Source organism: Homarus americanus, unplaced genomic scaffold (assembly GCF_018991925.1).
Source record: "Homarus americanus isolate GMGI-L3 unplaced genomic scaffold, GMGI_Hamer_2.0 scaffold57980, whole genome shotgun sequence".
NCBI lineage: Eukaryota > Metazoa > Arthropoda > Malacostraca > Decapoda > Nephropidae > Homarus > Homarus americanus.
In genome coordinates, this window is record NW_024716703.1 from 12,204,182 (window position 1) to 12,348,360 (window position 144,179).

A 144,179-nucleotide genomic window follows, 5' to 3' on the forward strand; every position below is an offset into this window, starting at 1 on the left:
TTTACCGCATTCAAAGACCACATAAAATTAACATGCACAAGTGAACAAGCATACAATCTGCCTCATGGTAACACACTTACAAAACAGACGAGAGACAGAGGTCACTGAGGTCTCAAAGAGACAATAATATCTAATATCAAAGGATGTAAAATAAAACTTAACAATGATATGGGGTTTTTGTCCGGTGTGGGAATTTTGTTCTAGGTGACACCTGGGGGTTTTTGTCCGGTTGGGATTTTGTCCAGGACTTTTTGTCCTAGGAATTTGTTCGTAGTTTTGTCCCGTATCCTGTCCCGTTGCACCCAACTCATCGCCCACATCCACATTCAAAACCACTGTATGAATACACTAATAGTAAAATTACAACCCTTGTTACAAAATCACCAGAACCAACAAAAAATTTGATATAATACGTTCACAAAATCACGTCTGTATTGTGTTTGCTTGATGAATGGATGGCAAAGGTGAAGGGAGGGGAATAACTCAACAACCTGCCTGACACTGAGAATTCCCAGGTGATTGACTTTCGTGACAGAGGTCACAAGTGCATGTAGCTTAATGTGTATTTGATGAGACACTTAAAGCAAAGGTACAACTACATTCTGTCTGAATGCTAATGAATAAGAAGGAGATCTACCAAATAAAGCCTTTTACTCCCTTTCTCTACTCCAGTGGAAGCCCATGCCTCACACACCACCACACATAACACCCCACCAGAGATGGAGAGGCAAAGGAAGAGATAGAGGCAGGTAAGGAAACAAGGATGAAGGAAAGTGGATGTAGGGGAGGAGGGGGTAAGGGGATGGAGGTAAGGAAGGAGGGATGGGAGGTAAGGAGGAAGGAGGGTAAGGAAAGAGGAGGGAGAGGGAATTTCTGTACGTGAAGATTGAAACAGCTTGGGGGTGGGGTGAGGGAGAGGAGAGAGAGAAGAGAGAGGGAAATAGAGAGAGATATGGAAAGAAACCAAAGGAAAGGAAAGAGAGATAAGGAGAGAAAGCTAACAGGAGACGAGATGAAGAGAAGCAGACAAAGAAGTAAAAGATAAGTGATAACTAAAATGTTAAAAAGGAAATGTAAAGAGAGAGAGAGAGTAATGGAAACGTAAGAGCCATGGCAGAAAGAGAAAGAGCAAAGAGGCTAGGGGAGAACGAAGGAGGATGGAGAGGAGAAGGAAAGCGTATAGAGAAAAAGAAGGAAGGTGGAGGAGAGAAGGAAGAGGATGAGATCGGAAAGAAGGATGAAGGGAAGGAAGGGGATGAGAGAGGGAGAAATACAAAAGGGAGGAGAAAGAAAAAGGAAGGAGGTGGAATCACAGGGAAAGATGGGGAGGGGAGAGGAGAGTGAGGGAAGGGACAGAAGGAAGGGGGGGGGGAACGGAGGAGAGAAGGGGGAAGACGCGTGTTTTTAAGGAGACATCTCTGTGAGAATTCGACAGGGTGCAGTATGACTGAGAGCCTCCAACAGACAGGATGGCAAGACAAAGCCACGGGCCAGATTCATCCTGGGCCCTGACTGACCCAGCAATGACTGACTAGATGGGTGACTGTTTGATTGACAGATGAAGACTGACGATTAAAATGGATGACTGACGACTGATTAAAGGATGACTGACTGATCATTAGATGGATGATTGACTGACTGATTAGAGGATGATTGATTGACTGATTAGATGGAAATAAAACCGATCAACTCGACTGATTAGATGGATGACCGAACCGACTGAATGAATGAACTGACGACTGATCAGATAGATTAACCAATCACTAATCGATTGATGAATCATTAGATGAAGACATCGACTGGTTGATTAGATGGACGACCAACGACCGATTAATGGATGAATCGACCGACCAATTCGGCGGATGACCGATCGACGATCAGACAGACGACTGACCGACCGACAGATGCAACGATCGAAACCAGACAGATGACCGATTGACCGACGAGATGCAAGATTGACCGACTGACGATGACGACTGACCGACTGATTAGATGGATGACCGAATGCATGATTAGATGGAGACCGATTGACCGATTAGATGATGACTGATCACTGGGATTAGATGGAAGACCGACCGACAGATCTTGGTGGATGAATGATAGACAGACGAACGGCGACTACCGACAGATGAGTGACCATCGATTGATTAGAGCAGATGGTGACCACTGACTGATTAGATGGTTGACTGACCGACCGGTTACAGATGGATGACTGACCGAGACTGATTAGATGGATGACTGATTGACTGACTGATTAGATAAACGACTGACTGTCAATCATAATATTTTATACGATGCAGTTGTGATTTTTTTTACGACACACAATTTATTCACGTGAATAGATTTTAAGCGTTGGATATTACACTTAAACAGCAACAAATTTATTTTGAGGAATTTAATGTGCTTTTTTGTTCTTCTATCTACTGTTAAGAAATTGAAAAATAGAAATATAGAGAAGGAAAGTGAAGGGAGAAGGGGAACACACAGACAAAAAGAGGAAGGACAATAAGACAGACGAAGAAAAAACAAAAAGAAGTAAAAGATATATAGGAGGAAGGAAGGAAGGAAAAGAAGAAAAGATGGAAACTAAAGGTGTATTACCCTGTATTGGTGTGACGACTGTACTGGTACTGTACTCGGGTGTGGATGAAGAGCAAGCATCTTACTCCTTAGTCTGGGAGATGTAAACAGATACCAGATACCAGATGAACAACGATGTTATAGAGAAATCCGACTGTGAGAAAAAGATTTAGGTTAATGATAAACAGAATCTAAACCAAGACAACAATGTGTATTTGCTCGGAAACAAGCACGCAACAAAGTACTTGGGTTCAGCAAAGGAGTGTTAGTTACAAGACCAAGGAGTAAGTTATCCTAAACCATATATTGCGCTTGTGAGACCTCACTTGGATTACACGGTTCAGTTTTCGTTACTGCACTACAGAATGGATATATATCCCAAGAAAAAATTAAGAGGAGAATGACAAGATTAATCCCAGGAATTAAACCTTGAGTAAGACAAGAGAAGAAGCATCTTAATTTGCACTTTCGAGAGACGTAGAGCGAGGCGACTGATAGAGGTGTATAAGGGAAGGCAGGCTAAACAAAGGACATACAAAGGTACTCAAACTATCCAACCAGAGCGAACTTGCAACAATGGTTTTAAATTAGACAAATTTAGATTTAGGCGTGAAATAGGTAAACACTAGTTTGGAAACAGAGTAGTGATGAATGGAAACAAGTTACCAAATATCATCAATAACTGAATACTAGATAGAGTCAAAATAGGTTGTATGGACATATGAGCGAGGGGTTGGTGTAACGGACTGCCCATATGGGCCAATAGACCCAGCAGTTTCCATTCTATGTTTTATCTGTTTATAAAAAATCATAATAACAATTGTTTGAAAATAGTGAGTCAGAGAGAGAATTTTGGCTTAGTTGTTCGTACATTTAACATTTTTGACAAGCATGGAGTTGTTCTCTGTATATTCAAACCATATATAAAATGAATATTATGATTGAATTGTTGATAATCATTGAATCATTTAGCGCCTGGGAGCTTACACCTGGCACACCTGATGAACTAAATTATAGGGCTGTTTCATTGCTATAGCACTTGGGGATCTATTCAATCAGCTTCTAAAGCCAGGCATTACGGCACTGAGTTGGCCAAAAATGATGACAGAGAGGTGCTATTACCACCGCAAAGCAGCTCATAACACACAGTGATGACGTATGTGTACGTCCGTCTGAGCGCACACCATCATCATCATCATCATCATCATCATCATCATCACCACATCATCATCATCATCATCATCATCACATCACCATCATCATCATCATCATCATCACATCACCATCATCACCATCACCATATCATCATCATCACCACATCATCATCATCACCACATCATCATCATCATCACCACATCATCATCATCACCATCAACATCATCATCATCATCATCCTCATCATCATCATCATCATCTCATCATCATTATCATCACATCATCATCAACATCATCAACATCATCACCACCCATCATCATCATCATCATCATCATCACCACATCATCATCATCATCACCACATCATCATCACCACAGCATCATCATCATCAACACATCATCATCATCATCACCACCATCACATTAACAATCATCATCATCATCATCAACATCACACCATCATCACCACATCATCATCATCATCATCACCACACATCATCATCATCACCACATCATCATCAATAACACCACCATAATCACACACACCATCACCACACCACCATCATCATTAATAACATCATCACCATCACCACCATATCATACATCAACACCACATCATAATATCATCATCATCATCATCATCACCACACCACCATCATCATATCATCAACATCATCACCATCATCACCACATCATCATCACCAACATCATCACCATCATCATCACCACATCATCATCATCACCACATCATCATCATCAATCACCACACCACCATCACTCCATCACTATTAGACACTGGGCAAGAGGCTCACCTCACCTGGCAACAGAAGAGGTCAGGTGCTGGAGTCACCTGCCTCCCGCAGCGGGATATCATTATCACAAACTTGATGCAAACAAGACGAAGAAGAGGTTTGCAAAAATTTTCAATTCATGTTTGATATGTTTTATTTTCATCCTATTTCTGTCGAGAGTTGTTATTCTGTATGTGTGTTGTGAGTCTGCCTAGTGAAGGAGGACGGACGGGCTGGGGCCAAGGGTGGGAGGAGGACGGGGTGGGGGGGACAATGTAGAGGAGGGGGCAGGGGTAGAGGGCGGGGGGGGTAGAGAGGGCATGAACACTGAGTATGGGAAGGACGGGAGGCAAGAGGACGGGTATGGGGAGGACGGGGTATGGGGGAGGACGGGGGTATGAGGGAGGACGGGGATGGGGAGGGGCGAGGTATGGGGGAGGACGGGGTATGGGGAGGACGGGGCATGGGGCAGACGGGGTATGAGGGAGGACGGGGTATGAGGGAGACGGTATGGGGGACTGGGCATGAGGGAGGACGGGGCAGAGGAGGACGGAAGGAGGACGGGGTATGAGGGGAGGACGGATATGGGCAGGACGGGGTATGGGGAGACGGGGTATGGGGCAAGGACGGGGTATGGGGGAGGACGGGGTATGGGGGAGGACGGGTATGAGGGAGACGATGGGGAAGGACGGTATGAGGGAGGACGGGGGATGAGGGAGGACGGGTAAGAGGACGGGGCATGAGGAGGACGGGGCAATGAGGGAGAACGGGGTATGGGGCAGGCGGCATGAGGGAGGACGGGGTATGGGGGAGGACGAGGTATGGGGAGGACGAGGTATGGGGAGGACGGGGTATGGGGAGGACGGGGCATGGGGAGGACGAGGTATGGGGAGGACGAGGTATGGGGAGGACGGGGTATGGGGAGCAGGACGGGGTATGGGGATGACGAGGTATGAGGAGGACGCATGGGGAGGACGGGGTATGGGGCAGGACGGGGTATGGGGAGGACGGCATGGGGCAGGACGGGGTATGGGGAGGACGGGGTATGGGGCAGGACGGGTATGGGGAGGACGGATATGGGGAAGGACGGGCATGGGGAGGACGAGGGGAGGACGGGGCATGGGGAGGACGGGGCAATGGGGGATGTCGAGGTATGAGGAGACGGGGTATGGGGGAGGACGGGGTATGGGGGGATGACGAGGCATGAGGGAGGACGGGGTATGGGGAGGACGGGGACGAGGGAGGACGGATATGGGGAGGACGGGTAAGGGGAGGACGGGCATGGGGAGGACGGGGCATGGGGAGGACGGGCAGGGGATGTCGAGGTATGAGGAGGACGGTATGGGGAGGACGGGATGTGGGGAGCGAGGAATGAGGGAGGACGGGGTATGGGGGAGGACGGGGTATGGGGGAGGTCGAGGCATGAGGGAGGACGGGGCATGGGGGAGGACGGGTATGGGGAAGGACGAGGTATGAGGAGGACGGGGTATGGGGAGGACGGCATGGGGGATGCAGAGGCATGAGGGAGGACGGGGTATGGGGAGACGGGGCATGGGGGGATGTCGAGGCATGAGGGAGGCAGTATGGGGAGGACGGGGCATGAGGGAGGACGGGATATGGGGCAGGACGGGAAAGGGGGAGGACGGGTATGGGCAGGACGGGGGTATGGGGGAGGACGGGGGCATGAGGGAGGACCGGGCATGGGGCAGGACTTGGGTATGGGGGAGGACGGGGTAAGGAGGACGGGGTATGGGGTAGGACGGGGTATGAGGGGAGGACGGGGTATGAGGGAGGACGGCATGTGGGCAGGACGGGGCATGAGGGAGGAAATGGGTATGGGGAGGCATAAGGGAGGACAGTATGGGGATGACGGCAAGGGGGCAGGACGGGGTATGAGGGAGGACGGGGTATGAGGGAGGACGAGGTATGGGCAGGACGGGGTATGAGGGAGGACGGGGTAATAAGGAGGACGGGGTAAGGGGGAGGACGGGGCATGAGGGAGGACGGACATGAGGCAGGACGGGGTAAGGAGGACGGCATGGGGGAGGACGGGGCATGGGGGAGGACGGGGCATGGGGGAGAACGGGCAATGAGGGAGGACGGGTATGGGGGAGGACGGGGCATGAGGAGGACGGGGTACGAGGGAGGACGGGGTATGGGGCAGGACGGGGCATGAAGGAGAGGAGAGAACGGGTATGGGAGGGGATAGGGAGGAAGGGAGGTCGAGGCATAGGGGGAGGACGAGGTATGGGAGGACGGGAATGGGGAGGACGGGGTATGGGGAGGACGAGGTATGGGGAGGACGAGGCATGGGGAGGACGGGTATGGGGAGGACGGGCATGGGGGAGGACGAGGTATGGGGAGGACGGGGTAAAGGTGACGGGGTATGAGGGAAGACGGTGGTATGTGGGAAGACGAGGTATGGGGAGGACGAGGCATGGGGAGGACGGGGTATGGGGAGGACGGGGTAGGGGGAGGACGAGGTATGGGGGAGGACGAGGAGGGGAGGACGGGGTGGGGGAGGACGGGGTATGAGGGAGGACGGGGCGGGGAGGAGGAGGTATGGGGAGGACGGGGTGTGGGGCAGGACGGGCATGAGGGAGGACGGGCATGGGGGGAGGCCGAGGCATGGGGGAGGACGAGGTATGGGGAGGACGGGGTGGGCAGGACGGGGCATGAGGGAGGACGGGGTATGGGAGAGGACGGGTATGAGGGAGGACGGGGAGGCAGACGAGGTATGGGGGAGGACGGGGCAATGAGGGGAGGACGGGGTATGGGGTAGGACGGGTATGGGGAGGACGAGGATGGGAGGACGGGGGTGGGGAGGACGGGGATGAGGGAGGACGGGGTATGGGGAGGACGAGGCATGGGGAGGACGGGGGTAAGGAGGAGGACGGTGGGGAGGACGGGGTATGAGGGAGGATGGGTAAGGGGAGGACGAGGTATGGGGAGGGACGGGGCAAGGAGGGAGGACGGGGTATGGGGCAGACGGGAGGAGGACGGGTATGGGGAGGACAGGAGGTATGGGGAGGACGGGGTATGAGGGAGGACGGGGTATGGGGCAGGACGGGCAAGGAGGGAGGACGGGTATGGGGGAGGACGAAGAGGGGAGGACGGGTATGGGGAGGACGGGGGAGGGAGGACGGGCATGGGGCAGGACGGGCATGAGGGAGGACGGGTAAGGGGGGAGGACGGAGGCATGGGGGAGGACGGGGTGAGGGAGGACGGGCAAGGAGAGACGGAATGAGGGAGACGGGGCAATGAGGGAGGACGGGGTATGGGGAGATCGGGGCATGAGGAAGGACGGGGTAAGGGGGCAGGATCGGGGTATGGGGGAGGACGAGGTATGGGAGGACGGGTGTGGGCAGGACGGGGTATGAGGGAGGACGGGTATGGGGAGGCGAGGCATGGGGGAGGACGGGGTATGAGGGAGGACGGGCATGAGGGAGGACGGGGCGGGGGAGGACGGGCAATGAGGGAGGACGGGTGGGGGCAGGACGGGGTATGGGGGAGGACGGGGCAGAGGGAGGACGGCATGGGGGAGGACGGGGTATGGGGAGGACGGGGCATGGGGGGACCAAAAGGGAGACGGGCATGGGGGAGGACGGGGTATGAGGGAGGACGGGGAATGAGGGAGGACGGCATGGGGAGGACGGGGTATGAGGGAGGACGGCATGGGGGACGGGGTATGGGGAGGACGGGGAAGTGACGGGGAATGAGGGAGGACGGGGTATGGGGGAGGACGGAATGAGGAGGACGGGGTATGAGGAGGACGGCTATGGGGGAGGATGGGGCATGGGGGAGGACGGGGTAAGGGGACGGGGTAAGGAGGGAGGACGGGGCATGGGGAGGACGGGGCATGGGGCAGGACGGCATGAGGGAGGACGGGTTATGGGGAGGCCGCGGTATGGGGGAGGACGGGGTATGGGGAGGTGAGGTATGAGGGAGGTCGAGGTATGAGGGAGACGGGGTATGGGGCAGGACGGAGTATGGGGAGGACGAGGTATGGGGAGGACGGGGTACAGGAGGACGGGGCATGGGGAGGACAGGGGCAATGAGGAGGACGGGGGTATGGGGAGGACGGGGTAATGAGGGAGGACGGGCATGGGGGAGGACGCATGGGGAGGACGGGGCATGGGGAGGACGGGGTATGGGGAAGGACGGGGCATGAGGGAGGACGGGGATGGGAGGATGCAAGGCATGAGCGAGTGACGGGTATGGGGAGGACGGGGCATGAGGGAGGACGGGTATGGGGAGGACGGGGTACGAGGGAGGACGGGGTAAGGGGAGGACGGGTATGGGGAGGACGGGCATGGGGAGGACGGGGTATGGGGAGGACGGGGCATGAGGGAGGTATGGGGGAGGACGGGGCATGAGGGAGGACGGGCATGAGGGAGGACGGGTATGGGGGAGGACGGGGTATGGGGGAGGCTGAGTGGGGAGGACGGGGTATGGGGGAGGACGGGGTAAGGAGGGAGGACGCAGGGGAGGACGGGTATGGGAGGACGGTACGAGGGAGGACGGGGTATGGGGAGGACGGGGTATGGGAAGGACGGGCATGGGGGAGGACGGGGTATGGGGGAGACGGGGTATGGGGGAGGACGGGGTATGAGAGGACAGTGTGAGGAGGACGGAAGGGTGGGGGCAGGACGGGCATGGGGGAGGACGGGGTATGGGAGGTCGAGGTATGAGGAGGACGGGTATGGGGAGGACGGGGTATGGGCAGGACGGGGAAGAAGACGGGGTATGGGGGAGGACGGAGCATGAGGGAGGACGGGTATGGGGCAGGGACGAGGTATGGGGAGGACGCAGAGGGAGGACGGGCATGGGGGAGGACGAGGCATGAGGGAGGACGGGGTATGGGGCAGGACGGGGTATGGGGAGGATGGGCATGAGGGAGGACGGGGGCAGGGGAGGACGGGGCATGAGGAGGACGAGGTATGGGGGAGGACGAGGCATGGGGAGGACGGGAATGAGGGAGGACGGGGCATGGGGGAGGACGGGGTATGGGGCAGGACGGGGTATGGGGGGAGGACGGGTATGGGGGCAGGACGAGGTATGGGGAGGACGGTAGTATGAGGGAGGACGGGGTATGGGGGACGGGGTTTGGGGAGGTCGAGGTATGGGGGAGGACGGGGGCATGGGGGAGGCAGAGGCATGAGGGAGGACGGGCATGGGGCAGGACGAGGGAGGACGGGGCAAGGGGAGGACGGCAAGGGGGTAGGACGAGTATGGGGGAGGACGGGGCAATGAGGGAGGACGGGCAAGGGGTAGGACGGGGTTTGGGGGAGGTCGAGGCAGGGGGAGGACGGGGTATGGGGAGGTCGAGGCATGAGGGAGGACGGGGTATGGGGGGACGGGGTATGGGGGAGGACGGGGGCATGAGGGAGGACGGGCATGGGGGAGGACGGGGTATGGGGGATGTCGAGGTACAGGAGGACGGGGGTATGGGGGAGGACAGGTATGGGGAGGACGGGTATGGGGCAGGACGAGGTGATGGGGAGGACGAGGCATGAGGGAGGACGGGGCATGGGGGGAGGACGGGGTATGGGGGAGGACGAGGTAAGGGGGAGGACGGGGTATGGGGGGAGGCCGAGGCATGAGGGAGGACGGGGTATGGGGGCAGGACGGGCATGGGGAGGATGGGGTATGAGGAGGACGGGGATGGGGAGGACGGGGATGGGAGGGCAGAGGAGGACGGGGTATGGGGCAGGACGGGGTATGGGGAGGACGGGGTATGAGGGAGGACGGGGTATGGGGAGGACGGGGTATGGGGGAGTCGAGGTATGAGGGAGGACGGGTGGGGAGAGGACGGTATGAGGAGGACGCATGGGGGAGGACGGGGTGCAGGACGGGTATGAGGGAGGACGAGGTATGAGGGAGGACGGGCATGGGGGAGGACGGGGTATGGGGAGGACGGGGGCATGGGGAGGACGGGGTATGAGGGAGGACGGGGTATGGGGAGGACGGGGTATGGGGGAGGTCGAGGTATGAGGGAGGACGGGGTATGGGGGAGGACGGGGTATGAGGGAGGACGGGTATGGGGAGGACGGGGGTATGAGGGAGGACGGGTATGGGGGAGGACGGGTATGGGGAGGATGCATGGGGAGGACGGGGTATGGGGGAGGATGGGGCATGGCAGATGAGGGGAGGACGAGGTATGAGGGAGGACGGGGCATGGGGAGGACGGGGCATGGGGAGACGGGCATGGGGAGGCCGAGGTATGAGGGAGGACAGCAATGGGGGGAGGACGAGGTATGAGGGAGGACGGGGCATGGGGGAGGACGGGGCATGAGGGAGGACGGGGTATGGGGGAGGACGGGGTAAGGAGGGAGGACGGGGTATGAGGGAGGAGGGTATGGGGGAGGACGGGGTATGAGGGAGGACGGGGTATGGGGGGAGGACGGGTATGGGGAGGACGGGGTATGGGGGGAGGACGAGGTATGGAGGACTGCATGGGGAGACGAGGTATGAGGGGAGGACGGGGCATGGGGGAGGGACAGTATGGGGGGAGGACGGGGCATGGGGAGGACGGGGTATGGGGAGGACGGATGAGGGAGGACGGGGTATGGGGGAGGACGGGGTATGGGGAGGACGGGGCATGAGGAGGACGGGGGGAGGACGGGGCATGAGGGAGGACGGGGTATGGGGGAGGACGGGGTATGGGGAGGACGGGGTATGGGGGAGGACGGGGATAGGGAGGACGGGGCATGAGGGAGGACGGGGTATGGGGAGGACGGGGTATGAGGGAGGACGGGGCATGGGGAGGACGGGCATGGGGAGGACGGGGTGATGGGGGAGACCGGAGGTATGAGGGAGGACGGGTATGGGGAGGACGGGGTATGGGGAGGGACGGGGTATGGGGAGGACGGGGCATGGGGAGAACGAGGATGAAGGAGGACGGGGTATTGGGCAGGACGGGATGGGGAGGACGGGTATGGGGGAGGACGGGCATGAGGGGAGGACGGGGTGGGGAGGTCGAGGTATGAGGGAGGACGGGGGGGGGAGGACGGGGTATGGGGGAGAACGAGGTATGAGGGAGGACGGGGTATTGGGCAGGACGGGCATGGGGGAGGACTATGCATGGGGAGATGCATGAGGGAGGACGGGGCATGGGGCAGGACGGGGCATGGGGAGGACTCAGGCATGGGGAGGACGGGCATGAGGGAGGACGGGCATGGGGGAGGACGGGGCATGAGGAGGACGGGGTATGAGGGAGACGAAGTATGAGGGAGGACGGGGCATGAGGGAGACGAGGTATGAGGGAGGACGGTATGGGGGAGGACGGGGTATGGGGAGAACGAGGTATGAGGGGAGGACGGGGTATTGGGCAGGACGGCATGGGAGGACGGCGTATGGGGAGGACGGGTATGAGGGGAGGACGGGGTATGGGGGGAGGACGAGGTATGAGGGGAGGACGGGGTATGGGGGAGGACGGGGTATGGGGGGAGAACGAGGTATGAGGGAGGACGGTATTGGGCAGGACGGGGTATGGGGAGGACTATGTATGGGGGAGGACGGGGTATGAGGGAGGACGGGGTATGGGGGAGGTCGAGGTATGAGGGGAGGACGGGCATGGGGGGAGGACGGGTATGGGGAGAACGAGGCAGAGGAGAGGAATGGGTATTGGGCAGGACGGGGTATGGGGAGGACCTATGATGGGGAGGACGGGGTATGAGGGAGGACGGGTATTGGGCAGGACGGGTATGGGGAGGACATGATGGGGAGGACGGCATGAGGGAGGACGGGCATGGGGGAGGACGGGGTATGGGGAGGACGGGGTATGGGGAGATCGAGGCATGAGGGAGGACGGCGTATGGGGAGGACGGGGCATGAGGGAGGACGGGGTAAGGAGGGAGACTGAGGTATGAGGGAGGACGGGGTGGGGAGGACGGGGTGGGGGAGAACGAGGTATGAGGGAGGACGGGGTATTGGGCAGGACGGGGAAAGTGAGGGAGGACGGGGTATGGGGGTGGTCGAGGCATGAGGGAGGACGGGGCATGGGGAGGTCGAGGTATGAGGGGAGGATGGGTATTGGGCAGGACGGGGTATGGGGGAGGACGGGGTGGGGGGAGGCCGAGGTCTGAGGGAGGATGGGGCATGAGGGAGGTCGAGGTATGAGGGAGGATGGGGTATGGGGCAGGACGGGGTATGGGGGAGGACGGGGTATGGGGGAGGCCGAGGTATGAGGGAGGTCGATGTGGGAGGATGGGGCATTGGGCAGGACGGGGCATGGGGAGGACGGGTATGGGGGGAGGACGGGGTATGAGGGAGGACGGGGTATGGGGGAGGTCGAGGTATGAGGGAGGACGGGCATGGGGCAGGACGGGGTATGGGGCAGGACGGGGTATGGGGAGGTCGAGGGCATGAGGAGGATGGGTATTGGGCAGGACGGGGTATGGGGGGAGGACGGGGTATGGGGGAGGTCGAGGTATGAGGGAGGACGGGGTATGGGGAGGTCGAGGTATGAGGAGGATGGGGTATTGGGCAGACGGGGTATGGGGGAGGACGGGGTATGGGGGAGGTCGAGGCATGAGGGAGGATGGGTATGAGGGAGGTCGAGGCATGAGAGAGGATGGGGTATGGGGCAGGACGGGGTATGGGGAGGACGGGCAAGGGGGGAGGACGGGGGTATGGGGGAGGTCGAGGCATGGGGGAGGTCGAGGTATGAGGGAGGTCGATGTATGAGGGAGGATGGGGCATTGGGCAGGACGGGGTATGGAGGAAGGGGTATGGGGGAGGACGGGTATGAGGAGGACGGGGTATGGGGAGGACGGGGTATGGGGAGGACGGGGTATGGGGGAGAACGAGGTATGAGGGGAGGACGGGTATTGGGCAGGACGGGGTATGGGGAGGACGGTATGAGGGAGGATGGGGTATGGGGAGGTCGAGGTATGAGGGAGGACGGGGTATGGGGGAGGTCGAGGTATGAGGGAGGACGGGGTATGGGGCAGGACGGGGATGGGGCAGGACGGGGTATGGGGAGGTCGAGATATGAGGGAGGATGGGGTATGGGGAGGTCGAGGATGAGGGAGGATGGGTATGGGGGAGGACGGGGTATGAGGGAGGATGGGGCATGGGGAGGTCGAGGTATGAGGGAGGATGGGGTATGGGGGAGGTCGAGGTATGAGGGAGGACGGGGTATGGGGAGGTCGAGGTATGAGGGAGGACGGTATGGGGCAGGACGGGGTATGGGGCAGGACGGTATGGGGAGGACGGGGTATGGGGCAGGACGGGGTATGGGGCAGGACTACGTATGGGGAGGACGGGGTATGAGGGAGGACGGGGGGGGAGGCCGAGGTATGAGGGAGGACGGGGTATGGGGCAGGACGGGGAGGGGCAGGACGGGGTATGGGGAGGACGGGGTATGGGGGGAGGTCGAGGAGGGAGGATGGGGTATGGGGAGGTCGAGGTATGAGGGAGGATGGGTATTGGGCAGGAGACGGGGTATGGGGGAGGACGGGGTATGGGAGGTCATATGGGGGAGGACGGGGTATGAGGGAGGATGGGGTATGGGGAGGTCGAGGTATGAGGGAGCATGGGGTATTGGGCAGGACGGGGTATGGGGGAGGACTGTCATTAAAATTTTTAGTTTTAATAATAATAAAAATAATGTGGGGCTCAAAGATTATATAATACAAACGTCTTTTTGTACAATCGTTATTCGTAGTTATATTTACAAATAATTTATATAGATTCCTGCATTTTTCACCTAGATGTTTGTTAATTATATTCCCTTGACAACAGACAACATTGATTTTCAGTCATTATATAAATGATAGATCATAGAAATGGTCTGAACACAAAGTGGTTCCTCATATACGTTGGTGAAATAATTAAATATTTCTTTTTTAATGTACCTGAGAATTGATTATTTTTCCTTTTTATATCATTACTTAGATAACGTATTATTCAACTATAAATTATTTATAGTTGTCTGACTTTTATCTTAATTTTTCTCCTGTTTATTTTTTTTTAATTAAGTATAAGTTACCGATATTCAGTCTACGCCAGATACACCTCAAGTATGAAGAACCGTATCAGTCCTTGCGAACCATATTGTGTATACTCATTGACTCGAGTATATGTATAAACCTAAACTTGGTTTCCCCAAACCCTGTCATTACTCAAACATCCACGACCCACGAATGGCAAGGAATGGTATGATGTTTTGTCTATTTTTGAAGCCTCTCTCTCTCTCTCTCTCTCTCTCTCTCTTACTAGATGAAATTTAATGTTTGCAAGGAATAATTTCAAGGTCAGAGACATAATTGTACCGCGGCGGGAAGTTGAAACTGCATTATATAAGCCGAGTGTAACCAGGACTTAAATGACTTCCACGTGTTTGACTCACAACACTGAACGTGATGTATAAGTAACTTGAAGCAATTTACAGTGCCCCCCAGTGACATATCTCCCGAGGGCTGTGTGTGGATGCTGTGGCCGACATCTCCCGGGGGGTCGATAGGAAGGTGTTTTCCCTCATTATCTCCCACAGGTATAAAATTCCCAGCCAGCATCACGCACAGGATATTGCACGTAAGAGATCGTGATTACCAAAATACTCTCACCTGGCTCCGTTACCAGCTTTCATTGATTACCAACAGCCAAGGTGCGTGTGCATGAGTGCGTGCGGAGCCGGCAGGTGCCCTCAGGTAGGTAGGCAGGCAGGTGGTGGTCGAGCCCAACACCGCACCTTTATCACCTCGTCCCCGACACTGACACCCACAACCTCCCAGGCACTTACCTCTGGTCTTTGTCAGTGTGGGCCTCCTCCTCCTCCTCCTCCTCCTCCTCCTCCTCCTCCTCCTCCCCCCCTTTTCATCATCATTTTCATTACCATCTTCCTCCTTCTCCTCCTCAGAGTTACAGTAATGACTACCTGGCGTCACCCCCTTATATTGCAATTGCAACTCTTACTGCTGTTACTTATAGATGTTCCTTCTGTTCCGTTGATGTTTGTGCTGTTCTGGTTACTACTTTTGCTAAGTTGCTATTGCTGTTTTTATTGTTGTTACTTCTACCACTGCTCTTGGGTCTGTTAATGCTGCTAATGTAGTTATTGATATTAATGATGTAATAACTTTAATGCTACTGCTATTAATGCTGTTAATACTAGTGATGTTGTTATTACTGTTAATGCTGTTAAAGTGAGTTTTGTCATTAAAGCTGTTAATTTTGTTATTGTTGTTAATGTTCTATGCACGGCGATACTTTTGAAGATAGAGTTGAACTACAAGCCCGGCCTGAGAACCACAGCTTGTTGCTAATAAAACATATTATAGTACTCATAAACCGGACGTATTCCATATAACATACCAGTAGTGCACAGAGGTAACACATAAATATAGTATACTGGTCTAACGCAAATAACGTAATATATGGGCCATAACGCATATAACGTAACATATGGCCGTAACAAATTTAACGCAATATGTGGGTTTATATGATGATATTTCCTTCGGAACACATGACGCATTATATTAGCGTAAATAACGAAATAATCTGCATAACGTTCTTTATATAATGTAATATGTAGTCACAGCACCTATAACATAATATACATGTGTAAATTACATGATGGACGCACATAACGTAATATACAGTATATCTCTAATGCATAAAATATAATATAAAAAGTAACACGTAACCTATTATATGGGTTTAAAGCATATAACATAAAATATGGATGTAACATATAGAACCTGCTATATGACCGTAGCGAGTATTGTATGAGTGTGAATAACAAAATAGAAGCGTAATGTATATATTAATTTGGTTAATTATGTTTACTTTTGTTTATACTACTCCAAGAGAAATACTTGAAATGTACAGGAAAAGAAAAATTAGATACTTTAGTCATATAATTAGGGATGAGGAGATAATAACAGAACTATTAATGGGCAAAGTTGAGGGTAGGAGGGCCAGAGACTGGGATAGATGAATGAAATTAAAAACTGGGTCCCCAGAGGTACTAAAAGTATCCAAAGGAGCGAACTCGTAGCAATTATTTTAAATTAGCCAAATTTAGATTTAGGCGCCAGATAGATAACACTGGTTTGGAAATAGAGTAGTGGAAGAGTGGAACAAGTTACCAAACATCATCATTAACTCGTATACGCTGGATAGCTTCAAACATAGGTTGGATGGATTATGAGCAATAGGGGTTGGGTGTAAACGGGAGTGCCCAGTAAGGGCCAATAGACCCGCTGCAGTTTTCCCCATTCTTATGTTCTTATTTTAGAGGATTGGTTAAAACAGCCCGAGAACGTTTAGAGTGGAGGATTGTGGTCGCCAACCCTCAGAGTTTTATATGGTTAATGATAGTGATGTTATTAATGCTATAATTACTGTTATTACTTATACGGCTGTTTGTTCTCTTACTTCTGTTAATGCTGTTATTTTCGTTAATGCTCTTATTAATATTAATAAAGCTACTGTTGTTTATACAGCTGTTAATGCTATTACCTTTAATACTGATAATGCTGTTCTGGTATATCTGTTATGGCTGTTGTTGCTGTTAATGTTGTCATTTTACTTGCCCTCCCCATCCTTTCTTTTAAGTTGCTTCTATTGTCACTACTGTCGACTTCGCTCTTCTCATTACACTTGCTACTGTTGCTGTTGCTCCTTCTGTTATTGCTGCTGTATGCTGTTTTCCCTCTTTTGTGACTTTTATTGACTACCGTTGCCTGTAAACTTTTTTTGCCGTTACTCCTCTTGCTGTTGTCAACGGTACTGTCGCTGGTATCTCCTCTGTTATTTTTGCTGTCACTTCTATTATTGCCGTGTATATAGAAGCTGCTGCTGCTGCTGCTCCTCTATGCGGCATTCAGTGACTATTGCCTCATAGTCAATATCTGCGACTGTTGTTGGCTTTGGGGCCGAAGATCTCGTTCCCTGAGGCAAAGTAATGCCGACCTAAGCAACGTAGCTTCTGGGCTGTTGCTTCTGTTCAGATAACACTCGGTCAGTATTGCGTAGAAGCATTTTGCACTTTGTCTCATACCGCCAGAGGCTGTGAACACCAGAGGAATGAAGTTGCCTTGATCCACATTTTGAATTCTCTCCGTTTCTCTTGTGTGCAGCCTCGAGAGATAGGTTACGGTGACATGCGGCCATTGGATCGAAAATCCTGATGTCAACGAAGGCTCACTGTCCCCGCGTCCAGAACCATCGGGCCCTGACGTCCTCACGGGCTTCGTTGGATGTGTTGGAAGTCCTGTGATGGAGATTTTCACCGTCCAATGAAAGGATGGTCGGTTCCACCGTGACATCGTGGCAGATTTCCTTCAACACATTTGCTGTGAGATCCCTTACTTCGTCATGCCTCATACATACGAAGCCCCCTTTCTTGCACACCATGGCGTGGTCGATGTCGTAGGATGAGCCACACACGCATTGGATGGGCATTTGTAAATTCTTGTTTTTTAAGGCTGAAGCATTTTGCCCCTATCGGTAACGATGTTCGCCAGTTCGAGGCGCCCCACCTCCTGCGCCTGGCAAGTGCTGCATCAGTTGTTGAAGTTTATCACTGTGGGTGTGCTGCCGTTCTGTAATAATGGGATGTCGAATCTTGTTTGATTCGTTGGTATCCACCTCGCTTGGTGCATTCTGAGCTACTATGTGTTCAGTGGTAGTGCAAAGAGTGACTCTTCTGCTGGGGTTAAGAGAAGACGTTTCCCTAGTGTTGGGATAAAAGCGACCCTGGTGGCTTATTCCAGAGGGTGGAAGAGGGTCCGATATCGAGGATAGTGCGCATCAGGTAATTCCAGCGATGTTTGACTCCATGTGTGAATGCCGCAAATGCCGGATGTGGCTCTGTTTTAAGAATATCAGACAGAGCTTGAATTTCCTTCATCTATTCATTTACCTTTCCCGTTACGTACTCGGTTTTGAAATCATTCGTCCCGATTACCGTACCTAGGTGTCTTTGGTCCTCCTTTGTTATTTTGATCTCACTTCCGTTGAACACCTCTATAGTGGTGTTCTGGTTTCACAATGATGAAGGACTTGCTGGCATTTGGGTGGTACCCTGTTTGTGGACCACGTGATGTTACCAGGTCCCACCACTTTTTGATATCCTCAACTTTTCCTGCTCCTGTTAGGTCATCAGCATATGCCACTTCCTTAACCTTGGTTGTTTCATAGTTTATTGTGTGTTGGAACACGGATAGGCCGAGTGCATATATTGCCATGGCAACGGGGTCACCCTGCGTTGTCCCCGCAGTTGACTGTATGGTGGTATCTCCTTTTAGAACCTATTTAGCTTGTTATATAGAGGTCTATCGGATTCCTGTAGGTGTTTTCAACATACTTTGCAAAGCTTGGACACTTGAACTTGGTGTTGTGCAGTGTAGCCTTGCGGTTGATTATGTTGAATGTATTGGAAGCGTCAACAATCATGCTGCTCAAATATCTTTCTCATGGCGTGAATGACAGCTTCACCCCCAGCTTGGTGGCCAGCACATACTTGCAGGTTCCCTGCAGCTGCCCTTACATCAACATTAACGACCTCCATTACGCATCTTCCAATGATCCGTCTCAGCACTTCTCCCACCCCTATAGGCCCACATCCTGGATTTTTATCCAGGCCGTCAGAGCTTGTAGGTGACAGCATCAAGAGGTTGTTAGCTTTCTTGCAAGGGCGGCGGTGGCATTGCACAGATCCTTTGCTGCGTCGCCAGCATATTAGTGCTGAGGATGACTCTCCACCCGTCTTCATCCAGGCCTGAAGGGCCTGCCTCTCTCTGTGTTATTTTCTCGAACATGACAGCCTTTGGAGAGATATAATCACCCTGGAACCTGATGTCTTCCTCTGCATTTGCAGGGGGATGTTTTTCCTTCAGTTACTGTAAGTTCTATTGGCAACACACCACCAGAAGATTTCTCTGTGAGAGATCTTACCACCGAGGACACTGTCTTTTCTCACTCGCATCTTATTACCAAATTTTCTGGCAACATACTCATTGACTTGCTTTCCATCTTCTGTGAATTTTAGTCTCCCCTGCAGTGTTCTTGCTTCGCGTAGGAGATCATGAAGAGCCTCGTCCTGCCACATTGTCAGTCTTCTCTTCATTGCTGCCACATTTTCCTTGCACTTTCTCCTTGCGTGTGTTTTCTGGCTGAATAGATGGGGTAATATTGCCAGTATTGAAGAGCTAATGGGGCCAAAGAGCTGTCCCGAGTGTAATTGTATATGAGGCGAGTCATCTCCCTGATCATTTCTTTGGTGGCCCCACACTTAGGTGGTTCGAAGAGGTTAGTTGGGGACCACCTGACAACATCTGAATAGGCTTCTTTGACCCACTTCTCGTCATCTCTCCCCGACAAGCCTTTCCAATGTATTGACTCGGTGTCATACACCTCATGTACAGTATTTTCCGACTAAGTGGGTTCACTGCTATCGTCCGGGATGTCGTCCTCATGTGACGGATCCCTGCCCAGGGGATTCTGACAGCTGGTCTCTTTCCTACAACCCACACATCCTATGTTATTTCTCACACAAATACAGGGTGTGCATTTCTGGTTCCGGTCAGAGCAAGGACACTCACACTACTACTACTACTACAACTACACCGCTTAATTACCTCCCGCTACCCCCCCTCAGGTGCGACACGTCTCACCTGTCCTCGTAAAGGTGTCTCCGTAGCCCAGGTAGAATTGATAGGCCTCCGGTGTGAGATTACTGTCAATATTTACCTGACAGCTAGTGGGGGCTTAGTGGGACCCAGCCACCTGCTGATCCACCAGTTGGGTGAGATGGCACGTCCTTCCTCCTCACCCTCACCCGTCACCCATCAGAGTCCCCCATGTCACTCGTCAGTCACCCACTGATCATCCAACAATCATCCACTAATCACCAGTATTCCAGAAAAAGTTAATCAGTCATCCTTCAGTCACCCGTCAATCACTACATCAATCCTTAATAGTCATACACCAGTCATCAGTCAGTCCTTCTTCAGTCACCCACCAGTCACCTCATAGCCACCCACCAGTCACCTGTAAAAGTCCCTATTTGACCTTGACAACAGTTTTAGCAGCAGTCCCCACCCGTCCCCCCTGCAGCTCACTACCCAGGACTCACCCCTCACCCATCCCCCCTCCCCGCCGCTGTGATGAGGGACTATTGACACCGTAATAGGCTAGAATTAGACGTACATGGAGTTGGTCGAGGCAAAACAGCTCCATACCTTCGACCTCCATAACGACGAGACTCACGTGTGTTTTGGTAGTATTTTGAACAGTAATGATCCTCTCCCCTTAACACGATAAACCCCAGAGAAAGTTGCCAGTTTCCTAAGGAGCGCTTTGAAGGTCTACATCCGAGGGTATTGTACATCCATCATTATTACTAAGGAGATAAAACTTCACCGTTGTGTGTTTTGCGCACTTGAAGTCACCTGATATTGATTTAACAAGTATGCTGATGGTAATTAGTTCTTCATGATACTAAGGGGTATTTTCAAGATGAGGACGAGGATGGGCTCGGTGGCGCTCTGAGCCATTGACGGAAATTTGATCATGAAGATGTTGAAAGGCACTGACAAAAGAGGAGAGATACCTGCTATCCTTGAGACGTTTTCATAGGTTCGGATATGTCCAACAAAAAACTGAAGCAATAATTGTTACAATTCTGCTAAAATACACCGAAACCTTTTTTGAATACTTATGTGAAAACTTTCCGTCAAACATTAGGTGATTTTTGAGTCAACCGATTGTCTCATAGCAATTTATCACTTCACAGAATATACCATCAGCATCATGGAACAGCCTTGAGAATCTTTAAAATTTACCTGGTGAATTCTTACAACCAAAAGAAATTAATAAATATTGTACGTCTCTCGTTATATTCGTGGCGTGATTACCATCTGTCTTGTAAACATGGAGTTGACCATGAGTGTCTCGCAGCCGTTCGTGGAGAGGAAGAAACTATTGCAATACTGAAAAGATTGGAAACACCTATGATTTCCTGATGTTAGAGCGAAGATCCATTTGCCCCAGACGCGTTAAAAAGGGGGCAGTGAAACTATCCATACAAGTTTTACAATCATCTTTTAGATCTTCGAATCACCTGTTGCCTTGCGAGGTCTTAGTATCACCTGTTGAACTAGGAGGTCTTAGAATCACCCGCTGTCTTGGGAAGGCTTCAGAATCACCTGTTGTCTTGGGAAATCTTAGAATTACCTATTGCCTTCCGAGGTCTTAGAATCACCTGTTGTCTTGGAAGGTCTTAGAATTACCCGTTGTCTTGGGAAATCTCAGAATCACCTATTGTCTTGGGAGGTCTTAGAATCACCTGTTGTCTTGGGAGGTCTAAGAATCACCCGTTGTCTTGCGAGGTCTAAGAATCACCTGTTGTCTTGGGAAATCTTAGAATCACCTGTTGTCTTCGGAAATCTCAGAATCACCTGTTGTCTTGGGAGGTTTTAGAATCATCTGTTGGACTGGGAGGTCTTAGAATCACCCGTTGTCTTGGGAAGGCCTTAGAATCACCTGTTGTGTTGCAAGGTCTAAGAATCACCTGTTGTCTTGGGAAATCTTAGAATCACCTGTTTTCTTGGAAGGTCTTAGAATCATTCGTTGTCTTGGGAAATCTCAGAATCACCTTCTGTCTTGCGAGGACTAGAATCACTTGTTGTCTTGGGAGTCTTAGAATTTCCTGCTGTCTTAAGTCTTAGAATCATCTGTTGTCATGGGAGGTCTTAGAATCACTTGTTGTCTTGGGAGTCTTAGAATTACCTGTTGTCTTGCGAAGTGTTAGAATCAGCTGTAAAAGTCTTGGTAAAGATTTTAAGAACTTTGTAAAGATCCTGAAACTATCTATGGAAATCTTTCAACTCTGACGGAGTCTGAACTCCTTAGGAAGTCTTGCAACTCTCTTTGAAGGCTCTGTAAATGTGAATATTCCTCTCTCTCTCTAAGTCTATACTAAGGTCTCAGGGCCAGCTCTCAGAAGGCCTCAAAAGCAAGCCCCCCCTGATGATCGATGGCTGCCGCTCCACTGGTCGACATCAAGAGTATATCACAAATTGCCTCAACGTTGACTCACGACGACAGGAGAGACTCACCGCTCTTCTCTCACAGGAGCCCCTCACCTTCTCTCACAGTAGTCCCTCACCGCGCTTCTCTCACAGGAGCCCCTCACTTTCTCTCAGAGGAAACCCTCACCTTCTCTCACAAGAGACTCCCCACGCTTCTTTCACAGGAGAATCTCACCATGCTTCTCTCACTGGAAACTCTCCCTGCGCTTCTCTCACAGGAGACTCTCACCACGCTTCTCTCACTGGAAACTCTCCATGCGCTTCTCTCACAGGAGACTCTCACCACTCTTCTCTCACTGGAAACTCTCCCTGCGCTTCTCTCACGGGAGACTCTCACCACGCTTCTCTCACTGGAAACTCTCCCTGCGCTTCTCTCACAGGAGACTCTCACCACGCTTCTCTCACTGGAAACTCTCCCTGCGCTTCTCTCACAGGAGACTCTCACCACGCTTCTCTCACTGGAAACTCTCCCTGCGCTTCTCTCACAGGAGCCCCTCACCGCACTTATCTCACACCAGCCCCTTACCTTCTCTCACAGGAGCCCCTCACACCCCTCTGGCCACATGTAGGATCGGGTGAACATATCCGGAAATTGTAGCCACTCGGTTACTGTAACTACCTGGTGTGTGTCGTACTGTACCACCCTGGTGATCAGCGGTTAAATGACCTAGTGATTAACTGCGTCTTGATTCTTAATGTAAGTACTTGATGACTGTTAAGACTGTTAAGCCGTCACTACCTGATGATTAACGGCAGGTAATTAACGACCTAATGATTCAGAACCCGGTGGTTAACAACCGATAGTTAGACCGACTTGTTGAACACGGCCCCAGGGTTAACTAGCTGGTGTTTATCGACCAGAGGCTGCTTGCGGTAACGAACCACCTGGTTATCAACGACCCAATAATTAACGACCCGGTGTTTAACGTTATGGCTCTAATCACCTCTTTAACGACTAGACTGCTGATGGAAGGGTTAGAGTTGTGTTGTTATTAATTATTCGCTGGGAAAAGAATTGAACATTATATTACAGTCACATGTATACGACCCCCATAATCCTACCTGCCAATTTGTACACACACTCGTTAGTAAAAATTGTGTTGTTTGTAGTAACGCTTTTATAAAACATTTAAAAGAAAAGAAGAAAGAGAGGAAATAAAGGAAGGTTAAACTTGGTGTTTTGAATTGTGTAAATGTGAATTTTTTTGTGCGTAAAATTTGGATATGGACGCTAGGAAAAAATTGTATACCGTATATAACAGAAAAAATAAATAACAATGAAAATTAAATTGTCCATACCAGACCAAAAAAAAAAACGGAAAAACTATATTATACAAAGTAGAAAATAGTCCAAGTTTTTACCCATGATGTTTTGGGTGAGAGGTGCTGACATTGGTGTCAGAATCCTGCCATATATTCACTTGTAAAACTTGTGGACACAGCGACGAGGACTTCCGATCAGTAAGACAACGTGCAGAGGTATAATTGTAAGGGTTAGAAATAAGTTCTTAAAGAGCGCGGTTAATGTTAAAAGTTCCCTGAAGTGACAAGACTTTAGAAACTGAAAAACAGCTGTAACAAGGAGGAACATCAACTGTCAATACGGGACAAACTGCCACACTGACTAAGATATCGTTGATGAGTTACCTGTGAAGAAACTGCTGTAGATTTAGGGGAGGATTTCTATTTCGTCAACAAAGACAACACACTCAAAATATGACAGAGTATCCCAGGAGTAACAATACAAGATAGGAATTATTTCACGTTTAGTTGGCTTAGTTACCCCTCACTCATCACTAAGACAAAATACCATAAACTGTGCCCAAAAACTTCGCCTGCAAAACCCACTCATCGTGGATAAGACGAAAAAAATTTCAGACGAGGACCATTATTGTGATGCCTTCCAGAAACTCAGCAGTGAAAGACTGCCCACTGATGCATGAAGAGCCAGGCTTTTTACCCTTTAGTCTGCTTCAACGTTTTCGCCAGGAGTTAAAGAACAAATCCCAAAACAGTCAGAACTGCAACAGCGAAAGAGAACTAAAAAAAAGGAGGTTCTGGACGTATTTGTTGACAAAAATAATCTGACGAGCTGACCCATGTACAGTCGGCCACAAGAATAAGTATACACCTACTGTTCGTGTTTGAGACAAAATATCTGGTAACACTGTCCTGAACAGAACAGACAAAATTACAAAAGACCTGTAATTTATCTTTTATTCCTAGATCAATGTTATAAATACTTTGTTGTGAATGCTTTACTAGTGTGTTGTGTTTATATTACAAGTAATATATTGTATCCAATGGTAGTAAACTTGTTGCCGAATGGGATTGTAGTTATTGTACAGCTTCCCCACCCCCCCACTTTTTCTCTTATCCTATGTTTTTTTTACTGATGTATGGATTAGTAAAGGAAGGAAGAGGAGTAAGTAAAAGAATAAAGAAAGGGAAACGGAAAATAGTTAGAGATAACAGGTGGGGGAGCTGAGTTTCATTATGCGTCTGGATGCTCAGACCATTTTCGGACCTTACAGCTACAGTGTGTATACTTATTCCTGTGACCGACTGTACATTTGATATCGTCTTCAATACTTTTATAACACTACCATTCACTCTCCACTGAGTCTCGGGAGCCACTGGACATTGAGTATATTGAAAACGAAGAGCAAAGGTGTGATCTTCATCACAGACCGAGAATAGATCTCGATGTATCACACTACCCATGATACTGACAACAGCCTGCACCAAGGAGGAGAGCATTGTATGCCTGGGATTGCGTGTTGCATCAGGCTATGACTCAAGCAGGGGTCTCCACACAGAGGGACAGGTGGGCCCTTTCAAGCATATTGCCGGTATATTCAGGATTCTCTACCACTGTTTTGCTTGTTTTCAATATTTATGCCTCGTGTTGTTGCTACTGCTCTTGTAATGATTCTGTTGACTAAACTTTTCAAACCATTGTTGTTATTGTTGCAGTGTTACTGTGGTTATCGTCACTCTCCAGGTTCTGTAATGTTTTCTCCCGTACTGGTGCATACTATACGGTTACTGCTGCTACTGCTGTTGCTGCTGTTACTGTTTTTACTAGTGCTACGGCTACGACTGCTACTATTACTACTGTTACTGTTGCTACTATTACTGCTGCTATCACTCCTACTGTTACTGTTGTAACTGCTTTTACTGGTGCTACTGTTACTGCTGTTACTGTTATTGCTACTGGTGCTACTGTTACTGCTGCTACCGCTCCTACTGTTACTGCTGTTACTGGTGCTACTGTTACTGGTTCTACTATTACTGCTGTTCCTGCTGTTACTGTAACTGCGGCTACCGCTCCTACTGTTACTGCTGTTCATATTACTGTTACTGCTGCTACTGCTACTGCTGCTACTGTTGCTGGTGCTACTGATACTGCTGTTTCTGTTACTGGTCCTACTGGTGCTACTGTTACTGCTGCTACCGCTCCTACTGTTACTGCTGTTACTGGTGCTACTGTTACTGGTTCTACTATTACTGCTGTTCCTGCTGTTACTGTAACTGCGGCTACCGCTCCTACTGTTACTGCTGTTCATATTACTGTTACTGCTGCTACTGCTACTGCTGCTACTGTTGCTGGTGCTGGTGCTACTGATACTGCTGTTTCTGTTACTGGTCCTACTGGTGCTACTGTTACTGCTGCTACCGCTCCTACTGTTACTGCTATTCCTATTACTGTTAATGGTTCTACTGTTGCTGTTGCTACCGCTCCTACTGTTACTGCTGCTACCGCTCCTACTGTTACTGCTGTTCCTGTTACTGGTGCTACTGTTACAGCTGTTCCTGTTACTGTTACTGATGTTACTGGTGCTACTGTTACTGTTGTTTCTGTTACTGTTACTACTGTTGCTTCAGTTACTGTTACTGGTGCTACTATTACTGATTTTACTGTTACTGATGCTACTGTTACTACTGCTCCTGCTGTTACTGGTGCTACTGTTATTGCTGTTCTTGCTCTTATTGTTGCTGCTGTTACTGATGTTGCTGCTGTTACTGATACTGGTGCTACTGTTGCTGCTGTTGCTGTTTTTGTTACTGTATCATTATTATTATTATTATTATTATTATTATTATTATTATTATTATTGTTATTATTATTATTATTATTATTATTATTATTATTATTATTATTATTATTGTTATTATTATTATTATTATTATTATTATTATTATTATACATTCGTTGGTGTTATTACCCTGCCCGCAACTGCAAGTTACGTTAAAACTGACTAAGTGTTGCCATGGTAATAAAGTCCAGCAGTGACTACATCAGTGTACAAGAACAGCATTAGGAGCTATTTGTTTATCTTGCCATGGCAACGGATCACGGGCAGGGTTTTATCATCTCAGGTTATGTTTAGTTATCTGGTGTTGAGAGCTGGCGGTCTGAAGATGATGTTTGTGGTACAGGGGTCCTCTTCCTCCCTTGGGCAGCTGATTATAGTCGTGTGCAGATTATTATTTTTTTTTTTCTTACCACTTACAGCCCCCAATATTCATCTTGTGAGTGGTAGCCTAAAAAGGATTACAGAGTAGAGGTAACCAGGGGCGCGTGCGAGTATAACAGTCCCCAGTGGTCAGGATATTATGGCATTCAATGTTACAGAGTATTTCAAATATAATTCTGTTAACTAATTTAATATATTTAGTGTATAGTTATACATGTATACTGTACATGCACACGACCACCACCGTCGGCCCACCACCTCCACTACCATCTGCACACGACCACCACCACTACCCAACACTCGTGCATGTACGTATATTCAGCCCAGTCTTGGTCTCAAGTGTGTCGTTTATGAATACTTATTCAAATGGATAGTAACTTGATCTGTCCATCGAACCTGGTCACATTATGAAAATCAACCAATGTATCAGTAAAACAAGAGTGGTGCCGTCTACTGTGGTGCAGGGGCGGGGACGAGGCGAGGCGAGGCGGGGCGGGGCGGGACGGGGCAGGGCTAGGCGGTTGGTGGTGGCAATAATTGGTCTAGGCCTAGGAAGTGTCTCATAAATATGGGAAACCCTTAATAGCGGTATTTTGAATGGGGAGCGTCAACTTCATCGATTAATCCCGTCCAGCAGCCTGCTATTAAAGCTATGAAAAGGAGGTAAAACTTACATTAATTAAGAACTTAGAGTAAGAGGCAGAGAAGAGGGGTGGGGGGTGAGATCGGGAGACAGGGAGGGAAAGAGAGAGGGAGGGAGTGAGGAAGGGATAGAGGGAGATGATGGGAAATGAAGGATCTCTCAATTGTAAGGAGGTCCAAGAATCTTAATGGTGGGGAGAGAACTTTTAATAGTAAGGGAAAGAAGTGTCTTAAGTGGTGAAGGGAAGGTGTGTCTTAAGTGGTAGAGGGAAAGGAGTGTCTTAAGTGGTAGAGGGAAGGTATGTCTTAAGTGGTAGAGGGAAGGAGTGTCCTAAGTTGTAGAGGGAAGGAGTGTCTTAAGTAGTAGAGGGGAAGGTGTGTTTTAAGTTGAAGAGGGGAAGGTGTGTTTTAAGTTGAAGAGGGAATGGAGTGTTTAAGTTGTAGAAGGAGAAGCTCAAGTAGAGGGGAGGAGGTCTTAGTTGTAGAGGAAGGAGTGTCTTGTTGTAGAGGAAGGAGTGTCTTGTTGTAGAGGGAAGGAGGTCTTGTTGTAGAGGGAGAGTTCAAGGAGAGGGAAGGAGTGTCAAGTTCTTGGAGGGGAAGGAGGTTCATGGTAGAGGGAAGGAGTGTCTTAAGTTGTAGAGGGAAGGTGTGTCTTAAGTTGTAGAGGGAAGGAGGCTAAGTTGTAGAGGGAAGGAAATGCTGGAAGAGGTGTAGAGGCTAAGCAGAGGGAAGAGTCCTAAGTAGAGAGGAAGGAGTGTCTTAAGTAGAGAGGGAAGGTGTGTCTTGTTGCAGAGGGAAGGAGCTGTTGTAGAGGGGAAGGTGTCTTGAAGGTAGAGGGAAGGAGTGTTCAAGAGAGGGAAGGAGTGTCTTAAGTGGTAGAGGGGAAGGAGGCATAAGTTGTAGAGGAAGGAGTGTCTTATGGTAGAGAAGGAGTTCTTGCGGTAGAGGGAAGGAGAAGTGTGTCTTAATTTTAGAGGGAAGGAGGTTTTGTTGTAGAGGAAGGAGTGTCTTAATGTAGAGGGGAAGGAGTGTCCTTGGGTAGGGAGGGGAATGATTGTCTAAGTAGAGGGAAGGAGTGTCTTAAGTGTAGAGGGGAAGGAGGTCTAAGTTGTAGAGGGGAAGGAGTCTTAAGTTGTAGAGGGGAAGGAGGTCAAGTGGTGAGGGAAGGAGTGTCTTAAGTTGTAGAAAGGAGAGGTGTGTCTTATGGCAGAGGGGAAGGTGTGTCTTGAGGTGTAGGGAAGGAGTGTCTTATGGTAGAGAGGAAGGAGGCCGGTTGTAGAGGGGAAGGAGGCTGTTGTAGAGGGAAGGAGTGTCTTAAGTTGTAGAGGGAAGGAATGGGAGCAAGAGGGAAGAAGGGTCTGTTGTAGAGGAAAGGAGTCTTAAGGTGTAGAGGGAAGGAGTGTCTAAGTTGTAGAGGGAAGGAGTGTTTGTTGTAGAGGGAAGGCTTAAGTTGTAGAGGGAAGGTGTCTAAGTTGTAGAGGAAGGAGGTTCTGAGGGAGGGAAGGAGTGTCTTATGGTAGAGGGAAGGAGTGTCTTAAGTTGTAGAGGAAGGAGTGTCTAGTTGAAGAGGGGAAGAGTCTTAAGGTAGAGGAGGAGTGTCTTGTTGTAGAGGGGAAGGAGTGTCTTAAGTGGTAGAAGGAAGGAGTGTCTTGTTGTAGAGGGAAGGAGTGTCTAGGTTGTAGAGGGGAAGGAGGCTCAAGTTGTAGAGGGAAGGAGTGTCTTTGTTGTAGAGGGGAAAGGTGGTTAAGTGGTAAAGGAAGGAGGTCTCAAGGTAGAGGGGAAGGAGGCCTAAGAGAGGGAAGGAGTGTCTTTGTTGTGAGGGAAGGAGTGTCTTAGTGGTAGAGGGAAGGAGTGTCCTAAGTTGTAGAGGGAAGGAGTGTCTGTTGTAGAAGGAAGGAGGTCTGTTGGTAGAGGGGAAGTGTGTTTAAGGTGGTAGAGGGAAGGAGTGTCTTTTGGGTGTGTCTTGTTGTAGAGGGAAGGAGGTCTTAAGGTAGAGGGGAAAGTGTGTCTGTTGTAGAGAAATGTGTCTGAAGTTGTAGAGGAAGGTGGTTCAAGGAGAGTGGGAAGGAGCCTAAGTTGAAGAGGAAGGTGTCTTAAGTGGTTGGAGGGAAGGAGTGTCTTAAGTTGTAGAGGGAAGAGGTCTTAAGTGAGAGGAAGAGTGTCTAAAGTGTTTGTGTGGGAAGAAGGTCTTAAGTGAGGAAGGAAGTCTTAAGTTGTAGAGGGAAGATGTCTAGTTGTAGAGGGGAAGGAGGTTCAAGTTGTAGAGGGAAGGAGTGTCTTAAGTTGTAGGAGGGAAGGAGTGTCTGTTGTAGAGGAAAGGAGGTTTTGTTGTAGAGGGAAGGAGTGTTTTAAGTGGTAGAGGGGAAAGTGTCTGTTGTAGGGAAGGAGTGTTTTAAGTTGTGAGGAAGGAGTGCTCAAGTGGTAGAGGGGAAGGAGGTTTTGTAGAGGGGAAGGAGTGTCTTAAGGTAGAGGAAGGATGTCTTGTTGTAGAGGGAAGGAGTGCTTATGGTAGAGGGAAGAGTGTCTCAAAGAGGCAGAGGAAAAGTGCTCAAGAGAGTGGAAGGTGTGTGTCCAAGTGGTAGAGGAAGGAGTGTCTAAGTTGTAGAGGGAAGAGCCTAAGTGTAGAGGGAGGTGTCTTAAGTTGAGGGTGAGTGCCTGGGCTAGAGGAAGGAAAGTGTTGTAGGGAGGAGAGCATTGTAGAGGGAAGGAGGCCCTGTTGTAGAGGGGAAGGTGTGTTTTGTTGCAGAGGGAAGGGTGTCTAAGTTGTAGAGAGGAAGGAGCATGGTAGAGGGAAAATCTTATGTGGTAGAGGAAGGAAAGCCTGTTGTAGAGGAAGGAGGTTTCAAGTTGTAGAGGGAAGGAGTGCCTGTTGTAGAGGGAAGGAGTGTTTGAAGTTGTAGAGGGGAAGGTGTCTGTTGTAGAGGGAAGGAGTGCTTAAGTTGTAGAGAGGAAAGTCGAACAGATGGAAGGTGCCATGTAGAGGGAAGGTGTCTTAAGTGTAGAGGGAAGGGAGGCTCAAGTGGTAGAGGAAGGGTGTCTTAATTGTAGAGGGAAGGAGTGTTCAAGTGGTAGAGGGAAGGAGGCCTTGTTGTAGAGGGAAGGAGTGTCTAAGTGAAGAGGGGAAGAGTGTCTTAAGTGGTGGGAGAAGGTGTGTCTTAGGTGGTAGAGGGAAGGAGTGTCTTAAGTGGTGTTGCAGAGGGGAAGGAGTGTTCATGGTAGAGGAAGGTGTCTGTGGTAGAGTGAAGGAGCCCAAGTAGAGGGAAGGTGTGTCTGGTAGAGGAAGGAGGTCTTAAGTTGTAGAGAAGGGGTGGCTCAAGGTAGAGGAAGGAGGCAAGGTAGAGGAAGGAGGTCTTAAGTTGTAGAGGAAGGAGAAAGGGTTGTAGAGAGAGGAAGGAGTGTCTTGTTGTAGAGGGAAGGAGAATTTGTAGAGGGGAAGGAGGTCTTGGTAGAGGGAAGGAGCTAAGTTGCAGAGAGAGGAAGGGGTCTTAAGTTGTAGAGGGAAGGAGAAGGAGGTGTCTGCAGTTGTAGAGGGAAGGTGTGTCTAAGTGGTAGAGGAAGGAGCTCTTAAGTTGTAGAGGAAGTGTCTAAGTTGAGGGTTGTTGAGAGGAAGGAGTGTTCAAGTTGCAAGGGGAAGGAGGTTCATGGTAGAGGGGAAGGAGTGTCTTGTTGGAAGAGGGAAGGAGGTCTTAATTGTAGAGGGAAGGGGTTTTAAGTGGTAGAGGGAAGGAGTGTCTTAAGTTGTAGAGGGAAGGAGGTCTAAGTTGTAGAGGGAAGGAGAGTCTTAAGTTAGAGGAAGGATGTCTTGTTGCAGAGAGAGGAAAGAGTGTCTTAAGTTGTAGAGGAAGGTGTTACAGTGGTAGAGGGAAGGAGTGTCTTGTTGAGGGAAGGAGTGTCTAAGGTTGTAGAGGGGAAGGAGGCTCAAGTGGCAGAGGGAAGGAGGTCTTTAAGTTGAGAGGAAGGAGTGTTAGTAGAGGGGAAGGAGTGTCTTGTTGTAGAGGGAAGGAGTCTTCAGTGGTAGAGAGGAAGGTGTTCTTAAGTTGTGAGGGGAAGGGAGTGTCTGTGGTAGAGGGAAGGTGTATTAAGTTGTAGAGAGAAGGTGCTCAAGTGGTAGAGGGGAAGGAGTGTCTTAGTGGTAGAGGGGAAGGTGTGTTTGTTGTAGAGAGGAAGGAGGTTCTGGTTGTAGAGGGAAGGAGCAATGGTTGTAGAGAGGAAGGAGTGCTCCAAGTTGGTAGAGGGAAGGAGAGGTCTTGTTGTAGAGGAGGAAGGAGTGTCTAAGTTGTAGAGGGAAGGTGTGTCTTATGGTAGAGGAAGGAGTGTCTTGTTGTAGAGGAAGGTGTCTGGTGGTAGTGGGGGAAGGAGTGTCACAAGTTGTAGAGAGGAAGGGTTTTTAAGTGGTAGAGGAAGGAGGTTATAGTTGTAGAGGGAAGGAGCGTGTTTGTTGTAGAGAGGAAGGAGGTCTTAAGTTGTAGAGAGGAAGGAGGTTTTGGTAGAGGGGAAGTGTGTCTTGGTGTTTAAAGGGGAAGGAGTGTCTTGTTGTAGAGGGAAGGAGGTCTTAAGTGGTAGAGGGAAGGTGTGTCTAAGTTGTAGAGGGAAGGAGGTTTTGTGGTAGAGGAGAAGAAGTGACTGTTGTTAGAGAGGAAGGAGTGTCTTGTTGTAGAGAGAGAAGTGTCTTGGGTTGTAAGGAAGGAGTGTCTTGTTGTAGAGGGGAAGGAGTGTCTTGTTGTAGAGGGAAGGAGGTCTTATGGGTAGAGGAAGGAGTGTCTGTTGTAGAGGAAGGAGGTCTTATGGTAGAGGAAGGAGGTATTGTTGTAGAGGGAAGGAGTGTCTTAAGTGGTAGAGAGGAAGGAGTGTCTTAAGTTGTAGAGGGAAGGAATGTCTTAAGTGGTAGAGGGGAAGGAGGAAGGTTGTAGAGGGAAGGAGGCCTAAGTGGTAGAGGGGAAGGGAGGTTTCAAGTTGAAGAGGGGAAGGAGTGTCTTAAGTTGTAGAGGGAAGGAGGTCTAAGTTGTAGAGGAAGGAGCAGTCGAAGGAAGAGGGAAGGAGTGTCTTTTGGTGGTAGAGGAAGGAGTGTTTGTTGTAGAGGGAAGGAGCCTAGGTAGAGGGAAGGAGGTCTTAAGTTGTAGAGGGAAGGAGCATTTGTTGTAGAAAGGAAGGAGTGCTCATGGTAGAGGGAAGGAGTGTCTTGTTGTAGAGGGGAAGGAGTGTCTTAAGGAGAGGGAAGGAGTGTCTTAAGTGGTAGAGGGAAGGAGTGTCTTAAGTGGTGTGTTAGAGAGGGAAGGAGTGTCTTAAGTTGTAGAGGGAAGGAGGCTTTAAGTTGTAGAGGGGAAGAGGTCTTGTTGTAGAGGAAGGAGTGTTCCTGTTGTAGAGGGGAAGGGGAGGTTTGCGGGTAGAGGGAAGGAGGTTTAAGTTGTAGAGGGAAGGAGTGTCTTAAGTTGTAGAGGGGAAGGAGGTTCTTGGTTGTAGAGGGAAGGAGTGTCTGTTGTAGAGAGAAGGAGGTCTTGGTTGTAGAGGGAAGGAGTGTCTTAAGGCAGAGGGGAAGGAGTGTCTTAGTTGTAGAGGAAGGAGGCCTTGAAGTTGCAGGGGGAAGGAGGTTCAAAGGAAGAGGGAAGATGTCTTAAGTTGCAGAGGGAAGGAGTGTCTTGTTGTAGAGGGGAAGGAGTGTCTTAAGTGGTAGAAGGGAAGGAGTGGAAGCTAGAGAGGGGAAGGAGTGTCTAGGTTGTAGAGGGAAGGAGTGTTTAAGTTTAGAGGAAGGAGTGTCTTGTTGTAGAGGGGAAAGTGTGTGTTCATGGGGAAGGAAGGAGGTCTAAAGTTGTAGAGGGGAAGGAGTGTCTTGTTGTAGAGGGAAGGAGAACCTGTTGTAGAGGGGAAGGAGTGTCTGTTGTAGAGGGAAGGAGTGTCTTGTGGTAGAGGGAAGGAGTGTCTTAAGTTGCAGAGGGAAAGTGTGTCTTAAGTGGTAGAAAGGAGGCCTAATGTTGTAGAGGGGAAGGAGTGTCTTGTTGTAGAGGGAAGGAGGTCTAAGTTGTAGAGGAAGGTGTGTCTTAAGTTGTAGAGAGGAAGGAGGTCTCATGTAGTGTCTTTGTTGTAGAGGGAGGGAGTGTCTTGGTTGCAGAGGGGAGGAGTGTTCATGGCAAGAGGAAAGAGTGTCTTAAGTTGTAGAGGGAAGGAGTGTCTGAAGTGGGAGAGGGAGGAGTGTCTTAAGTGGTAGAGGGAAGGTGTGTCTTAGTTGGTAGAGGGAAGGAGTGTCTTTAAGTGGCAGAGAGAAGGTGTGTCTTTAAGTGGTAGAGGGAGATGTGTCTAAAGGTATGGAGGGGAAGGAGGTTCATGGTAGAGGGAAGGAGTGTCTTAAGTTGTAGAGGGAAGGTGTGTCTTTGGTAGAGGGAAGGAGTGTCTTAAGTTGTAGAGGAAGGAAGGGTTTTAAGTTGTAGAGGGAAGGTGTGTCTTAAGTTGTAGAGGGAAGGAGGTCTTGGTTGTAGAGGGAAGGTGTGTCTGGTGGTAGAGGGGAAGGTGTTTTGTTGCAGAGGGAAGGAGGTTTTAAATCAGAGGGAAGGAGTGTCTTTAAGTGTAGAGGGAAGGAGTGTCTTGTTGTAGAGGAAGGAGGTCTTGTTGTAGAGGAAGGAGTGTCTTAAGTTGTAGAGAGAAGGAGTGTCTTGGGTAGAGGGAAGGAGTGTCTAATTGTAGAGGGAAGGAGTGTCTTGGTTGTAGAGGGGAAGGAGTGTCTGTTGTAGAGGGAAGGGCTTGTTGTAGAAGGGAAGGAGTGTCTTAAGTGGTAGAGGGAAGGTGTGTCTTGTTGTAGAGGGGAAGGAGGTTCGGTAGAGGGAAGGAGTGTCTTTAAGTGTAGAGGGAAGGAGGTCTATGGTAGAGGAAGGAGTGTCTTGTTGTAGAGGAAGGAATTTGGTTGCAGAGGGGAAGGAGTGTTCTGTTGTAGAGGGGGAGAAGCTCAAGCAGAGGGAAGGAGTGTCTTGGCGGTAGAGGGAAGGAGTGTCTTGTTGCAGAGGGAAGGAGGTCTTATGGTAGAGGGAAGGAGTGTCATGTTGTAGAGGGGAAGGAGGCCTAAGTTGTAGAGGGAGGAGTGTCTTGTTGGTAGAAGGGAAGGAGGTCTTGGTGGTAGAGGAAGGAGGTTTTGTTGTAGAGGGAAGGAGTGTCTTGCGGTAGAGGGAAGGAGAGGAGTGTCTTAAGTTGTAGGGAAGGAGGTCTTAGTGGTAGAGGGAAGGAGTGTCTTAAGATTTGAAGGGAAGGAGGTCTTGTTGTAGAGGGGAAGGAGTGTCTTGTTGAAGAGGGAAGGAGGTTCAAGTGGTAGAGGGAAGTGCTTAAGATTTAAAGGGGAAGGAGGTTTGTTGTAGAGGGGAGGAGTGTCTTGTTGTAGAGGGAAGGAGGTGTCTGTTGTAGGAGAAAACCTAAGATTTGAAGGGGAAGGAGTGTCTTGTTGTAGAGGGAAGGAGGTCTGTTGCAGAGGGGAAGGAGTGTCTATGGTAGAGGGAAGGTGTGTCTTAAGTGTAGAGGGAAGGTGTGCTCGTTGTAGAGGAAGTTGTAGAGGGGAAGGAGGTCAAGTTGTAGAGAGGAAGGGTGTCTTAAGTGGTAGAGGGAAGGAGTGTCTCAAGTAGAGAGAAGCACTTTGTTGTAGAGAGGAAGGAGTGTCTTAAGGTAGAGGGAGGATACCAATGCAGAGGGAAGGAGGTCTAAGCAGTAAGGGGAAGGAGTGTCTTAAGTTGTAGAGGGGAAGGAGCTCTAAGTTGTAGAGGGAAGGATGTCTTATGTTGTAGAGGGAAGGAATGTCTTAAGGGTATAGGGGGAAGGAGTGTTCCAAGTTGTAGAGGGGAAGGAGAGGCTGCAAATTGTAGAGAGGAAGGAGGTCTTGTTGTAGAGGGAAGGAGGTTCAAGTGGTAGAGGGAAGGAGGGTTAAGAAGGAGTGTCTTGGTTGTGAGAGGAAGGAGGTCTGTTGTAGAGGGAAGGAGTGTCATGTTGTAGAGGGAAGGAGTGTCTTAAGGTAGAGGAGAAGGAGTGTCTGTTGTAGAGGGAAGGAGGTCATTAAATTGTAGAGGGAAGGAGTGTCTGTTGGGGAGGTGAGTGTAGAGAGAAGGAGTGACTTAAGTAGAGGGGAAGGAGCGTCTTGTTGTAGAGAGGAAGGAGGTCTTAAGTTGTAGAGGGAAGGATGCCATGTGTTGTAGAGGGAAGGAATGCTCAAGGGGTAGAGGGAGAAGGAGTGTCTTAGTTGTAGAGAGGGGAAGGAGGCTTAAGTTGTAGAGGAGGGAGGAGGCCTAAGGGTAGAGGGAAGGTGTGTTTAAATTGTAGAGGGAAGGAGGCTCAAGTTGTAGAGGAAGGAGGTCTTAAGTTGTAGGGGGAAGGAGGTCTTAAGTTGTAGAGGGGGAGTAAGGTTGTAGAGAGGAAGGAGTGCTCAAGTTATAGAGGGGAAGGTGTGTCTGAAGTTGTAGAGGGAAGGAGGTTTAAGTAGAGGGGAAGGAAGGCCCAAGTTGTAGAGGGAATGTGTTCGAAGGAGGGGAAGGAGTGTCTTGTTGTAGAGGGAAGGAGTGTCTGTTGTAGAGGGAAGGGTGTCTGAAGTTGTAGAGGAAGGAGGTCTTGGTTGTAGAGGGGAAGGAGTGTCTTAAGTCAGAGGGAAGGAGGTTTAAGTTGTAGAGGGGAAGGTGTCTGAAGTTGCAGAGGGAAGGAGTGCTAGTTGTAGAGAGGAGGAGGTCTTGGTTGTAGAGGGAAGGTGGCTCAAGTTGTAGAGGGGAAGGAGGTCTTAAGGGGTAGAGGGAAGGAGGTCCAAGTTAGAGAGGAAGGAGTGTCTAAGTGGTAGGAGGAAGGAGGTATTGGTTGTAGAGGGAAGGAGTGTTCATGGTAGAGGGAAGGAGGTTTTAAGGTGAAGAGGAAGGAGTGTCTTAATTTTAGAGGGGAAGGGGAGCAAGTTGTAGAGAGGAAGGAGGTTTTGTTGGAGGGGAAGGTTTGTCTTGTTGCAGAGGGAAGGTGTGTCTTAAGTTGCAGGGAAGGAGGTCAAGTTGTAGAGGAAGGAGGTCTGTTGTAGAGGGAAGGTTTGTCTTTAGTTGTAGAGGGGAAGGTGTCTTAAGCTGGAGGGGGGAGGTCTTGGTTGCAGAGAGGAAGGAGGTTCATGGTAGAGGAGAAGGAGTGTTCAAGTTGTTAGAGGAACCTGTTCAAGTTGTTGAGAGGAAGGAGTGTCTTAAGTTGTAGAGGGGAAGGAGGCCTGTTGTAGAGGGGAAGAGTGCTCTGGGTTATAGAGGAGGAGTGTCTTAAGTGATAGAGGAAGATGTCCTGTTGTAGAGAGGAAGGAGTGCTTAAGGTAGAGGGAAGGTGTGTCTTGTTGTAGAGGAGAAGGAGTGTCTTAAGTTGTAGAGGAAGGAGGGTCTAAGTTGTAGAGGGAAGTGTCTTATGGGTAGAGGGAAGGTGTGTCTAGTTGTAGAGGAAGGAGGTTTGGTGAGAGGGAAGAAGTGTTTTGTTGTTAGAGGGGAAGGAGTGTCTTTGTTGTAGAGGAGGAGTGCTCTAAGTGGTAGAGGGAAGGTGTGTCTTATGTGGTAGAGGAAGCCTGTTGTAGAGGGAAGGTGTGTCTTAAGATTTGAAGGAAGGAGTGTCTTAAGCAGAGGGAGAGGAGTGTCTGTTGTAGAGGAAGGGAGGTTCTTAAGTTGAAGGGGAAGAGGTCTGGTTGTAGAGGAGAGTGTCTTAAGTTGTAGAGGGGAAGGAGTGTCTTAAGATTTGAAGGAAGGAGTGTCTTGTTGTAGAGGGAGAGGAGGTTCTAAGTTGTAGAGGGGAAGGAGTGTCTTAAGATTGAAGGGGGAAGGAGGTCTTAAGATTTGAAGGGGAAGGAGTCTAGTTGTAGAGGGAAGGAGTGTCTTGTTGTAGAGGGGAAGGAGTGTCTTGGATTTAAAGGAAGGAGGTTTTGTTGTAGAGGAGAGAGTGTCTTTAAGTTGTAGAGGGAAAGGAGTGTCTTGGTGGCAGAGGGGAAGGTGTGTCTTTAAGTGGTAGAGGGAAGGTGTGTCTTTTGTTGTAGAGGGAAGGTGTCTGAGTGGTAGAGGGAAGGAGGCCAAAGTTGTAGAGGGGGAAGAGGTGTCTTTAAGTGGTAGAGGGAAGGAGGTCATGAAATTGTAGAGGGAAGGAACGTCTTATGTTGTAGAGAGGAAGGAGAGTGTTTGTTGCAGAGGGGAAGGTGTGTTTAAGATTTTAAGGAAGGAGTGCTCAAATTGTAGAGGGAGAGGAGGTTCAAGTGGTAGAAGAGGGAAGGAGGCAAGTTGTAGAGAGGAAGGTGCTGCAAGTTGTAGAGAGGAAGGAGTGTCTAAGTTGTAGAGGAAGGTGTCTTAAGTTGTAGAGGGGAAGGTGTGTCTATGTTGTAGAGGGAAGGTGAGTCTTGTTGTAGAGAGAAGGAGTGTCTTGTTGTAGGGGGAAGAATTGTCTTGTTGTAGAGGGAAGTGTGTCTTAAGTTGTTAGAGGGAAGGAGCGTCTTAAGTTGTGGAGAGGAAGGAGGTCTTGGTGGTAGAGGGAAGGAGTGTATTGTTGTAAGGAAGGAGGTTCAAGGGTGAGGGAAGGAGGCTCAAGGTGAAGAGGAAGGAGGTTTGAGTAGGAGGAAGGAGTGTCTTGTTGTAGAGAGGAAGGTTTGTTTAAGTTGTAGAGGGAAGGTGTGTCTTAAGTTGTAGAGGGAAGGAGTGTCATGTTGTAGAGGAAGGAGGTCTGTTGGTAGAGGGAAGTTTGTCGGTTGTAGAGGGAAGGTGTGTCTTTGTAGAGGGAAGGAGTGTCTTGTTGTAGAGAGAAGGAGGGTCTATGGTAGAGGAGAAGATGTCTGGTATGGGAGGGGAAGGAGGCTGTTAAGCTGAGAGAGGAAGGAGGTCTTAAGTTGTAGAGGGGAAGGAGGTCTAAGTTGTAGAGGGAAGGCCTGTTATAGGAGGGAGGAGGTTTTTAAGGATAGAGGGAAGATGTCTGTTGTAGAGAGGAAGGAGTGTCTTAAGGTAGAGGGAGTGTCTTAAGTCGTAGAGAGAAGGGAGGTCTAATTTGTAGAGGAAGGAGGGCCTTAAGTTGTAGAGGGAAGGTGTCTATGGTATAGGGAAGGTGTGTCTAATTTGTAGAGGAAGGAGGCTCAAGTGGTAGAGGGGAAGGTGTCTATGTTGTAGAGGGAAGGAGGTCTTAAGGTAGAGGAAGGAGGTCATGGTAGAGGGAAGGTGTTCAAAGTGGTAGAGGGAAGGAGTGTCTTAAGTTGTAGAGGGAAGGAGTGTCTTAAGTTGTAGAGAGGAAGGAGTGTCTCAAGGTAGAGAGGGAGGTTCAAGTTGTTAGAGGGAAGGAGTGTCTTAAGTTGTTGAGAGAAGGAGTGTCTTTAATTTGGGGAAGGGGAAGGAGTGTTGGTTGTAGAGGGAAGGAGGTCTTGGGTTATAGAGGAGGAGTGTCTTAAGTGATAGAGGAAGATGTGTCTTGTTGTGAGAGGAAGGAGGTCTTAAGGTGTAGAGGGGTGTGTCTAAGTCTGAGAGGAGAAGGAGGTCTAACTTGTAGAGGGGAAGAGGCTTAAGTTGTAGAGGGAAGGTGTGTCTTATGTGGTAGAGGAAGGTGTGTCTTATGGTTGCAGGAAGGAAGGGTGTCTGGTGGTAGAGGGAAGAAGGTCTTAAGTTGTTAGAGGGAAGGAGGGTCTAAGTTGTAGAGGGGAGGAGTTCTTATGGTAGAGGGAAGTGTGTCTTAAGATTTGAAGGGGAAGGAGTGTTCAAGTTGTAGAGGAGAGAGTCTTGTTGTAGAGGGGAAGGAGTGTTCAAGATTTGAAGGGAAGGAGTGTTTTAAGTTGTAGAGGAGAGGAGTGTCTTGTTGTAGAGGGAAGGAGGTCTGAATTTGAAGGGGAAGGAGGGTCTTAAGATTTGAAGGAAGGAGGTCTTAAGTTGTAGAGGGAAGGGAGGTTCATGTTGTAGAGGGAAAGGAGTGTTCAAGGGTAGAGGGAAGGTGTCTATGGTAGAGTGAAGGTAGTCTCAAGTTGTAGAGGGAAGGTGTGCTCAAGTGGTAGAGGAAGGTGTGTCTATGTGTTGTAGAGGGGAAGGAGTGTCTTAAGTTGTAGAGAGGAAGGAGTGTCTAAGTTGTAGAGGGAAGGTGTGTCTAAGATTTAAGAAAGATGTCTTGTTGTAGAGGTGTGTCTGTTGTAGAGGGAAGGTGTTCATGTTGGAGAGGGAAGGAGTGTCATAAGTTGTAGAGAGGAAGGAGGCCTAGTTGTAGAGGGAAGGTGTGTCTTAAGCAGAGGGAAGGTGCAAGTTGTAGAGGGGAAGGAGGTCTTGTTGTAGAGAGGGAAGGAGTGTCTTAAGAGGTAGAGAGGGAAGGAGGTCTGTTGTTAGAGGGAAGGAGCGTTCATTGTTGTAGAGAGGAAGGAGTGTCTTTTAATGGTAGAGGGAAGGAGTGTCTAGTTGTAGAGGGGAAGGAGGTTCTAAGTTGTAGAGGGGAGGAGTGTCTTAAGGATAGAGGAAGATGTGTCTTAAGTTGTAGAGAGTAAGGAGGTCTTTAAGGTGTAGAGGGAAGGTGTGTCTTAAGTTGTAGAGGAGAAGGAGTGTCTTAATTTGTAGAGGGAAGGATGTCTTGTTGTAGAGGGAAGGTGTCTTATGTGTGGAGGGAAGGTGTGTCTTAAGTTGTAGAGGGAAGGAGAGGCCTTAAGTGGTAGAGGGAAGGAGTGTCTTAAGTTGTAGAGAAGAGCCTGTTGCAGGGAAGGAGTGTCTTATGGTAGAGGGAAAGTCGAAGTTGTAGAGGAAGGAGTGTCTTAAGTTGTAGAGGAAGGAGTGTCTTGTTGTAGAGGGAAGGTGTGTCTAAGTTGTAGAGAGGAAGGAGGTCTTGTCAGAGGAATGCTGTTGTAGGGGGGAAGGTGTGTCTAAGTTGTAGAGAGAAAGGAGTGCTCAAGTTGTAGAGGGAAGATGTGTCTTTGTTGAGAGAGGAAGGAGTGTCTTGTTGTAGAGGAAGGTGTCTTGTTGTAGAGGGAAGGTGTTTCTAAGTGGTAGAGGGAAGGTGTGTCTTAAGTTGCAGAGGGAAGGTGTCTCTTGTTGTAGAGAGGAAGGAGGGCCTGAAGGAGAGGAAGTGTCTGTTGTAGAGGAAGGAGGTTCAATGGTAGAGGAAGGCCTGTTGTAGAGGAGGAGGAAGGTGTGTCTTAAGTTGTAGAGGGAAGGTGTCCAGGTTGTAGAGGAAGGAGGTCTATTGTTGTAGAGGAAGGAGTGTCAAGTTGCAGAGGGAAGGTGTGTCTTAGGTTGTAGAGAGGAAGGAGTGTTTAAGTGTAGAGGGAAGGAGTGTTTTAAGTTGTAGAGGGGAAGGAGTGTCTTAAGTTGTAGAGGAGTGTGGTTAAGTTGTAGAGGAAGGAGTGTCTAAGTTGTAGAGGGGAAGGAGTATCTGTTGTAGAGGAGAGGAGTGTCTTAAGGTAGAGGGAAGGTGTGTCTTAAGTTGTAGAAGGAAGGAGTAAGTTGGGAGAGGAAGGAGTGTTTAAGTGGTAGAGGAGAAGTACAAGTTGCAGGAGGGAAGGAGTGTCTTGTTGTAGAGGGAAGGAGTGTTTTAGTTGTAGAGGAAGGAGGGTCTAAGTGGTAGAGGAAGGAGTGTTTATGTTGTAGAGGGAAGGAGTGTCTAAGGTAGAGGGAAGGAGGTTTTGGTGGTAGAGGGGAAGGAGTGTCTGAAGTTGTAGAGGAAGGAGTGTCTTAAGTTGTAGAGGGAAGGAGGTCTAAGTGTAGAGGAGTGGGGTCAATTTGTGAGAGGGAAGGAGTGTCTTAAGTTGTAGAGGGGAAAGAGTGGCTTGGTTGTAGAGGGAAGATGAGTTCTTAAGTTTAGAGGGAAGGTATGTCTTAAGTTGGGGAAGGTGTCTTAAGGGTAGAGGGAAGGACTCAAGTGCAGAGGAGAAGAGTGTCTAAGTGTAGAGAGAGAAGATGTGTCTTAAGTTTTAGATGGGAAGGTGTCTCTTAAGGGTAGAGGGAAGGAGTGCCTGGTGGTAGAGGGGAGGTGTGAGGTTCAGCAGAGGGGAAGGAGTGTCTTGTTGTAGAGGGGGTGTTCAAGTTGCAGAGAGGGTGAACTGCTAAGTTGTAGAGGAAGGAGTGTCTTGTTGTAGAGGGGAAGGTAGAGTCTATGGTAGAGGAAGGAGGTTCTTTAAGTAGAGGAGAGTGTCTTAAGTGATAGAGGAAGATGTGTCTTGTTGTAGAGAGTAAGGAGGTCTAAGGTGTAGAGGGGAAGGTGTGTCTTAAGTTAGAGGGAAGGAGTGTCTAGAGTAGAGAGGAGGAGGTTCTATGTAGAGGGAAGATGTGTCTTTAGTTGTAGAGGAAGGAGGTCTTAAGTTGTAGAGGGAAGGTGTGTCTTAAGTTGTAGAGGAAGGAGTGTCTTAAGTTGTAGGAGGGAAGGATGTCTGTTGTAGAGGGAAGGTGTGTCTTGGTTGTAGGGAAGGTGTCTTAAGTGAGAGGGGAAGGGGTGTCTTGTTGTAGAGGAAGGAGGTCCTTGTTGTAGAGGGAAGGAGTGTCTGTTGCGGAGGTGTGTCTTTAAGAGAGGAAGTGTGTCTTATGGTAGAGGAGAAGGTGTGTCTTAAGTTAGAGGGGAAGGAGTTTCAAGTTGTAGAGGGAAGGAGCTAACTTGTTGGGAGGGGAAGGTGTCTTAAGTTGTAGAGGAAGGTGTGTCTTGTTGTAGAGGGGAAGGAGTGTCTAAGTTGTGAGGGAAAATTGTCAGGTAGGAGGAAGGGGTGTCTTAAGTTGTGAGAGGAAGGAGTGTCTTAAGTGGTAGAGGGAAGGTGTGTCTTAAGTTGAAGGGAAGGAGTGTCTTAAGTTGTAGAGGGAAGGTGTGTCTTAAGTGGTAGAGGAAGGAGTGTCTTAAGTTGCAGAGGAAAGAGGTCTTGGTTGTGGTGAGGGAAGGAGTGTCTTGAGTGGTAGAAGGAAGGAGTGTCTTGGTTGTAGAGGGGAAGGAAAGTGTCTTAAGCCAGAAGAGGGAAGGAGTGTCTTAAGTTACAGAGGGGAAGGAGTGTCTTAAGTGGTACAGTGGAAGGAGTGTCTTAAGTTGTAGAGGGGAAGGAGTGTCTTAGATGGTAGAGAGAAGTAGTGTCTAAGTTGTAGAGGGGAAGGTGTGTCTTAAGTTGTAGAGGGGAAGGTGTGTCTTAATTTGTAGAGGGAACGAGTGTCTTAAGTGGTAGAGGGGACGGTGTATCTTAAGTTGTAGAGGGGAAGGACTGTCTTAAGTTGTAGAGGGAAGGAGTGTCTTAAGTTGTAGAGGGGAAGGTGTGTCTTAAGTTGTAGAGAGGAAGGAGTGTATTAAGCAGAGGGTAGATGTGGCTTAAGTTGTAGAGGGGAAGGAGTGTCTTAAATTGTAGAGGGGAAGGAGTGTCTTAAGTGGTAGAGGGGAAGGTGTGTCTTAAGTGGTAGAGTGAAGGTGTGTCTTAAGTTGTAGAGGGAAGGTGTGTCTTAAGTGGTAGAGGGGAAGGAGTGTCATAAGTTGTAGAGAGGAAGGGGTTTCTTAAGTGGTAGAGGGAAGGAGTGTCATAAGTTGGTAGAGGGAAGGAGCGTCTTAAGTTGTAGAGAGGAAGGAGTGTCTTAAAGTTGTAGAGAGGAAGGAGTGTCTTAAGTTGTAGAGGGGAACGTGTGTCTTAAGATTTAAAGGGGAAGGAGTGTATTAAGTTGTAGAGGGGGAGGAGTGTCTTAAGTGGTAGAGGGGAAGGAGTGTCTTAAGTTGTAGAGGGAAGGAGTGTCTTAAGTGGTAGAGGAGAAGAAGTGACTTAAGTTGTTAGAGGGAAGGAGCATCTTAAGTTGTTGAGAGGAAGGAGTGTCTTAAGTTGTTGAGGGGAAGGAGTGTCTTAAGTTGTAGAGGGGAAGGAGTGTCTTAAGTGGTAGAGGGGAAGGTGTGTCTTAAGTTGTAGAGGGAAGGTGTATCTTTAGTTGTAGAGGGAAGGTGTGTCTTAAGTGGTAGAGGGAAGGAGTGTCTTAAGTGGTAGAGGGACGGAGTGTCTTAAGTGGTAGAGGAGATGGAGTGTCTTAAGTTGTTGAGAGGAAAGAGTGTCTTAAGTTGTAGAGGCGAAGGAGTGTCTTAAATGGTAGAGGAGGAATGTCTTAAGTTGTAGAGGGGAAGGAGTGTCTTCAGTTGTAGAAGGGAAGGAGTGTCTTAAGTGGTAGAGGGGAAGGAGTGTCTTAATTTGTAGAGGGAAGAGGTAGTTAAGTTTTAGAGGGAAGGAGTGTCCTAAATTGTAGGAGGAAGGTGTGTCTTAAGTTGTAGAGGGCAGGTGTGTCTTAAGTTGTAGAGGGAAGGTGCGTCTTAGGTGGTAGAGGGAAGTAGTGTCTAAGTTGTAGAGGGGAAGGTGTGTCTTAAGTTGTAGAGGGGAAGGTGTGTCTTAATTTGTATAGGGAAGGAGTGTCTTAAGTGGTAGAGGGGACGGTGTATCTTAAGTTGTAGAGGGGAAGGACTGTCTTAAGTTGTAGAGGGAAAGAGTGTCTTAAGTTGTAGAGGGGAAGGTGTGTCTTAAGTTGACGAGAGGAAGGAGTGTCTTAAGTGGTAGAGGGGTAGATGTGGCTTAAGTTGTAGAGGGGAAGGAGTGTCTTTAATTGTAGAGGGGAAGGAGTGTCTTAAGTGGTAGAGGGGAAAGGTGTGTCTTAAGTGGTAGAGAGGAAGGAGTGTCTTAAGTTGTAGAGGGAAGGTGTATCTTAGGTTGTAGAGGGGAAGGTGTGTCTTAAGATTTACAGGGGAAGGAGTGTCTTAAGTTGGAGAGGGGGAGGAGTGTCTTAAGTGGTAGAGGGAAGGTGCGTCTTAGGTGGTAGCGGGCAAGGAGTGTCTAAAGTGGAAGAGTGAAGGTGTGTCTTAAGTGGTTGAGGGAAAGGAGTGTCTTAAGTGGTAGAGGGAAGGTGTGTCTTAAGTTGTAGAGGGAAGGTGTGTCTTAAGTGGTAGAGGGGAAGGAGTGTCTTAAGTTGTAGAGGGAACGTTGTCATAAGTTTGTAGGGAAGGAGTGTCTTAAGTTGTAGAGGGAAGGTGTGTCTTAAGTTGTAGAGAAGGAGTGTCTTAAGTTGTAGAGAGGAAGGAGTGTCTTAAGTGGTAGAGAGGGGAAGGAGTGTCCATGTTGTGAGAAGGAGTGTCTTAAGTTGTAGAGGGAAGGAGTGTCTTAAGTGAGTGGGGGAAGGTGTGTCTAAGTTGTAGGGAAGGTGTCTTAAGTTGTAGAAGGGAAGGAGGTGTCTTAAGTGGTAGGGGAAGGAGTGTCTTAAGTTGTAGAGGAAGGAATGTCCAAGTTGGGGGAAGGAGTGTCTTAAGTGGTAGAGGGGAAGGTGTGTCTTAAGTTGTAGGGGAAGGAGTGTCTTAAGTTGTAGAGGGAAGGAGTGTCTTTAGTTGTAGAGAGGAAGGTGTCTTAAGTTGGTAGAGGGAAGGTGTGTCTTAAGTGTGGTAAGAGGAAGGAGTGTCTTAAGTTGTAGAGGGAAGGAGTGTCTTAAGTTGTAAGGAGGAAGGAGTGTCTTAAGTGGTAGAGGGGAAGGAGTGTCTTAGGTTGTAGAGGGAAGGAGTGTCTTAAGTTGTAGAGGGAAGGAGTGTCTTAAATTGGTAGAGGGAGGAGTGTCTTATGTTGTAGAGGAAGGAGTGTCTTAAGTTGTAGAGGGAAGGAGTGTCTTAAGTGGTGGGGGAAGGAGTGTCTTAAGTTGTAGAGGGAGGAGTGTCTTAGGTTGTGGGGAAGGAGTGTCTTAAGTTGTAGAGGGAGGTGTGTGTCTTAGAGGGAAGGAGTGTCTTAAGTTGTGGGGAAGGAGTGTCTTAAGTTGTAGAGAGGGAAGGAGGTGTCTTAAGTTGTAGAGGAAGGAGTGTCTTAAGTTGTAGAGGGGAAGGAGTGTCTTAAGTTGTAGAGGGAAGGAGTGTCTTAAGTTGTAGGGGAAGGAGTGTCTTAAGTTGTAGAGAGGAAGGAGTGTCTTAAGTTGTAGAGGGGAAGGAGTGTCTTAAGTTGTAGGGGAAGGAGTGTCTTAAGTTGTAGAGGAAGGGAGGTGTCTTAAGTTGTAGAGGGAAGGAGTGTCTTAAGTTGTAGAGGGAAGGAGTGTCTTAAGTTGTAGAGAGGAAGGAGTGTCTTAATTGTAGAGGGAAGGTGTGTCTTAAGTTGTAGAAGGGAAGGTGTGTCTTAAGTTGTAGAGAGGAGTGTCTTAAGTTGTAGAGGGGAAGGTGTGTCTTAAGTTGTAGAGGGAAGGAGTGTCTTAAGTTGTAGAGAGGAAGGAGTGTCTTAAGTTGTAGAAGGAAAGGTGTCTTAAGTTGTAGAGGGAAGGGTGTCTTATGTTGTAGAAGGTGTGTCTTAAGTTGTAGGGAAGGTGTGTCTTAAGTTGTAGAGGGAAGGTGTCTTAAGTTGTAGAGGAAGGTGTGTCTTAAGTTGTAGAGGGAAGGGGTGTCTTAGTGGTAGAGGGAAGGAGTGTCTTAAGTTGATAGAGGAAGGAGTGTCTTAAGTTGTAGAGAGGAAGGAGTGTCTTAAGTTGTAGAGGAAGGTGTGTCTTAAGTGGTAGGGGAAGGAGTGTCTTAAGTGGTAGAGGGAAGGTGTGTCTTAAGTGGTAGAGGGGAAGGTGTGTCTTAAGTGGTGGAGGGGAAGGAGTGTCTTAAATGGTAGAGGGGAATGTATACCTTAAGTGGTGGATGGAAAGGTGTGTTTTAAGTGGTGACGGGAAAGATGTTTCGTGAGTGGTGAGGGGAAAAGTAAGTTAAGTGGTAGAGGGGGTGGTGAGTTAAGTGGTAGAGGGGAGAGTGAAACTAAGTGGTGAAGGGGAGAGGACGGAAGTGCTCAAGTCAGAGTTATGCTTATGGAAAAAGTTATTTTAGGGTCCATAGAAATGTTAGGCAGTCGTTGAGAATAAAATCACAGCTTTATAACGAGGTTCTAAATATTCCTTAAAGATGTGTTACAAACTTATATTTTTCTGGTAAATTTCGACTTAGTATTTTCGAAGTGAAAAAGAGGACGTAAAAGTCCATTTGCAATTCTCTCTCTCTCTCTCATTATTGTTTTGTTTTTCCCTTTTATTATGTGTTTATTTTCATTATCATTATTGTTCTTTATACTATTCAACACTCAGATCGAGTTCAAATTTATATTGATAATGTATTTTCATACCCCAAAAAAAAAATATATATACTTATATATATATATATATATATATATATATATATATATATATATATATATATATATATATATATATATATATATATATATATATGCAAGTAAATCACTGTAGGTGCGCGTGATCTAGGTATATATGTCTTGGAAAATCACACGGGAAAAGGGAAACAACGGAGCACCTTAGCTAAGGTGCTCCGTTGTTTCCCTTTTCCCCTGTGATTTTATCAAGATTTATCTTATTCACGTTTTCATTGTGGATCTACATGAATATATATATATATATATATATATATATATATATATATATATATATATATATATATATATATATATATATATATATATATATATATATATGTGTGTGTGTATCTTGATAAAACCACGGGAAAATGGAAACAACAGGCCTTAGCTTTCGTCTTTATTCAAGACATATTCAGAGGCAACTGGATTACATGGACAGAGAGAGGCTTAAATATACAGGGTGACCTTAAAACATGAGGTCAGGTCATAATGATGTCATCCACTAATCCCCACACCAACCACACGTAGGCTTAAGAGGGGGTGACGTGACTAGTCAGGTCAGGTCAAAAATAAGGGACCCGCAAAATAACTATCATACATCTAGATCAAAGGTTTTCAAAGCATTTTTAACCTTGGGCCACTGACAAATAAATTTATGTAACATATTATCAGTTTTGAACTGACCATCACTAAGGTTTATTGATTTTAATTCCTAGTATATATATATATATATATATATATATATATATATATATATATATATATATATATATATATATATATATATATATATATATATATATATATATATATATATATATATATATATACTAGCGGAATCCCCGCCCTCCGGGCGGCTCTTTCGCTAGGCCCCGGTAGGACGCCACCCTCCGGGAGGCTCCACATTGCCTCACTGTAGTGCATTAAGGTAGACCACATTTTTGGTTTTGCCATTAGCAGCAAGTATGTACAGATTTTTGCCAGTTCCCACTCTGGAGCATCCAACATAGAACTGTCCATGAGAGAAGCAAGGAAACACCAGGTTTAGGCCAACCATCTTTAGGGACTGTCCCTGGCTTTTGTAGATGGTCATGGCAAAGCTCACTTTAACCGGGAACTGAAGTCGCTTGAACTCAAATGGCATGTCAGTGATGATGAGAGGTATCCTTGGTATAAACACGTCCTCTCCTTTAGCTTTTCCTGTCAGTATTGTAGCTTCCAGTACATGTGGCATCATGTTCTTCACCACCAGTCTTGTGCCATTGCAGAGGATTGGTGTTTCAAGATTTCTTAAGAGCATTGTAGAAGTTCCAAGCTTGAGAGTGAGGTGGTGAGGAGGGATTCCAGTGGGCTCCAAAGAATTAAGGAATTCTGCAGGGTACTGGACTGCTTGGTCCTGGTCATTTACTGTTTCAACAGATTTGAATGAGGTCTCACTGCCTGGAAGCTGTCTGAGTAGAGTCATGTTGATTTCAGCCACTGTTTCATTCTTTGGTGTCAGAATTGCGCGTTCACGCAGCCACTTGTGATCCTTGTAGTAGTGGATAATGTTTGGGTAGACCATGTTAGTGAGCTCAGTTGAGAACTTTACAACATTTCCACATCCTTGAGGAATGATTACACTGGGGAACAAAATTCAACTTTTTGTCAGTTGCATACATTTTGAGACCTGTTTCTGGGTAAATTGAGGTCACTGATTTCAAATATGGGACCGGTTTTTTTCTATCGGGTCTAGTTTTGTTGCGGTGAGTTACCTACCATTTACTACTATATATAATTAGACTACCATATACTACTGCTAAAAATCTAAACCAGCACACAGAGAGGAATTACCAAACACGTAGAATTAATTTTTAATTACTTTTATTTACCTTGACAAGCATATTTTGGATTCATCAGTTGCTTTTGTGAGCTATGCCAGATTTATTCAGGCACAAACTTGCGTTTAATGGACTGTCTTGAATATCGCCTCTCAGTGCAGTCTCGATGAATGCTCCAGCAATAGTCCGCCATCATGTGAATGTCCCAGCGACCTTGATACCTGTCTTCCATGACTTTGTGAATGTCCCAGCGACCTTGATACCTGTCTTCCATGACTTTGATATCCTGGTGAAAGCGTTCACCTTGCTCATCACTCACGTCCCCCAAGTTTGCCGGAAACAGTTCAAGATGACTGTTCAGGAAATGCATCTTAATGCTCATGTTGCAACCTAACACATGGAAACTTTCCATCAAAGATTCAACGAGCTTTTTATAGTCCTCTGATTTCCTGTTTCCAAGAAAGTTCCTTACAACAGAAACGAATGCTCCCCATGCATTTCTCTCAACATCAGTCATGGATTGAGTGAAGGCTTGGTCTTTAATCAGCGTCCTAATTTGAGGGCCGTCGAAAATACCTGCTTTGAGTTTTTCTAGCGTTAAACCAGGGAACACTTCACACAGATACTTAAAACAGTCACTGTCAGTATCGAGCGCCTTGACAAACTGTTTCATAAGGCCCAGCTTGATGTGAAGGGGCGGGAAAACAATTTTTTCAGGTTCCACTAGGGGTTCATAAATGATGTTCTTTTCCCCAACATTGAGGCTTTCCCTAACTGGCCATTCCTTCTGAATCTAGTGTCTGTCTTTGGCTCTGCTGTCCCAGAGGCAGATAAAGCAAGGAAATTTTGCATACCCACCTTGCTGTCCTAGCAAAAAATTGACCATTTTTAGATCAACACAGATGATCCATTTGTGTTCTTCATATTTGAGTAGCTCCAAAACCGTTTTGATGTGTTCATATTTTTCTTTCAGGTGTACTGAGTGTCCTATGGATATTGAGCCAAAGATGTTGCCTATATGTAATAAAACACACTTCAGACTCCGCTTAGAGCTATCTATAAAGAGGCGCCACTCTTTCGGATCATAACCTGGAGCTCCCATCGCGGTGACTAATCCAGAAATATCACAACAGTAGACGAAGTCAAATTTAGAATCAAAGAACTGTAAGAGGTTCTTTTCTCTGTTGCGAAAGAATGTTACCTTTGTGTCTATTTTCAGCAAGTTTTTATCTTTTAACCGTGAAGCCAACAATTCTGACAGCTTTTTAGACAGACCCAGATCTCGAACTAAGTCATTGAGTTCTGCTTGGCTAAATGTTTGCGGTTCTGTTGATATGCCTGCAAAATCTGAGTCACTATTTCTGTTAGTTGACTCCTCTGTGACCTCAGTGTCATATTCACTGTCAGATTCAACGGAAGCAAGTTGAGTGAAGATAGGCTTTGGAACATCATCTGAATGGGGCACAGGCCTGATTGCTGAATCTAGACCTGATCTGCACAAACGAATGCCATTTTCAGAATCTGTGACCTCAAATCTACCAGAATCAAGTGTCAGAACTCATGCAACCGAAAGTGTGTTCCCCAGTGTTATTTGTTCTTCTGAATCAACAAGGAAAGTTCCATTCCCAATCTGTAGTAGAAGGTTTGCAAACCGTCCAGCATCCTGATCTCCTTGTATAGATGTACTCTCATGTTTGTGGATAGGGTGAGTGTCTGAACACTTCTCCAAAGGTATGATGCCTTGAGGCACGCATTCAGTTCATCAGCTGGAGTGCTTCGAGGAATGACAGGTAGGATCTGGCGAAAGTCTCCAGCAATGACCATTGTAATGCCACCCATGAGCTGGTTATTTTCTCGTATGTCTTGCAAGGTCCTGCCCAATACTTCAAACGCTAACTTGTGAGACATATTGCATTCATCCCAGACTATGAGGCTGCATTTTTCTAAGAGTTTTGCCTTTGCCGATCCTTTTTTAATGTTGCACACTGGATTCTCATTGTGAGCGAGGTTGAGAGGCAGTTTAAAAGTTGAGTGTGCAGTACGTACTTCTTCTAGTAGTGTTGCAGCAATGCCTGAGGATGCCACAGCAAGAGCAATTTTCCCCTGATGAAGTACTTTGGCCAACAGAAGGTTGATCAGGAATGTTTTTCCTGTCCCGCCAGGTGCATCGAGAAAGATCATACCTCACCTGCTCCGCTTGTATCGCTTGCAAGATCTGTTCATAAGCATTTGCTTGATGAGGCACCAGGTGAGGCTCATTTTCTTAAAGAAAATTCCCCAGAACTTCAACTGAGTAGTCTGTCTCTCTGAGCAACTCCCTGTTTGCAACTACTGTTTCTTCTCGGTTTGGGGAAGGCAATCCAAAATCAGTCAGGCCACGGTAGGACGCCACCCTCCGGGAGGCTCCACATTGTCTCACTGTTCAGTCCCCAAAACTTCTTCTTCCATCAATAGTTCATTAACGGTGTATGTAAGTTCCACCATGTTTCTCACTACAACGGTACAGCAAAGTATATGTTTTAGCATTAAACTGTTATTATTTTATTGTCTAATCATTACTACATATAACACCACCCATCATCACAACATATAACATCATCCATCATCACTACATATAACACCATCCATCATCACTACATATAACACTATTCATCATCACTACATATAACACCATCCATCATCACTACATATAACACCACCCATCATCACTACAATTATAACAACATCCATCATCACTACATATAACATCATCCATCATCACTTCATATAACACCATCCATCATCACTACATATAACACTATCCATCATCACTACATATAACACCATCCATCATCACTACATATAACACTATCCATCATCACTACATATAACACCATCCATCATCACTACATATAACACCACCCATCATCACTACAATCATAACAACATCCATCATCACTACATATAACACTATCCATCATCACTACATATAACACCATCCATCATCACTACATATAACACCAGCCATCATCACTACAGATCGGTAAAGTAGTTTCCGAGATTCTCGTGCGGACACACAGACAAACAGACAGACTTCTTTGTTTTGTATAGATATAGATCATCACTACATATAACACCACCCATCATCATCACTACATATAACACCATCCATCATCACTACATATAGCACCATCCATCGTCACTACATATAACACTGTCCATCATCACTACATATAACATCATCATCCATTATCACTACATATAACACCACCCATCATCATCACTACATATAACACCATCCATCATCATCACTACATATAACACCATCCATCATCACTACAGATCGGTAAAGTAGTTTCCGAGATTCTCGTGCTGACACACAAACACACAAACAAACACACACAGACATACTTCTTTGTTTTATATATATATATATATATATATATATATATATATATATATATATATATATATATATATATATATATATATATATATATGTAATATTCAGAAATTTCAGTGTAATTTCAAACGCCGCGCCATTGGCGATACTGAGTTTTCAAGGTCGTCTGAGGTAAGAGAGCGCTCCTGCACGTAGTGAGAGGTTTTGGAACTAGGCCTATATGATATTGAATGTAGTTTACCGAATTAATAATGATGAGATTCATGAAGTTAAGGGACTATTATTAAATTTGAAATTATTATAGATCGTTTATCAGTCTGAATAATGTTACGGGTGTCCCAAGAAAGTTATTAGTAGGCGGAAAATATGTCATGTAGGCCTAAGCTAACGCCTTGGGTAGACACGAGGCTGGCTGGCTCAGTCAGACGACAGGGTGGAACAGAGAGGGCAGACTGTGCGTCAGAGAAGACGAAACGGTCACGTGGTCTAGTCACCTGTGTTGCGCTATTGCAGTATAACAAGTAAGTCTCATTCGATCTCAGATAGGGGTTAGATAGGGCAGTGATAAAGTTATTAAGAGCTAACAGTGAGTTAATTTCAGGGTTTCCGTCAGAACCCACTTGACTGCGAGAGACTGACTGCCGTTTGAGACTGCCGTTGATGATTGATGATTAGCGATTGTCGCAGTTGGAACGATCAGTGCAGGCTTGCCACTGGTTAGCGGGGTAGCAAAGGATCTCTTGAGTGAACGAGTGCTCCCGACAACTAAAACGACACGGGACCAGCATCAGCAGTGGGTGATCAGTTCTTACCACGTGGGAGCACAACACCACGTGTCCTCGGTCAGCTAGAAGCATTACCTACTGGCCATAGTCACCTGTTGGCGTTCTCTCTTCCCGCCCATGGACGCACTGAGAGTACACTGAGGCTATCTGAGTAAATTAATGGTCACACACTGAGACCAGGAGTCTAGGGGATACCTAGAGAAACATTTTATCTCCCTTATTACGGGTGTATGTTGAGTTGGGTGAAGCCGGGTTCATGGGTATTGGTAGACCCAGTAACATCTCAATAATAATGATAATATTTTTGTGTGTAGTTAATACCATTTTTTCAGTTACTGATATTATCTTGACGTGTGTAGTTTTATATTTCTTGAATAATTTTGATAGTATTGTTTTTAATGTTTGTGTCACAATTGAAACCAGAGTGATACTGTGATTTAGTTCCTTTAATGCATTTAATTTTTCTTTATAATTCTGATCTCAGATATAACTTTTGTTCCCCAGAGTAGTGTTTAAGTTAGGTTAGTAAGTGTGCATCTGTTGATATTAATTTGTTGAAAGCCCTTCAGGCCTGTTTCATGTGTGCAAGCAACAACTCTTAATACTTTGAATTTATTGTTGTCTAATGAGGCATTGTCTGGGTTTCTAATAATTTCAATCATGTATAACTTTTATTCCCCAGAGTAGTGTTTTAAGTTCGGGTTAAGAGGTGCGCATATGTTGGGGTACCATTATTTGATTGTGTCTGTAGTGTTGGAGGGAATATAAGTGTCTAAATTTTACAGTGTCTCATTCATCCCAGTCACAGACGCTATCCTTCCACGGGTCACGTACAATTCATTTTGTTTAGTAAATTTAAGTGTTCTTGTGCTGCTTCAGGATTTTTCTCAAAGGGGCGCTTCCACTGCAATTTCCATCTAATAATTAATAAACCCCAAGTCAAGTGAGAAATTAAGTCTAGTAAATTTCCGACCAGTTACATATATATATATATATATATATATATATATATATATATATATATATATATATATATATATATATATATATATATATATATATATAATATATATACTGATACATAATATAAGTTGAAAGAAACATATTCCAACCACTTGGTCAGCCAGGCATGACATCACCTTCCTTAATTCACTATGCCAAAGGTTCTCATTTCATAATTTACAGCCTCATTTGTTGGAAGTAACCGTAATACAGTTACCTAGACTAAGAATATATATTTGAATAACGTTAATAAGTTATAGTCAGCAATAAATTATATTTACATATAAACAAATTTCTAATTAATGGTGCATCAACAACTACCTGAGTGGAGGAGTCAAGGCCATGTGTATGGTGGCGTGTACAGTGTAGGTTATGTATCTAAGCTACTGTGCCGAGTAGCAACCTTGTATATAATTACGTGGCAACACTGCATGTGTTATGTGGCAACATTGCGCCGAGGCTGCCATATGGCAAGGCAGTTTTAGTCTGACTCTGTGGGCCGTGCATGGCACACGCTAGTCACCACTTGTATTTCTCCTATCCGTTGATAAATGGACTTCAGTGTTACCCGGTGTTTCCCTACCCATCACTGCCTTCTTCAGGGAACACTTGGAACCTTCATGGCGCAGTGAGTAGGATCTGTGGACTTACACGTGTGTGAACAATGGACAGTTAGCCGGCGATGTGCAACTGCCGGCGATGTGCGCGTCGACTCTTAGTGTGTTGTGTTGCGTTGTGTTTCGCCGCGACGTGTAGTGTTGCGCCGTCACAGTGCGTTTTAGTGACGGTGGCAGTGCTAGTGTCAGTGTATTAGTGTGTCTAGAGCTGAGAGTTGAGCATTGGCCTGTCTTTTGTCGTACCCATCCGCACTCCACTGTTAGTCTTAGCCACAGCGACTAGAGGGTGGCACCAAGGGGACAGGTCGTCACCAACGGGTATGATGACACCCTGGGCCACCATGGAATCCAGTTCCTTCTTGACTGAATCCCTGAAGGCGAGAGGAATCAACCGGGGAGTGTGTATGGCAAACGGCTGTGCATCTTCCCGCAGGTGCATCCTCATAAGCGGACCCGCCATAGCCTTCAGTGGCGCGGTCAGTAGGGCCTCCTTTGTCACCAGCACACCCGAGTACTCCTTCAGGAAGTAGGCCCTTGAGGCTGAAGGAGACGTCTCGCTGTGAAGAGGAAGCAGCCAGGCACGTCGCTCGTTGATTCACGCACCCTGCTGGCGGTGTACCGAGCAGCTGGGATCTGCTCAGGAAAGTCTCTGGGCACCACGCCTAACTCCTTGCAGTGCTCCCACGACAACAAGGGTGTAGCGAGAGTAGGCTGCACGTCGATCCATCCGTGATACGACCTGTCGCCGTAGGTGATCTCCACTTGAAAGGAGCCCACAGCGTCCGGCATCTGGGAACCGTCCGCATTGTAGTACAGCAGCTGCGGCGGTGGTCCCAGGTCGCGTTTGGTGAGGCCCAGTTTCTGGAGGTGGTTCAACCCAATCACCGTAGTATCAGTGCCGGTGTCCGGTATCACCCCAATGTGACCCGACACATCACCGTGTGTGACGGCGACGCGGATGGTAGGGGAAGGGGTAGCCCTGGGGCGTGTGGTCGATTCCACCCTCCTGATGTGACTCAGCTGCTGCTTGGGGCTGCGTGGGCCATCTGAAGGGGGCTGCGTGCGAACCACCCCGAGGGAAGTGCGCTGCTTTCCTCCTCATCTCGGGCTTTTGGGCTTGGGTTGGCGGCAGCACTTGTCGTAGTGTCCATAGCGACCGCAGGCTTGACACTTGTGGCCTCGTGCAGGGCACCTGTCTGTGTTAGACCAGTGACCCTTACGGTCACATCCACGACACAGTGCGTCGTTGGCCAGGCATGTCTTGGGGCCATGCTGCTTTCCACAGCTGCCACAGGAAGCACTAGGCGTAGTCGTGGATGAACGTGCGGCAGCCTTCACGTTGTTGGCCGCCTTCTTACCCTTCTTGTACTCTGAGATAGCTCTCACAGCAGGTGGGGCCTGTAAGGCAGAGTTGGCGGACTTGGTGGCCTCGTATGACCGACATTCAGTCACTACCACCTGGAGTGTGGAGGAAGCGTCCAGGGGGATGAGTCGCTGCACCAACTCTTCTTGCCTGACACCTGTCAAGATCCCGTGCTTGATCCAGACTTCCTCACATTCCTGGCTGTGCGCCTTCCAGGCGCCGATCTCCTCCGGCAAACTCTTTAAACGTACAAAAAAGTCGTCAAAGGATTCATTTTCTGCCTGCTTGCAGCTGGTGAAGGCGCGACGACGCAAAGCCTCGTTATTCCGACCCTTAACGTGCTCCTGTAAAAGGTCGAGCACATCCGTCACTGAAGATGTAGAATCGAGAGGCACTTGCAACGTGTGCTCCAAAACTCTCTGGGTCTCCAGCGACAAACACATCCGCAGTTGGATGAGCTGTTTGTTTGGAGGCATGCTGTCAAGGTGCACCATCGTGGAGTAATCTGTCCACCGCCGCCTCCACTCACAAAAAAGCTGAAACGTGACGTCTGGTGAGAGGGCGGGTGGGGGTTGAACAGATGCCTTGGGAGCTGTTGGAGTAGCAAGAGTGCCTGGAGGACGCTGGTGTGGTGGAGGAGGGAGGATATTGGCGCCTTGGTGCGCGAAACCTGCGAGTGAGGGAGGGTGGGTTAGCGCCAGGGTCGCCAATAGTGCATCAAAACGCGACTTTTCCTCCTCTCTTCGTGTCTCCTCCCTCTGAAGTTCCATTTCTCTGCGTCTCTCGTCCCTGTCGTCCATCCACCTCAGAATTGTGGCAATGTCCGTCGCTGGAGGTGGTGGATGCGAGTCTGCGCCCTGTGGAGGGGATGGTGGTGGGGAGTCGTGTCTCCCATCTTGACGTTGTCCCTTCTTACCGCCCATCTTAGTATGCTTGAACTGCGCTGTTTAGTATATAAAGTGGCGCCTCATCATCTCGAACCACATATATATGACATAAACAGTGCAGAAATAATGCATAGAGTCCACTGTTCTGTCCGTGAGTGCGTGCGTGCGTGCGTGTGTGTGTGTATGTGTCTCAGAGAGCAGAGTGTGGTGGCCGCTGGGGAGGCAAGAACGTCAATGTCTCCCCGGATGTCACACGAGAAGGGTGTACGCCTGCGTGCTCCGTGGGTACCACAAAAGACAGGCCAATGCTCAACTCTCAGCTCTAGACACACTAATACACTGACACTAACACTGCCACCGTCACTAAAACGCACTGTGACGGCGCATTACTGCACGTCGCGGCAAAACACAACGCAACACAACACAACACACTAAGAGTCGACGCACACATCGCCGGCAGTCGCACATCGCCGGCTAACTGGCCATTGTTCACACACTTGTAAGTCCACAGATCCTACTCACTGCGCCATGAAGGTTCCAAGTGTTCCCTGAAGAAGGCAGTGATGGGTAGGGAAACACCGGGTAACACTGAAGTCCATTTATTAACGGATAGGAGAAATACAAGTGGTGACTAGCGTGTGCCATGCACGGCCCACAGAGTCAGACTAAGACTGCCTTGCCATATGGCAGCCTCTGGGCAATGTTGCCACATAACACGTGCAGTGTTGCCACGTAATTATATACAAAGATGCTACTCGGCACAGTTGCTTATATACAAGGTTGCTACTCGGCACAGTTGCTTATATACAAGGTTGCTACTCGGCACAGTAGCTTAGATACATAACCTACATACAGTAGCTCAAAAAATTATATATATATAAAAAAAAAATTATGACACAACGGACGAAGGATTTTGACAACCCTATCGAGTCAACAGGAGTGGCAGTCTTCATTTTGAAATTCATTGGCCCTCCCAAGTATAGATAGTTTAATGAGTGACTGCACAGTGTTGTATAAAGCTGTTGATATAAACATTTGATCTGTTACTATTATCAAGCAACTTAGTCTGTCTTACGGAAGATCTCGTATGCTGTCATCTGGCCTCTTGATTTGATCGACTCATTACATGTACTGTAGTCGAGTACACTTGGCATTGTAACGACTGAGGTCACATGACGCCACATTGGCTTAAAAAAGAATTCTAATTTATAATAATTTAACATGACTATCGCTAAAATACGTAATTATAGTATAATTAAATGTTTATAAAAACTATATTCTGTATTTTGGAGGATGACTCTAATGGGGAAAAAATGACGAAAGTTTTACCGAGTCTTTCAAAGACTGTTAACATACCGCGACCCGACCTGAACCTTCACTCGGGTTGTCTGTTGTGTTGATGAAGTTGCCTTATCTTGCTCTTAAATGTTTTGCACGCTGATCCAACTTTCCTCATGTTTCTACGACTGCCGGCCTCAGGCCTGGAAGTTGCTCAGAGTATCAGGAACAGCAAGTTTTAACATTGAACGTGTTCGAATTATCAAAGATTTAATTACAAGCCGTCCAACTTGGGCTTCACTCTCCTGGTCGGCGAATTATGCACGAAATGTCATTTGCATAACTAGGTTCCCGGTTACCTCAAAATTGTGTTTTCACGGCGTACGAAAAGGGTTTATCATATTTTTTAATCCCTTTTGTATGTGAAGTCTTTTATTAAAGTTATCTTATTTATACTTTAATACTAGAAAGTTTAGGGACACAGAAGATGTCGTCTCTTGTTGTGGTTACCTGATGGAAAGATATGTTGATGGACACGTTGTAATTATTAAACCTATTCTCTCTCTCTCTCTCTCTCTCTCTCTCTCTCTCTCTCTCCACTTCTAGTTGGTTATTGATTCTGCACTCCTTCACACTGCCACTTACCTCACTCAGTCTTGGAACAGCAGGAAGTGGTGATGCTCAACTGTTTTGAAGTGCAGATAGAGAACAGATACAGGTACATTAAAATAATGTCTTCTTGTTTTCTCTTCTTTTTTATTCTTATTCCTGTTGTCTCTTCCTCCTTCTCTTCATACATCCTTCCCTAAGGCCGTGATGAGAAGTTATATATTGTAAATTATAAACAGCGGAGAAAAAAATAAAGATATAGACACACAGATGAACAAACAAATTCTCTCTCTCTCTCTCTCTCTCTCTCTCTCTCTCTCTCTCTCTCTCTCGTTCCACAAGCTCGTGGTAATGAACTATAAATGGAAGACAATCATACGTAAATGACTTGAAATGGAGGCAGACAGAAAAACAACGTCCCGTTCTTTCTTACTCTTCCTCTTTTCTTCTTTATTTTCTTATTCTTGTTCTTCCTCTTCTCCTTACATCACTCCTCCACCTCCCTCGTTTCAGCTCCTTGCTATCCCTCGCTCAATCCCTTCCACTCACTTTTGCAACATTTCGCTACTTAGCTGCGTGTCGGCAGGTGGTGTGTGTAGCCGGGCAAACACCAGTTGGCCACGCTCGGCACCGCTCCACGGCTCCCGACCCCCAATCAACCCCCACTCCACGACCCACCAAGAAAATTGTGTGTGTGCTCAGCCAACAGAGCCAGTGTGGCGTGCTCTCTGGCTGCTCACGAATTGTATGATCTTTTACCTTTAATTTTCACTCAGAAATTTTCAGCCTTTTTGAACCGTATTTGTCCTTCTCACGGTCATTTTCGTGGTCCTTATTAGGTCGATTTGGGGTTATTTACCCAGTTTATTTAACTCATGATTAGTGGTGGCACAGTTTCCTTTCATCTGTAAATCATCTGCAAAGCTTCGGTGGATTCGGATATACTCATTAATTTGTATTTAAACATATGAAGCTGATTCGAGTTGATCTGAGGCTCCGACACACTGCCACTGTGGGTATTTGATTCTGACGAGTCGCCTTTCATGTGAACCCCCATATTGACACAACTCTTTGATCGCCCGATGACCCCCGCACACCCCAGCGGTCGCTACACAGCCTAACGAGCTCGTTATTTGATTCCCAAACTTTGTTTTGATGCGCTTCTGATCCTCGAGACTTTCATCCACTTCAGCGAACCTTCGAGATAGTTTTTGAATCTACAGTATAGTTGATCCCGACACTCTCCGCGTGGTCTACTGTTGACAAAGATAGTCTCCGTGGGTCTACTGTTGACTAAGATTGTCTCCGTGTGTCTACTGTTGACAAAGATAGTCTCCGTGGGTCTACTGTTGACAAAGATAGTCTCCGTGTGTCTACTGCTGACTAAGATAGTCTCCGTGTGTCTACTGTTGACAAAGATAGTCTCCGTGGGTCTACTGTTGACGAAGATAGTCTCCGTGGGTCTACTGTTGACTAAGATAGTCTCCGTGTGTCTACTGCTGACTAAGATTGTCTCCGCGTGTCTACTGCTAACTAAGATAGTCTCCGTGGGTCTACTATGGACTAAGATAGTCTCCATAGGTCTACTGCTGACTAATATAGTCTCCGTGGGTCTACTGTTGACTAAGATAGTCTCTGTGGGTCTACTGTTGACTAAGATTATCTCCGTGTGTCTACTGTTAACTCAGATAGTCTCCGTGTGTCTACTGCTGACTAAGATTATCTCCGTGTGTCTACTGTTGACTAAGATTGTCTCCGTGGGTCTACTGTTGACTAAGATAGTCTCTGTGTGTCTACTGTTGACTAAGATAGTCTCCGTGGGTCTACTGTTGACTAAGATAGTCTCCGTGTGTCTACTGTTGACTAAGATAGTCTCCGTGTGTCTACTGTTAACTAAGATAGTCTCCGTGTGTCTACTGTTGACTAAGATTGTCTCCGTGGGTCTACTGTTGACTAAGATAGTCTCTGTGTGTCTACTGTTGACAAAGATAGTCTCTGTGGGTCTACTGTTGACTAAGATAGTCTCCGTGTGTCTACTGTTGACTAAGATATTCTCCGTAGGTCTACTGCTGACTAAGATTATCTCCGTGGGTCTACTGTTGACTAAGATAGTCTCCGTGTGTCTACTGCTGACTAAGATAGTCTCCGTGGGTCTACTATGACTAAGATAGTCTCCGTAGGTCTACTGCTGACTAAGGGACTAAGATAGTCTCCGGTCTACTGCTGACTAAGATAGTCTCCGTGGGTCTACTGTTGACTAAGATAGTCTCTGTGGGTCTATTGACTAAGATTATCTCCGTGTGTCTACTGTTAACTCAGATAGTCTCCGTGTGTCTACTGCTGACTAAGATTATCTCCGTGTGTCTACTGTTGACTAAGATTGTCTCCGTGGGTCTACTGTTGACTAAGATAGTCTCTGTGTGTCTACTGTTGACAAAGATAGTCTCCGTGGGTCTACTGTTGACTAAGATAGTCTCCGTGTGTCTACTGTTGACTAAGATAGTCTCCGTGTGTCTACTAACTGTCTAACTAGATTGTCTCCATAGTCTCCGTGTGTCTACTGTTGACTAAGATAGTCTCCGTGGGTCTACTGTTGACTAAGATAGTCTCCGTGTGTCTACTGTTGACTAAGATAGTCTCCGTGGGTCTACTGTTGACTAAGATAGTCTCTGTGTGTCTACTGTTAACTAAGATAGTCTCCATAGGTCTACTGCTGACTAATATAGTCTCTGTGGGTCTACTGTTGACTAAGATAGCCTCCGTGGGTCTACTGTTGACTAAGATAGTCTCCGTGGGTCTACTACTGACTAAGATATTCTCCGTAGGTCTACTACTGACTACCTTAGTCTCCGTAGGTCTACTGTTGACTAAGATAGTCTCCGTGTGTCTACTGTTGACTAAGATAGTCTCCGTGTGTCTACTGTTGACTAAGATAGTCTCCGTGGGTCTACTGTTGACTAAGATAGTCTCCGTGTGTCTACTGTTGACTAAGATATTCTCCGTAGGTATACTGCTGACTACCTTAGTCTCCGTAGGTCTAATGTTGACTAAGATAGTCTCCGTAGGTCTACTGCTGACTAAGATAGTCTCCGTGGGTCTACAACTGACTAAGATATTCTCCGTAGGTCTACTGCTGACTAAGTTAGTCTCCGTAGGTCTCCTGCTAAGATAGTCTCTGTCGGTCTACTGCTGACTAAGATAGTCTCCGTGGGTCTACTGCTCACTAAAATAGTCTCTGTAGGTCTACTGCTGACTAAGTTAGTCTCCGTGGGTCTAATGCTCACTAAAATAGTCTCTGTAGGTCTACTGCTGACTAAGTTCGTGTCTGTAGGTCTACAGCTGACTAAGATAGTCTCCGTGGGTCTACTGCTCACTAAAATAGTCTCTGTAGGTCTACTGCTGACTAATTTAGTCTCCGTGGGTCTACTGCTCACTAAAATAGTCTCTGTAGGTCTACTGCTGACTAAGTTAGTCTCCGTGAGTCTACTGCTAAGATGGTCTCTGTAGGTCTACTGCTGACTAAGTTAGTCTCCGTGGGCCTACTGCTCACTAAGATATTCTCTGTAGGTCTACTGCTGACTAAGATAGTCTCCGTGGGTCTACTGTTCACTAAAATCGTCTCTTTAGGTCGACTGTTGACTAAGTTAGTCTCCGTGGGTCTACTGCTCACTGAAATAGTCTCTGTAGCTCTACTGCTGACTAAGTTCGTGTCTGTAGGTCTACAGCTGACTAAGTTAGTCTCCGTGGGTCTACTGTTCACTAAAATCGTTTCTTTAGGTCTACTGATGACTAAGTTAGTCTCCGTGGGTCTACTGCTAAGATGGTCTCTGTAGGTCTACTGCTGACTAAGTTAGTCTCCGCGTCTGATTTAAACAACTTCCCAGATTCCTTCTTCTTTCATACCGGGAAGGAGCGCCATCACATACAGAAGATAGTCACACCTTCGTCTGGCTTGATCCCATAGACTAAAACGTTATGGATAACCCGAAGATTAGACTCCCCAGGTTACTTCATCTGATATGTAATTAAACACACTAACGTTAACCTAGCCTAACCTAACCTAACCTAACCTAACCTAACTGTGGAGTTAATAATCTTCAGATGATCCAATTTTACCTATGGTTCCTTAGCGTTTTTTATAAACAGCTTTCAATTTAACATACATTGGCTCTGAAAAGTATCTTAAACGATTTTGTGAGAAAAAATTATGACACAACGGACGTAGGATTTTGACTCCCCTACCGAGACAACAGGAGCCGCAGTGTTCAAGTTGAAATTTATCGAACCTCACCATCATGATACCTTTTGGGGTGCGTGTACTGTATTTAATAGAGGCAGAGGAAGTTGTGGATATCTTTTGGTAAGGGCAAGACAGAGAAGGACATTCAAGAGGCTGCCAGAGTCCATAGGTGTGATGCCAGGAGGAAACTTGAACTACTGCCAAGACGACGGATACAAACACCTCGGAGAAGAAAGGCAAGAATATTGTTGCTGCATAGGATGAATGAGGAAGACAGAAATAAGAGCAAATAGAAGAACGAAGAATTAAGTTGTGAAGAAGGAGTTACGTAAAATAAAGAATAATAAAAGGTGAGGTAGAAGAAGAGAATGTTTTAAGAGTATATGAAGATAATAACACCAGACCTTCGACTCAACATGGAAGAAGACAGATGATGGAGGTGACAACAGGTGTGAAAACGGGTAATTAACTCTCGGGAAGACTTCTTTAAGGTCTCCTATTAAACATCCTCGACTCACAACACCCAACTCAAAGAACGTTCAAACAAGCAGTTGATGACCCTGTGCCGTCACTTTCATTAGTGGTTGTAAGAGAAGCTATATATGGACTTAAAAATGAACAGAGCTCAAGGTATAAGATCCAGGTGCCGGTGTAATTACTCAAACAAAGAGGAGAGAGAGGGAGGAGTGAGAAGTTGCACTAACAAGATAGCTAAGTGATGATTCGGTTACCTAACAGCTGAGAGAGTAGAATTACAACACCACACTAAAAGAAAACAAACAGAATAAATACATCGCACTAATTACTGAGGAATTTATTAAATACTTACAAAAATCCTCCTGATAAAAGAATAGTACCATATTACAGGACAAGCGTCATACAACAACAACAAATGACAAAAACACCGAGAAAATGACACAGGCGCCTGTAGTTCAGCGAAGCATCATGACGAAATTTGGGATTCCATGAAAATAATGAATGTTACGAGAACCACTTTATCAAGGTTTCTGCAGAGATAAGAAAGCTAATTATACTCAAGTTGAAGACGGTATGACAAAAGGATGACTATAGTGCCCCGCGTAATTTGATATTATAAGGGAAAAAGTTAATAATACATTTCACCATTACTTACGAGGTTTATGCAGATGAGGTAGACGTGAGAATGATAGATACACAGTAAAGGCAAAGTGAGAGAAAGAGACGCAAAAAAAATAAGCAATCAAAAATACGCACAGGAAACAAACACACATAAAGCAACCAACTATCACACACACACACACACACACACACACACACACACAACTTTTGAGGAACATAAAAGTTGAAACAATTAAACTTTGCACTAAACCTCCTTCCTTCTCCCCCCCTCCCCCACCCAAGTTCTCGGGCTTCCTTAAGACGAGACTATTTATAGGCAACGCTCTGTATATTAAGCAAATTTCTCCAGCTCAGGTCCCCCCCCCATCCCTTAGATCACGTTTTCTTTGTTTTCCCGTTTTCTTTGTTTTGCTTTATTTTTAATTTCCTATTTGTCATCATTTTCTCTTTGTTAAGTTACGTTTTCTTCTGTTTATCTCCATTTTCTATGTTTTTTTTTTAAGTCAGTTTTTCTAGTTTTCTCTTCGTTTCTCTCCATTTTGTGTTTTATTCTAATTTATAATTCCTGTTTACTGATTTCTTTTATTTTTCAATCTCTTTATGTAGCGTATATTTCTTTATTAGTCTTCTTACTAATATTATTTTTTGGTTCTATAATTATGTTTCGATGCTAAATTATCTCCGCAATCATTCTCAAATATTTATATACGCAGACTCCGTTTTTTGTTTCACGATAATTTTTTTTTTTAGTATACTGTATCTAGATCCCATACTAGCCAGGACCCAATATCATTTGAACATTCACAGTCTTTACAGAGATTGAAATATATTGGATACACACACACACACGCACACGAACACAGACATCCTTGACCACCGGAGGGTCGAGACCTATCAGGCACTGCTCCTGCTGAGCAGCTGCCCCCCTTGGCAATGTTCGGCCCATTCCTCAAGTCCCTCTCCCCGACCCTTCCTCACCACCGGGATATCAAATTAATCAAAAGTGACAATTTCGTTTCGGAAAAAAGTGGGATCATTGTTGAACAGTGATGAACAGCGTTTAAGCCAGTGAATTCAGCACTAGATAATACCAGCGAGAGCAGTGACCCACCAGTGAGATAAGCACCCCTGGGAACCGGACACCATCTTCTGACCAGGCGGTGTTAATCAGTCCACCATGGAACAACAGTGGGCCGGCTTTACACCTGACTACGAGATAACACAACACCACTTAGCATAGAGTGAGGTACTGTGACACCACCACACACCACACAGTGTCTCCATGAACACGTGAGGTCCTTCATATCAACACCTACGGACGAGTTACTGCACCACGTGAACACCACACCACCCGATGTTTCCATGACCACGTAAGGTTCTTCATGTCAACATCTAAGGACGAGTTTCTGAACCACGTGGCCTACGTGACCTCACACAGTTACTGAGTATGGCAAAGAACCAGCCCAGGCCATTAACTGTAAACTGTGATAATTTGTATGTTCAATTCATGTTCCTTCTCCTTTTAGTAATGAAAGCTTTTGTTAAACGACCCACCCACCCCATGTCTTTGTGTGCAATGAGTCATTTTTGTCTAATGTATATTTTCAGCCTTCGGCTGCAGAACTTTTTCAATAAACCGTTAATTATTATTATTATTATTATTATTATTATTATTATTATTATTATTGCACACACACACACACACACAAATGAAACACTTAGGTTTTTTCTTTATGCCTGTGAGTTGGGTGTTACTTGAGTTTCCGGCACAGTGCACGTTCCGGAAGTAGACGGCGCAGTAAAGAAAACGGGTAATGGTATATATTTGGAGAGCGCATTGTAGAAACTCAGGTTGACTTCATTGACCTTTGACCTTTGATATAATATAAAATAGGTCAACTTAACCATAAACAAAACAATGGGTTCGGGGACGAAATTGTGTTTCTGAGAGTTTCAACTAGTCCTCATACCCGGAACTTTCGAAAACGCACACCTTAGAAAATATTTCGAAAACTTGCAGAATCCAAAAATAAACAGACTCTCTTTATAAGGCACAAAATATGAAAACTCGCTATTGGTGAGCTTCTTAAATAACTGTAACCTATTCATGACTACCGGGTTAATGAAGTACCGAACGTGAAGGTCAGCGAACACAACCTTTCTTCCATCTGTGAAGAACATTAGAAACATAAGAAAATAAGGAGTCTGCAATAGGCCAGTTGGTCTGTGCATGGCAGCTCCTGTCGAGAGTTACTACTACTCTCTATCATCCATGAATTTATCTAGCCTCCTTTTAAAACTTTCCAGTGTTCCAGCACTTACTACAAGTTGCTAAGCTTGTTCCACTCGTCCGCCACCCTATTTGTGAACCAATTCCTTCCTATCTCCCTCCTAAACCTAAACTTATCCAACTTAAATCCGTTGCTGCGAGTCCTATCCTGCTCGGATATTGTAAGAACTTTATCTATATCTCCTTTATTGATTCCTTTCACCCACTTAAATACTTCTATCATATCTCCCCGCACTCTTCGTCTTTCTAGGGAATCAAGTTTAGTTTCTTTAATCTATCCTGATATGGAAGGTTTCTAAGTCCCGGAGTCATTTTCATCATTCTTCGCTGCACCGACTCCAATGAATTGATATCCATTCTATAATAAGGTTATTAAACACGCTGGTTTTTTTTTTAATTAACAACAAAAACAACAACAACAACAAAAAGGAAAGAGTATTCTCCATATACAACTTTTTTTATTTCCAAGCAAGGAAAAAATAGTTACACCACATGAAGCGTTTTTATTTAACTGGAAAAACTTTCACACACTTTGAAAAAAATAAATAAATATAATTCGTCTGCATTTCACAACAGCAACAAAAAAATATTCATACCATACATAGCATTTTTACAGTTCTTTATTTGACTCCGTCCAAACCGCGTAATTGAAGTCCGTGAGATCCAACAGCAAATCACTTTAAAAACTTTAATCAAACCGTAGAGAGAGGAGGATTAACTGTGAGAGAACACGACCACAGAGGGAGAGGGAAAAAGCAGAAAGATGTAAGGGGAAGAGAATCAGGCATACGAATGAACAAACTGAAAAGAAATTCAAAATGTGGAGGACTAAAAATCTGAAATGGATACCCCTCTCCCCTCCCCTCCCTCCCACCCAAAAAATAAAAAAAATAAAGAAAATAAATAAAAATATTGAGAAGTTAAAACGGCGCTGTGGTGTTGGACGCTATGCATGAGGGGTGAAGGGAGGGAATACTTTTACTTAGGAAGCCCACACAGTGATAAATGAAGCGATGGTATTAACACAGTGAAACAACAAGAGAAAGACGAAAGAAATAATGTGATAAAAGTGAGAGAGACACCAGGAGAGAGAGAGAGAAAGAGAGACATGGTGGAGGGGAATGAAAGGAAGGGAGGGAAGGGCAAAAAGAAAGTAAGAAAAGGATGAAAGGTAAAATTTTTAAATCTAGAAGATAGTTCACAACAGAGAAAACTGCTAAAATAAATTAAAGGTAAAGAAAGTTGTCTATTGCATCCCTGCTGTAATAATAATAATATAATAATAGTAATAATAATAATATTAATAATAATAATAATAATAATAATAGTAATATCATAATAATAATAATAATAATAATAATAATAATAATAATAATAATAATAATAATAATATCATAACAATAATAATAATAGCGTTAGTGTTGAGGTGACACAAGACGAGATGGTAAAACAATGTTGAATGAATCAGTCAGGATTATGAATGAGGCTAAAATATACTGTTAATTACACGCTGAGTGAAGACAACACAGTAACCCACATGTTTTGGTGAATGAATTAAGTCAGGTTTATGAATGAACACATCATCTCTATTTACAAACAACGTAGTGTGAGGGAGCGTGACCGTAGAATACACACACACACACACACACACACACACACACATGTACAGCAGCGTACAGAAGAGTAAAAGCTGTGTTCAATATAGTAAAAAGACCCACATAGCTGTAAACAAAAACATGATCAGCTGTAGTTATGTGCCATAAAAGTGTGCCAGGCGAACGTTAGTCTGGCGAAGCTAACATTTATACCTTATCCTATAATGTTAAGGTATAAATGTAAGCTTCGCCAGACTAACGTTCGCCTGAACATTATAGGGTATGGTGTTGAATAATGGAGCTAACTTTGAGATTATAATTATTATTATGAGTAGTAGTAGTTTTATAGTAGTAGTAGTACTAGTAGTAGTCAAATCAAGGGGTGGATGTGAACGCCAGGCGGTATTGCTTGCCCGTACAGGTGTATCGTGGTTGGAATATAAGGTTAGGTTAGGTTGGGTTAGGTTAGGTTAAGTTAGGTCAGGTCAGGTCAGGTCAGGTTAGGTTAGGTTAGGTTAGGTTAGGTTAGGTTAGGTTTTGATCAAATTGCTCATGCCCAGATTGTTGATGGACTGGTGTGAACCCTGGTTATTGACGCTCAGTAATAACATTATAACAACAACGACAATAACGTTAGTGTTATTACTGCTCTTCAACAACTAGGGTCTTTAAACGCTTAACAAGGTTAGTGTCCAACAGTTAAAACATCATAAGAATTAAAACTCTTAATGGTGGTCATAAAAAATAATTAGTGACTTAAGGTGACACAATAAACACTGGAATATTATTTTGGCGTCGTTCGTGTAATAATATGGTGTCGCTAAATTCATGCCGGCAAGATAATTTATCCCTGAGTAATATTCGCTCGTACGATGTTTTGGCGTCGATAAATATTTCTTCGAAAATTAATTTAAAGTCAGGAAATATCTTTATACGATTATTTGGCGTTCCGGAAGCACTTATTCGAAAATTATTTTGGCGTCGATTAAAAATTTTCTCTCAGTATTTTGGCGAAAGAAAATATGTGCCAAAAATATTTTTGCGTCGAGAAAATTACAGAAATTCTAGAGTATCGTGATGTGACAAATTTGGTTATAAAATACGAGTAATTTAGCGCTGAGAAATATTTGATGGGAAATTAGTTTGGCGTCGTTTAAAGTTCAAATGATGATATTTTTTGGAGGTAAGATCGAGTTGCGGTATTTTATTGGCGTTAGGTGTAAAAGTTATAACATTTACATATTCTAGAAATTTAGGACAGTGTAAAGATAATTAATTCAACCTGTAGTATAAACGAGTTCACTATTTTGTAGTAAAAGCCTAAAAACTGATGCACTGTGACGTCATTGGGTAAATAAAAACACAAACTGGCGTCATTGGAGCGATTAAAAAACATTATGACGTCAACATGACAACACTAAAAACATTCTGACTTCACTCTGTCAACACTGGAATCATTCTCTTATCAGTTAACAATGGAACAACCTGACATCATTACATCAATACTGAAACACTGACATCACTACAAAACTGAAACACACTTGACATCACTACATCAACACTGAAACACACCTGACATCACTACATCAACACTGAAACATTCTCACATCACTATATCAACACTGAAACACACTTGACATCACTACATCGACACTGAAACACGCTGACATCACTACATCAACACAGAAAAACACCTGACATCACTACATCAACACTGAAACTCTGACATCACTACGACACTGAAACACACTTGACATCACTACATTAACACTGAAACACACTTGACATCACTACATCAACACTGAAACACGCTGACATCACTACATCAACACAGAAAAACACACTGACATAACTACAACACTGAAACACACCTGACATCACTACGTCAACACTGAAAAACACTGACATCACTACAACACTGAAACACACTGACATCACTGCATCAACACTCAAACACTGACCTCACTACAACACTGAAACTCACTGACATCACTACATCAACACTGAAACAAACCTGACATCACTTCATCAGCACTGAAACACATTGACATCACTATATCAATATTGAAACACTGACATCACTACAACACTGAACACACTGACATCACTACATCAACACTGAAACACTGACATCACTACAACACTGAAACACACTGACATCACTACATCAACACTGAAACACACCTGACATCACTACATCAACACTGAAACACTCTGACATCACTATATCAACACTGAAACACTGACATCACTACAAAACTGAAACACACTTGACAACACTACAACAACACTGAAACACACTTGACATCACTACAGCAACACTGAAATACGCTTGACATCACTACATCAACACTGAAACACTGACATCACTACCACACTGAAACAAACTAACATCCCTACATCAACACTGAAACACACTGGCATCACTACAACACTGAAACACACTTTGACATCCCTATATAAACACTGAAACACTTTGACATCACTATATCAACACTGAAACACTGACATCAATTACAACACTGAAACACACTAGCATCACTACATCAACACTGAAACACACCTGACATCACTACGTCAACACTGAAACACACTGACATCACTACAACACTGAAACACACTTTGACATCCCTATATCGACACTGAAACACTTTGACATCACTATATCAACACTGAAACACTGACATCACTACAACACTGAAACACACTAGCATCACACTGACATCACTGCATCATCACGGAAACACACTGACATCACTACATCAACAGTGGAGCACTGACATCACTACAACACTGAAAGAAACCTGACTCCATCACTTCATCAACACTGAAACACTTACATCACTACATCAACACTGAAACACACTGACATCACTGCATCAACACTCAAACATACTGACATCACTACATAAACTCTGAAGCACACTGACATCACTGCATCAACACTCAAACATACTGACATCACTACATCAACACTCAAACACACTGACATCACTACATCAACACTGAAACACTGACATCACTACAACACTGAAACACACTGACATCACTACATCAACACTGAAACACTGACATCACTACAACACCGAATCACACTTGACATCACTCCATCAAAACTGAAACACTGACATCACTACATCAACACTGAAGCACACTGACATCACTACATCAACACTGAAACACACTGACATCACTACATCAACACTGAAACACACTTGACATCACTACATCAACACTGAAACACTGACATCACTACAACACTGAAACACACTGACATCACTACATGAACACTGAGACACACCTGACATCACTACATCAACACTGAAAAACTCTGACATCACTATATCAACACTGAAACACTGACATCACTACAAAACTGAAACACACTTGACAACACTACAACAACACTGAAACACACTTGACATCACTACAGCAACACTGAAACACGCTTGACATCCCTACATCAACACTGAAACACACTGGCATCACTACAACACTGAAACACACTTTGACATCCCTATATAAACACTGAAACACTTTGACATCACTATATCAACACTGAAACACTGACATCAATTACAACACTGAAACACACTAGCATCACTACATCAACACTGAAACACACCTGACATCACTACGTCAACACTGAAACACACTGACATCACTACAACACTGAAACACACTTTGACATCCCTATATCGACACTGAAACACTTTGACATCACTATATCAACACTGAAACACTGACATCACTACAACACTGAAACACACTAGCATCACACTGACATCACTGCATCATCACGGAAACACACTGACATCACTACATCAACACTGGAACACTGACATCACTACAACACTGAAAGAAACCTGACTCCATCACTTCATCAACACTGAAACACTTACATCACTACAATACTGAAACACACTGACATCACTACATCAACACTGGAACACTGACATCACTACAACACTGAAAGAAACCTGACTCCATCACTTCATCAACACTGAAACACTTACATCACTACAATACTGAAACACACTGACATCACTACATCAACACTGGAAACACACTGACATCACTACATCAACACTGAAACACACTGACATCACTACATCAACACTCAAACACACTGACATCACTACATCAACACTGAAACACTGACATCACTACAACACTGAAAACACACTGACATCACTACATCAACACTGAAACACTGACATCACTACAACACCGAATCACACTTGACATCACTCCATCAAAACTGAAACACTGACATCACTACATCAACACTGAAGCACACTGACATCACTACATCAACACTGAAACACACTGACATCACTACATCAACACTGAAACACACTTGACATCACTACATCAACACTGAAACACTGACATCACTACAACACTGAAACATTGACATCACTAAAACACTGAAACATTAACATCATTACACGAACACTGAAACACACTGACATCACTACATCAGCATTGACATCAATATATCAACACCAACATCACTACATCAACACTGACAGCATCATTTACATCACTACTTCAGCATTGAGATCACTTCATTAACATTGACATCACTATATTAACACTTACACCACTACATCAACATTTACTTCACTACATCGACATTAACATCACTACATTAACATTGACATCACTACATTAACATTGACATCACTACATTAACATTGACATCACTACATTAACCATGACATCAACACTTACACCAGTACATCAACATTAACATCACTATATTAACATTAACATCACTACATTAACATTAGTTTCACTACATCATCATTAACATCACTACATCAACATTAGCATCAGTACATTAACATTAACATGACTACATTAACATTGTCATCACTACATCAACATTAACATCACTACATCAATATTAACATCACTACATCAACATTAACATCACATCAACATTAACATCACTACATCAACATTAATATCACGTCAACATTAACATCACTACATCAACATTAACATCACTACTTCAACATTAACATCAGAACAACATTAACATCACTACATTATCATTAACTTCACTACATCAACATTAACATCACATCAACATTAACATCACTACATCAACATTAACATCACATCAACATTAACATCACATCAACATTAACATCACTATATCAACATTAACATCACTACATCAACATTAGCATCACTACATCAACAATAACATCACATCAATATTAACATCACTACATCAACATTAACATCACTACATCAACATTAACATCACATCAACATTAACATCACATCAACATTAACATCACTACATCAACATTAACATCACTACATCAACATTAACATCACATCAACATTAACATCACTACATCAACATTAACATCACATCAACATTAACATCACTACATCAACATTAACATCACATCAACATTAACACCCCTACATCAACATTACCATCACTACATTAACATTACCATCACTACATTAACATTACCATCACTACATCAACATTAACATCACATCAACATTAACATCACTACATCAACATTAACATCACATCAACACATCACATCACATAACATCACATCAACATTAACATCACTACATCAACATTAACATCACATCAACATTAACATCACTACATCAACATTAACATCACATCAACATTAACATCACTACATCAACATTAACATCACATCAACAATAACATCACATCAACATTAACATCACTACATCAACATTAACATCACATCAACATTAACATCACTATATCAACATTAACATCACTACATCAACATTAACATCACTACATCAACAATAACATCACTACATCAACATTAACATCACTACATCAACAATAACATGACTTCAACATTAACATCACTACATCAACATTAACATCACATCAACAATAACATCACATCAACATTAACATCACTACATCAACATCAACATTAACATCACTATATCAACATCAACATCACTACATCAACATTAACATCACTATATCAACATTAACATCACTACATCAACATTAACATCACATCAATATTAACATCACTATATCAACATTAACATCACTACATCAACAATATAAACATAGTTACCCGAAATCAAACACAGATTTCGATATAGAATAGAATTTCAATAATAGAATGTTAAACACAATGTTACCAGACACAAAAGCAGTTTAATAGCAACCTTTCAAAAGCCTTTTAATCGCAAATGAAGACATAAAGGACAAATATAACGGGGGAATTGAAGTGGGGCCTCTTATCGTCCTGTTTGGTAGGGTAACTCAAATAGAACCATGAGTATTGATGGTGGGGGGTAATGGTGGGAGGGTGATAAAAGCGGAAGATGAGGTCATAGTGGGTAATAACGAGAGGGATAAGAGTGATGGTGATGAGTGGTGAGGGGAAAGGTGGAGAGGGGGATAATGGTGGTTGGGGGGGTGGTGAAGTTGATTATGTTGGTGGTCGGCACATTGGGAGGGCGGTAGAAAGGAAGGATGCGTGGCATGGAAACAAAGGAAAGAAGGAAGAAAAGGAAGGAAGGTAGGATGAAAACAATACAAAGATGGATGGAATTAATGGATATTTAGTTAGTTTGATCTAGGACACCCAACATGGCCACGAAATGCTTGTTTTCAAAAAAGTCCTTATGCTAGCTGGTGTTCTTAAGACCAAATGGTCACCCATCCAAGTACAAATCAGACCCAACGTTGCCTAACTTAGCTGATCGGACAAGAATCGGTGTATCAAACGTGGTACTAATTCCGGAGAAAGGAATGGGGGAGAGGAAAGAAGGAAGGAAATACGAAATGGAAGGATGAAAAGGAAGGGGTGGTGTGTTTTGTGTGCGTGTTCTATAAGTATGTTTGTATGTGTTTGAGGGAGAGGGTGTTTGGAGGTGTTTGTATGTTTAGAAATGTTCTTGCAGGTTATTGTGTGTTTGTGTGTCTAGAGGGGAGGTATCTGTATATTTTTTGCGTGTGCTTGTGTGTCTTTGAAGGGGGAGGTGTGTGTGTGTGTGTGTGTGTGTCTAAAAAGCTGTCAGACGTATACAATGAGATGTTTTTTCCACTAATTCAGAGAACCACTAAAGTTTTTATTCATGAAAAATGTGTCATTCATATTCAGCCCATCACGTCAGTCCTCAGATAACATTAACCTCTCCTCCTATTCCCGTCATTTTCATTTCCGAGGAATTTTTCCAACTCCTGGAAATCAAAAGCAACCCTTTGTGCTAGTCAGGACATAACGGGAAAACTGGCCATTTAGCTTTCACATTTTTTCCTATTTTCACTGATTGAGCACCGGCGGGTAATATAAACAGGTTATAGGACAAAAAGCGAGCTATTTTAACTTTACCCAAAGTAATCTAGATCAATGTTGATTTATCCGAACTTAGCAGTGATGAGAACATAAGGAAAGTTGAATTGTGAATTTTATCCGCTTTACTATTTTAGTGGTGAGATTTTCTGTTGTAGGATTTTGTCCAGTGAAAAATTATCTAGGGAGATTTTGTCGAGGTGTTTTACCCACAAATTGATAGGCGTGTCTCCTGTGACGCTGGGTATCAACACCCGTTCTAGTTCGCCACCCAGGCTTACTGACTGTAAACACCGCCTGACGTCCAGCCTCTGCCATTTTAAAAATAAAGTCTTCCGCAAACAAACTTGCATCCCGGGAGGTGTTTAAAGAAAATCACACTAAAATCTGAGAGGGACGTCACCTTGGCGAGAAAACAAACACGCGCCAGAAGGAAAAGCCCCTTTGTTTACACAAGTTTCGCGCGCTTTTCGGCTCAGCGGGACCAAACAGCGCTACAAGCTTCTCGGCGGACACGTGAGGTTAAATATTGAATGTTGACATTTCCGCCTTCAGGAAACATCCGTAGCTTCAGATCCAAAGATCCATTTTAATGTGTTTGTAAATCTAAGCAAAGAAATATTTTCCAGGACTGATAACTATGTGTTGGTCGCCTGGCAGTGTCGGTGTTCAGTTGTATTGTTAGTAAATATATCGTACATTGCGACACTTACAGGTGGTTCTCATAAATCACACTTTATCCTTGATAAACTCTCTTTTCAGCCTTGTTTATATAGCTGATGATGGTACAGTAGACAGGACTAGTGCTACTGCAAAGCCTCACGTTTACTTTTCACCTCAGGTGATTCACAGTTTGTAGAATAACAGCGTCAATATCACACTAGTTTGGCCTCACACGAAAACCAACTACCCGATATGCAGAATTTGTCGGTGTACTGCATGTATGTGTGGTGTTTAACTCAAGCTGCTGCCTTGCAGGATAACTCTACTGTCCAGTTGTGGAGGGGCAGTCCAGCCAACTTAACGAATTATAAACACGTAGAGTAAGGCCAGGCCACGACCCCCCGAGTGTCGCAGCGTGCCATTACGGCTACTCCATATTTTATTGCCAACCACAGGAGATTAGCGACTGAGAAACTTATCGTGGGGGTGTGGCGAGTGACGCACCATTCCTCACCCGCCACCTCACGCATCCTCCGCCTCGCTCTTGCACCCAGATTACGATGTCTCTAGATTTTTACGGAATTAAAGCAATTCTTTTGGCCTTTTGGTGAAATGATATATAATGCTGGGAACTGAGAACTTAATGTGTTACAATACGTTGTCTAATGTATTGTGTAAGGCGGAGTTTGGTGCATTATATGGTGACTCTCTCTCTCTCTCTCTCTCTCTCTCTCTCTCTCTCTCTATTGCTGGCAAGATGGTTGGTGTCCTGTTTATATGGCCAGTGTTATTCTCTTTAGGTGGATGCTTAAATTCATACGTTTGCGACGTGTGTGTGTGTGTGTGTGTGTGTAATAATAATAATAATAATAATTAACGGTTTATTGAAAAAGTTCTGCAGCCCGAAGGCTGAAAATATACATTAAACATGAATGACTTATTACATACATTGGTAGTTTAACAAAAGCCTTCATTAGAGAAAGGTAAAGGAACATACAGTAAACATACAGATTAATGTTTACAGTGGAGGTCACGTAGATCATGTGCACTGAGGTGTTGAACAGCAGACATGTAGTGTAGCAACTCCCTCACAGATGGTGTTATGAGGGCCCCAGAAGGACGGCGCATAAGCCCACTGGCATGTGGACACGTCCTGGCGCCTACCAACCATTGCCCCGCTGCCTTGCAGATTAACCGTGGTAGGTATAATTGCTACGGGAGTAAACCCGGAACGAAAAATATGCGGTGGCGCCCCGCTTCAGGCAGACTTACAGAGTTCCAATAAGCCCCCAACGGCGGTATAGGCGGAAGAGGTGACCACAGTGGAAACCCAACGACTACACCGGTGGACGAATGCAATGCCTGATGGACAGGCTACTAAGGCGAAGCCCAATAAACTGGGCTATCGGCAGTCCATTGCAACTTTCCCTCTCCCCAGTCGTTGCAACACTTGCACCACTGGATCAGGAAAGAGGAGAGCCAAGATGTGTGGTTGCCTCGCCATATAAATCAGCTCACGCACAGCCATCATTCAGTTCATCATACCTCTCATTATCAACAAAACCCCTATACCCCCAAAAAGCCCTATGGTGACGGACGAGTGGCGACGGGGACAGGCAGAGATGACTGCCGGGAGTCTCTAGTCGCAACTCTGCAGATGGGCCGCACAGATAAGATGGTCGTTTATGCACTGAGATCTAGGCAGCAGTGCAATCCGGTCCTGTCTGTGCGACTGAGCAGCCCTTTCGAGGAGCTGCTCTGCTCACCCCACATGGGGAGGGAGATAGAAAAGGTGCCCTAAACATAGCCTGCCTAAAAACCCAACCTGACTGGGCAACCGCACCCGGTAAGGTCATCCTTATACTGTAGAAAACACAGTCAAAATCACTGATCCAAACAAAACAAACCGTACAGCCTCTTATGGTCGCTGCATGGAATGTCAGGGCCCTTCTGGATACTGGCACAAATGAGCATCCTGAAAAAAGAACTGCCCTTGTGGCAAAAGATCTGGCTAGGTATAATATCGACAGAGCAGCCATCAATGAGTCCCAGCTCCCAGATGAGGGCCAGCCAGCTCACAGAACGGGGTCTGGCTATACCTTCTTCTGAAAGGGTAAGCCTGCTGTGGAGAGAAACCGCATTTATGGAGTTGGCTTTGCCATCCGTCAACGCATCCTACACGGGCTAACTCAAATGCCTATTGGGATCAACGAGCACCTCATGACGCTTCGAGTCCCACTGAATCACTCACATCATGCAGAGGATGACATCAAGGAGGCCGTTTACGCTGACCTTGACAGAGTGCTAATCTCTATCCCCAGAGAAGACAAGGTTGTGCTCCTTGGCGACTTCAATGCCAGAGTTGGCAGGGAACTATAGGGAGACACGGACTAGGTAAGTGTAATGCCAACGGCCTACTCCTCCTCAGCGAGTGTACTGCGCACAGCCTCACTATCACCAATACCTTGTTTCGACAAGTTCACGGGTTCGTGGCAACACCCACGATAGAAACACTGTCATCTCATTAACTACATCATTGTCAGAGAAAGAGATCGCCGAGATGTCCTCATCACCCATGCCATGCGTGGCTCAGACCACTGTGACACTGATCATCGACTTGTCAGAGCCAAGCTCTTACGTCACGTCGCCCCAAAACGGAGAAGGCAGCAAACCTCCAGAAGAGGTTTTAATAATAAGCGTCTGGAGGACACATCAGTAGCACATGCCTTCAGAAAGCAGCTCGAACATGGGCTTATAAACAACCCAACAGCAAACAACGCGAATTCCAGTGCTGAATGGGATACTCTCAACACTGTTATGACAAAAACCTGCAAACAGACCCTCGGCAAGATCAAAAGAATACACCAGGACTGGTTTCAGGAAAACGACGCGGCAATCAAAGTACTCATCGATGATAAACGTGCTGCTTTTACTGACTAGCAGAACAACCCTCAGTCTCGAACCAAAGCTGATACCTTCCGCAAGAAGAAAGCAGCAGCCCAGCGGGAACTTCTCATACTAAAGAATGACTGGCTTAAAAATAAAGCATGTGATATACAAAAAATGCAGATCAGCACAAGATGAGCGAATTTTTCAATTCCAGTAAAACATTTTATGGGCCAACCACTCGTGGCGCAGCCCCCCTCTGCTCATCTGACAGTAACTTCATATTTAAAAACGATGAAGGCCTCCTTCAGCGCCGGAAAGAGCACGACCATTCATTGCTCAACCGAAACACCGATGTGGATGTCCTGACTACCCAGCAGGTCCCTCAGCATCCAGAGCTGACCCACCTCAGCTATCCTCCATCCCTGGATGAGGTAGTTACTGCCATCAAACAGATGAAAAATAACAAAGCCTCAGAGCTTGATGGAATCCCAGCCGAGGTGTATAAGGCAGGAGGACCTCTGTTTACCAGACCGTCTCCACTCTCTCCTGGAGAATATAGGGGAAAAGGAGGAAATCCCCCCAAGCTCTTAAAGATGCTTCCATTGTCAATATTTATAAGAACAAGGGAGACCGGTCAGACTGTGGCAACTACCGTGGGATCTCGCTGCTCTCCGTAGCTGGCAAGGTTATCGCCCGAATCTTCCTAAACAGTCTCCTTACTGAGACAGAAAACTTCCTCCCAGTCGTGAACAGAAGTCCTGTCGCCCCTTGTACTGCTCCACGAACCCTGAGATTCAGACTCATGAACCAGAAGCATTTATGGGCAGAATAATGCACCAGTGTCTACTGCTTCGTGTTCATGAGTCTGAATCTCTTGGTTCGCGGAACAGCACAAGGGGCGACAGGACTTCTGTTCACGACTGTACACGCTGGAATAGCCAGTTGACGATGATGAGGTCAGTACTTCGAGTTTCACCTGAAGTGTAGGACAAACTTGACACTCCCTACAAGCTGAAGCAGTATGAGCTGAACAGCATCAAGGAGCTCTGTGATATACTCGAGCCATTTGAGTATGTGACTAATCAGATTCAGGGACAAAACATGGTGACATCTTGTCTGGTAGTTAACTGTGTTGGTGGTCTTCGGGCTGCTTTAGCTAGTCTTCATGAAGTGTATAAAAGTAAACTTGTTTCTGTACTTCAGTCCTCAAGAGAGACTCGTCTGAATAAGTTTGAGTCTATGGAGGCTTTCCAGCCAGCTGCCACCTTAGACCCACGTTACAAGCCGGACTGATGTCATGACTATGACAATGAAGTGCAAGACATTCGTGACCTTCTGACTGTGAAATACAATATGTCACGCGGTGTTGATCCTACAACAACAGACACTTCCCCTGCTGAACCACCACCGATGAAGCGGAACATGTTCTTTGCCCTGGCCAACCGGTCTTCTACACCAAGACCAACTCCATCAGAAACTGAGGTCTCACTCTACCTCAACCAGCCATGTCTACAGGAAGATGGTGATCCCCTTGGCTACTCGAAGGCCAAGCAGCCCGAGTTTCCTGTCCTCACCAGGCTTGCAGCAAAGTACCTGGCCATTCCTGCTACATCGGCTCCTGTGGAACGACTGTTCTCCATTGCTGGCAAGCTCTTCAGGCCAGAGAGGTGCAATTTTAGCGATAAAAGATTTGAGCAACTTATGATGATCAGATGCAATCCTCAGTAACTTGGACTCATTCACATTTTGTTTACTAATACAAAGAATTAAACCATTTGAACTTTTAGTTGGTAAAGAATGTGATTGGTTTGTGTGGTAGAGCATTTTTTATAAAAAATAAAGAAGTTAATTTGAAACCTCGAATCTTTATTTCTTTCCATTAGATTAGTAGATTAGAATTGATTTTTGAATTTAAAAGCATTTGAATTGAATTGAATGAAATATCGAACATAATGAATTGAATTGAATTGGAATTGATTAATTCAAATTTTATTCTGCCAATTTGGCACCAACTCTCTTTTTCATTTTCTTGGCTGCCGTCCTTACTCGTGCCAGTAACAATTTTGCCGGCGGAACTTCAGTATGCACACAACAACACCCTTGTTGCTCACACTGAACACGACCTACAGGAGATCCTAAACTCCTACGCAGATGCGTATGCACACTTCGGCCTTGAGGTGCATGTACGTAAGACTCAGATTCTCTTTCAACCTGCCCCAGGATCAGACACACCTCCCTCCATCCATCCAGCTTAACGGTACTACCCTCTCTAATGTTACTCACTTTCGGTATCTCGGCTCCCACCTGTCCACCACCGCAGACATCGACGAAGAAATTCGGCACCGGATCAGATATGCATCTCAAGCCTTTGGCGGACTCCGAAACCGTGTCTTCAGCTGTAGGGAGCTTAAATTATCTACAAAGCTGCATGTACAGTATATCGAGAAGTGGTCCTCCCCACCCTGTTATATGGCAGCGAGACATGGTTAACATACAGGAAGCACCTCATGGCACTTGAAAACTTTCACCAACTAGAATAAATGCCAATAATCTTGCTGACACCAACTGTAGGAGCATCGAGACTACCATTATCCATGAACAGCTACGCTGAACTGGCCATGTTACCCACATGGACGACAGTAGACTGCCAAAGCAGCTACTTTGCAGTCACCTAACGAATAGTAAACTTAACGCCGGCGGGCAATTGAAAAAGTATAAGGATAGTCTTAAGACAAACTTGAAAAAGTGCCAAATCGACCCCCTCACCTAGAGTCGATTACTGCACATCGTAACGCATGGAGGAGCACCACACGAGAAGGTGTCAATACTTTCGAGTTAGCCCGACTGCAAACCGAGGCAGACAAACGCCAATGTCTGAAAGACGCTGCCACCGCCCCTCCCGCACTAGATGCAGCCTTCCACATGTGCAACGAATATTGAAACTTTATTTATTAACATTAATAACATTATTATCCTTCCATGAAAAAGTTTAGTTTATATATAACAGTAGGAGTAACAGGAGAACAGATTATCTCGACTGTTACTCAACTCCAGTGTGACGAATAACTTCTGTTACCAAAATTGTCACGGTTACCTTAGACTGGTCCTAGACTGGGTCCTCTTAAGCTACGTTTTGCCAAATTTGTAACTATAGCTTCTTTGTAACAGTATAACACAGTAATGGGGAGAACATAATATCTCTACCTTTACCAACTGTATATCTATTGGGTGACTGTTTACCGTTGTATAACAACTACTTGTGAAGCTGTCATATGTGTAACAACCTTCCTGGGTTGTCACCACTTGCAACAATCACTTGTGAAGCATGTTACCATATATTCTAGACGTACTAAAATATAGATCAAATTTTGGGGGATTTTCTGTAGTGAAATCCAAAATGTTCTTTCTTAATTTTTTATAAAAGGTTTCTATGTACACTTCTAAAAAGGATTATCACCGTAACTTAATTACTGTAGCTATGAGTGTTACATGAGGACGGAGGCTAACTTATAATAGCTCTGCTAAATACGTCCGATTGATGTCAGAGTGGGAATGATCTTGAGTAGGGACCCTCGAGGGAGAACGAAAATATAGCCGACATCCTCCCTCGAGGGAAGACGAAAGCACATCAACGATGGCTCTAATAACGTCTTCCTCTCGTCAGTGTTATCAAACTACTGCCCGCAATAGGTGGCCAGAGAGCCGGTTACTTAATCTTTAGCTCAGCACCAAGTGCTCTGAACATGAACCTCATAGCTAGTGGAAAGTTACAGGGGGTGATAGTTATACAGGTCTAGTGTAATTAACCCACATTTATATAAACACTTCTGCCTATAAGACAGGGGCTAATAACATGTGGACGACCCTGCGGGTCCCGTATCGGTCTCTTTAGTCTCCTCAAAACTCACCAACCTAGGTGGCATCCCTAATAACTCATACCATTGTATCATAGCTGGATGATCGTCATATTCGATTCTGAGTGACAGCAAAGTAGTAGTAGTGGTAGTAGTAGTAGTAGTGTGTGTGTGTGTGTGTGTGTGTGTCAGAAGGTAGAATGTTTAAAAAATAAATAAGTCTCCTGGAAGTGCACCAGTCAGCAGCGTATGAGGGAGTTGGTTCCATCATAGCCTTCACAAAGGTCAATCTGAACTGCCACAACACACACACACACACACATACACACACACTCTCTCTCTCTCTCTCTCTCTCTCTCTCTCTCTCTCTCACTAACATTGGTTTGGAGGGGTCAGAGCTATTATCAGTAATATGACCAAAGTGTCATCAAACACACTACTGCTTCTCCTAAACTCCATTATGGTAGAGAACAGTAAACATATTATACAACATTACACAAAGATCAGTCCTGTGTCATGAAGTACACGGAAGTAATGTTTTTTTTTTCTTTTTTTACGGGGATTAGCCCACCCAGGCACAGGTCACTGACCCACATCGGGGCCTGGGGGCGAAAATGTAAAAATAATAATAACATTAATATTAATATTTCCATAGTAAATACATTTTTTAATAAAAAATAAAAAAATATAAATAAAATAATAATAACAACAACACTGAAAATAATAATAATAATAATAATAATAATAATAATAATAATAATAATAATAATAATAATAATAATAATAATAATAATAAAGAACATTAAAGAAATACAAAATGAAAAAAGGTCAATAGTGAGAAACGATATATGTACGTTATGTTGTCACAGTAAGAGAAACAATTGAGACAATTGTGTGTAAATGAGGCAGAAAGTCAGATCAGGAACCTGGCAGGTTAGGTTAGGTGAGGTTAGGTTAGGTTAGGTTTGTTTTATTTTATTTCTCTGCCTATACATTATTATGTAAGATATGATAAGACAGTGAATACAGCTGGAAGAACTTACGAGTATTTATAGAATAATCCTTATGGGTCCTGGTGGGTAGGTTTGGTTAGGTCGTAAGGTTTGTCAGGTGACTTAAGATAGGTTAGGTTAGGTTACGTTGGGTGAGGTGAGTTAAGTTAGTTTTGCCAGGTGAGTTAAGTTAGCTTTGCCATGTGAGTTAGGTTAAATTTGTTAGGAGAGTTAGGTTAGATTTGTTAAGTGAGTTAAGTTAGATTAACATAGTTAGGATAGGCTAGGATATGGTTAGTTAAGTTTGTTTTATAACGGCAGGGTATCATCCTATTACTTAATGTTCTCGTGTCATAACTTTAGCCTTTGATAGATAATTCGTCTAAAGGTCAGGGTTACGACACACACACACACACACACACACACACACACACACATACACACACACACACGGTACCAGTGAAACGCCACGTACAGTACCTGCTGGTAGATGAGGTCTATTACATTATTGTATATACAGAAGCCACTAAAATAAATACGTGTCATGATGCGAGAAGGACTGTGTTATGCTAATGGTCCCTGGCTGAACATATTAACAGTAATATACAGAATAAAATACTAACTTTACTACTCGCTTTTTAAACTCGGGATTAAACGTAATTTTCAGTAATTTGTTCGTCTCGGTGTTGATTATTAAATAAACGAGTGAGTGTCATTATAACTTTGTAACACACACACACACACACACACACAGGCACTTAGATTATAGTTTTAATAATAGTGTTTTTCGAATTTTAGTTAGCATTAAGTGGTTATAGCAGGGTCTAACAGTAACATAATGGTGTGTGTGTGTGTGTGTGTGTGTGTGTGTGTGTGTGTGTGTGTGTGAAAGGTTATGAATGGGCAGAGGTGGGTTGGTTCCTTCCAATGTGGCTATGGGAGAAGCCCCAGACAGAAACCCAGCTTGGGCTCCGTGAGGCAGATAATGGCATATTCTTTACATCATCTGACAAACCCTGCAGTCTACTGTTCTGGGCAACACATGCTAACAGAGCTCCAGTAAGACCTCAACGAGGGAATAAGCGGCGGTGACCAACATGAGAACCCAACGTCTACACCGGCGGATGAAAGCAATGCAAGATGAACAGGCTACTAAGGTGAAGCACAACAAACTGGGCTATCGGCAGTGTTGTAGTGAAGCACAACTCACCAGTGTTGTAGTGAAGCACAACTCACCAGTGTTGTAGTGAAGCACAACTCACCAGTGTTGTAGTGAAGCACAACTCACCAGTGTTGTAGTGAACTCACCAGTGTTGTAGTGAAGCACAACTCACCAGTGTTGTAGTGAAGCACAACTCACCAGTGTTGTAGTAAAGTACAAACCTCAACTCAGTGTTGTAGTGAAGCACAACTCACCAGTGTTGTAGTGAAGCACAACTCACCAGTGTTGTAGTGAAGCACAACTCACCAGTGTTGTAGTGAAGCACAACTCACCAGTGTTGTAGTGAAGCACAACTCACCAGTGTTGTAGTAAAGTACAACTCACCAGTGTTGTAGTGAAGCACAACTCACCTGTGTAGTAGTGAAGCACAACTCACCAGTGTTGTAGTGAAGCACAACTCACCAGTGTTGTAGTGAAGCACAACTCACTAGTGTTGTAGTGAAGCACAACTCACCAGTGTTGTAGTGAAGCACAACTCACCAGTGTTGTAGTGAAGCACAACTCACCAGTGTTGTAGTGAAGCACAACTAACCAGTGTTGTAGTGAAGCACAACTAACCAGTGTTGTAGTGAAGCACAACTCACCAGTGTTGTAGTGAAGCACAACTCACCAGTGTTGTAGTGAAGCACAACTCACCAGTGTTGTAGTGTTCTAGCCACAAAGCATATGGGCCTAGACATATATTATATTGGGTAAAATAGCGAAACCCAATTGTAGTTTCTGCTTTTATTAAAAAAAAGTATTGTTTATATCATTCCTGAGTGTAGATCAACCGTAACTTCCGCTATTTATGAGTGTGAAGGGAGAGGACGGCGGCTATGTAAATAGACCGTTTAATACGTCCGTTCTATGTAAGATTATGAGTGTGTCTGCCGTGGGTGCCGGCTTATTCCGAGCTGACCCATGTGCTGACATATAGTCAAATGGGCCGCACCCCAAGGAGGCTACCATTCACGTGATATGAGCATGACAAGTCATGGCAAGTGGAAAGTTACAGGGGATGAATCAGTATGTAAATCAAATGTAATGAACCCATTTATATAATACTTCTGTTGATGAGACAGGGGCCATTACAGTAGTGAAGTACAACTCACCAAGTGTTGTAGTGAAGCACAACTCACCATTGTTGTAGTGAAGCACAACTCACCAGTGTTGTAGTGAAGCACAACTAACCAGTGTTGCAGTGAAGCACAACTCACCAGTGTTGTAGTGAAGCACAACTCACCAGTGTTGTAGTGAAGCACAACTCACCAGTGTTGTAGTGAAGCACAACTCACCAGTGTTGTAGTGAAGCACAACTCACCAGTGTTGTAGTGAAGTAAGTAACTCACCAGTGTTGTAGTGAAGCACAACTCACCAGTGTTGTAGTGAAGCACAACTCACCAGTGTTGTAGTGAAGCACAACTCACCAGTGTTGTAGTGAAGCACAACTCACCAGTGTTGTAGTGAAGCACAACTCACCAGTGTTGTAGTGAAGCACAATTAACCAGTGTTGTAGTGAAGCACAACTCACCAGTGTTGTAGTGAAGCACAACTCACCAGTGTTGTAGTGAAGCACAACTCACCAGTGTTGTAGTGAAGCAGAACTCACCAGTGTTGTAGTGAAGCAGAACTCACCAGTGTTGTAGTGAAACACAACTCACCAGTGTTGTAGTGAAGCACAACTCACCAGTGTTGTAGTGAAGCACAACTCACCAGTGTTGTAGTGAAGCACAACTCACCAGTGTTGTAGTGAAGCACAACTCACCAGTGTTGTAGTGAAGCACAACTAACCAGTGTTGTAGTGAAGCAGAACTCACCAGTGTTGTAGTGAAGCAGAACTCACCAGTGTGTAGTGAAACACAACTCACCAGTGTTGTAGTGAAGCACAACTCACCAGTGTTGTAGTGAAGCACAACTCACCAGTGTTGTAGTGAAGCACAACTCACCAGTGTTGTAATGAAGCACAACTCACCAGTGTTGTAGTGAAGCACAACTCACCAGTGTCGTAGTGAAGCACAACTCACCAGTGTTGTAGTGAAGCACAACTCACCAGTGTTGTAGTGAAGCACAACTCACCAGTGTTGTAGTGAAGCACAACTCACCAGTGTTGTAGTGAAGCACAACTCACCAGTGCTGTGTTGTGGTGGAGCAGAACATGTCTAGGTCTACTACCTTACATGTTTGATAGCTGACTCAACATATTCTTACAGATTCGTCCACACCTCTATATTGAACTCTCCTCTACAACCATCTATGAACCAACCGCCGACGGCACACACAGGTAACATAACCTGCCAGATGCATGTGCTGATAAACCTGTATAACAAGTGGTCAATATAATGATGGAGCCGCAGGTAAACGCCTTTATGAAATGCTGATTCTGACATTTAAATTACACGGGATTTAAATTTATTAAAATTTGTGTTCATATTATTTATCTAAAATTACCAAAACTACCCATCTTTAATTTAGTCTAATGTTATTTAATATTCTATAATTTTCACTGATTTTGTTTGTAATTGATTCATATCACATTATAAGAGCAATTATTATTTCGCTTTAACGGCAAGTAGTAGGCAGCTATCAAACAGGGAGGTACTACCGCCTGGGAGGATATTGGAAGCATAATGTGTTGTTTAATGGTAGACCCTGCTGCCATATGGCATCACGAAAATTGTGACCAAGTCCCAGTTTGCTGATCTGATTTTCTGCCACACAATTTCAGGGTCTCAATTGTTTCTCTTACTTTGAGAACACAACATACATATATCGTTTCTCACTCTTGATCGTTTTTTATTTTATTTTTTTATTTCTTTATTATTATTATTATTATTTTTATTATTATTAATATCAGTGTTGTTGTTAATATTATTATTGTTATTATTATTTTTTATTATAAATTTTATTTACTATGAACTAAGTATCATTATTATCATTGTTATTATTATTAAATTTTCTCCCCCAGACCCTGATGTGGGTCAGTGACCTGTGCCAGGGTGGGCTAATCCCGTAAAAAAAATATATACAGTATATATTATAAAAAATAAAATAAAATAAATAAAAATTCAACCTACAGGTATTGTTTAACTTCTTCACTACGGTGGACGCCAGACGATTATATTCGGGTTAAGCGACCCCGTACACAAGTGGTTAGTAGACTATCTTCCCTAATTGTATAAGTTAACGACACGGGTTTCCCTTTTTCTTCCGCCTTTCGTTCATAAAGTATGGCCTCTGGGGCCTGTGGAGCACCAACGACAACAGTGGTGCGCAGGCGTGTCTGGCAGCGGCCTGGCTTGGTGTAAACTTGCACTTGTGACCATCGTTTATCAAAATTATCTCGTTTTCATCTTCCCGTTGTGTACTGAAGTAGACTGGATAAATAGTGAAAGTGTAGTGATTCTGGCAGCGGGAGTGTAAATGTTTTTACAATGAATTGTGTAGTTTTCAGGAAGTTTTGTCTAACTTGCCGTTAGTCCTACGACAACCAAAACAATGTACATATGTCCTTGTTAATCTTAATTGAAGAACCGTTTTATGTATTCACTTCATAGTGTTCATATTCCCTGCCAACTGCCGCGGGAACCTCAACATTCCACTCACCAACTACCACGAATGACCATCTACCCAGACAAACAAGCTTCCATGGTTGTTAAGATATGTATTGTACACTGTACAGCCACGAGCAATAACCTCCTTAATATTTTCTTTAGAGACGCTAAGTGATCAAGAGTGTGAGAATTCCAGCCTCAAAATTTTTGCGAGAAAAAGGGGAAATATGATAAAGAAGAGACACACCTGGCGTCCCCATCTACCTCGTATTGACACATTCAAGGAAGCTACGACACATTAACGCTCGCCCGTCTTCTACCTGCAGTGGCACGCTCTTTAGGTACGACTTCAAAAGACTTGCTGGAGTCTGTGGCACTGAAGGAAGCTCTGAGGAAGCCAGAGTGAGATGGTTGGGTCATGTGGTAAGGAGAAAGGATAGAAATTTAGCAAAGGAAGCGGCGGGCACTCTCTGTGATGGGCCAGCCGAGTGGAGTGAGCACCGCGGTAGAGGAGAACGAGGGAAGGACAAGATAGGAAGGAGGTGTTGGAAGAAAGAGGAGGAGAGAAGGACAAGAAGAACTGGAACAAGACGGAAGAAGATACTAGAGGAGGTAGGAAGGAAAGACAAGGAGACCCGGGATGTAATGGAGGAGGAAGAGAAGGAAGGAAAGACAAGAAGACCTGACAGGATGGAGGAGGAGGAGGCGGCGACAGCGTGTAACAAGGCTTTAAGATATGAAGGAATCTTTACGTTGTGTGGAGTGCATCTACTTTATCACTCTAGTTCGGTGATTTAATCCTGTAATAAATTGTCTCGAAGTATTTTGGCCGATGGGAATGTGTCCGTACAACCAGGAGCCACACCTGAGGTAGATAGGTGGCACTGAAGTCACTGACAGAAGGATCTGCAAAAAAAAAAAAAAAATTCTCTGATTTACATGTGACTGACTTGAGTAAAACGTTATAAAGAAGACAAAGTGCAACAGATACACGTGTAGAAATAAAAGAGAACATCAATTAAGATAGGAATAAACAAAACAAATACAATGAAAGTGTGATACTGAAATACGAGAGAAAAATTGCGAAAGTTAAAAGTGAGAAATTGACTTCAGAATTCAAGTGAACAAAAGTGTAATATAAATGTTAAAAGAGGAAACCCTGACTGGCAACTGTAAGGAAAAATGAGATATTGTGAAAGTTATTGTGAAAATATAAATTGAAAAGGCAGAAACAGACAGAGAGACAGACAGAAAATTTATTTTAATGTTATAAACTTCATCGACAGTTTTGTTTAGACTAAACCTTAATTGTCTCATGAAGCAAGTGAACTCTTAGTAAGGTGAAGCAACAGTACCTGTCTCCGAACGTTTATTTGTAAGAATTATTTAGTACTTAAGAAGAAGGACAATTAATGAATGGTTAATAGAATACAATAATTGTTAGGCCAAATAAAGAAACTAATACGAAGTGAATTTACAGACAACGTGGAACAAGTCTCGGGCTGGAGGTGTCGTCAGTCAGTTCGGAGCTCCGAGACGACGACTCCCACAACGACACACCTTGAATAACTTTGTTTCATCAGGTAGGTGTCCACTGATATACTGTACTTCATTTGATAAATCTCTCTCTCTCTCTCTCTCTCTCTCTCTCTCTCTCTCTCTCGTCAGTTCACTAGTCGTATTTTACACATGTTTCACAAAGGTGTTTTACATTGTTCTAGTTTTTCTATTACATATATGCTATAGTTTTTTCTTTTACACTCCACACTACTTACAAGTATACGATAGTTCGAGTACGTCACTTTCCATATACGATTTTACCCAATATATAATTTTTCATAAAGGATTTGAGATTTTTTATTTATTTTTTTTCTGTAATGTGTGATTTGTTGAAGAAACAATTGACTGGCAGAGAATAATTGGTGGGAAATAATTGACCAATAAACAATAATTGACCCACGGTGTAATAATAATTGTTCCTGACTTAGTTTACTCACACATCAACGTTATTCACCCGAGATGATTTTTTCTTTCATTGTTTCGAGAAAACCTTCGTGTAAACGACCTCGTTATGTCTCCTCGTAAAACTCCTATTTCTTTACATGAGCCAGAAAATTATATAAGTTTCCCAATAAAGTTTTCATCGATACATGTCCAATGGGGGGTGTAAATCATGCTGGGGCCTGCAGAAGGAGGGGTTACTGGGAGGGTGCTGTAGGGGAAGAGGTGGTGCAGGAAGGAGGGGAGGGGTGCTGTGGGGAAGAGGTGGTGCAGGAAGGAGGGGAAGGAAGGAGGGAGGGGTGCTGGAGGAAGGAGGGGGAGGGGTGCTGGAGGAAGGAGGGGATGGGTGCTGGAGAAGGAGGAGGAGGGGTGCTGGAGGAAGGAGGGGGAGGGGGTGCTGGAGGAAGGAGGGGAGGGGTGCTGGAGGAAGGAGGGAGGTGCTGGAGGGTGGAGGAAGGAGGGGATGGGTGCCGGAGAAAGGAGGGGAGGGGTGCTGTAGGAAGGAGGGGAGGGGCGCTGGAGGAAGGAGGGGGAGGGGTGCCGGAGAAAGGAGGGGGATGGGTGCCGGAGAAAGGAGGGGGAGGGGCGCTGGAGGAAGGAGGGGGAGGCGAGTCGTACCTTCAGTTTACCGTAAATCATACGGCTTTGTTGAATATTATAAATTATGATGCAAAAAAAATATATGGACATAGTTTAACAGTTAGGTTAGGTTAGGTTAGGTTAGGTTAGGTAAGGTTAGGTTAGGTTAGGTTAGGTTAGGTTAGGTTAGGTTAGGTTAGGTTAGGTTAGGTCTTACCAATTTATAATAGATCAGATTAGCTTGGCCCGTACTAGGTTAGCCGTCACGAGCATATGGTTCACATTTTTGGGTTAAATTCAAGGCTTATCGTTGGCAGGTGATGTAAAATGGTAGTTGGTTGGGCCACACAACCAAGTTAATGTTCTTAGACTGACACTGAAACTTAACTAAGGTGACAGTAGCATAAGTTTCATTTGGATGACAAATATTAACCTAACCTAACCTAACCTATCCTGACCTAACCTAAACATAACGTAACATAACCAGACTTGCCTAACCACCCTATCTAACCCAACCTAACCTAACCCAGCCTTACTTAATGTAACCAAACCAAATTTAACCTGATTTTATGCGTGAGTGCGTGCGTCCGTGTCTACTGGCCATCGTGATCAGTTAATAGCTAACCAATATATTCTTGTGTTAAGGAATTATGTCAGGTGGTGAGGGTTGGTTTTCATGGCGCTGGTATTGATACACGCACACAAACAAACACAGTATGTGCCAACATTGTACCCCAACATAACCTTTAAGTTAACACTGCAGTATTGGGTGGTTGATGCAGGCGAGAGATAGTTATCTTGATTGCATAATGTTCACAAACCACCAGTTATGTAGCGTGTGGCAGCTTTCAGGATACTGAAATTCTTTATGTATTTTAACTACTATTGGGATCTCACAAATAGGGGTTTCAGTCATCTCTACAACACTAGTTGTTATGGTTTTGTTTTTCCATGTACAATTTACAGTGAAAATTCTGTGAATTAAATTAATTACTTGCTTATTGTGCAGACCATAGTGTTGCTGAATGACTACCAAGGATACAGAGTTTGTTGTGGTGGATGGAAGTGTTCCACTCCACACCCTCACTCGAGGTGTGTTGTGGAGATGTTCCGCTCCACACCCTCACTCCAGGTGTGTTATGGAGGTATACGCTCCACACCCTCACTCCAGGTGTGTTGTGGAGTGTTACGCTCCACACTCACTCCAGGTGTGTTGTGGAGTGTTACGCTCCACACTCACTCCAGGTGTGTTGTGGAGTGTTACGCTCCACACTCACTCCAGGTGTGTTATGGAGGTATAGGCTCCACACCCTCACTCCAGGTGTGTTGTGAAGGTGTTCCGCTCCACACCCTTACTCCAGGTGTGTAACACCTGTATCTACCACAGCAAACCTTGTGTTTGAAGATACATATATGTATGAGTACACTGGTGTCTTTACACAGGTACCCCTTCCTTTACCTGGGCAATCTTACCACCCAGGCGTGAATTTGTTTAAGATGTAGAAGCTGTCGCCAACACAACAACTACACCCTAACTTAGCGAGCTGCATGACCCAGTGTCAAGGAATCGTCCGAGAAGACCTGACAACTCGCCAACAGCACTGGCTAACCATTAAGCCAGAGCACGATCCGAAAATCAATTAACATCCAGGTTCCCAATTATTGCTGGGTAGACAGAGGCAAATCGCGTAAAAAAAACAAACCAGTTTCACACTGCCCTGGAATAGAGCCTGGGTCCACTCGCTTGTGAGGCGAGCATACTGACCATTACACTACAGGTCGCCAAAATCGTGCATAGTAAACACAAAGGTTTTTTTTTTTTTCGTGCTGGTCAAGCTCCGACCGAGGGCTAGATCCCCGGACAACTCTTTCGGAGCTTGACCAGCACTTTCGTATTTGTATTATCATCTCGACTTAATTATATTTTGCAAGGTCACTTGTAAGTTTTTCAATGTTCTTTTTTTATAATATTTACTTATTCTAAGCTAAATGTCATAAAAAAACGACTTAAATAATACGAAAACAAACAAATAGAAACTGAGTTCCACCTTATATATACTGTATATTACACTAAATAAGGATAATTACTGATTAGTGATAACTTCTATGTATTTCTCTCTTTTTTTTTAATTTTGACCGACCATAAACGATCCTGTTGATCATAAATATACATATGAATGAATACCTTCATGCAAAATGTCACCAGACCTGACCTAATATAACCTAATCTACTTAAAGAATATTTTAAACTTCTAACTGGCCATCGGCGATCATTTACTACGCCATATTAGATATTAATGAATTGTTTAATAGAAAACTTAAACTAACTTAACCTAACCTTAACGATTATTACCTAAGTGTTATTAATTATTTTTTCGTTTTAAATACAGGATAATAATCATGGGTGATATAATATTATGATATAATCTAAAAAATTTAAATGTCAACGTAAGGGCTGTTTAATGCCCACCAAGCATTAGCAGTAATAATGTTGTCTTTTCTCTTGAAGAGGTTAATCCACTGTATCTTTGTGTTTCATCTTTAAGAAGTGCATATTTCCCTCTCGTGTGAACAAAGAATTACACCCAAACACTACACAATTAGCGGGCATTATGTAACAGAGGACACCAGTTATCACAGTTGTGGCTGTAGCCAACTGAGTCGATCTCTCGACCTTACTACCCACTGACGTCATGCGCGAGCTGGGTCGCATTTTGGGTCAGGTGTGGGATGACTTCTTCTTTTATAGACCTTACACAGGTGCCTCTAGACGAGAGTTTGACCCCGCAGTCTGACCCAGGGCATTTGTGAACCACCCGGTAGCCCCAGGTGTTTGGTCGGTCGAGTAAGGTGGGTGAGGCGCCACCAACCAGGTGGCACCTCTCGTTAATTAGATGATTAACAAATATAAAAACACACACGTCAGAGCAGCTGACACAGATGTGACCAAAGTTTAACAGCTTTACTTCAACAAACACGTCGTTACTATGATCTATTTTGTTCAGCATGCCTCTCTTCCTCCAATATTTTTCTGGGCAGTAACACGTGTTTTTACTGTTACCTCCCCCGGTGTTGTCTCTGTTAAGCTCACAGCACCTTTTTCTGAATAACATTAAAGGAAATCTGGGTAAATCACTGTATTGCTGAACGTATTATATTGCTTTCATGTTCAGCTAGCGAGAGAGGTAAAGGACACCACATTGTTGATTTTATTTTGATTATACTGCATGTGTTTATTGCAGCTTAGTAATTCTTAGTAATACTCCCTGACAACTGTGGAAAATTAGGGGACAAAACTACACCGCGACATAAGAACATAAGAATGGAGGAAACTGCAGCGGATCTATTGGCCCATACTGGGTAGTCCCCTTTACACCCAACCCCTATTGCTCATATATCCATCCAACCTATGTTTGAAGCTAGCCAGCGTATTCGAGTTAATGATGATATTTGGTAACTTGTTCCACGCATCAACCACTCTATTTCCAAACCAATGTTTACCTGTCTCGCGCCTAAATCTAAATTTGTCTAATTTAAAACTATTCCTACGAGTTCGCTCCTGCTTGGATAGTTTGAGTAAGTTTGTTATATCACCTTTGTTTAGCCCTGACTTCCATTTATACACCTCTATCATATCGCCCCTCACTCTACCTCTCTCGAGGGAGTGCAAATTAAGATGTTATAACCTGTCTCTGTACTCATGGTTCCTAATGCCCGGGATTAGTCTCATCATTCTCCTCGAATTCTTTGGAGGGATTCTATATCCATTATGTAGTACGGTGACCAGAACTGAACTGCGTAATCCTAGTGAGGTGCCACAAGAGCAGGATATACTTTAGGATAACATCGCTACTCTTGTAGCTAACACTCCTTTGTATGAACCCAAGAATGAACTAGTTACTTTCACTTTTTAATAGGAAATAGACTTATTGGAAATATTATGATTTCCGATCCATAATTTTGTCTCGTAACAGCAGGTAGCAAGAGTTCACCTGGCGTGGTCTTGTTCAGCTGGCGTGGTCTTGTTCACCTGGCGAGATCTTGTTCACCTGACAAGGTCTTGTTCACCTGGTTGCCTTGTTCACCTTGCGTGGTCTTGTTCACCTTGCGCGGTCTTGTTCACCTCGTGTGGTCTTGTTTGCCTGGTGTAGTCTTGTATACATGGTGTGGTCTTGTTCACCTGTCGTGGTCGTCCTCACCAAGCGTGGTCTTGTTCATCTGGTGTGGCTTTGTTCACCTGGCATGGTCTTGTTCACCTGTAGTGGTCTTGTTAATCTGCTATGGTCTTGATCACCTGGCGTGGTCTTGTTCACCTGTCGTGGTCTTGTTCATCTAGCGTGGTCTTGTTCACCTGTCGTGGTCTTTTTCACTTGTCGTGGTCTTGTTCATCTAGCGTGGACTTGTTCACCTGTTGTGGTCTTGTTCACCTGTCGTGGTCTTGTTCATCTGGCATGGTCTTGCTCACCTTGTGTGGTCTTGTTCACCTGTCGTGGTCTTGTTCACCTGTCGTGGTCTTGTTCATCTATCATGGTCTTGTTCACCTATCATGGTCTTGTTCACCTGATGTGGTCTTGTTCACCTGGTGTAGTCTTGTTCGCCTAGTGTGATCTTGTTCATCCAGTGTGATCTTGTTCTCCTGTCGTGTTCTTGTTCACCTGTCGCGGTTTTGTTCACCTGGCATGGTCTTATTCACCTGGCGTGGTTTTGTGCACCTGGCGTGGTCTTGTGCACCTGGCGTGGTCTTGTTCATCTGGCGTGGTCTTATTCACCTAGCGTGGTCTTATTCACCTGGCGTGGTTTTGTGCACCTGGCGTGGTCTTGTGCACCTGGCGTGGTCTTGTTCATCTGGAGTGGTTTTGTTCACCTGGTGTGGTCTTGTGCACCTTGCCTGATCTTGTTCACCTGGCGTGGTCTTGTTTACCTGACGTGATCTTGTTCACCTAGCGTGGTCTTGTTCACCTGGCGTGGTCCTGTTCACCCGGCGTGGTCTTGTTCTCCTGGCGTGGTCTTGTTCACCTGGCGGCGTCTTGTTCACCTGGCGTGGTATTGTTCACCTGGCGTGGTCCTGTGCACCTGGCTGGTCTTGTTCACCTGGCGTGGTCTTGTTTACCTGGCATGGTCTTGTGCACTTGGCGTACGTAGTCTTGTTAATCTAGCATGGTCTTGTTCACCTGGCGTGGTTTTGTACACCTGACGTGGTCTTGTTCAACTGCCGTGGTCTTGTTCACCTGGTGTGGTCTTGTTCTCCCGGAGTGGTCTTGTTCACCCGGCGTGGTCTTGTTCACCTGGCGGCGTCTTGTTCACCTGGCGTGGTCTTGTTTACCTGGCGTGGTCTTGTGCACCTGGCGTGGTCTTGTTCATCTAGCATGGTCTTCTTCACCTGGCGTGGTCTTGTGCATCTGGCGTGGTCTTTTGCACCTGACGTGGTCTTGTTCAACTGACGTGCTCTTGTTCACCTAGCATGGTGTTGTTCACCTGGCGTGGTCTTGTACACACCTTTCGGACTTGTTTACCTGGCACGGTCTTGTGCACCTGACGTGGTCTTGTGCACCTCGCGTGGTCTTGTTCATCTGGCGTGGTCTTATTCACCTGGCGTGGTCTTGTTCACCTGGCGTGGTCTTGTTCACCTGGCATGGTCTTGTGCACCTGACGTGGTCTTGTGCACCTCGCGTGGTCTTGTTCATCTGGCGTGGTCTTGTTCACCTGGCGTGGTCTTGTTCACCTGGCGTGGTTTTGTGCACCTGGCGTGGTCTTGTGCACCTTGCCTGATCTTGTTCACCAGGCGTGGTCTTGTTTACCTGACGTGATCTTGTTCACCAAGAGTGGTCTTGTTCACCTGGCGTGGTCCTGTTCACACGGCGTGGTCTTGTTCTCCTGGCGTGGTCTTGTTCACCTGGTGGCGTCTTGTTCACCTGGCGTGGTATTGTTCAACTGGCGTGGTACCTGTGCACCTGCCTGGTCTTGTGCACCTGGCCTGGTCTTGTTCACCTTGCATGGTCTTGTTCATCTGGCGTGACCTTATTCACCTGGTGTGGTCTTGTTCTCCTGGAGTGGTTTTGATCAACTGGCGGCGTCTTGTTCACCTGGCGTGGTCTTGTTCACCTGGTGTGGTCTTCTGCACCTTGCATGGTCTTGTTCACCTGGTGTGGTCTTGTTCATCTGTCGTGGTCTTGTTCGCCTGGTGTGGTCTTGTTCACCTGGCGTGGTCTTCACCTGGCGTGGTCTTCTGCACCTTGCATGGTCTTGTTCACCTGGTGTGGTCTTGTTCATCTGTTGTGGTCTTGTTCACCTGGTGTGGTCTTGTTCACCTGGCATGGTTTTGTTCGCCTGACATGAATTTGTTCACCTCGCACGATCTTGTTCACCTGGCGTGGTGTTGTTCACACCTGTCGGACTTGCTTACCTGGCATGGTCTTGTGCACCTGCCGTGGTCTTGTTCAACTGGCGTGGTCTTGTACACCTGACGTGGTCTTGTTCACCTGGCGTGGTCTTGTTCACCTTTCCTGGTTTTGTTCACCTGGTGTGGTCTTGTTCTCTCGTCGTAGTCATGTGCACCTGACGTGATCTTATTCACCTGGCGTGGTCTTGTTCAACTGGCGTGGTCTTGTACACCTGACGTGGTCTTGTTCACCTGGCGTGGTCTTGTTCACCTTTCCTGGTTTTGTTCACCTGGTGTGGTCTTGTTCTCTCGTCGTAGTCATGTGCACCTGACGTGATCTTATTCACCTGGCGTGGTCTTGTTCACCTGGCGTGGTCTTGTTTACCTGGCGTGGTCTTGTGCACCTAGCATGGTCTTGTTCACCTGGTGGGCGTCTTGGCTCAACTGGCGGTACCTTGCCTGGTCTTGTGCACCTGGCTGTTCACCTTGCATGGTCTTGTTCATCTGGCGTGACCTTATTCACCTGGTGTGGTCTTGTTCTCCTGGAGTGGTTTTGATCAACTGGCGGCGTCTTGTTCACCTGGCGGTCTTGTTCACCTGGTGGTCTTCTGCACCTTGCATGGTCTTTGTTCACCTGGTGGTCTTGTTCATCTGTCGTGGTCATGGTCTTGTTCACCTGGCGTTTACCTGGCGTGGTCTTCGCACCTTGGTCTGTTCACCTGGTGGTCTTTGTTCATCTGTTGTGGTCTTGTTCACCTGGTGTGGTCTTGTTCACCTGGCATGGTTTTGTTCGCTGACATGAATTTGTTCACCTCGCACGATCTTGTTCACCTGGCGGTGTTGTTCACACCTGTCGGACTTGCTTACCCTGGCATGGTCTGCACCTGCCGTGGTCTTGTTCAACTGGCGTGGTCTTGCACACCTGACGTGGTCTTGTTCACCTGGGTGGTCTTGTTCACCTTTCCTGGTTTTGTTCACCTGGTGTGGTCTTGTTCTCTCGACGTGTCTTATTCACCTGGCGTGGTCTTGTTCGGTCTTCCCTGGCGTGGTCTTGTGCACCTAGCATGGTCTTGTTCACCTGGTGTGGTCATGTTCACTAGCGTGGTCTTGTTCACCTGGTGGTAGTTCTCTCGTTATCGTCGTGCACCTGACGTGATCTTATTCACCTGGCGGTCTTGTTCACCTGGCGTGGTCGCGAATGGTCTTGTTCACCTGGTGTGGTCTTGTTCACCTGGCGTGGTCTTGTTCACCTGGCGTGGTCTTTTTCACCTGGCGTGGTCTTTGTGCACTTGGCGTACGTAGTCTGTTAATCTAGCATGGTCTTGTTCACCTGGCGTGGTCTTGCACCTGGCGTGGTCTTTTGCACCCGACGTGGTCTTGTTCAACTGGCGTGGTCTTTTTACGGCGTGGTCTTTGCACCCGGCGTAGTCTTGTTCATCTAGCATGGTCTTTTCACCTGGCGTGGTCTTGTGCACCTGGCGTGGTTCTTGGCACCTGGACGGGTCTGTGGCTTGTTCACCTGGTGTGGTCTTTGTTCTCCGAGTGGTCTTTGTTCACCTGGCGGCGTCTTTGCCTTCGCCTGGCCTTTGTGCACCTGGCGTGGTTGTTCATTCTAACATGGTCTTTCACTGGCGTGGTCTTGTGCACATGGCGTGGTCTTTGCACCTGACGTGGTCTTGTGCACCTGGCATGGTCTTTTGCATGACGGTCTTGTTCAACTGGCGGTCTTGTTCATCTTGTGCACCTGGCGTGGTCTTGTTCATCTAGCATGGTCTTGTTCACCTGGCGTGGTCTTGTGCACCTGGAGTGGTTTGCACCTGGCGTGGTCTTGTTCACCTGGCGTGATCTTGTTCACCTGGCGCGGTCTTGTTCAGCTGAAGTGGTTTTGTGTGCCTGGCGCGGTCTTGTTCACCTGGCGTGGTCTTGTTCACCTTCTTGTTCACCTGGCGTGGTCTTTGTTCACCTGGCGTGTTTTGTGCACCTGGCGTGGTGCTCACCTTGGTCTTGTTCACCTGGCGTGGTCTTGTTTACCTGGCGTGGTCTTGCACCTGGCGTAGTCTTGTTCATCTAGCATGGTCTTGTTCACCTGGCGGTCTTGTGCACCTTGCATGGTCTTGCACCTGGCGTAGTCTTGTTCATCTAGCATGGTCTTTTTCACCGGTGTGGTCTTGTGCGCCTGGCGTGGTCTTTTGTACCTGGCGTGGTCTTGTTCACCTGGCGTGGTCTTGTTCACCTGGCGTGGTCTTGTTTACCTGGCGTGGTCTTGTGCATTTGGCGTAGTCTTGTTCATCTAGCATGGTCTTGTTCACCTGGCGTGGTCTTGTGCACCTTGCGTGTTCTTTTGCACCTGGCGTAGTCTTGTTCATCTAGCATGGTCTTGTTCACCTGGCATGGTCTTGTGCACCTGGCATGGTCTTTTGCACCTGAAGTGGTCTTGTTCACCTTGTGTGGCCTTATTCACCTGTCTCGGTCTTGATCACCTGGCGTGATCTTGTTCACCCGAGAAGGTCTTATTTACCTGGTTGTCTTGTTCACCTAGCGTGGTCTTGTTCACCTTGCATAGTCTTGTTCACCTTGTGTGCTCTTGTTTGCCTGGTGTGGTCTTGTATAACCTGGTTTGGTCTTGTTCACCTGTCGTGGTCGTCTTCACCGAGTGTGGTCTTGTTCATCTAGCATGGACTTGTTCAACTGCCGTGGTCTTGTTCACCTGTCGTGGTCTTGTTCATCTAGCGTGGTCTTCTTCACCTGGCGTGGACTTGTTCACCTGTCGTGGTCTTGTTCACTTGGTGTTGTCTTGTTCACCTGTCGTGGTCTTGTTCATCTGGTATGGTCTTGCTCACCTTGTGTGGTCTTGTTCACCTGTCGTAGTCTTGTTCACCTGTCGTGGTCTTGTTCATCTGTCATGGTCTTGTTCACCTGGTGTAGTCTTGTTTGCCTAGTGTGATCTATTTCATCCAGTGTGGTCTTGTTCACCTGTCGTGTTCTTGTTCACCTGTCGTGGTCTTGTTCACGTGGTGTGGTCTTGTTTGCCTGTTGTGGTCTTGTTCATCCAGTGTGGTCTTGTTCACCTGCCGTGGTCTTGTTCATATGGCATGATCTTGTTCACCTGGTGTGGTCTTGTTCACCTGGTGTGGTCTTTTTCATCCAGTGTAGTCTTGTTCACCTGGTGTGGTCTTGTTCATCTGTCGTGGTCTTCTTCTCCAAGCATGATCTTGCTCACGTGGTGTGGTCTTGTTCACCTGTCATGTTATTGTTCACCTGTCGTGGTCTAGTTCACCTAGTGTGGTCTTGTTCATGTGGTGTGGTCTTGTTCACCTATCGTGGTTTTGTTCACCTGGCATGGTTTTGTTCACCTGGCATGAACTTGTTCACCTACCATGATCTTGTTCACCTGGCATGGTCTTGTTCACATCTTTCGGACTTGTTTACCTGGCATGGTCTTGTGCACCTGACGTGGTCTTGTGCACCTCGCGTGGTCTTGTTCTCCTGGCGTGGTCTTGTTCATCTGGCGTGGTTTTGTTCACCTCGCGTGGTCTTGTTCATCTGGCATGGTTTTGTGCACCTGGCGATGTCTTGTTCTTCTGTCGTGGTCCTGTTCATCTGGCATGGTTTTGTTCACCTGGCGTGGTCTTGTTCACCTGGCGTGGTCTTTTTCACCTGGCATGGTCTTGTTCACCTGGCGTGGTTTTGTGCACCTGGCGTGGTCTTGTTCACCAGGGTGGTCTTGTTCACCGGCGTGGTCTTGTTCACCTGGCGTGGTCTTTGTTCACCTGGCGTGGTTTTGTGCACCCGGCAGGGTCTTTGTTCACCAGGTGGTCTTGTTCACCTGGCGGCGCGGTTCACCTGGCTGTTCACCAGGTGTGGTCTTGTTCACCTGGCGTGGTCTTGTTCACTGGCGTGGTCTTGTTCACCTGGCGTGGTCTTGTTCACCAGGGTGTGGTCTTGTTCACCTGGCGTGGTCTTGTTCACCTGGAGTGTCTTGCCTGGCGTGGTTTTGTGCACCTGGCGTGGTCTTGTTCACCAGGTGTGGTCTTGTTCACCTGGCGTGGTCTTTTTTCACCTGGCGTGGTCCTGGCACCTGGCATGGTCTTTGTTCACCAGGTGGTCTTGTTCACCCTGGCGTGGTCTTGTTCACCTGGCGGTCTTGTTCACCAGGTGTGGTCTTGTTCACCTGGCGGTTTTCACCAGGTGTGGTCTTGTTCACCTGGCGTGGTCTTGTTCACCAGGTGGTCTTGTTCACCTGGCGTCTTGTTTTCTGCACCTGGCGTGGTATTGTTCACCTGGCGTGGCTTGTCTGGCGTGGTCTTGTTCACCAGGTCTTGTTCACCGTGGTTCACCAGGTATGCCCTTGTTCACCAGGTGTGGTCTTGTTCACCCTTGTTCACCAGGTGTGGTCTTGTTCACCTGGCGTGGTCCTTGTTCACCTGGCGTGGTCCCTCGTGCGAGCAAATTATTTTCAGTTGAGATTTCTGGTCTGTTGTGTTAACTGTTTGTTTAGCGTTAGAGACGTGTTGTTTTATTCTGCTTTATTGTGTGTGTGTGTGTGTGTGTGTGTGTGTGTGTGTGTGTGTGTGTGTGTGTGTGTGTGTGTGTGTGTGTGTGTGTGTGTGTGTGTGTGTGTGTGTGTGTGATTTTCGGTACTGTTTACTTCACCTCCTCCACCTTTTCTATAGTCTGTCTCTTGTATATTCCTCTTCCTCTTCCTTCTTCTTGTTCTTCTTCTTGTTCTTCTTCTTGTTCTTCTTCCTCTTCTTCATTTTCCTCTTCTCCTCCTCTTCACACTCTTAGGTCTAGTTCTCTTCCTTTTTCATGATTTACCTTCTTTTATGCAACCTCCTCACCCTACCTTCCTCTCTCCTTTTCCTCTTTTCCTATTGATTTCCTCTCCGTTTTTCCTTCTCCTGTCCTTCCCTCTTCCCCTTTCTCACTCCACCTCTCCCTCCTTTTCCTCCTTTCTCACTCTCCATTCTCTACAATGTTTTCCTTCCAATTTCTCTTCTTCCGATTTCTCTCCCGTTTTTCCTTCTCTTCCTCTCTCATCTTCTTCCCTTCCTCTTTTCTCCTTACCTCTTCCCCTTCCTCTTCTTCACTTCCTCTCTTCCCATCCTTCCTTCTTCTCTTCCCCTTCCTCTTCTTCCCTTCCTTTCGTCCAATTCTCCTTCATCCCTTCCCTTTCTTCCTTTCTCCCTTACTGTTTCTCACTTCCCTCATCACCTCCTCATCGCCTCCCTTTCTCTTCTCTTAGGTTTCTTCTTTTCTTCTTCATCCTCCTTCTCTTCGTCTTCCTCCTCTGTTCTTCCCAACCTTCTCCCTCCCTTCTCTCCTCCCCTTTCTCCATTCTCCTCTCCCCTCACCTTCCTCCCTTCCCCTAACCCTCCAGCGCTCCGTGTAGTGGCAGGACAGGGAGGGAGGGAGTCGGTGGTGGTACTTCATGCCACACACGTTCCTCCTGGCCTTTGTGTGGTGGGAGGCAGGAGCTGTTAACTGCCCGGCCCCTGTCTTTTATCCTTTTTCCAGCTTCCGGTCACGATTTGTAACTCATCAGCCAGTGTCAACGGGCGTAGCGGCACAACAATACTGGCGGTGTCGCACTAAAGCACTAGGGAGTGGGTTGTGGTGAGGGTGGTGGTCGTGGTGCAGAGGTGGGGAGAGGGGTTGTGGTGGCTGAATCTGGCTGTGGTGTTGATGGGGAGGAATGGAAAGGCTGCTGGTGGTGGTAGGTGGGCGGAGGCGGCTCTGCTGTTGAAGTTGGTGGTGGTGGTGATTGTGGCGGCGGCGGCGCTGTTGTTGAAGTTGTTGTTGGTGGTGGTGGTGGTGGTGTTGATAGTGGCAGGGGCGGCGGCGGCGACAGCGGTTACAGCGACGAGAGAGGCAGTTGATACTTGAAGAAATGGATGGTGGGGAGAAAGAGTACTTATGGACAAGTAACGTAACAAAGCCGGCAGAGAGGAAAGGAAGTGAAACGGTGTAGTACTGAGCGACTGGTGGGAGCCTACCAGGTGACCCACAAGTTTGAACCTGCCAGGTGACCCACAAGTTTGAACCTGCCAGGTGACCCACAGGTGAGGGAAACTGCCAGGTGACCCACAGGTGTGGGAACCTGCCAGGTGATTCACAGGTGAAGGAACCTGCCAGGTGAGGCACGGCGGCAGATGATCCATTAGGCCTATCTGCCCTCCTCCCTAGCACACTCTTTGCCCTCGGGGAATCCCCAGGCCACGCTCTGTAATCCTAAATCCACAGTAATAGGATTTTGGTTCCTGATGTTTGCTGAATATGATAAATCTTTTGAAGGAACTTACACACAGGCCCTGTACACACACACACACACACACACACACACACACACACACACACACACACACACACATACATACATACACACACACACACACACACACATACACACACATACACACACACACACACACACACACACACACACACACACACACACACACACACACACACACACACACACACACACACACATACACACACATAGCAATCTATGTCAGGGATAATCTGAAGTGTGAAATAAATAAGGAAATAAAAACTGAGCGGAATACAGAGACAATTCGGATAGAGTTTATCGACGGTAGGGAAAAATTAATCACAGGAGTAATATATAGACCTCCCAATCTTGATAGAGTTAATGAGCGACTTACCTGGGATGAAAGGCGAAGGGCTTCCATACACAACAAAGTCTGTATAGTAGGCGACTTTAACTTTGGCCAAATAGATTGGATTGACCTTACGGGTAACTGAGAATCAGAGGATTTTCTTGAAACAATCCAGGACTGTTTCCTAAGTCAACATATAACCGAACCCACCCGGGGTAATAATATATTCGATTTAGTTCTGTTGAACAGAGAAAACCTCATTAGTCATGTCGAGGTAGGGAATGAACTTGCAAACAGCGATCACAAAGAAATTAGATTCCAGTTAGATTTTCAGGGCAGCCGTAAGGAAAATTCCACAAAAGTCCCAGATTTCAGAAGGGCAAACTTTGATAGTTTGAAGAGGCAGGTGAGAGAAGGGGTATCACGCTTGGGGGTGAACTACTTGGACCTGACGATTGAAACCGACCTGATAACGAGAACTGAGGTTGCCGAGTTCCACGACAATTTAAATAATGAGTTACTTAATGCACAAAGGCAGAAAATACCATACAAAAAACTCAGATCAAACAACAATGACCCTAAATGGATAAATAATTATTTAAAGAACATTATTGGTCAAAGGAAGGCCATAGGTAGGAGGATAAATCGTGGCGAAATTTACCTCTGGGATTATTATAAGGTATTGGCCCGTAGGGTTAAGACCGAGATAAGGAAAGCAAAGAGGAATAATGAGCTGAGGATAGCAAGGGAGGCGAAGACAAACCCCAAGGGATTCTATCAAATGTATCAAACAAAAACACGAGAAAAGATTGGGCCAATACAGTCAGATACCGGCGAGCTAACTGATAATGACAGAGAAATGAGCAATACTCTGAATAAATATTTTCAACAGTTTTCACCACCGAAAATTTAAACATGATACCCAAGGCACCGACTCTATTCAGAGATAGTGAAGAAAACAAATTAAGCGAGATAGTAGTGACTAGTAACGATGTTAGTAAGCAAATAGACAAACTAAAGCCTAATAAGTCACCTGGTCCCGATGAGATATTTGCCAGAGTATTAAAGGAATGTAACAAAGAGCTTAGTATGCCCTTAGCAAATTTGTTTAACATGTCCTTAAAAACAGGTGTAGTACCGGAATCCTGGAGGATAGCGAATGTAATACCGATTTTCAAGAAGGGGGATAGATCACTTTCCTCTAACTACCGTCCAATCAGTCTGACATCAATTATAGGCAAATTACTGGAAGCAATCATTTCAAACTCTATTCGAAACCACCTGGAGAAGCACAAATTGATCAATGATTCCCAGCCTGGCTTCACAAGTGGGCGTTCATGTCTAACTAATCTATTAACATTCTTTTCATCAGTTTTCGAATCGGTGGACGAGGGGCACAATTATGATGTGGTATATCTCGACTTTAGCAAAGCCTACGACAGAATCCCCCACGAAAGACTAATAAGAAAGGTAGAAGCACATGGCATTAAAGGTAATGTTCTAAAATGGATTAGGGCGTGGTTACAGGACAGGAAACAGCGAGTGAGCATTAACGGCACTAAATCCCATTGGAGCAACGTCACTAGTGGAGTTCCCCAAGGCTCAGTACTTGGACCATTATTATTTATTATATACATAAACGACATAGATATCGGCATAGACAGCAACATAAGTAAATTTGCTGATGACACTAAAATAGGACGTGTAATTAAATCTGACGAGGACTCCGCAAAACTATGGGAAGATCTAAAAAAAATTTTCGAATGGTCTGAAAAATGGCAGATGAAATTCAATGTGGACAAATGTAAAGTACTCAGTTTAGGAGACGTAAACAGGGAAACCAGTTATCACATGAACAACGATGCCATTGAGAAATCCGACTGCGAGAGAGATTTAGGAGTAATGATAAGTAGGAATCTTAAGCCAAGTAAACAATGTGTTCTTGCTCGTAACAAGGCTAATAAAGTACTTGGGTTCATACAAAGGAATGTCAGTTACAAGACTAGCGAGGTCATCTTAAGATTATATCTTGCGCTTGTGAGACCTCACCTGGATTACGCAGTGCAGTTCTGGTCACCGTATTACAGAATGGATATAGAATCCTTGGAAAGAATCCGGAGGAGAATGACAAGACTAATCCCGGGCATTAGGAACCTTGAGTACAGAGACAGGTTAAAGCATCTTAATTTGCACTCCCTCGAGAGACGTAGAGCGATCTATGACATAATAGAGGTGTATAAATGGAAGGCAGGGCTAAACAAAGGGAACATTACCAAGGTACTCAAACTATCCAACCAGGAGCGAACTCGTAACAATGGTTTTAAATAAGACAAATTTAGATTTAGGCGCGAAATTGGTAAACACTGGTTTGGAAACAGAGTAGTGAATGAATGGAACAAGTTACCAAATATCATCATTAACTCGAATACACAGGATAGCTTCAAACATAGGTTGGATGCTTATATGAGCAATGGGGGTTGGGTGTAAATGGGACTGCCCAGTATGGGCCAATAGGCCCGCTGCAGTTTCCTCCATTCTTATGTTCTTATGGTCAAATACACACATACTCATACACACGCCCTATACACACACGTACTACACACACACACACACACACACACACACACACACACATACACATACACATACACACGCTCTATACACACACGCACATACATACACACACACGCGTCCTATATATACACACACACGCCTTATATATACACACACGCCCTATACACACACGCACAGTAAATACTACTTCTTGCACTGTCACTATGTTGAAATGCACTGTAGTTTGAGCTTTTACCCCATCTAGTTATTATATATCTTATTTGTATCACTTATGTTACTTGTATATTATTTGTAATTCGAAACCCATTTCCCAAATATGTAACTGTATATTTTCAGCCTTCTGGCTGCCAAGCTCTTTCAATAAACCGTTAATTATTATTAATATTTTTATTATTACACACACACACACACACAATGCACACATACGCCCTATACACACATACGCCCTACACACACACACACACACACACTATACACTACACACACACACACACACACACACACACACACACACACACACACACACACACACACACACACACCTGTAAACACACACACATATATGCACAAGCACACTCCCTATACACACACACACACCCGTTACACACACACGCCCGATACACACACACGCCCTATACACAAACATACCTACACACACACACACACCCTATACACACACACAGCCACATACATACACATACACACACGCCCTTTACACACACACACACACACACACACACACACGCCCTACTACTTTGCTGTCACTCGGAATCGAGTATGACGATCATCCAGCTATGATACAATGATATGAGTCATTTGGGATGACACCTAGGTTGATGAGTTTTGAGGTGACTAAAGATACCGATACGGGACCCGCAGCGTCGTTCACATTCGTTGCACATGTGGAGGGCTCCATCTACTGCGGGAGGGGCGGTGGCAGCGTCTTTTCGGCGTTGGCGCCTGTCTGCCTCGGCTTGCAGTCTGGCTAACTCGAAAGTATTGACACCTTCTCGTGTGGTGCTCCTCCAAGCGTTACGATGTGGAGTAATCGACCCCCAGGTGAGGGGGTCAATTTGGCACTTTTTCAAGTTTGTCTTCAGACTATCCTTATACCTTTTCAATCGCCCTCCTGCGTTACGTTTACTATTCGTTAAGTGACTGTAAAGTAGCTGTTTTGCCAGTCTACTGTCGTCCATGGGGGTAAAATGGCCAGTCCAACGTGGTTGTTCATCGATGCTCCTACAGTTCGTGTAACCAAGAATACTGGCATTTGTTCTCTTGTCTTCCCAGCGAACTCGAAGGATGGAACGTAGGCTACGTTGGTGAAAGTTTTCAAGTACCTTGAGGTGCCTTCTGTATTTGACCCATGTCTCACTGCCATATAGCAGGGTGGGGAGGACCACTTCTCGATGTACGTGCAACTTTGTAGATAATTTCAGCTCCCTACAGTTGAAGACACGATTTCGGCATCTGCCAAAGGCTTGAGATGCACATCTGATCCGATGCTGAATCTCTTCATCTATGTCTGCGGTGGTGGGTAGGTGAGAGCCGAGATACCGAAAGTGGGCAACGTTAGAGAGGGTAGTACCGTTAAGCTGGTTGGATGGTGGAGGTGTGTCTGAACCAGGGCCAGGTTGAAAGAGAATCTGAATCTTACGTACATTCACCTTAAGGCCGAAGTGTGCATACGCGTCTGCGTAGATGATCAGGATCTCCTGTAGGTCATTTTCAGTGTGAGCAACAAGGGTGAGGTCGTCTGCATACTAAGTTCAGTAATGGAAGCTGCCGACACCTTTGTTCTTGCCTGGAGTCGTTTTATGTTGAAAAGATCCCCCTTCACCCGGTACTCGAAGTTCACCCTGCTGGCTAAATTGGCACAGGCACGAGTACGGAAAGCAGCCTTGGAGATGGAAAAGAGAGTTGGTGACATTACACACCCTTGTTTAACCCCGGTTTGCATGGGGCAGAATTCTGACTGGGTGCCAATGTGCAGGACACTGCCGTTCATGCCATCGTGGAGTTGCCTCACAATGGCAATGAATTTTGGTGGGCCTCCATTGACAATGGAGACGTCTTTAAGAGCTTGGGGGATTTCCTCCTTTTCCCATATATTCTCCAGGAGAGAGTGGAGACGGCTGGTAAGCAGAGGTCCTCTTGCTTTATACACCTCGGCTGGGATTCCATCAGGCCCTGAGGCTTTGTTATTTTTCATCTGTTTGATGGCAGTAGCTACCTCATCCAGGGATGTAGGATAGCTGAGGGACCTGCTGGGTAGTCAGGACATCCACATCGGTCTTTCGGTTGAGCAATGAATGGTAGTGCTCTTTCCAGCACTGAAGGAGGCCATCATCGCCTTTAGTTTACTGTCAGATGAGCGGAGGGGGGCTGCTCCACGAGTGACTGGCCCATAAATTGTTTTAGTGGAAATTAAAAATTCGCGCATCTTGCGCTGATCTACAAGTTTTTGTGCTTCACATGATTTATTTTTAAGCCAGTCGTTCTTTAGATTGCGAAGTTCCCGCTGGGCTTCCGCTTTCTTCTTGCGGAAGGTATCAGCAGCACATTTATCATTGATGAGTACTTTGATTGCCGGGTCATTTTCATCAAACTAGTCCTGGAGTATTCTTTTGATCTGGCCGAGGATCTCTCTGCAGGTTTTTGTCATAACAGTAATAAGAGTATCTTATTCGGCACTGGGATACACGTTGTTTGCTGTTGGGTTGTTTATATGGCTATGTTCGAGCTGCTCTCTGAAAGCATGTGCCACCGTTGGATTCTCTAGACGCTTAGTATTAAAACTTTTTTGGGAGGCTTGCTGCCTTTTCCGTTTTGGAGCGACGTGAAGTGGGAACTTGGATCTGACAAGTCGATTTCTCCCGATGACTCCCTGCCAAATGTCATCATCTCTACCAGCTCTGGCATTGAAGTCACCAAGGAGCACAATTTTATCTTCTCTGAGGATAGGGGTTAGCACTCTGTCAAGGTCGGCATAAAAGACCTCCTTGATGTCATCCTCTGCATCCAGTGTTAGGGCGTATGCACTGATGAAACAAGCATTACGTGGGTGATTCAGTGGGACTCTGAGCGTCGTTAGGCGCTCATTGATCCCAACAGGCATTTCAGTTAGCCTGTGTAGAATGCGGTGGCGGATGGCAAAGCCAACTCCATAAATGCGGTTTCTCTCCACAGCAGGCTTACCCTTTCAAAAGAAGGTATAGCCAGACCCCCGTTCTGTGAGTCGACCCTCGTCTGGGAGCCTGGACTCACTAATGGCTGCGATGTCGATGTTATATCTAGCCAGCTCATTTGCCACAAGTGCGGTTCTTCTTTCAAGACGTGTATTTGCGCCAGTATCCAGAAGGGTCCTGACATTCCTTTGCAGCGACCAAAAAAGATTGTATTGATTGTTTTTGTTTTGATCTGTGATTATAATTGTGTTTCCAACCGCATAAGGATGATCTTATTGGGTGCGGTTGCCCAGCCAGGTTGGTTCTTTAGCCATATGTGAGGCTTGGCAAACAACTCTTTCATCACAACCGTTTACAAAAGCCTTGAGGCGTTGCCTCATTTATCCAAGATGACCCTCGCCCGTCACCTGGATGTTCCAAGTCCCCAGCAGATGGCCAAACATGCCAGGTTGCGTGTCGTGCTCACCGAACCCCACCGCGCCCAACACTGCTTCCGGTATAATCTGTGTGGCATACCATCGCCTCGTCACCTGAGAGAACTCTGTAATCATCTCCTTCTTACCTCAGACCACCTCAGGTTAGGTGCCCATGTGCCAGTTAGTATTATGTGGGGATTTAATAAATTGACACCACTGATATCCAGGACCAGCTATCATATCACAAGTTGTGACCTTCCCCACCTACGGTCCAAATACCCTTGACCTTATGCTTAACTGACCAGCGGACAGTACCGCCACACTCCAGCAATGCACTCCTACTCCAGGTGCTGGCACTTATCGGTGCTCTGGTCTGACTGCCACTCACTCCGTGCAGACCCTACATCCGCGAGCCTACAGACCGATTACTGACTCTGCAGTGCTCTTCCCGGGCAGTGGATGAGTTCACCATCCCTGGACTGAAGTACTTAGTGTGGATGACGTGAAGCAAATGGATAAATTATACAACACCACCACGAGCTCACCACTTCTTCCCGAAGCCCGTCGAATCTCACCCAGCTGACTTGCCTGGATGCCTCGGATCAAAGACTTGTGCAACAGGGCAGGCGCTGTCAGCGTGCATCACTTTACAGGTCCGCTGCCAACCAGGTCATCCATAAATACGCGCACAAAGTCCACTACCGACAAATTACAACACCTGAAGCAGACCAACATCAGTCAGTGGTATGGTAAGCAAAAACTCTGTGGACTAAACAATAAGACCACACCCTCCCTTCATAGCCATCTCACTGAAATGTTGGCGCAGCTGAGCAAACAAATAACCATTTCGCTACTATATACGCAGACGCTCCTGACCCGAGCACAACCCACTCTCCTGCTTACCTACCAGCCCCCCCTTCCCACTGACTTAATGAAAAGAATTTGGCTGTAAAACGCCTGGACAAACTAAAATTAAAACGCTCTACCACCCCATTGACTTACCAATGAAACTCTTCAAGGAGTTCTCCCCAGGCTTATAAGCCCTCTGCTCCATCATCATTGCTTCTCAGTCAAAGCCAGTGCAGCTGACTGAAGACCTCTTATATCACCAGTGCCCAAATCCTTAGCCCACAATCCTTAAATCAGCTACGACCCTGTGCAATCCACCCCCAATACCCAGCCTAATCTGTAGAAGTTTTGTGTGTTCGACTGGGCTTATGCTGACTGTTGCGAGGAGTCGTAGACCCTCAGCAATTTTAACATGAAAACTTCCTCCCACCACTGCTGTCTTGTCAGCTTTCTCGACGTTACATATGCCGCCATCTCGAGAAACGAAAACGTCTTTCCTTCAGCTGCTCGCCTTCATTGGTTGATTTCACTAAAGCGTTCGGCCTAGTCGTCACAATATAATCATCAACAAAGCTATTGACCTCGGGCTTCGGAAGTCTTATACCATGGCTTACAGACTTCCTAGTGATACGACGCCAAGCCTTCACGGCTTCCGAGGCTGTCTCCACCTTTCAGTCACTCTCACCTGTGGCGTCCCCCAAAGGCGCAAGGAGGGACCACTCTGTCTCATAACCCCATGCTCATCAATGATGCCCTAAGAGAAACCCCTGCTCGCTGGAAATATGTCACGACGACTCCTACATTGGGATCAGCGTCAACAATTCCTGCTCCCAACTATACCGCCCTTCAGGATTTATTGAACCAGTCTCCAAGCTGGGCCTGTAACCATGTCTGTCGCCCTTACCAAGACCATGGTTATGCATCAACCCTCCTCCACGGCATTGTCCACCTCCTTCCATTACTCTGGGTCCGAACACACTCAGGTTGTAGATTCCACGAAGCTCCTCAGCGTCACCATAGACAACAAACTAAATTGGAAGCACGTCAGTGGTTGTAAATCCTCCAGTTTCCGTCTCACCTCCTCCGCCGACTCAAGTCCCTCAAGAGTTCCTGTTGCCCCAAACTCCTCAGTGTTTACACAACATTCATACTTCCCAAAGCTCACCTATGCTCCCCCACCTGGTCTTCCTCCTAAATGCCACACCAACGTAAACACTAGAAAAAGAGGAGTGCAAAGAGGGCATGCAAGATTATTCTTTTCTCTCCCCTTCACCACTCCACATATCAGAAGCGCTCAACACACTGACCCTAGAGCTCTCACTGACCATCACCACGACCTCATCTGCAAATTTGGTAAGCTTCTACGCCATCCCCGACACCGGCTCCTACTACCTGAGATCCTTATAAAGGGTGCTGTTCGACACCACAACCGCATCCAGCCCATACGTTGCACGAACTGATCGCTATAAGAACAGCCCCGAAGTCCCAACCATTGTAAAATTATCAATAACTTGTAATAAATCAGTTATTCACTCCCGTGGCCTCGCCGCACACTATTGCCTGTATTTGAAATGAACTGTAGTTTGAGGCTTTTCCCCCATCTGGTTATTATATGTCTTATTTGTGTCACTTGTATTTACTTATTATATTATTTGTAATTCGTAAACCCATTCCCCAAATATGTAACTGTATATTTTCAGCCTTCTGGCTGCCAAGCTCTTTCAATAAACCGTTAATTATTATTATTATTATTATTATTATTATTACGCGCGCACACGTCCTCCTCTCTCGTGATCTTTCTTCCATCGGGTTCGTCTCAGGATCTAGCTCCCTCGTCTCAGGAATCTATAATTGGGTCCTCCCGTACAGGCCAGGTAAAGGCTGTCCTTCAGTTCAGTATTCGATTTTCTCACCGTAATGAGAATGCCAATTTCATGCCGACTTAAAGGCATCTTTTGTAGATAAGTGGATAACATATCGATAACGGATCGTTAACGGCCTGGATATATAAGTGATAAAATAGTGTTGTTAGCAACTGGTATTTCAACCTTATTGCTGTAAATAATTTGATGTAACGTTGACCGCTATGCAAATAAAAGACGATAACGTAACGAATCGTAACTTTAGCGACTCTGAAGATAGATAATCTATATCTAATCTAACCAAACCTAACTTAACCTAACTTAACGTAACATAACCTAACTTAACCTAACCTAACCTAACCTAACGTAACATAACCTAACTTAACCTAACCTAACTTAACGTAATTTAACTTAGCCTAACTTAAATTGACCTAACCTCACATAATTTAACCTAACTTACACTAATTTTACCTAATATAATCAAATTTAACCTAACTTAACCTAATTTAACCCATCTTAACCTAACCTAACTTAACGAAATTTAATCTAACTTAACCTAATTTAACATAACCTACCACCTATAACCCATCGCTTATCCCCTTCACCCCCCATTACCTATCTCCTTTACCCCACCCCATCACCTATTCCTTTTACCCCCTCCTACCACCCATCACCTATTCCTTTCACCTCCTACCACCCATCACCTATTCCTTTCACCCCTCCTACCATCACACCTATTCCGTCACCTCCTACCCATCACCTATTCCATTCACCCCTCCTACCACCCATCACATATTCCTTCACCCCTCCTACCACCCATCACCTTCCATTCACCCCTCCACCACCCATCACCATTCCCTTCACCCCTCCTACCACCCATCACCTATTCCTTCACCTCCTCCTACCACCCATCACCCTATTCCTCACCCCCTCCTACCACCCATCACCTATTCCTTTCACCCTCTCCTACCACCCATCACCTATTCCTTTCACCCCCCTCCTACACCCATCACCTATTCCTTCACCCCTCCTACCACCCATCACCTATTCCCGTCACCCCCTCCTACCACCCATCACCTATTCATTCACCCCTCCTACCACCCATCACCTGTTCACTTCATCCTTCCTACCACCCATCACCTATTCCTTCACCCCTCCTACCACCCATCACCTATTCCTTCACCCCTTCCTCCCACCCATCACCTATTCCTTCACCCTCCTACCACCCATCACCTATTCCCTTCACCTCCTACCACCACTCCACTATTCCTCACCCCTCCTACCACCATCACCTATTCCTTCACCCTCCCCTCCCATCACCATTCCTTCACCCTTCCTCCCATCCATCACCTATTCCCTTCACTCCCCCACCACCATCACCTATTCATCACCCCCCTCCTACCATCACCTATTCCTTCACCCCCTCTACCACCCATCACCTATTCCTTCACCCCCTCCTACCACCCATCACCTATTCCTTCACCCCTCCTACCACCCATCACCTATTCCCTTCACCCCTCCTACCCATCACCTATTCCCCCCCCCACCCATCACCCTCACCCCATTCCTTCACCCCTCCTACCACCCATCACCTATTCCTTCACCCTCCTACCACCCATCACTATTCCTTCACCCCTCCTACCACCCATCACCTATTCCTTCACCCCTCCTACCACCCATCACCCTATTCCCTTCACCCCTCCTACCCATCACCTATTCCCGTCACCCCCTCCTACCACCCATCACCTATTCCCTTCACCCCCCTCCTACCACCCACCTTTCCTTCACCCCTACCATCACCTATTCCCTTCACCCCCTCCTACCACCCATCACCCTATTCCCTTCACCCCTCCTCCCACCCATCACCTATTCCTTCACCCCTCCTACCACCATCACCTATTCCTTCACCCCCTCCTACCATCACCTATTCCTTCACCCCTCCCTACACCATCACCATTCCTTCACCTCCTACTACCCATCACCTATTCCTTCACCCTTCCTCCCATCCATCACCTATTCCTTCACCCCTTCTACCACCTCACCATTCCCTCACCCCTCTACCACCCATCACCTATTCCTTCACCCCTCCTACCACCCATCACCTATTCCCTTCACCCCCTCCTACCACCCATCACCTATTCCCTTCACCCCCTCCTACCCACCCTCACCTATTCCTTCCACCCTCCTACCACCCATCACCTATTCCTTCACCCCCTCCCTACCACCCATCACCTATTCCCTTCACCCCTCCTACCACCATCACCTATTCCCTTCACCCTCCTACTACCCATCACCTATTCCTTCACCCCCTCCTACCACCCATCCTATTCCTTCACCCCTCCCTACACCCATCACCTATTCCCTTCACCCCCTCCTACCCTACCTATTCCCTTCACCCCTCCTCCCATCCATCACCTATTCCTTCCTCCCTTCTACCACCCATCACCTATTCCGTCACCCCCTCCTACCACCCATCACCTATTCCCTTCCACCCTCCTACCACCCATCACCTATTCCTTCACCCCTCCTACCACCCATCACCTATTCCTTCACCCCTCCCTACCACCCATCACCTATTCCCTTCACCCCTTCCCTCCCACCCATCACCCCATTCCTTCACCCCTCCTACCACCCATCACCTATTCCTTCCACCCCCTCCTACCCCACCCATCACCTATTCCTTCACCCCCCTACTACCCATCACCTATTCCTTCACCCCTTCCTCCCATCATCACCTATTCCTTCCTCCCTTCTACCACCCATCACCCTATTCCCGTCACCCCTCCTACCACCATCACCTATTCCCTTCACCTCCACCACCCATCACCTATTCCTTCACACCCCTCCTACTACCCATCACCTATTCCCTTCACCCTCCCACCACCCATCACCTATTCCCTTCACCCCTCTACTACCCATCACCTATTCCCTTCACCTCCCTACCACCCATCACCTATTCATTCACCCCCTCCTACCCATCACCTATTCCCTTCACCCCCTCCTACTACCCATCACCTATTCCCTTCACCTCCTACCACCCATCACCTATTCCCTTCACCCCCTCTACCACCCATCACCCATTCCCTTCACCCCTCCTACCACCCATCACCTATTCCTTCACCCTCCTACCACCCATCACCCTATTCCCTTCACCCCCATCCTACCACCCATCACCTATTCCCTTCACCTCTCCTACCACCCATCACCTATTCCTTCACCCCTCCTACCACCCATCACTATTCCTTCACCCCCTCCCACCACCCATCACCTATTCCTTCACCTCTACCACCCATCACCTATTCCCTTCCCCTCCTACCACCCATCACCTATTCCCTTCACCCCCTCCTACCACCCATCACCTATTCCTTCACCCCCTCCTACCACCATCACCTATTCCTTCACCCCTCCTACCACCCATCACCTATTCCTTCACCCTCCTACCACCCATCACCTATTCCCTTCACCCCCCTCCTACCACCCATCACCCTATTCCACTCCTATCACCTATTCCTTCACCCCCTCCTACCACCCATCACCTATTCCTTCACCTCACCACCATCACCTATTCCCTTCACCTCCTACCACCCATCACCTATTCCTTCACCTCCCTACCACCCATCACCATTCCTTCACCCCCTCCACCCATCTATTCCTTCACCCCTCCTACCACCCATCACCTATTCCCTTCACCCCCATCCTACCTCCCATCACCTATTCCCTTCACCTCCTACCACCCATCTCTCGGTGACCTGCTTCGTGTTTCCAGAATTATAATATTTATTTTTCTTCGCCAACATCACACACTCCGCCGCCTCCCTCACCGATTTCATCCCAACATTTATTTTCTTGATGTGAAATTCTTGTATGAATTTCTTCTTCTTCTTCTTCTTCTTCTTCTTCTTCTTCTTCTTCTTCTTCTTCTTCTTTTTCTTCTTCTTCTTCTTCTTCTTCTTCTTGTTTCTTCTCCTTCTTTTGTTATTGTTGTTGTTGTAGTTGTTATTATTATTATTATTATTATTATTATTATTATTATTCCACTTTATCTTTTGTTTTGCTCTTGCTCTTCTTCTTCTCCTCATCCTCCCCTTGCAGTGCCATAGTCAGATAAGACGGACAGACAAACGTTTAAGCCAATGTTTACACCAAGAACGGTTCACACAGGAAGGTTGACTCATGGTTGAGACACAAGGGAAGAAAGTCACCTAAGTTTATATATATTCATGTCTTTAAATAATTCTCTTGAAGAAGTTCCCGGTGGAAAAGTTTTCACTACGAGAATGACTTGATTCTTCAGGGGTTCACCACTATTTTTAAATGTTTTTCTCTAACAGTCATTTGTTTTGTTTTGTCAGCTCGAGTGAAATGTGTCGCCATCAGACATATACTGCAGGTCGTAGCTACAGTGGCAGAAATCACTCACTCATGTCTGAAGCTCACTAACAGACCTTGACCTTATGATTGTAACAAGGCCAAGTTTATAAGCAACAAATCCTCAAGTCTGATAATTACATACCAGGAACTGTGAAAAATACTCACCGTAACCTGGAATTATTATTGTGTTTATTCCCAGGCTCGGGTGCATCTTGGTGTATATAATTATAGGTATAACTTATATAGATATAGGAAAGTAAGAAAGAAATCAGGTCGAGCACAAGACGTAAGCTGCGATAGGTGTGTGTGTGTGTGTAATAATAATAATAATAATAAACGGCTTATTAATAGAGTTGCCGCCGGTGGCTGAAAATATACAGACTTACATTTGATTTAGACGTAATGATATGATATGCTTTGAATACATTTACAGGGCTGTACAGTACATAAATCAGGAGTTGTTTATTATTTTAACAATAGATGGGATGGTGCTGTTCTTATATCTATCGGTGCGGGCTCTTATGGGCTGAATTTTGTTGTAGTGGCGGACTGCTGCGAGGTGGGTGGCTGCGGTGGCAGGAGGTGGCGATGACGAGGATGGTGCAGTAGTCCACTGTCAAACCTTTCAGTGCTTGGTGGTGGAGTCACTGAGGATGGTATTTCCAGAGTGGAGAAGCGTTGGTGTAGCCGGAGTATTCTGCACCGAGCATGATTCTGCAGGCCCTTTTCTGTACCTTCTCTAGCTGACGTCATTGGATGGAGTTGAAGACGACCAGGCTGGTGACGCATACGTTAGTTTTGGGAGAATAAAAGGCATTGTAGATGGTCTTCAGCTCTGGCGTGGGTGTCCAAGTGACCTAAGTCGTCGTAGCATGTAGAGACAATTTTGGCTGCCTTGACTGTGTTATTTACATGGGCCTTCCAGTCAAGTATGTTGTCTATAGTTACACCCAGGAGTGTGTGTGTGTAATAATAATAATAATAATAATAATAATAATAATAATAATAATTAACGGTTTATTTAAAAACTTCTGCAACCTGAAGGCTGAAAATATACATTGGACCTAAATGACTTATTACATACATTGGTGGTTTAACAAAAGCCTTCATTTGAGAAAGGTAAAGGAACATACAGTGAACATACAGATTAATGATTACAGTGGAGGTCACGTAGATCATGTACGCTGAGGTGTTGAACAGCAGACATGTAGTGTACTAGTAACTCCCTCACAGGTGGCGTGTGTGTGTGTGTGTGTGTGTGTGTGTGTGTCTGTGTGTGTGTGTGTGTGTGTGTGGAGAAAACGTTTATGGTGTGTTTCTGGGTCATAAATATTGAGGGTGTGGGTGAAAAATATATCTCCCCAACACACCTTAACCTGTATACCTACCTGCCTAAGGTCACGGTTCATAGTCACCGTGACCCTAATATTTAGAAAGAGAGAGAGAGGTCACACACACACACACACACACATAGAGACAACTAAGTGTTAATAATCATCAACTTGAGGCAGATAATAGGAGGTGAGTTAAGCCTCCTTGTTTATTATTTGTCTTTCTCTTTATCTATTATCTATATATGTCTGCCTTTAGCTGACTGTCTCTCTATCTCTGTCTGTTTTCATATCTGTCCCTGTCTGTCTGTTTGTATGTTTTCCTATCTATCTGTCTGTTTGTCTGTCTGTCTCACAATCCCCGTTCAGCTAAAAGAGTAATGCCGTCACAACAGCTGTTATCTCCCACAATAGGCTATTACCATAAATCACGTCATCTTCACCGTGTCTTTCAATGCCAAGAATCATAATACAATTTTTCTATGGTCATATTTATCTTCACTTCACCGTGTTTGTCTGTGTCTTAACATGTAAAAGTATTGCCATGTGTAGTGAATTTATTTACGAGTACTTTCATAGGCAATAAGTTTATGTGACTCAATACTTTTCATTGAACCTCTCATAATATACGTATTTCTGGGTAAACAGTTGAAAAATAATAAGTGAATATCCATATATATATATATAGGGACAATAAGTATACATTTGGGATGATGGGCTAGAATGATGGGATGAAACCAGAAAGGGGATGGGAGGATGATGGTATGCTGGGATGTGTAGGGATAATGGGATAATGAAATGCTAGAATTAGAACTATTGTGGATTATAAGCGTTACACACCTTACCTGATACCACATTTAATATACTAACATTTCCCCTCCACATATTTGGCGTTTTCAATTGCCCCGCTTTTCTATTTTTATTGCCACTTCCTGTTTATCTCCCCCCACCTGTTCCTCTTCTTCCCTCCTCCTCCTATTCTTCACCATCCGTTCTCACCTGTCGTTTCCTGAAATGCCTGTGTAGCCCTTCCCTTAACGTTGCAAGCCAATTATACTGTGTAAATATTATAATTGAAATCCAACACAGTTCGCGGGTCTGTCGGGCCGTCACTCAACGTGTGTTGAGAGAGAGAGATGTTTTGATTCCTCCTCTCCCTCCCTCCTATGTAGGAGAGTCGTTGCTGGTGGAGGGGAATGTTGGCATGATAGGACGGTAGTTGCTAGGTGCTGGGATGCTAGGAGTTTGAAATCATAGTTGTTAGGATGTTAGGATTTTATATTACTAGGTGTGATAGGATGATAGATAGTTGCTAGGATGCTGGGATTATAGTTACTGCGATGCTAGTTTTCAATGATGTTGGAATGATAGGATGTTGCTGGGAGATAAGAATGATAGTTGTTAAGTTATGGAATGCCAGGATTCTATGATGCTGGGATGATAGAATAATTATAGTTGCTGTAATGACGGGATGCTAAAGTGCTAGGTGCTGAGATGCTAGGATTCTAAGATGCTAGAGAGCTATGATTCTGGGATGGTAGACTATTATAGACTCTGAGGTGCTGGGATACTGGGAGCTATGATGATGAAACGGTTGGTGCTAGGATGATGGGATGCTGGGTCCTGAGATGATAGGTTGCTGGTTTCTGGGGTGACGGGATGCTGGTTTAATGGAATGCTGGGGGCTGGGATGATGGGATGCTGGGAAGATGGGATGCTGTCAACTAAGCCGTCAGTACAAGAGACAGCATAACCGGTACTGCACTCGACCGCCTTCTTTCCTAAGATGTAAACTTAGGTACCCATTTACAACTGGGCGAACTGGGAGTGCATAGGATCGAACCATCGAACCTTGACCGGAAGCGAGCTCTGTATCCATTCGACCACCGTAACCTCATCATTATTTGTAATTGATGACGCTAATGTATTATTTTTGATGTCTTTTGCTCAATGGTTGTCGTCCTGAAAATTAACATCATTCCTATGCTCCAACAAGACAGGTGAACGTTCGTCTGGCGTAGCTTATATGAAATTTTCAGTGTCACGTGAGAGGGAACGCCAGACCCTACTATGTGTTACTCGTAATGGTGCTGTTGACTGTTGGAGCCTGTTACTTGACTGTTGACTGATGGTGCCTGCTACTTGAGTGGTGGTGCCTGCTTCTTGAGTCGTGGTGCCTGTTACTTGACTGTTGACTGTTGGAGCCTGTTACTTGACTGTTGACTGATGGTTCCTGTTACTTGACTGTTGACTGGTAGTGCCTGCTACTTGAGTGGTGGTGCCTGCTACTTGAGTCGTGGTGCCTGTTACTTGAGTGTTGACTGATGGTGCCTGTTACTTGACTGTTGACTGTTGGAGCCTGTTACTTGACTGTTGACTGGTGATGCCTGTTACTTGACTGTTGACTGGTGGTGCCTGTTACTTGAGTGGTGGTGCCTGCTACTTGAGTCGTGGTGCCTGTTACTTGACTGTTGACTGGTGGTGCCTGTTACTTGACTGTTGACTGGTGGTGCCTGCTACTTGAGTCGTGGTGCCTGTTACTTGACTGTTGACTGGTGGTGCCTGTTATTTGACTGTTGACTGGTGGTGCCTGTTACTGACTTGTTGACTGGTGGTGCCTGTTACTTGGTGGTGGTGCCTGCTACTTAGTCGTGGTGCCTGCTACTTGACTGTTGATTGGCGTTTCCTATTGACTGTTGACTGGTGGTGCCTGTTATTTGACTGTTGACTGGTGGTGCCTGTTACTTGAGTGGTGGTGCCTGCTACTTGAGTCGTGGTGCCTGTTACTTGACTGTTGACTGGTGGTGCCTGTTACTTGAGTGGTGGTGCCTGCTACTTGAGTCGTGGTGCCTGCTACTGACTGTTGATTGGCGGTTTTACTTGCAGCTGTTGACTGGTGGTGCCTGTTATTTGACTTTGACTGGTGGTGTCTGTTACTTGACTGTTGACTAGTGGTGCCTGTTACTTGAGTGGTGGTGCCTGTTTCTTGAGTCATGGTGCCTGTTGACTGGTGATGCCTGTTACTTGACTGTTGATTGGTTGTGCCCAGTTACTTGATTGGTGGTGTCTGTTACTTGACAATTGACTGGTGGTGCCTGACTTGACTGGTGTTGCCTGTTACTTGACTGGTGGTCCTTGTTACTTGACTGTAAACTTGTGGTAACCTGTTACTTGACTGTAGACTGGTGGTACCTGTTACATGACTGGTGGTGCCTCTTAATTGACTGTTGACTGGTAGTGCCTGTTCCCTGACTGTTGACTGGTGGTGCCTGTTACTTGATAATAGACTGGAGGTACCTGTTACTTGATTGTTGACTGGTGGTGACTGTACTTGACTGGTGGTTGGTTTGGGCTGTTACTTGACAGGTGGTGCCTGTTACTTGACTGGCGGTGTCTTTCTTGACTGCTGACTAGTGGTGACTGTTACTTGACTAATGGCTGGTGGTACCTATTACTTGACTGGTGGCGCTGTTACTTGACTGTCGACTGGTGGTGCCTGTTACTAGACTGTTGACTGGTGGCGCCTGTTACTTGACTGGCTGTGCCTGTTACTTGACTGATAGTGTCTGTTACTTGACTACCTTAGTCTTGTATAGTGTTACTTAACTCCTTCGTCAAGTAGGTGGTGGACCCTGAGTCGTGATGATAATGTATGGAATAAAGGTCTGCCGGGATTACTGGGATATATTAGGATGACTAAGTTATAAAGATGTAGTTCAGGGGCAGGTGATGAAAGGCCAATGTTTGCGGTAGATAAGTAACGAAACTTTGATTATTCAACATTGATTATATTGTTGTGAATAATACGTCATTTTGTATGGCACTATAACACTGATTTTCTGTGTAGCTCCCGCGGGCAAACGGGAGGCACAGTGTTTACTTGCGTGTTTCCATACCGGCATCATCGTGTGTCTGGCAGTTGCTCCCCGAGGTTTCTACCGGTCGTCGCACTGTTGTACTTGAACACAGCGAAACGAACTAAAACAAAACAACAGATCAGAACTAAAATTTTGTATTATTCATAATTATTTACCATTTAACGGAACTTTATACCGGAGAATTTTATGGAAATTATTTCAGCCGAAGTCATCCATTCTGCCGCTGGGCCATAACCGTAAATCATAGTCAGGCACAATACGGCAAATTATAACGAGACGCGGCGATTATTCTGTGATCAAAGACGAATGTTTAGACCAAGATTAAACTCGTCCCCGATTCATTTTCAGATTAAAGATATACTCATAACCGCCATTAAACTTAAACCAAGATAATTCTGGATTATGTAATGCGAGATTAACTTGGCAAAAAAAGTTCACTCTCTGATTATGTAAGGATTAGTTAGCAACATCATATGATTGAGAAGAAACGTACAGTAGAAATAAAAGTACTATGTAAGTCTGTGGGAGTATTTCTCAGTTAGGAGAGACGCATATTTGTGATGGTGTGTGGTGATGGTGATGATTAGTGTGTGGTGATGGTGACGATTAGAGTGTGATGATGGTAACGATTAGAGTATGGTGATGATGATGGTGACGGTGTGTGGTGATGGTGTTGATTAGAGTATGGTGATGGTGATGATTGGTGAGTTGTGATGGTGATGATTAGTGTGTGGTGATGGCGACGAGTATTGTGTGTGGTGATGGGGATGATTAGAGTGCGTGATGATGGTGACGATTAGAGTATAGTGATGGTGATGAGTACGGTGTGTGGTGATGGTGATATGTGGTGATGAGTACGATGTGTGGTGATGGTGATGATTACAGTGTGTGATGATGGTGACGATTAGAGTATGGTGATGGTGATGAGTACGGTGTGTAGTGATGGTGATGACTAGTGTGTGGTGATGGTGATGATTGTGTGTGTGGTGGTGGTGATGATCACAGTGTGGAATCACCACACACTGATGATTACAATGTGTGGTGTTGGTGATGATTACACTGTGTGATGAAGGTGATGATTACAGTGTGTAGTGATGATGATGATTACTGATTACAGTGTGTGGTGATAGTGATGATTATAGTGTGTGGTGATGGGCAGTGAGTGTGTGGTAGTAATTACAGTGTGTGGTGTGATAATAGGGTGTGTGGTGATGGTGTCGATTAGTGTGTGTGATGGTGACGATTAGTGTGTGGTGATGATGACGATTGGTGTGGTGATGGTGTCGATTGGTGTGTGGTGATGGTGACGATTGTGTGTGGTGATGGTGACGTTAGTGTGTGGTGATGGTGACGATTAGTATTGGTGATGGTGACGATTAGTGTGTGGTGATGGGCATTGAGTATGTGGTGATGGTGACGATTAGTGTGTGGAGATGGTGACGGTTGTGTGTGGTGATGGTGACATTGGTGTGTGGTGATGGTGACTATTAGTGTGTGGTGATGGTGACGATTAGTGTGTGGTGATGGTGACGTTGGTGTGTGGTGATGGTGACGATTAGTGTGTGGTGATGGTGACGATTAGTGTGTGGTGATGGTGACGATTAGTGTGTTGTGATGGTGACGATTAGTGTGTGGTGATGGTGACGATTAGTGTGTGGTGATGGTCATGATTAGTGTGGCGATAGTGATGATTAGTGTGCCTACCCGGCGTAGTGGGAACCTGGATGTTAATCAATTTGCGGATCGTGTTCCGGGGTAATGGTTAGCCAGTGCAGTTGGCAGGTTGTCCGGTCTTCTCGGACTATTCCGTGACACTGGGTCACTCAGCTCATTAACTCAGGGTGTGGTTGTTGTGTTGGCGACAGCTTCTACACCTTAAACAAATTCACGCCTAGGTGGCCCTTGGGCCGGCCATCCTCGTTACACGAGGGGCAATCATTATTTTTATTGTAGAGTGTGTGATGATGGTGATGCTTACAGTGTTTGGTGATGGTGATGATTAGTGTGTGGCGATGGTGATGATTACAGTGTTTGGTGATGGTGATGATTAGTGTGTGGCGATGGTGATGATTACAGTGTTTGGTGATGGTGATGATTGGTGTGGTGATGCTGATGAATACAGTGTGTGGTGATGGTGATGATTGTTGTGGTAATGGTATTGACTATAGTGTGTGGTGATGGTGATCATTAGTGTGTGGTGATAGTGATGAATACAGTGTGTGGTGATGGTGGTGATTAGGGTGTGGTGATGTGATGAATACAGAGTGTGGTGATGGTGATGATTAGTGTGTGGTGATGGTGATGATTAGCGTGTGTTGATGGTGATGATTAGGGTGTGGTGGTGATGAATACAGTGTGTGGTGATGGTGATGATTAGTGTGTGGTGATGGTGATGAATACAATGTGCGGTGATGGTGATGATTACAGTGTGTGGTGACGGTGATAATTACAGCGTGTGGTGTTGGTGATGATTAGGTTAGTGTGGTGATGATTACAGTGTGTGGTGATGGTGATAATTAGTGTGTGGTGATGGTGATGATTAGTGTGTTGTGATGGTGATGATTACAGTCTGTGATTTTGGTGATGATTACAGTGTGTGATGATGGTGATGATTGTGTGGTGATGGTAGAGATTACTGTTTGTGGTGATGGTGATAATTATAGTGTGTGTGTGAGAATGATACACCTCCTCCTCCTTTCCTCACCTCCACACACACCACTTTCACCACCTCCTACACCACCATCACCTCTCCTCCACCACCACCACTTTCACCATCACTTCTCCCTCACCACCATCTCTCCTTCACCCACCATCACCTCCTCTACACCCCATCACCTTCACCACCATCTCCTCCTTCACCATCACACTCTCCTATCACCATCACCTTCACCTCCTTCACCATCACCATCACCCCCCTCCTCACCACCATCACCTCCACCATCACCTCCTTCACCACCATACCTCTCATCACCATCACCTCCTCCTTACCACCATCACCTCTCCTTCACCACCATCCTCCTCCACATCCTCCTCTCCTTCACCACCCTCCTCCTCCTTCACCACCATCTCCTACACCACCATCCTCCTCCTTCACCACCATCTCCTCCTTCACCACCATCACCTCCCCCTACATCACCACTCTCCTCCCTTCACCACCATCCTCCTCCTTCACCACCATCACCTCCTCCTACACCACCATCACCTCCCTTCACCACCATCTCCTCCTCCTTCACCACTCCTCCTACATCACCATCACCTCCTCCCTTCACCACCATCACCTCCTCCTTCACCACCATCACCTCCTCCCTCCCACCACCATCACCTCCTCTACATCACCATCACCTCTCCTACATCACCCTCCCCTCCTCCTTCACCACCATCACCTCCTCCCATCACCACCTCCTTCCTCCTACATCACCATCACCTCCTCCTTCACCACATCCTCCTCCTTCACACCATCCTCCTCCTTCCACCACCATCACCTCCTCCCATCACCACCATCACCTCCTCCTTCATCACCATCACCTCCTCCTTCACCACCATCACCTCTCCTTCACCTCTCACCTCCTCCTACATCACCATCACCTCCTCCTTCACCACCATCACCTCCTATACCACCATCTCCTCCTCACCACCATCACCTCCTCCTTCACCACCATCACCTCCTCCCCACACCATCACCTCCTCCTTCATCACCATCTCCTCCTTCACCCATCACCTCCTCCTACACACCATCACCTCCTCCTTCACCTCCCTCCTCCCTACATCACCATCCTCCTCCTTCACCATCACCTCCTCCTTCACCACCATCCTCCTTTACCATCACCTCCTCCTACACCACCATCACCTCCTCCCTTCTACCATCACCTCCTCCCTCACCACCATCCCCTCCTCCTCCTTCATCACCATCACCTCCTCCTTCACCACCATCACCTCCTCCTTCCACCATCACCTCCTCCTTCACCACCATCACCTCCTCCTTCCACCATCACCTCCTCCTTCACCACCTCCTCCTCCTTCACCATCCTCCTCCTTCACCACCATCACCTCCTCCTACACCTCCATCACCTCCTCCTTCTCACCATCACCTCCTCCTTCACCACCATCCTCCTCCTTCTCCATCACCTCCTCCTTCACCACCATCACCTCCTCCTTCACCACCATCACCTCCTCCTTCATCTCCATCTCCTCACCACCATCACCTCCCCCTCCCCTCACCACCATCACCTCCTCCTACACCACCCATGCCTCTCCCATCACCATCACCTCCTCCTTCACCACCATCACCTCCTCTTTCACCACCATCACCTTCTATACCACCATCACCTCCTCTACCACCATCACCTCCTCCCTTCACCATCCTCCTCCTTCACCATCACCTTCTCCCTACACCACCACCTCTCCTTCACCACCATCACCTCCTCCTTCACCACCATCACCTCCTCCTTCTACCATCACCTCCTCCTTCATCACCATCACCTTCTCCCTCACACCATCACCTCCTCCTTCACCATCACCTCCTCCTTCACCACCATCATCTCATCTCCACCTCCTCCTTCATCACCATCACCTCCTACCACCATCACCTCCTCCTACACCACCATCACCTCCTCCTACACCGCCATCTCCTCCTTCTTCACCATCACCTCCTCCTCCACCACCACCACTTTCACCACCACCATCACCTCCTCCTTCACCACCATCACCTCCTCCTTCACCACCATCACCTTCTCCTCACCACCATCACCTCCTCCTTTCCCTATCTCCTCTCCTTCACCACCATCTACCTCCTCTACACCGCCATCACCTCCTCCTTCACCACCATCACCTCCTCCTACCTTCACCTCCTCCTTCACCATCACCTCTCCTTTACCACCATCACCTCCTCCTACACCACATCACCTCCTCCCCTACCCCATCTCCTCCTCCTTCACCATCCTCCTCTCTACCATCACCTCCTCCCTCCACCATCACCTCCTCCTACACCACCATCACCTCCTCCTTCACCTCATCTCCTCCTTCACCACCATCACCTCTCTACTCCTGCCACACCTCATACCATCACCTCCTCTTTCACCACCATCACCTCTCCTACATCACCATCTCCTCCTCCATCACCTCCTCCTTCACCACCATCACCTCCTCACCGCCATCACCTCCTCCTTCACCACCATCTCCTCCTTCACCACCATCACCTCCTCCTGCATCACCCATCACCTCCTCCTTCACCACCATCACCTCCTCCTTCTACCATCACCTCCCCTACACCACCATCACCTCCTCCTTCACCACCATCTCTCCTCCTTCACCACCATCACCTCCTCTACCTCACCATCATACCTCCTCCTATCTCACCTATCATCACCTCCTCTACCTCCCACCACCATCACCTCCTCTATCTCCCAATCATCACCTCCCTCTATCTCCCCCAATCCTCCTCCTCTACCTACCACCATCCACCTCCTCTACCTCACCACCATCACCTCCTCTATCTCCTACATCCTCCTCTATCTGTCATCCCACCTCCTCCCTACCTCCACCCATCACCTCCTCTGTCTCACCACCATCACCTCCTCTATCTCATTTCATCACCTCCTCTGTCTCACAATCATCACCTCCTCTACCTCCACACTATCACCTCCTCTCACCTCACAATCATCACCTCCCACTACCTCACCACCATCACCTCCTCTGCCTCACCACCATCACTTCCTCTACCTCACAATCATCACCTCCTCTATCTCACTATCATCACCTCCTCTACCTCACCACCATCACCTTCTCATCTCACAATCATCACCCCTCTATCTCATCCCCACCTCCTCTACCTCACCACCATCACCTCCTCTATCTCACTATCATCACCTCCTCTATCTCACAATCATCACCTCCTCTATCTCACCCCCATCACCTAGTCCCCTACCTCTCCCTGTCCTCCCCTCTCCTACCCACCACCATCCTCCTCTATCTCCCTTCATCACCTCCTCTATCTCTATCATCACCGCCTCCTCTCTACCACCCATCACCTCGTCTATCTCACCACCATCACCTCCTTCCCCTAACCTCCATCACCTCCTCTATCTCCCCACCTCCTCTATCTCCCAATCATCACCTCCTCCTATCTCTGTCATCACCTCCCCTCTATCTACAATCATCACCTCCTCTATCTCACCATCACCTCCTCTACCTCCCACAATCATCACCTCCTCCTATCTCACTATCATCACCTCCTCTATCTAACATCATCACCTCCTCCCTATCTCATCCATCACCTCCTCTATCTCACCACCATCACCTCCTCTGCCTCACAATCATCACCTCCTCTCTATCTCCCTATCATCACCTCCTCTACCTCCCACCATCACCTCCTCTCCTCCACCACCATCCACCTCCTCCTATCTCCCTTCCACATCACCTCCTCTATCTCTGTCTCACCTCCTCCCCTCTCCCCAATCCTCCCACCTCCTCTCTCTCCTCTCATCACCTCCTCTACCTCCACCACCATCACCTCCCTCTACCTCCCCACCATCACCTCCTCCTACCTCCCAATCATCACACTCTCTATCTCCAATCATCACCTCCTCTATCTCACAATCATCACCTCCTCTATCTCCACCACCATCATCTCCTCTATCTCACCACCATCTCCTCTACCTCCCACCCATCACCTCCTCTCTCACAATCATCACCTCCTCTGTCTCACTATCATCACCTCCTCTACCTCACCACCATCACCTCCTCTATCTCCACTATCATCACCTCCTCTCCCTCCCACCATCACCTCCTCCTGCCTCTCCACCATCACCTCCTCTGTCTCACTATCATCACCTCCTCTATCTCACCAATCATCACCTCCTCTGCCTCACCACCATCACTTCCTCTATCTCCTCATCACCTCCTCACCTCACCAATCATCACCTCTACCTCACCACCATCACCTCCTCCCCCCTCCCTCACCATCACTCCTCCTATCTCCTGTCCTCACCTCCTCTCTCTGTCATCACCTTCTCTACCTCCCCTGTCTCCTCATCTACAATCATCACCTCCTCCTACCTCACCACCATCACCTCCTCTACCTCCACCATATCACCTCCTCCTACCTCACCTCTTCCTCCCTCCCCACCACCATCACCTCCTCTATCTCACAATCATCACCTCCTCTGTCTCACCATCATCCCACCTCTCTACCTCCTGGTATCACCTCCTCTACCTCCCAATCATCACCTCCTCTACCTCACCACCATCACCTCCTCTATCTCTATCATCACCTCCTCTATCTCCCTATCATCACCTCCTCTACCTCACCAGTATCACCTCCTCTTACCTCCCAATCATCACCTCCTCTATCTCCTCCCACCATCCCTCCTCCTTCCACCACCATCACCTCCTCTATCTCACAATCATCCCCTCCATCTACCTCACCTATCACCTCCTCCTACATTCACCATCATCACCCCTCTGCTCTCACCACCATCACCTCCTCTCTATCTCACCACCATCACCTCCTCTGTCTCACCACCATCACCTCCTCTAACTCACAATCATCACCTCCTCTCCCCTAAGCACCATCACCTCCTCTTTCTCCACAATCATCCCCTCATCCTACCTCTACCATCACCTCCTCTACCTCACCTCTCCTCCTCTACCTCACCACCATCACCTCCTCTATCCTCACCTCCCCACCTCCACTACCTCACTATCATCACCTCCTCTATCTCACCACATCACCTCCTCTACCTCACCACTATCACCTCCTCTGCCTCACCAATCATCACCTCCTCTACCTCACCACCATCACCTCCTCCTACCTCCACCATCACCCTCTTCTACCTCACAATCATCACCTCCTCCCATCTCACTATCATCACCTCCTCTGTCTCACCACCATCACCTCCTCTCATTACCATCATCTCCTCAATCTCACCACCATCACCTCCTCTACCTCCCACCACTCACCTCTCTACCTCCTATATCTCCTCCTACCTCACAATCATCACCTCCTCTACCTCACCACCATCCCATCTCCTCAATCTCCCACCACCATCACCTCCTCTCCTCCCACCACCATCACCTCCTCTATCCTCCACCACATCACCTCTTCCATCTCACAATCATCACCTCCTCCTACCTCCCACCATCCTCCTCTCTACCTCACTACCATCCTCCTCTCTCACTATCATCACCTCCTCTACCTCCCACCCACCATCACCTCCTCCTACATCTCATCACCATCACCTCCTCCATCTCCCCAATCATCCCTCCTCTCCCTACATCACCATCACACCTCCTCACCTCCTACCATCCATCATCTTCTCACTCATCACCTCCTCTACCTCACCACCATCACCTCCTCTACTCCTGCCTCACCTCCCTCCTACCTCACTACCATCACCTTCTCTATCTCACTATCATCACCTCCTCTGTCTCACTATCATCACCTCCTCAATCTCACCACTATCCTCCTCCTCACCACCATCACCTCCTCTACCTCCCACCACCATCACCTCCTCCTACCCATCCACCTCATCTATCTCACTATCATCTCCTCCTCTACCTCCCCACCACCATCCACCTCCTCTGCCTCACCACCATCACCTCCTACCTCCTGACCTCTCCTCTACCTCCCACAATCATCACCTCCTCTCTACCTCCCACCACCACCTCCTCTACCTCACCACCATCTCCTCTATCTCCCACCACCATCACCTCCTCTACCTCACTACCATCACCTCCTCTGCCTCACCACCATCACCTCCCTCTGCCTCCACCACCATCACCTCCTCTACCTCCTATCACCTCCTCTACCTCCACGACCATCACCTCCTCTACATGCTATCATCACCTCTCTATCTCACTATCATCACCTCCTCCATCTCACCACTATCACCTCCTCTCCTCCCACCATCCACCTCCTCTACCTCACCACCATCACCTCCTCTACCTCACCACCATCCCTCCTCTACCTCACTACCATCCACCTCCTCTGCCTCCCACCACCATCACCTCCTCTACCTCACCACCATCACCTCCTCCTACCTCACCACTCACCTCCTCCTACCTCCCCACCATCCTCCTCTGTCTCCACCACCATCACCTCCTCTATCTCCCTAATCATCACCTCCTCCTACCTCCACCACCATCACCTCCTCCTGCTCACAATCATCCTTCCCTACCTCACCACCCACCTCCTCTACCTCACCACCATCACCTCCTCTACCTCCCCACCTTTCTCCACCTCCTCTACATCACTACCATCACCTCCCTCTACCTCACCATCATCCTTCCTCTACCTCCCCACCATCACCTCCTGCCTCACTATCATCACCTCCTCTATCTCTATCATCCCGTCCTCTATCTCACAATCATCACCTCCTCTACCTCCCCAACCACCATCACCTCCTCCTACCTCCCCTTCCTCCTCTACCTCACCACCTATCACCTCCTCTACCTCACCATCATCTACCTCCTCTGCCTCCTACCATCACCTCCTCTGCCTCACTATCATCACCTCCTCCTCTCCTATCATCACCTCCTCTATCACACAATCATCACCTCCTCTACCTCCACTATCACCTCCTCCTACCTCATTACCATCACCTCCTCTGCCTCCACTACATCACCTCCTCTACCTCACCACCATCACCTCTTCTACCTCCCACCATCGCCTCCCTCTACCTCCACCTCCATCCCTCCTCTATCTCACGATCATCACCTCTCTGCTCTCCCTATCATCACCTCCTCTTCCTCAGTATCACCTCCTCTCCATCACCATCACCTCCTCCTATCTCACAATCATCCCTCCCTCCTATCTCACCACCATCACCTCTCTACCTCACCAGTATCACCTCCTCTAACCTCACACTATCACCTCCTCTACATCCCACCACCATCCCCTCCTCCTATCTCACAATCATCACCTCCTCTACCTCACTATCATCACCTCCTCTACCTCCCACCACCATCACCTCCTCCTACCTCCACCACCATCACCTCCTCTGCCTCCCTACCCATCACCTCCTCTCTCCACCACCATCACCTCCTCTACCTCACCAATCCTCACCTCCTCTACCTCCCACCATCACCTCCTCTACTCCTCCACCATCACCTCCTCTACCTCCCACCATCACCTTCTTCCTCCCACCACCATCCACCTCCTCTGTCTCACCATCACCTCCTCTATCTCCTTGTCCATCCTCAGTGAGCAGGACGTGCCAAGCGCTCGGTTTTGCCTTCAGCCAGCCCGAGTCTGTTTGCCCTGACCGTCAATTATTATTATTATTATTATTATTATTATCCTATCCTCTATCTCACCACCATCACCTCCTCTATCTCACCACCATCACTCTCCTTCACTATCATCACCTCCTCTAACTCACTATCATCACCTCCTCTATCTCACCACCATCACCTCCTCTACCTCACCTATCCTCTCTATCTCACCACCATCCTCCTCTATCTCTAATCACCTCCTCTATCTCCACCACCCAATCACCTCCTCTATCTCACCACCATCACCTCCTCCACCTCACTACCCCTCCACTCTCCTCTCACATCACCTCCTCTCCATCACCTCTCCTCCCTCCCGCCCCATCCTCCTACCTCTACATCACTCCTCCCCAACCATCACCTCCTCTACCATCTCACCTCTATCTCTCACCATCACCTCTCTACTCCTTATACATCTATCTCACTATAATCACTCCTCTATCATAATCATCTCCTCTACCTCACACATACTCTCTCCCTCTCCTTTATCATCACCTCCTCCTACCTCACCACCCATCACCTTCTATCTCCACCATCATCATCCTCTACCTCCTCTATCCCTCTATCTCACCATCCTCTATCCTCCTATCCTTCATCATCCTCCTCTTCACCACCATCTCTCTATCTCACCATCACCTCCTCACCTCCCACTACCACACCTCCTCTCTTACCTCACCACTCACCTCCTCTATCTCACCACCATCACCTCCTCTCCTACTACTCACATATCTATCTCTCTCCACCATCCTCTCTATCTCCACCCACCTCCTCCTACCTCCTATCATCACCCTCTACTCACTATCATCCCTCCTCTATCTCACCACCATCACTTCTCTACTCTACCACCATCACCCTCCTCTACCTCACCACCATCACCTCCTCTATCATCACACTCCTCTAACTCACAATCATCTCCTATACCTAACCAATCACCTCCTCTAACTCCACAATCATCACCTCCTCTTCTCACTCACCTCTCTACCTCCCTCACCTCCTATCATCTTCATCACCCTCCTCTAACTACAATCATCACCTCCTCTCTACCTAACCACCATCACTCTCTATCTCTCTAATCATCACCTTATATCTCACCACCATCACTTAGTCTACCTCAATCATCACCTCCTCTACCTCACCACTATCACCTCCTCTATCTCACAATCATCACCTCCTCTATCTCCAATCATCACCGCCTCTATCACCCACTCATCCTAGTCTATCTCATCAATCACCTCCTCTATCTCACTATCATCCTCCTCTATCTCTAATCACCTCCTGTGCCTCACCACCATCACCTCCTCTACCTCACAATCATCACCTCCACTACCTCACCACCCCATCTCCTCTCTACCCTCAATCAATACCTCCTCCTCACCACCATCACCTCCTCTATCTACCACATCACCTCCTCTACCCCTCTACTATCACCTCCTCTACCTCCACAATCATCACCTCCTCTATCTCACCACAATCACCCCTCTCCTACCTAACTACTTATCTGCATCTCCCCTCACTCTATCATAATCATCTCTCCTCTACCTCCCCACCATCTCCTCCTCTACACTCCCACCCACCTCCTCCTCTACCTCCCTCACCATCCTCCTCCCTCACCTATCATCTCCTCACTATCATCACCTCTCTATCTCCCCACCATCACCTCTCTTCCTCCCACCACCATCTCCCTCTATCTCCAATCATCACCTCCTCTACCTCACTATATCACCTCCTCTACCCCTACTTCTCCCTCTCCTCTCTACCTCACTATCATCACCTCTCCCTACCTCACCACCATCTCCTCTACCTATCACTCCTCTCTACCTCACCACCATCACCTCCTCTACCTCACCACTATCACCTCTACCTCACTATCATCACTCCTCTATCCCACCATCACCACCTCCTCTACCTCACCACCATCACCTCCTCTATCTCATAATCATCACCTCCTCTACCTCACTATCATCACCTCCTCTACCTAACTATCATCACCTCCTCTACTCACTATCATCACCTCTCTACCACCACCATCACCTTCTTCATCTCACCACCATCACCTCCTCTACCTCACCACCATCCTCCTCTACCTCACCACTATCACCTCCTACCCTCCACAATCATCACCTCCTTCACTCACCACAATCACCTCCTACCTAACTATCATCACCTCCTCTATCTCATAATCATCACCTCTACTTCACCACCATCACCTCCTCTACTTCACCACTATCATCTCCCACCACAATCATCACCTTTACCTCACCACAATCACCTCCTCTACCCGCAATCATCATCTCTACCCCACCACCATCACCTCCCCACCACTATCATCACCTCCCACCTCACCACCATCACCTCCTACCTAACTATCATCACCTCTATCTCACAATCATCACCTCCTGTACCTCACCAGCATCATCTCCTCTACTCACCACCATCACCTCCCACCTCGCTACCATCACCTCACCACCACCGTCACCTCCTCTCACCTCACCACCATCACCTCAACCTCACTACCATCACCTCCTCTACTCACACCACCATCACCTTACCTCACCACCATCACCTCCTCTACCTCACCACCATCACCTCATCTACTCACCACAATCACCTCCTACCTAACCACCATCACTCTATCTCATAATCATCACCTCCTCTATCTCACCACCACCTCCTCTACCTCACTACCATCACCTCCTCTACCACCAACCATCACCTCCTCTACCACCACCATCACCTCACTATCTCACCACAACCACCTCCCACCTAACTATCATCACCTCTATCTCATAATCATCACCTCTCACCTCACCACCATCACCTCCTACCTCACCATCACCTCCTCTACCTAACCATCATCACCTCCCATCTCACACCCATCACCTCCTTCCACCACCACCATCACCTCCTCACCTCACCACCATCACCTCCTCACCTCACTACCATCACCTCTACCTCACCACCATCACCTCTACCTCACCACCATCACCTCCTCTACCACTACCATCACCTCCTCCCACTCACTACCATCACCTCACTACCATCACTCTCCTACCTCACCACCATCATCCTCTACCTCACCATCATCACCTCCCCACCCTCACCACCATCAGCCCTCTACCACCACCACCTCCCCACCCCCACCCTACCATCACCTCCCCACCCTCCACCACCATCACCTCCTCCACCTCACCACACACCTCCCCTACTAACTATCATCACCTCCTCTATCTCATAATCATCACCTCCTTCCACCTCACCACCACCTCCACCTCCTCACCATCACCTCCTCTACCCACTATCATCACCTCCTACTCACTATCATCACCTCTACCTCACCACCATCACCTCCTATCTCACCATCACCTCCTTACCACCACCATCACCCCAACCCCACCACTATCATCTCCTCACCTAACCATCACCTCCTCTATCTCATAATCATCACATCTACCTCATCACCATCACCTCCTTACCTCATCAATCAATCCTCCTCTACCCTCACCAATATCACCTCTATCTCACTATCATCACCTCCTTACCACCACCATCACCCCCCAACCCCACCACTACTCCCTACCTAACCATCACCTCCTCTATCTCACCATCATCACCTCCACCTCACCACCATCACTCCCCCAACCCACCACTATCATCTCTACCTAACTATCATCACCTCCTCTATCTCATAATCATCACATCTACCTCATCACCATCACCTCCTTTAACTCACTACTCTCACATGCTCTACATCACCACAGGTTTCAGCTGAGTAATGACAACATTGACTACTTCATCATCCACCTGGGAGGCTTCACGCTGGACCTGACCCTAGGTTCTTCTTCGACACTACCAGGAGGACAGCGATAATCTTCGGGGCTGCCTTTCACCTTATGAACTCACAGATATTTTCCATAGGTCTGTTGGCACCGCTTGGGGGAGGTCTCAGTTGACTTTGGACTAGTTGTATGACTGAAGTCATCTGTGTATGATGGTGGGTGTTCTGTGTATGATATTGGGTGTTGTGAGTATGATTTTGGGTATTGTCTGTATTATGGTTGATGTTGTGTATATGATGGTAAATGCAGTGGTGTGTGTGTGTGTGTGTGTGTGTGTGTGGGTGGGTGGTGTTGTATGTGATGAGAGGAGCTGTGTATGATGGTGTGTGGTGTGTATGATGGTGGGTGTTGTGTGATGATGGTGGGTGTTGTGTGTGATGGTGGGGTGGTGTGTATGATGGTGGGTGTTGTGTATGACGGATGGGTTGTCTATATGATGATAGGTGTTGTGCGTATGATGGTAGGTGTTGTGTGTATGATGGTGGGGGTATAATGGTGGGTGTTGTGTGTGATGATGGTGGGTGTTGTGGGTAGATGGGGGTGTTGTGTAATGATGGTGAGTGTTGTGTGTATGATGGTGTGTTGTGTGTATGATGGTGGGTGTTGTGTGTATGATGGTGAGTGTTGTGTGTATAATGGTGGGTGTTGCGTGTGTATGATGGTAGGTGTTGTGTATGATGGTGGGTGTTGTGTGTATGATGGTGGTGTTGTGTGTATGATGGTGGGTGTTGTGTGTATGATGGTGGGTGTTGTGTGTATGACGGATGGGTGTTGTCTATATGATGATAGGTGTTGGGTGTGGTGATGGTAGGTGTTGATGTGTATGATGGTGGGTGTTGTGTGTATAATGGTGGGTGTGTGTATGATGGTGGGTGCTGTGTGTATAATGGTGGGTGTTGTGTGTATGATGGTGGGTGCTGTGTGTATGATGGTGGTGTTGTGTGTATGATGGTGGGTGCCAGGTAATGATGGTGGGTGCTAGTAAAGAAGTGGAGAGTGTTGTGTGTGTGTATGATGGTGGGTGTTGTGTGTAGGATGGGAGTTGTGTGTAGATGCAGTGTGTTGTGTGTATGATGGTGGGTGTTGTGTGTATGATGGTGGGTGTTGCGTGTATGATGGCAGGTGTTGTGTATGATGGTGGGTGTTGTGTGTATAATGGTGGGTGCTAGTGTATGATGGTGGGGGTGTTGTGTGTATGATGGTGGGTGCCAGTGTATGATGGTGGGTGCTAGTGTATGATGGTGGGTGTTGTGTAGATGGTGGGTGTTGTGTGTAGGATGGTGGAGTTGTGTATGATGGTAGGTGTTGTGTGTGTATGATGGTGGGTGTTGTGTGTATGATGGTGGGTGTTGTGTATGATGGTGGGTGTTGTGTGTATAATGGTGGTGTGTTGGTGTATGATGCAGTGAGTGTTGTGTGTGTATAATGCAGGGAAAGTGTGTAAGGATGGTGAGTGTTGTGTGTCTGATGGTGAGTGTTGTGTGCAGGATGGTGAGGTTGTGTGTATAATGGTGGGTAAGCTGTGTATGATGGTAGGTGTTGTGTGTATAATGGTGGGTATGTGTGTCTGATGGTGAGTGTTGTGTGTATGATGGTGAGTGTTGTGTGTATAATGGTGGGTGCTGGGTGTGTATGATGGTAGGTGTGTAGGATTTGATGGGTAAGGTCTATATGATGACAGGGTGTTGTGTATGATGGTAGGTGTTGTGTAAAGTGATGGTGGGTGTTGTGTGTATGGATGGTAGGTGTTGTGTATATGATGGTGGGGTGCTGAGTGTGCATGATTATGGACTGTGTGTATGATGGTGAGTAAGAAAAAGTATGATGGTGGTTGTTGTGTGTATGATGGTGGGGTGTTGTATGCATGATGGTAATGCTGTGTGTATGATGGTGGGTGTTGTGTGTATGATGGTGGGGCAAGTAGGGGTGCATGATGCAGGTGTTGTGTGTATGATGGTGGGTGTTGTGTGTATGATGGTGGGTGTTGTGTGTATGATGGTGGCAAAAGATGCAGGGTGTTGTGTGTATGATGGTGGTGTTGTGTGTATGACGGATGGGTGTTGTCTATATGATGATAGGTAAGCAGTGTATGATGGTAGGGTGTTGTGTGTATGATGGTGGGTGTTGTGAAGTAATGGTGTGGGTAAGCAGTGTATAATGGTGGGTGTTGTGTGTAGGATGGTGGGTGTTGTGTGTATGATGTGGGTGTTGTGTGTGGGCAATGGTGGTGTTGTGTATAATGGTGGGTGTTGTGTGGCGATGAAGAGTGTTGTGTATAATGGTGGGTGTTGTGTGTATAATGGTGGGTGTTAAAATCTGATGGTGAGTGTTGTGTGTAGGATGGTGAGTGTTGTGCATATGATGGAAGCAGGTTTATGACAGGTGTTGTGTGTGTATGATGGTAGGTGTTGTGTGTATGATGCAGTAGGTGTTAGTTTATGATGGTAGGTGTGTGTATGATGGTAGGTACAGTATATGATGGGCAAAGATGCAGGTGTTGTGGGTATGATGGCAGGTGTTGGTGGGGTTTATGATGGTAGGTGTTGTGTGTATGATGCAGGTGTTGTGTATGATGGTAGAAAGCAAAAAGGATGGGTGAGGCAGCATATGATGGTGTGTTGTGTTTATGATGGTAGGTGTTGTGTGAGCAATGGTGGTGTTGTGTTTATGATGGTAGGTGTTGTGTGTATGATGGGTAGGTGTTGTGCATATGATGGTGGGTGCTGTGTTTATGATGGTAGGTGTTGTGTGTGTATGATGGTGGGTGTTGTGTGTGTATAACGGTGGGTAAAGGTGTGATGGTGAGTGTTGTGTGTATGATGCAGGTGTTGTGTGTGTATGATGGTGGGTGTTGGTGTGCATGATGGTGGTGCTGTGTGTATGATGGTGGGTGTTGGTGTGTATAATGGTGGGTGTTATGCGTATGATGGTAGGTGTTGTGTGTATGATGGTGAGTGTTGTGTGTATGATGGTGAGTACAGTATGATAGATGGTGGGTGTTGTGTTTATGATGGTAGGTGCTGTGTGCATGATGGTAGGTGTTGTGTGTATGATGGTGAGTGCTGGTGCATATGATGGGTGGGGTGTTGTGTTTATGATGGCAGGTGTTGTGTGTATGATGGGTAGGTGCTGGTGTGTATGATGGTGGGTGCTAGTGTGATGTGGATGGTGGGTGTTGGGGTGTCTGATGCAGAGCAAGCAGTACATGATGGTGGGTGCTAGGTATGATGCAGTAGGTGTTGTAAAGATGGTAGGTGTTGTGTGTAAGATGGTGGGGTGTTGTGTGTATGATGGTGGGTGTTGTGTGTATGATGATGCAGGTGTTGTGTGTATGATGCAGGGTGTTGTGTGTATGATGGTGGGTGTTGTGTGTATTGGTGGTGAGGTGTGAGTATGATGGTGGGAGTTGTGTGAGGATGGGTGTTGTGTATGATGGTGAGTGTTGTGTGTATGATGGTGGGAGTTGTGTGTAGGATGCTGGTGGGTGCTGGTGTGTATGATGGTGGGTGTTGTGTATGATGGTGGAGCTGTGTGTAGGATGGTGGGTGTTGCATGACAGGAGCAAGCTGTGTGTATGATGGTGGTGGTGTGTATGATGGTGAGTGTTGTGTTTATGATGCAGGTGTTGTGTGTATGATGTGTGTTGTGTGTATAATGGTGGGTGTTGTGTGCTGATGGTGAGTGTTGTGTGTATGATGGTGGTATGTGCATGATGGTAGGTACAGGTATGATGGTGGGTGTTGTGTGTATGATGGTGAGGCAGTATATGATGGGAAGGTATGGTGATGGTAGGTGTTGTGTGTATGATGGTGGGTGTTGTGTGTATGATGCAGAGCAGGTATGATGGTGGAGCTGTGTGTAAGGATTTGGTGAGTTGTGTGTATGATGGTAGGTGTTGTGTGTATGATGATAGGTAAGCAGTGTATGATGGTAGGTGTTGTGTGTGTATGATGGTGGGTGTTGTGTATGATGGTGAGTACAGGTGTGTATGATGGCAGGTGTTGTGTATGATGGTGGAGCTAGGATGGTGGAGTTGTGTGTGTGCTGGTGGGAGTTGTGTGTATGATGCAGGGGAGTTGTGTGTGCAGGATGGTGGGAGTTGTGTGAAGGATGGTGGGAGTTGTGTGTATGATGGTGGGAGTTGTGTATGATGGTGGGTGTTGTGTGTATGATGGTGGGGTGTTGTGTGTATGATGGTGGGTGCTGTGTGTAGGGATGGTGGGAGTTGTGTGTATGATGGTGGGAGTTGTGTGTGTGATGGTGGGGTTGTGTGTATGAGGTAGGGAGTTGTGTATGATGGGTGGGAGTTGTGTGTATGATGGTGGGGTGTTGTGTGTATGATGGTGGGTGTTGTGTGTATGATAGGTGTTGTGTGTGTAGGATGGTGAGTTGTGTGTGTAGGATGGTGGAGCTGGGTATGATGTGTGGGAGTTGTGTGTATGATGGTGGAGTTGTGTGTATGATGGGTGGGTGCTGTGTGTATGATGTGGGAGTTGTGTGTGTAGTATGGTGGAGTTGTGTGTAGGATGGTGGAGTTGTGTGTATGATGGTGGAGTTGTGTATGATGGTGGGTGTTGTGTGTATGATGGCAGGAGTTGCGTGTGTAGGATGGTGGAGGTCAGTGTATGATGGTGGGAGTTGTGTGTATGATGGTGGGTGGGGTTAGTGTGTATGATGGTGTGGGTGTTGTGTGTAGGATGGTGAGCTGTGTGTAGAGATGGTGGGAGTTGTGTGTATGATGCAGGGGGAGTTGTGTGCATGATGGTGGGAGTTGTGTGTATGTGATGGTGGGTGTTGTGTGTATGATGCAGGAGTTGTGTGTAGGATTGTGGGAGTTGTGTGTAGGATGGTGGGAGTTGTGTGTAGATGGTGGGTGCTAGGTGTATGATGTGGGTGCTGTGTATGATGGTGGGAGTTGTGTGTAGGATGGTGGGAGTTATGTGTATGATGGTGGGTGTTGTGTGTATGATGGTGGGTAAAGTGATGGTGGGTGTGTTGTGTGTATGATGGTGGGTGTTGTGTGTATGATGGTGGGTGTTGTGTGTATGATGGTAGGTTGTGTATGATGGTGGAGTTGTGTAGATGGTGAAGTTGTGTGTATGATGGTGGGTGTTGTGTGTATGAGGTGGGTGTTGTGTGTATGATGGTGGGTGCTGTGTGGCATGATGGTGGGTGTTGTGTGTATGATGGTGGGGTGTTGTGTGTATGATGGTGGGTGTTGTGTGCAAGGATGGTGGGGTGTTGTGTGCAGATGGTGGGTGCTGGTGTTTATGATGGTGGGTGTTGGTGTTTATGATGCAGGATGCTGTGTTTACATGGTGGGTGTTGTGTTTATGATGCAGGGGTGTTGTGTGTATGATGGTGGGTACAGTGTATGATGGTGGGTGTTGTGTGTATGATGGTGGGTAAGCTTGTGTGTATGATGGTGGGGTGTTGTGTATGATGGTGGGTGCTGTGTGTATGGATGGTGGGGTGTTGTGTTTATGATGGTGGGTGTTGTGTTTATGATGCAGGGTGTTGTGTGTATGATGGTGGGTGTTGTGTGTATGATGGGGTGTTGTGTGTATGATGGTGGTGTTGTGTGTATGATGGTGAGTGTTTGTGTGTATGATGGTGGGTGTTGTGTGTATGATGGTGGGTGTTGTGTTTTATGATGGTGGGTGTTGCGTTTATGATGGTGGGTGTTGTGTATGATGGTGGGTGTTGTGGTATGATGGTAAGTGTTTAAAAGATGGGTGGGTGTTGTGTGTATGATGGTGGGTGGTTGTGTTTATGATGGTGTGGGTGTTGTGTTTATGATGGTGGGTGTTGTGTGTATGATGGTGGTGCTGTATGATGGTGGGGTGTTGTGTGTGTATGATGGTGGGGTGGGGCTGTGTATGATGGTGGTGTTGTGTTTATGATGGTGGGTGTTGTGTGTATGATGTGTGGGTGCTGTGCATGATGCAGAGTGCCAGTGTGTATGATGGTGGGTGTTGGTGTTTATGATGCAGGGTGTTGTGTGTATGATGGTGGTGCTGTGTGTATGATGCAGGTGTTGTGTTTATGATGGTAGGCTAGTGTAAGGATGGTGGTGTTGTGTATGATGGTGGGTGTTGTGTGTATGATGGTGGGTGTTGTGTTTATGGATGGTGGGTAAGGTGCTGAGCAGATGGTGGGTGTTGTGTATATGACGGAGAGGTTGTGTGCATGATGGTGGGTGCTGTGTGTATGATGGTGGGGTGTTGTGTGTATGATGGTGGGTGTTGTGTGGTATGATGGTAGGGTGCGTGTGTATGATGGTGGGTGTTGTGTGTATAATGGTGGGTGCTGGTGTGTATGATGGTGAGTGTTAAAGTCTTGATGGAGTGTTGTGTGTGTGTATGATGGTGGAGTGTTGTGTGTATAATGGTGGGTGTTGGTGTGTATGATGGTAGGTGTTGTGTGTATAATGGTGGAAAAGGTGTGTCTGATAGAGTGTTGTGTGTATGATGGTGAGTGATGTGTGTATAATGGTGGGAAGCAGTGCATGATGGTAGTGCTGTGTGTATGACGGATGGGTGTTGTCTATATGATTATAGGTGTTGCATGATGCAGTAGGTGTTGTGTGTGTATGATGGTGGGTGTTGTGTGTATGATGGTAGGTGTTGTGTATATGATGGTGGGTGTTGAGTGCATGATGGTGGGTGTTGTGTGTGGCGATGGTGAGTGTTGTGTGTATGATGGTGGTTGTTGTGTGTGATGATGGTGGGTATTGTATGTATGATGGTGGCTACACAGGTATGGATGGTGGGTGTTGTGTGTGTATGATGGTGGGTGTTGTGTGTATGATTGGTAAGTGTTGTGTGTATGATGGTGGGTGTTGTGTGCATGATGGTGGTGTTGTGTGTATGATGGGTGGGTGTTGTATGAGGTGGGTGTTGTGTGTATGATGGTGGGTGCTTGTGTGTATGATTTATGGGTGTTGTCTATATGATGATAGGTGTTGGTGTGTATGATGGTAGGTGTTGTGTGTATGATGGTGGGTGTTGTGTGTAGAATGGTGGTGTTGTGTGCATAATGGTGGTGTTGTGTGCAGGATGGTGGGTGTTGTGTGTATGATGGTGGGTGTTGTGCTAATGGGTGGGTGTTGTGTGGGCAATGGTGGGTGTTGTGTGTGGGATGATGGTGAGTGCCAGTGTGTATAATGCAGGGTGTTGTGTATAATGGTGGGTGTTGTGTGTCTGATGGTGAGTGTTGTGTGTAGGATGGTGAGTGTTGTGCATAAGGATGGTGGGTGTTGTGTTTATGATGGTAGGTGTTGGTGTGCATGATGGTAGGTGTTGTGTGTATGATGGCAGGTGTTGTGTTTATGATGGTAGGTGTTGTGTATGATGGTAGGTGTTGTGCATATGATGGTGGGTGTTGTGGTTTATGATGGCAGGTGCTGTGTGTATGATGCAGGTGCGTTTATGATGGTAGGCGTTGTGTGTATGATTGGCAGGTGTTGTGTATGATGGTAGGTGTTGTGTGCATGATGGTGAGCAAGCCGTGCATATGATGGTGGTGCTGGTGTTTATGATGGTAGGTGCGTTGTGTGTATGTAATGGTGTAGTGTTGTGTTTATGATGCAGGTAGTGCTGTGTGTAATGATGCAGAAAAGCAGGCGATGGTGGGAAATGTGTTTATGATGGTAGGTGTTGTGTAAGATGGCGGGAAGCAGTATAATGGTAGGGCGTCAGTGTATGATGGTGAGGTTGTGTATGATGGTAGGGAAAAGGTGTGTATGATGGTGTGTTGTGTGTAAGCGATGGAAGTGCTGTGTATGATGGTGTATAATGGTAAGGCGCAAGAAATAGGGTGTTGTGTGTATGATGGTG

The 144,179-nt window shown here is 46.5% G+C and overlaps 3 protein-coding genes across 3 annotated transcripts; 2 read left to right on the top strand and 1 right to left on the bottom strand.

The window, feature by feature from the left end:
• Positions 1–7,033: 7,033 nt before the first annotated feature.
• On the top strand, positions 7,034–60,634 carry LOC121858383 (the record flags this gene model as incomplete). Its single annotated transcript, XM_042354826.1, has 4 exons — positions 7,034–7,057; positions 7,612–7,643; positions 13,237–13,354; positions 59,801–60,634. Coding segments are annotated over 4 exons (1,008 nt in total), but the record flags the coding sequence as incomplete, so codon positions are not given.
• Positions 60,635–61,001: 367 nt separating this feature from the next.
• On the bottom strand, positions 61,002–65,648 carry LOC121858384 (salivary glue protein Sgs-3-like). Its single transcript, XM_042354827.1, has 2 exons — positions 65,566–65,648; positions 61,002–61,632 (listed from the first exon to the last, which is right to left on the bottom strand). The coding sequence occupies exons 1-2, from the start codon at positions 65,646–65,648 to the stop codon at positions 61,002–61,004; spliced, it is 714 nt and encodes a 237-aa protein (XP_042210761.1).
• Positions 65,649–79,940: 14,292 nt separating this feature from the next.
• LOC121858385 (zinc finger BED domain-containing protein 4-like) lies at positions 79,941–80,315 on the top strand. Its single transcript, XM_042354828.1, has one exon. It carries the CDS (start codon positions 79,941–79,943, stop codon positions 80,313–80,315), a length of 375 nt encoding a protein of 124 aa, XP_042210762.1.
• Positions 80,316–144,179: the final 63,864 nt, after the last annotated feature.

Excerpts from the sequence above, each read along its gene's own strand:
- LOC121858384 (XM_042354827.1), bottom strand. The coding sequence starts at position 65,648 with ATGCGCTCTCCAAATATATACCATTACCCGTTTTCTTTACTGCGCCGT. Across the intron at positions 61,633-65,565 it reads GCACTGTGCCGGAAACTCAA|GAGACCTACGGAGACTAACT; the intron begins GTAACACCCAAC and ends CTATCTTAGCAG.
- LOC121858385 (XM_042354828.1), top strand. The coding sequence starts at position 79,941 with ATGTCACGCGGTGTTGATCCTACAACAACAGACACTTCCCCTGCTGAA.